Here is a 129,707-nt window from a genome sequence, read left to right as displayed (position 1 = left end):
CTAAGGTGCTAAGGTGCATGATTGGAGTAATGTGCAGAGCCACAGGAAGCTTTTCTGTCATCGATATAATTGAATATATAAAAGAGAAGCCGTCTTTATTAGGGCAGGCAGAAGCAAGAACATTATCTAATCTCCGGTACAACCAATGTTCATTTTTTTTCAATATGGAAAGGGGGGTCCCTAAGCTATACTAAAATTCTGAAAGCACCCCTCCTTGACATTTACTGATATTCCCCTAAAGCCCCTCTACCAACAACCCCGCATTACAACCGCGTCCCTGTGGAATAATATCCCTCCTTGTTCTCAATAAGACAGCTTTTCCTCCTTATTATTTTTTACAAGTATTTTTTATTTTTTATTTTTATATGTTCACACAATGAAAGGGGAGGAGGGATTCGAACTAGTAACCTTCGCTTAATTAGGCATGGTCCATAGCCGATTGAACTACCAATTGGGGACAATATTTTTAATTTTTTATTTCCTCTTCTTCTACAAACAAAATTAATGGTTAAGATTTATAGGAATATTAATTTTCATACTCATAATTTAATAAAATAGCTTGCTTCCTATTTTATTTTTACTTTTTTTAATAACTTGTGTAATGATAAGATATTAGGATCGTAACCCAATTGGCCCAACCCTGAAGGCTCGGGAGCCAAGCGGCCCAAGCCAAAAGCTCGAGAGAAGAAAGCCCAAAATCGGAGTTTAGGCCCACCAAAAGAATACCCATATTTTCCTTTGGCAGATCAAGCTTAACAGAAAAACTTGCTTATAGGAGTGTAAAAGTAAAATGGCTCACATAAGGCAAAAATTCCCTCCTTGTGGTGTCAAACTCGCCCGACTCATGAAAAGGGAAATAGAGATGAATCATTTAGGTAAAAAGGTGTAAAATTTGGAATAAAATTATCCTCAACTTTAAAAATTGGGACAATTTTGTCACATCGTTTAGCCTAATCGAGTCCTCTCCATTTCATTTATGTTTCCCATTAAAAGAGCAGAACTTTGAGCCAAGCAAATCGCTTAAGTAGGATCACCTTACTAAAGGCAAGGAATCATAGGTCCAAAAAGGGATGTGTACACGAAACGAAATTGGCCACCATGGTCGAGGGAGCCAATCCGCCAAGCAATCCCTCAACCAATGACACTTTACTTGCCTAAACACGCCTACCAAATCAGGACAAAAGCCGACAAAATGTGAGCGAGAAGGACAACACATGTATGCTAGCTCTAATAATCCTTTTTTACTACACAAGTTTCTTTTTACTTTTACAAACTTAAGCATATAAAATAGCGTCAACGCCACGAATGGTATGTCACCTTGGCCCTTAATTTTATTGCAGAATTCTTATGTCGAGGACTATGCATGTGTGGTCACTATATTAACAACATGAAATATCTTCATTTGTTATCCCCTCTTAATCACATAAAAGAAAAGAGTTTAGTGTTGTCAATAGGACTAGATCATGTGTTATTTTTACCTCAAACTCATTTCTAAGACTTATCCAAACGAGATTTTTTGCTACCCGAATTGGACATGGATTTGGCCCATTGGAGGTGGACGAGAAAGCTAGTGAATGGTGAGAGATCTTAGCCATCCATTTAATGGAATTGTGTGTTGAATTAATGGTTTACATTGTTGATTTGACGCCTAAGTGATGTATAAGTGATTTTATGATAAATACATGAGGAAAAAAAACAATAATCGAATGGTCAGGAAACTAAGACAATAACGCCAAATCAGACATGCTAGAAAACCAGTTGGTGGGATCTCAGATGTATTGTTTTAGACTAAAACTTGTAAATGTATAGTTTTACTTTCTTTTTCTTTTTTATTAAAAAAAAAAAAAAAAAAAAAAAAAAAAAAACAGAATTTAAGATGGTTGTGTGGCCACCCCTCCTTCAATTTAGGGTGACCACATGATCACTTTTATTCTTTTTTTTGGTTAAATACTTAATACTCAATGGAATTTGATAACTTTATTTTTTTCCTCTTAGGGTTTGGTTTTTATCACAGGAGGTCATTGTGGTTTTGATAAATGACCAAGTTAGTCCTCCGTCAGTTGACCTAACGGAATTCCACGTGGACCAATCATATATTGACACGTGGCACTTACTTAATTTTTTTAAGTATTTGAAAAAAAAAAAAAAAAAAAAAAAATTTGGGGGTGGCTCTTGGCCATTTGGGGGTGGCTGGCCATGGGGGTGACCTAGCCACCCCCATCTCGGCCACCCCCATGGAGCCTAGGGGGTGGTTTCGATTGGAGCCAAGCCACCCCCAAATGGGAGTAGGGCTGTTAAATGAGCGAAGCGTCTCGCGAGCCAACTCGGGCTCGGCTCGTGCTCGACTCGAATATTAAATTAAGCGCTTCATGAACACAAATCATAGCTCGAATATTAAACGAAGCAAGCTCGGCTCGACTCGGCTAAGCTTGTGAACAGCTCGTATAAGCTCGTGTGTATATATATATATATATATATATATATATATATATATATATATATATATATATATATATAAACTAACTAAGTAATACATAATTAATTACAAATCTCATAATTATTAAAACCTTAAAATTGCATTTATATTTAAGCGTTAGAGAATGAAAAATTCTAGACCCTTCGTGATCAAAGAGAGAGAGAGAGCAATCATTAAAAAGACCTCGATTCAATTAGATCTGACCCAAACGAAAGGAAGATAAACTATTGAGGTAGATTGCGAAAGACATAAACTATTGAAGAATCAAACAGACCCAAACACTATCACTACTTGTCTGGTGAGTGAGAGTGAGAGAGTGGAAAATGAGAGTTCAGGTGGAAGATCCGTTGTGACTAGTGAGGGGGATTGAGAGAGAGACGTTAAAAAAATATTTTTTTGTAGGGGCGTTGTCCCAATGCAGTCTGAATACAACCTGTAAACTTGTCCCACATTGTTAAGAAAACATCAATCTCCAAGTTTGCTTATCTATAAAAGGATGCATATCCTCTCTCTTTGAAACCACATGCCTTGTTGTATTGACTCAGGCTCCATACTCAACTAGCCAAGCTAAGCAAATACTCATATGCAAACTAAATTCTTAAGCCGTTTAAGAGTATTTAAAGTTAAAATTTTTTTAAAAAACAAAAACATTAAATATAAGAGCCAGCTCTGGCTCGGCTCGACTTATTATTAGCTCGAGCTCGATTTTTTTGGCTCGCCCTTAGGCTCGACTCGAGCTCAAGCTCAAGTAAAATTTAAACGAGCCAAGCCTGAACAAGGGAAACTCACTCAAGCTCGGCTCGTTTACACCCCTAAATGGGAGCCACCCCCAGTTTTTTTTTTGTTTCCTTTAAAAAAATAAAATAAATAAAAAAATAAAAAAATTAAGTAGGTGCCACGTATCAATATCTGATTGGTCCACGTGAAATTCCGTTAGGTCAACTAACGTTCAACTAACAGAGGGACTAACTTGATTATTTATCAAAATCACAGGGACCTCCTATGATAAAAACCAAACCCCATAGGAAAAAAATAAAGTTACCAAAGTATTAAGTATTTAACTTTTTTTTAAAAAAATTTAAAATAATAAGTTAACTCTTATTTATGTGAAAGTTAAATACCTGTTTTGCCAAAATATTCCAATAAAAAGAGAAGAATATGCATTTTACAAAAAGTGTTTTATGTTAAATAATAAAAACACGTTGATATTCGTACAAAAATTAATCACGGAACAAACAAAGTTCTCATTATGACAATTGACAAGCAAAGTAGTGGGTAAAGAAGTGAAAGGATAAGACTTTACAGTAGAATACAATATTGGGAGTCAATATACGTTTTAACCCTTCAAAAATTTGAGTGGATATCAATTTACCCTCTCAAATCAAGCTTTACAAATTAACGCCGCAAACTTTCAAATTATTATTATTATTATTATTATTTTCTTTCCCCAAGTTGCACTCAAATTTGATTTAGAAAGCCATTATTTGTACGGACCGACAAAGCTTATCATAAATTCAACACAAAATTAGTAGGTTAAAATTGTGGAGTCGAATTTATATAATTAAATAGGTCAGATTATGATTGATCTATATAATATTTATATTTATTTCTCGACACGACCGAATCTACCCACGACATTTAGGGTGCAGTTGGTATTGTTATTTTATAGACAAAAAATGTGATTTTAAATTAAATCGGAGAAAATAGGTTGTTTGAAATTGCGATTTGAAAATGCAAAAAATATGCGTTTTCAAATTGCAAGTAAGAATGTGTTTTTTTTTTTTTTTTTTTTTAAACACATAATTTTAAAATGCTAAACTGTGATTTTGCCAAACGTTTAACTGTGTTTTTAAAATTCACATTTTTAGATCGCACATTTTTAAATTACCATTTTTAAATTGCAAACTCAAACAGACTCTTCAATCTTAATGTTATCAATTTTTTACATAAATCACAAATTTGATACGAATCCAACATGAAGTTAATAGATTATAATTATTATTATTTTTTAGAAAGAAGTTAATAGATTATGATAGAATGATTTAACCCATTTAACTAAATATGTTAAATTAATATTAATATTAAATATGTTAGAAATACGAATTATGACTCCGAAATTATTTGGGACCAAACCCATTTGACCCGTTTCTCTGAATCCCCAAAAATCAAGAATCACAAACTCCCAGATCATTCAAAATTAGGATTTACCTCAATCCCTAGCCCTCTGGTTTCTGAATCAGATCAGAGGAACAAGAAACCAACCATTTGGAACCAAACCCATCTGGCCCACTTGGATTCGGACTCCGTAGCCGTTACGGAAGAGAGTGGGGGGGGGGGGGGGGGGGGGGGGGGCGAAATGGGCATGCATTTTACCGCGTTTGCGCGCGAAATTCTTCATTCCGATGACGAAAATAATAGCCCGGACGGCGTTGTCTCTTGCCGTGACGGTGACGGAAGATGATGGCCCGTTTCGGGTTGGCGGTCTACGGGTCTACAAGCTGACGCGTTTAGATTGAAGGACCATGTCGACACCAAATTAATAGATTATCGGAATCTTTGACGAATAAGGTTGGTTTGGGATTATGATTTTAATAAGTCCAATTTAAAAAATTTTATTTTTAAAAATCGCGTTTTTAAAAATTGTTACATTTTAAAATCGTAAAAGTTTTTGGTAAAACATGTTAAAAAATAGGGTAAAATCTATTTAACCCCTCAAATTACCACTTCAATGAAAATCTACTATCTACACTATCAATTGAGACAATTTACCACCAAACTACCAAAACAATGACAATGTACCCCCCAATGCTAGCAAAATGACAAAATTGCCCCTATAAATTTTTTATAAGACAAAAATACTCTTAGACATTTGAAAAAAAATTTAAATTTTAGTATTTTGTTTTTATTTTAGTAAGGGTAATTTTATCATTTTATTAAAATTGGATGTACATTGTCATTGTTTTGGTAGTTTGTAGGGTAAATTGTCGTAATTAATAGTTTGGTAGGTAGATTATTATTGGGTGATAGTTTGAGGGGGTTAAGTGGACTTTACCCGAAAAAATATTTTTTTATTAAATATTTGTTACGAGAAATCGCAATTTTGGTTTAAATTTGTGCATTTTCAAATAAACACCTCCTAACCTGATATAGAAATCGCAGATTTTTTTCCTGTATTTAAATTAAGTATTTTTTAAATCGCAATGCCAAATGCCTTACGTTTTCTGATATATTTTAAAAACGCATATTATTCTTGTGAAATCACAATTTCCAACGCACCCAAGTGCTATTTAGATCCGTTTTTGTTAGCATTTTTTAAATGTACTATTTTTTAAAAAATAGTAAATGTAAATGTGTGATTTAAAAATATAGTTGTATTTGATAAATTTTTTTCAAAAAAAAAAAATGTATTTGATAAAATTATAGTTTGACCTTGAAAATCACAATTTAGCCTTTGAAATCGTGTATTTTTAAATAATGCAGCTCATTGTCTGCAATTTCAAAAATGTTTAATTTTTTTTTTTTTTTAAAAAAAAATGCACTATCAAATTATACATTTTCTGTTATTTAGTTTAAATTGTATTTTCTTATAGTGTCAAAAAAAAAAAAAAAAAAAACACTATAATAGTAGACTGTTATACGTACAATTAAGATGACGTGACAATGAAAATCTGTTATCATAAAAAAAATCAACCAATGCTAGTCAACACTTCGATCAATAACTGTTTTTTACTATAATGTCATCTCAGTTGTATGACAATATTTGACCACTACACGATTGTTGTACAATTAAGACGACATGGTAGTAAAAATCAGTCTTTAAATCAATATTCGAAAAAAAAAAAAAAAAAAAAAAAAAAAAAGCCAATAATAATCAATACTTTAACCGAAGACTATTTTTACTGTCACTTTTTTTTTTTTTTTTTTCTTAAAAAATATGAAATTTTCATTGATGAAATTTCATAAGCATAAAACTCTTATAACATAAAGTATACAGCTCTGAAATATCATATTCAAAAGCTATGAAGGTTACAAAGTCATAAAAATGACTTCAAGCTTCCGCTAACCCATGTACAATTCATTTAAGGAACATATCTGCTTCATGCAGACTAGATCTGCTTCGTGTATATTAGATCTAGAACATGGGTAACCCAAATACAAAACAAAAATAAAAAAACAAACTAGAAACAAAAAATCCGGTAGTGAGAGTGTGAGAGTTAAGCTCCCACACCGATCTACTACATCCTGAACTCGAAGGCCAACACAACAAATCCATCATCAACCCAAAGGCCATGACAAACAAAATAAAAAAAATAAAAACTTCACAAGCAAGAGTAGAGGAGCACGACATTGTAGATATCCCTTTGGAATATACGCTTTTGCCGAAAAAATATCAGATTTAAGGTTGAAGAGACTAGATCTGGATTTAGATCTAGATCTACAAACTAGATCTAAAGCAACCCGCCAGAAATGAAGACTCAATGGAGCCTACAGAAAAAACACCGAACACTGCTACCATGAAAGAAGGGGAGAAAAGATCAAGATCTAGAACTTATTTTTTTTTTTTTTTACATTATGTCACATTTATATTATATGACAATGATATATCAATATAATAAATAGGATGACCTTGTTATGTTAACCATTTATCTCATTTTCCAAAAACGAATCAAATGTCAACCATGACTCTATAATGAGAGCAGGCCCTCCTGTAATCCACACCAAAAAAAAAAAAAAAGAAAAATCCTTAAAAATCCCAGATTAATAAACCAGGACTAATTATTTATAAATCAAATGTACGGTTTTTGAGATATTTCAAAAAAAAAAAAAGGTACTAAAGTAGCCCATCAAACTACCAAATTGATTTTACTTTAATATGACATGAAGCAATTTGTAATTTAGGCCAACTACAGTGACTAATTATTTATTTATTCCAATTTTTTTTTTTTGAATTTATTCGGCCATTGGTTTTTTTTTAAAAAAATTGTTTTTAATTTTAAAAAAAAAATTGATTTTTTTCAATTATTTTATTATTTTATTTGTTAAAATAATAGGGGTATTATAGGAATATACAAAATAAGTGGCATTTTTTTATACATTTTGGTAGTTTGAGGGGTTATTTTAGTACTTTTTAAACATTTGAGGGCTATATTGCAAACCGCTAGTAGTTTGGGGGGGGGGCTTATATATATGAGAAATGCTTGGCTTCATTAAAAAATTCATCTTTTGACCATTTTAATCCTAGGTGACATGGTTCATTTTAAAATTAATAGATTTTAAACAATAAATTAATAGATTTCTAAAAAATGGGCTATGCCACCTAAGATTAAAATGGCCAAAAGATGGACTTTTTAATGAAGCCAATCATTTCTCTCTCTCTCTCTCTCTCTCTCTATATATATATATATATATATATATTATGAATGACAAGTGTCGTCATATTATTAGCGCTAATGTGGCACACCAACGAAATTTATCAAGCATTTGACGGAATTTGATAGCAAAGAATAAATTGTTATTTATGTATATTCCAGGGAGCTTCAATTTATCTTAATACCATATAAAGCTTATTGCAAATCAAGTAAATATCTAGAGCTGCCACTCCATCAATCATAGTAAAAGGAAGACTTTCGAGGAAATTAAAGCTAGATTTCTCAATAGGGTCTCCAGCAGGAAGGCCAAAACCCTCTAACATGCTGCAAAGGACCACTTTAATTAAGTCACTAATTTCTACTCTCCCGATTTTCACTATGTCAACCTTTTTTTTTCTTTTTTTAACATAAATGTGTAAATTTTATTAATAAAAGATTAAGAACATAAAGCTCTTACAACATAAAGTATAAACTCTGAAAATCATAGTCAAATGCTATGAAATTACAAAGTCATAGATACAATCATAAAATTCTTACAATCAAAGTGCAAATCTATGACTTCAAGCTTCCGCTATCCCATGTACAATTATCGTTAAAGAACAGATCTACTCCGAGCAGACTAAATCTAGAATATGGGTAGTCCAAATACAAAAAACTAAAAAACTAAAAATCTGGATATGAGAAATAAACCCCCACACCAATCTACTCCTCCTTGGCCCAAAGGTCAGGAGACAATTCACATCCTTGACCCAAAGGCACAACAAAAAGATTCAAAAAATCAAAAGAAAAAACTCGAAAAACAAAAAATCTCCATGAGCAGCAGCGGAGAAGCACGACATCGTAGACATCCCTAGGAAGACACGCCTTGACTAATGAAGACGATCAGATCTAAGTTTGAAGAAAGTAGATCTAAATCTAGATTTGCAAACTAGATCTAAATCACACTCGCTAGAAATGGAGACCCCAAGAGACCATAGAGAAGACACCGCGCACTGCTATCAGGGAAGGGGAGGAGGGAAGAACAAATTTTGTCGTTCTTCCCTCCTTTGTGATTTCTTCTTCTTCTTTGTACTGTTTGGAGGGATTGAGAAGAATTCTAGAGAGAAGGCAGAGCCTCTCTCTCTAGAATTGTGTTATGTAGGATGTCACTAGTATTCAGCCTTCTTACTCTTGGGCTTCAAGGGGGACAAAAAAATTTAATTTAAATCCCTTAACTTGGAGCAAAATATGTACTCCTAAAAGTATGGGAGTTTTGAGTCTTGGATCCATGCTTGGACAAACCATACCCTCTTGGCAATACTGGACTGGAGAATTCTAAAGGAGGATGACACTTTGTGGATTCAAAGTTTCAAACAAAAATACCTTAAAAACATTCTAATCTACTCCAAGCTACTTCTTCCCCTTAATCTTCTTGGCTTTGGAAATGTATAACCAAGAACAATCAGTTGGTGAGTAGAGGAGCTTGTTATGCATATAGTAAGGGGGATAAAGTTGAAATTTGGCATGATCCATGGATTCCTACCCTACCTGGATTTAAACCATATACCAATCCCCGCACTGCATATTTACCTAATTTAAAGGTGGTTGATTTGGTCAACAAGTTGAGAGCTCTCACACTCTAGTTTTGTGAATTAGATTTTATGAGTTCTTAGCCTTCGCCTGACAATTTGGTCTAGACTACTTCTTCTTTGGGCCAATTTTTTGTTAAATCTGCAAATGAATTAGAATCTAATTCACAAAACTTGAGTCAAACAGAGCTCTCAACTTTTAAAAATCATGGATTAAAATGTGAAACCAAGTGTGATGTTGAAAAAATCAGTGAAAATATATGGTAACTAAAGGAAAATGATTAGGGTAATGATTGTGGAATCAATTATGGTGCAAATATTAAGTTATGGTTCCTAAAGGCCAGAAAAGCACACGAAACATTGTCTTAAAAGGGAAAACTTTATATTTTCGAATTCCAAGAGGATACTCAACAATCTTATAATGGTTATCTTAACATGCGTCTCGAAAAAAGCTTTTCAAAATGAGGTTTTACATGAAATTCTGAGACTCATAGCAAAAGTTATGCTTGTTTTATTAAACACTGTGTGATGCAGTCAATTGCTAAAAAAGTCCACTCCGAATGTTCAACAGGGAACATGGAATGTTCAATATCTGATTTTTGGGCTATTTAAAGGTCATTTTGGGGCTTTTTTTTTTTGGTAACAAACTGGCATTCATAAAATAAAAATGAGATTACAAAATAGACATGAAGCTAAAACAAGCTTAGACAAGAAGCTAAAAACAAGCTTAAACAAAATAACTCATTCCGGACAGACCACTAACACCTCAATGAAGGTGAAAGTGGAGGTCACCTGCGAATGCAACCGACGAAAGCCGCGATGCAATATGATGGGTACTACCATCAGAAGTACGAATATCCCTATCAAACTCTAAACAGGCTTCCTAAGAAGCAGTGGAGATTTAGATAAAAATGAACAATGGAAAAAAGGTTTCCTTCGTAGAGAGTGAGTCTAAAGCTCAACTGGTTATGAATAACAAAAACTCCTTCCAGACAGACCACTAGCACCTCAAAGAACTGGAAATAGACCAAAAATAAATAAATAAATCCACTTCACAGACAAAGAGTCTAAAGCCCAACTTGATCGGGTTAAACGCTAAGCAACAAACCAACAGAAAATTACAGAAAGTTACACAGAATAGCGGGAAAAACTCAAAAAAAGCGACTGCGAAGGAGGAAGGTGTCGGGGGAAAGCTGGAACGCCGGTGATGATGGAGGAGGGGCACATTTGATGGAGAGAAGGAGATCCGGCTTTTAAAAAGTCGATCTTCAAGACTACACAGATCCAGCCGGCAAAGCGTTGGAGGAGACGATCCATGACTGGGGTGAAGTGGGCAGAGAGAGATGGATATTGCGACTGCTGTTTCATAAGGGTCAGGGATAAATCATCATAGACGATGGATAGATCTAGAGAAGACTCTAGAGAAAAAGGAGTTCTCTAATGAAGAAAGAAACTCAAAAGGAAAGTGTGCAAAAAAAAAAAAAATGGAAAAGATGGGTGGGAGGAGGAGGGAAACCAGAAGGTTTGCCCTCCTCAAGCTTTCTCGTTTGGGCTAAATTCAGGAGAGAGGAGAGTTTTTTACGAAATTCTCAGCCACTCTTCAGTTGTTTATGCCCCAGTGTTGTTTTGGGGCTAGGGTTTCATTGCGTGCACCCGCAACTTTCATACACAACCCAATAGTCTCTATAGGGAGAAAGAGAGAAATTGAAAGAAATATGAGATATTTGAAGATGAGAAAAAGAGAAGGAAGTGTGTCTAGAGCAAAAAGGCTTAGAGAAAGCTTCAAGGGTAAGATCATAATACTCTTCTCTTTAAGTTTCTATTGATTATTGATACATAAATTTACTATTTTGAGAATTATGTGATTTGGGTATGTATTTGGTTAATGGATTTGTTATTTAAGGTTTCTGAGATAAATCTTAGAGGTTTGATGTTGATTATTGGGTGTGTAAGTTATAGTTTTCATTAAACATTTTATATCTCATTGTTTAATTATGGTTAATATACTGTTTAGAATGAGATTAATGTAGATGTACATGTCTTGATATTGTTTTGTGGTAAGATTAATAATGGGTTAGAGATTAGATGATGATGGATGAGAATGTATATGTATGTAGGGCTGGGCACGGGTCGGGTCGGGGCGGGTTTGGAGTTTTTTACCACCCGACCCGTGCCCATCGGGTTTGATAAACCCTTACCCGTTACCCGGGTTATATGCACTAAAACCGCCGGGTTTCGGGTAGAACGGGGCGGGTTGCTCGGGGCGGGTCGGGTATTTTTAATGGCTATCAATTTCAATTTAAGTCCTGGTTTTTTTGTAATTTTTTTTAAAAAAACTGGTTTTTTGTAATTTTTTTTTAAAAAACTGGTTTTTTGTAACTTTTTTAAAAACTACATTTGGACTAAAACCCATCAAGAATGGAGGATTAGAGGAAGTCTGGAAGGGGGAAGAGGAATAGAGGATATCATATTAGGAATTTAGGGTTTTAAACATATAGGGGCGGGTCGGGTCGGGTACCCGCCTCTTAAAAAATCCTATACCCGCGAGCCGACCCGACCCGCACGGGTCTGATGTTTCCCAACCCGTGTATGCCAAAAAAAAACTTAAATCCGGCGGGGCGGGGCGGATCGGGGCGGGGCGGGGCGGGGCGGGTTGGGCGGGTTTTTGCCCACCCCTATATGTATGAAAGTTATATTTGGGCATAGAACAATATTAAGAAGTGTAATCAAACCTTATATCTTGTTAGAATGCATAAAATTAGGACATTCTTAAAAATGGGGATTATACTAGACTAAGCGAACGTTCGATGAAAATATCAAACGATCGATGCCGATTGTTTGATACGTTTATTGAACATTTGATGATTGGACATAATTACCATTTTGCCCTCATAATAGGTTTAAGGGTATTTGAGCTTAGATTAAAACAAATGATAGACCGTTTCTCAAATTTCGAGGGTTAGGACACTCTGGAAGTTTATTTGGAGGAGCCTTACGACCTAGGTGAGTAAAACTCACAAATGCTTGTTATTTCAGTTCTTTCATGTTATGATTATTTTACGTAGAAAACGTGCATGCTTACAACTCATACGAAATACATTTTAGAATTATGTGAATTGTACTTTTGTGAAAATGATTGATGAATAATGAAACAATGAAATATATAAGTTTTGGAAATGCATGCATGTAAAACATAATGGATAATTGCATCATATATATAAATAGTACATCGTGTATGGGATAACAACCATGGGCTACTATTATACAGGTTAACCATATGGTTAAAAAGATTCACTTCTATGTTTGGCCTTGCATCCAATGATTTTATAGGTGACTAGCGCACAATGTATGTATGTAGATCACAACTACAACATCGTTAGTGTTGTATACAGTGACACCGATGCGTCAACATTGTACTACAGGTCATTCGGATCAACACAAACCTTGCCGAAAACGGGTTAATATCACAGATAGACTATATAAATGTTTAACATATAACATATTGCTTACTTAATATATCATCTACTATATCTATAATGCATTACTATGACATTTTTTTATTCAACGGATGATTTCATTTATATTATTGCTTGTGATTTATAAATTTTTGCTAAAAATTGAGTTCACTATATGATAACGTGTACACCATGTGTATTTTTACTCACTAAGTCGTGAATTTACGCTTATATTTTTTTCACCTTTAAATTAGGGGCGGAACTGTGTAACCCTTATCCCCCAAAATTTTAAAATTATCCTTAAAATTTAAAATTTTACTTCTAAAATTTATGGGTTTTTTTATGAAATTTCCCCCCAAAAACTACATTTTTACCCCTAAATTTTTATTTTTAAAATTTTGTCCCCCCACTCTTAATTGTCTAGTTCCGCCCCAACACCTGTAAAACATGTGTTATTTTATAGTTGGATTGGTTTTATACGTCGTATTCAAGTAGGACTTCGAGGCAGTTATGGCAGTTTTGTGTTATGATAGAGATCTGGTTTATGCTCGAGGACTCATTGTAAAATTTCGAAGGCCACTCATGGTATTAGCATTTTTGGGTGACATTGCAAACTTTTAGTTTTGAGACGTGTATGTATTAATGTAACAATCATAATCCTCTTTTATAGAGGTATTTGTGACAAAAATTTCCTCCAAACCGGTATAGAGAAAATATCCTCAAACCCATGTAAAATAATGCTAAGTGTCTATAAATATTTAAAAGGCACATTAAATCTAGTCTAAATTAGTAAAGTGCTATTAATGAGGTTAAGAAAAATAATGCCAAGTGTCTATAAATATTTAAAAGGCACATTAAATTTAGTCTAAATTAGTAAACTGCTATTAATGGGGTTAATAGTTTAATGTGACTTTTAAATGTTTATAGACACTTGTCACTATTTTACATGGGTTGGAGAATATTTCCTCCATACCAGTTTGGAGGAAATTTCTGAACTATTTCCTGAGCGGGCAAATGATTTATGCTCCAAGACAGGTTAATAGGGCTGCTCATGCATTAGCCCAACAGGCTCCGCATGGTTATATGGACAATGTTTGGGGGAGCATGCCTCATAAATTAATGCTAGGTGTGACAAAAAAAGTTGTAAGTTATATATATATGTTTAAAACAATAATTAAATTTTGTTAAATTATTTATTTATTTCATTGCTTATATTTTTAATTTTTAATTAGCTTTTGTTCAACTTCATTTTTTAATCTTGACCCCCTTATACCAAAATCTTTGCTCTGGCATTGTACCTAAGTGTTTTATGTAGTAACAAATTTTCCAAACACACAATATTCATGCTACCTCACATGTGTAACACCATTTCAATTGTTTTGATAAAAATTCCATGTTTAATGGATTCTACCAAAATCATAGCAAATTAACACTAGTGATTATTTTATGAAAAGGAGGGAAATCTTAGCCTTTAGATGAGCCACGTAAGCATGCAAAAAAAAAAAAAAAAAATCTTCAAGAATTCTCCAAACTACACGTCACTTTTGACATTTGTCGTTTCATTTCACCAAATGTTATCTCTCTTGATGGAAGGAAACAATTTTAAATAAATTGGATAAGGGTTTTGGCATATCAATCTATAAATAAGCTTGTGATATCCATCCGTCATAACTTTAACGTAAGAAATAGATAGGCCAAAAACTCTTATCTATCACTCTTGTGAGGGTTTTAAAATTACAAATTCAAAAGTGTTCAAATTTTATTTTTTCAATTCAAATACTTAAGCAACAATGGTCAGAAGTAAATATCTTTGAGATCTTCTTTTATGTTTCTTAATTACTTTTCTCCTATAATCTAACCACTTTCTCCTTTTCACCTTGAAAAAAAATAAAAAATGGCCTGCCCTCTCTCTACTCCACCACCATGTGCATGTAAGGGGAGTGTTTGAAATGTTTATCAACTCCCTATTGTTTTCATTCATACTCTCTTATTATATTCTAAAAGCATGTATTTTGGTCCAATGGTTTTTATAGTTTTTCAATGATGTTGTTTTGTTTTACTTGTTTTGTCTCTTTTGACAAAGGTGTCTTCCTGGTTGTAACTTGTACGTGTATATGCTAATTCAAAGAAACTCACCTCCACACCATGAACCACTATGAGGATGCATACATACCATAAAGTTTTATTTCTCAGTAATTAACAAGAGAGAGAGAGAGACGTTTTCTATCTCTTTCAAAAACTCCCTTTGTTGTTGTTCTTTTTTCTTCTAGACACCACCTGACCTTTTCCATGTTATTTGATCCACTGTTTTTAGCGACATATAGAAGAACATGGAAATTAGGGTTCAATCAATCGATTTGGGTTTGATCTCGCGTTTGTTTAAGTTTGGGTAAAATTTAGTTTGAGTAATTTTTTTTTTTAGTATTTTCTGTGTTTCATGTAGCATGGAAAACATAGGTAACACTTGTGATACACGACCACGTCATAAAATATGTTGAGCAGTCTTCCATATGTGGCAAAAGGGACACATGTCATGATTTTAAGTGGAGTGACGTGGATTTCCGTAAAAAAAGAAAAAAAATTAGACAGAACTTGGACGGAAGTACCAAGTGGGTATTTCGCCCTTGTAACACTTTTTGAAACCGAGACGACTACTTGATTTTAGCCCTAACGACAAGTATTAAAAATGTATTTAACCCTTATATTTAAATGAGTTTCAAATATTATAGCAGTGCTATTGTGATGCCCAAATGTAATTGGGTATTCAATAATAGCGTCATTGTAATGCTCAAATTGTCATTGCATTACAAATGAATAAGATGATTGTTTTATTGCTTTAGCTAATATAATTGTTATAAAAATCACATGTTAGGGACATTTTCTAAAAGAAGACTCGTTATAAAATGAGATCATGGATTCACTTATCCTAGTTATTATGGACGACAATGCAAGTTGTGAAAAGGAGAATCAAAATCCATATACATGTCCTAATTACTATGGAGTCTATCGTTTGCCTCATTTTTGTCATAAATTGCCTTGTTTAGTCTATACCGCATAGGGTTAAAAAGGCAGGCAGTTAATAACCGCTCACTAACCACTAACCGCTAACCGCCTTAAAAAGCGGTTAGTAAAAACCTCTAACCGCCTAGACGGTTATGGTTAGTGGTTAGTGAGTTTTAAAAAACGGCTAACTGCCTTATATATATATATATATATATATATATATGAGAATCAAAATCCATATACATGTCCTAGTTATTATGGACAAGCCATGTTTAGTCTATACGTTTGCCTAGGGCTAAAAAGGCAGGCGGTTAGTAACCACTAACTAACCGCCATAACCGCTAACCGCCTTAAAAAGTGATTAGTAGTTAGTGAGTTTTGAAAAATTGCTAACTGCCTTATATATATATATATATATATATATATATGAAACGACCTCGTTTTGGTGTTTTAATATATAAAAATGTATAAACTCTATAAACGACGTCATATGTAGTAGGGTATTGCCATAAAACAATGTCGTTTTGGTTTTGGTTTTTTTTTTTTTTTTTTTTTAATTTGTTTTTTTCATTAAAAAGCACTTAGCAGTTAGCGAAGGTGATTAATCGCTAACTGCCTAAGTAGTTACAGTTAGCAGTTTTAACTAATAATTACTAACCATAACCGCCTTTTCACCCGTACGTTTGCCATGTATATGTTTTTCTTTACTACGTATAAGCACTTAAGTTTATATTTGCTAATGCGCCGTCTGTGACACTTTTGTTAAAACAAAGTATTAGTGTGTATTTACCTAAAAGAGTACAATGCGAATATTTATCTAAGTTGATGTTTATCCAGAACCTCTGAAGTGTTATGTGAGGGTTATACTTGAAAGTATGAAGTGTTGAAAGCCCTTTGATCCTTACCAGCTTCAGGCCGTGAACATCATCCAAAGCCATCCACGTGGCTTCGGTCCGCAACTATGAAGCATGTCCACTAAGCACCCTAGAAGGCTAGAAGCACGCCACACCAAATCCCCTCTTTCCCACGCAAGCAACCAAGATGTGGTGATCAAATAAGGCTGAGTACACTCACATAAAATAAAATAATAATAATAATAAAATAAGGCTGAGTACACTTAGTTAACTTCTCGTATCTACATTTTGCCAATTTGATCTCTTATTCCCCTACTAACTTAAGCATCTTAGGTAGTTATGCCGCTACATCCGGTGAGCCAATCTGCCCTTTTTTTTATTCCTTGATGGTCTCCTCTAATAGATGTTGTGTGAGGTCACTATACATCATATTTAACCTTAAATTTCATATATTTATCATATAAAAAAATTTATATATAATAATAATAATAATACGATAAGGACATGACTTTTAAGATTAAATATAAAAAGAAATTAAAAAAAAAAATATGCAAAGAACAGAGCAACTAAATCCATAATGTATGAAAAAAAAAAAAAAAAAAAAAATCCATAATGTATGAGATGACTTTTACTGTTTCAATCAAGTGGACTTGTGACTCACAATCTCGATGGCTTTTTGGGTCCAAATGAAATAGGTTCATGCATGAGTGCTCGACCATAATCCTAATTTAGCCTCCAAAATGGCGACGCGTGTACTGCTGTAATTGGTGGAAGGTCAATTATTTGATAAATTATAGCCATTAGATGGCACCCACCTGAGCTGACTTAAAAGCCCAATGACAGCACTTGGTTGCATCATGGTTCATGCCAGGCCACACCTACCCATGAAGCAATTCACCATGAACAAGAAACAGCGGCGGAAAAAAGGACACCTCTTAAAATATTTAATTCATTAAAAACTAATTAATTTCGTTAATTACTTTCCAAGAGATCAATTAATTAATGAGAAAAAGAATACCCTTCATATAGCAAGGCTGTTATCCATATTGTAAAAAATGATTTTATTTTTTATTTTTTTTAACTCAATCGGAAATCTGTTGAATAGCTATATAATATAAAGTAGGATTAAATACATAATTGGTACTTGTGGTTTATCTCTTTTATAAAAAAGAAATAGACAAATGTTGAGAGTTCAAACTCTTAGGCATTTAATCATTAGGGTAGTCGTTGGGTGTCTGTTTTTTAATTAATTAGTACAATTTCGGGTGACTTCAATCGATCGAACTTGAATCCGATAAATCGAGATCTAATCTTGATGTAATCGGTCGTTTCAATCGAATCTCATCTACTCGCATGACAGGCGAGTTAGTCGTCCGACGGGTCTATCATTCTCACCTACTCAAAAAGCTTTTGAAACAACAAAATGAGAGCTTTTTGAAGTTGTAAATGATGTTTTAACATAGGTTTTGTTGGTGAAGTGTAGCGTGTTTCAACAGAGAAGAAAGAGTTAGGAAAAAATAGGTTTTTGATGTCATAGATGGTGACAATTGATTGGTTTTTACTTGTAAAATAGGTTTTTACTTGTGAGGAAGACAATTGATGGTGAGTTTGAGAGATTGAATGCAATAAAATGTCATAGATTGGTTTGATTGGTACTTTGATCACAAATCAGTTGATTGAACTTGCCACATAGAGGTTCGATTGAACATTCGATTGCAGTTCGATCAATCATACCTATCAAAAATAGATAAAAATTAGAAAAGAGAATGTATTGAGGTAATTTTACAAGAATTGTTGAGAAAGTTGTTGATGTTGATATGTATGCATGCTTAGACTTCTACCATTGAAGATAGTAAAATGCCTCTCTAGTTTTTGAAGATTGAGTTGAGTTAAGACTCTGTTTGATGTAGATAGATTTATATTTATATGCCGCTTGTGGCATGATATTGGTGATTATGTATAAACGCATTTTTAGTATTTTTTAGAGCAAAAAAGAAACCAACTTTTTACACACCAAAAACACCTTTTAAGTTATTTTGATGCAGACCCAAACAAACTCTAAGTCGGCTCACGGATGATTTGGCATAATCAGCTCGACTTGTAACTCCCTTTGTTGCAAAAATAAAAATAAAAATAATTATCTACACATTCCAAATTTTCTTTCAAAAAGTAATTTCTCAAATAATATAGCACCATCTCATAAGATTTATTATTTTGAAAAATATATCATCGACTCATGAGATAATGGGATAATGACACATCTTTTGAAAACTAAGATTTGAAAATATATATATATATATAACATTTCTCAAAACAAAAAACCAAGTAATACTAGGCTCCTTCGTGGTAGGTTTTTAAGAGCATAAAAAGGCACGTAAAATACAGCTGGTATGAAATTAGCCAAGGTCAGATTCGAATCCAACATTCACACTTAAAAAGAGTTGTAGGGTTATAAATATCATTTACCACCAATATACAAATGCCAAAATTCGAGCATTCATAAGAATCCCAAGCACGCACGCACGCACGCACCATAAGTGAAAATCCCAGTAACACCAACACAAGCAAGCCAGTAAGTACAAGCTCCCAAGTATTAACAGTTACTTAGTTCCATTAAGAAAACACCAGACTTTATGGACAACAGATTACATCTCTTGGCAAGCCACGGGCTTTAGCTTCAGTCCCTTCTTTTCTTCTTCTTGTCATTCTTCTCCATGGAATTCTTCAACTGCAAAATAAATGTGCTTGTTAGTTTGTTAACACCACACCACCAAGGGTATAGAATGGGATGGGGAGCTTTCTAGGGCATTTTAGCTAAACTCACCATGATAGTCAGAATGCGGACAAAGACAGCAATAAAATCAGTGAAAAGAAGCAGTGCATGTTTCACATAGTCCAAATCACCATGATATGCTTTCTCGATTATCTCCTGAGTGTCCACCACCGTGAAGCCGACAAACACCAGAAGCCCAAAATACAACTGCAAATGTGATCAAGAAAAAGAGTGTAAGAGAAACTGCTAGACCCCACCTATTTCAATGATCAAAACAAACAAAGCCTCCTCACCTCAAACTTGAAGATGGCTGCAGAACCCCCAAAGATTGCAGAAGCAAAGTGCAGCCACAAAAGAATGCTGAGTCCAGAAGAAAGCAAGCCACCAAGGTAGAGGTACTCTCTACGCTTTGCCAAAATGGCTGCAGCTGAGAAACAACCGAACGCCAGTGCAGTACCTCCAAAAGCACTAACCAAAATGCTGCAAGTAGAAAACGAAGATTTCATTTCATGCATCAGTATATGCTATCCCAACCTAGCAAATGTCACGAGGCAAATAAAACAAAATAATCCTATGCATATTAGGACACCATCAAGAGGCAAGCACAAGTATGACTGGTAAACATATTCTCTTACCAAGGCACATAAAAAACATTTGCACAATTTGAACTAAAAAATAGATGGGATGCCATCATATAGGTAAACAGAACAGGTTTTTTTTTTTTTTTTTTTTTTTTTTGGATAAATAATGTATATTCAAAAGCGGAGGGGTACAACCCATGTACACGAAACCCCTAATCCGAAGAGAAAGAAGTGCATAAATCTAGAAATTCAGAAAATGTAGAAATAGTTGGAATTGGCCAAGCCACTTTCCATGAAAAGTGGACAGTTAGCAAGGTCATAAGACTACAAGTGGGCAGACATAAACGGAAAGGACTTAAGTTATGAATTATACTGAAAATTCTCAGGAGCCAAACTTTGAAAAATGGGTGCATACCTTGGGTCAATCTCAATAGCTAAATCTATCATTGGACCAATTGAAGCCCCCTCAAAGAGAGCAGCCATCATCAATAGACCAACCCGTTTTTGCTGCTTACCAAGAATACGAAAAAAAATGTAAAAACCATAAACATGAGCTGATACATAATAATAATAATAATATTAATAATAATAATAATAAAAGCAGATAGTGAGAAAGATAAATCATAGACGGTACCTCTTGATGAGGAGGGGTGGAAAGTAGCCAAATCATGCTTCCCATGCATGCAAATGTAGTAAGGAGGCCACCAATGTTCCAGAGAAGATGCAGGTAAGCCCCGGCAGCAGAAGCAATCAAAGCGCAGCATAATGAAAGGTAGACCTGCAACGTTTAAGAAATTAGACAAATAATAAAATACTAGGCAAAAATTTACAAGATATTCTCTTTAAGCTTGAACTGTTTCTTCAATATGGTAACAGAATAACAAGAAATGGCAAAATCCTCAACAAGTATATCAGCCAGAAAGCAGAATTCACAGAAAACCATTGAACCAAAGACCAAGTCAACCAAAGTATAAAATTTCACCCGTGTCAACTAAACAAATAATGAAAAAGCAAGAGATTAACATAAATCAAGACTAATCAAGCCCTAAAAGCAGCTAAACTTAGAAATTCAACCAGACGAAAATAAGATTGAAAGCGTAGATAGCTATCAGCAGGCATCCAAATCATATTTCTCATTTCTTTTCCTTTTCCTCTGATTTCTTAAAACAAAATTTCAGAAAACCCTAGATACCACTTTTGCTAACGCAAATCGGTTTCAACCATAAACATAGAAAAAGAAAAAAAAAAAAAATCAATTTTCTTCTTCTATCTCTTTCATTTCTCCCATCAATTTTCACGGCAACCAAAAGAGAAAAAAAAAAAAATTCTCCGAGAAATCGTCATAAAAAGAATAGAATATAAGATCTGTGAAATCTACGGTCGGATGCATTCCAACTCTTGTATTTTCTCCATCGATTTTCACGGTAACCAAACAAACAAACAAACCCTAAACAGGCTAAATCTTTCGAGAAAATCAGTACCTGTTTGAGATGAGTCTGGACGGCCGGAGAGATCTGGCCGAGATTCTTGAGAGAATCGTAGCTCCAGCGATTTCGCGAAGACGATTGGGAACCGAAGAAAGATGAGAACGCGTCCATTGCTTTGGAGAAAACGCTCGATTAATTTGATTGTCAACGTCAATAAAGTATACCCAGTCCTGACGATTTGGGAAATTGGGGGTTTCTTCTATTTATAGGCGTCAGGCGGTTCGCTTCCAGGAAATTTCTGCAATTTTATTCCCACGCCAGCTGGCGTTTTACTATAATGCCCTTCTTTCTAGATAACTCTATTTATGATAAAAGTAATATTTACGGATAAAGTTAAAAAATAAAAATTAAAAAATTTATCAACACGGTTATATCAATTCAATAATGTAAGCGTGAGATATAAAGTGTAATGTATAACATTTCTTTTATGAGTTTATCAATGATTTTGGCCTCCCTTCCCCTCTTTTGAATTTTTTTATTATATTTTAAAAAAATTAGACATGAGCAAGAGCTTTGAAGAACAACTATGAAACGAGCATTTTTAGTAATGGATATTGTGAAAACAATGCTCTGCAACAAAATTGAAATTGAGTTTTTTTGACTAATTCTTTAATAATTTTGAGATTGAAAAAAACGTCGGGTTTTATTTTGATAAGCGTTTGAGTTGGAAATTAAATATATTAAGAATCAATTATTTTATTTTTTTCATTTTAATTTTTGTTAATGCTAAATTTATTATTAAAAAAAAAAGTTAATTTAATCTTTTGCCCCTTCTTCAGACCATTCTTAAAAAAAAAAAAAAAAAACTCTGCCCCTAGATTTGTTTTTAATTTTAATTTTTTATATAAGTGCCCCTAGATCTAGATAATAGGACTTTTGACCCGCTTTTTAGTCTTCTCTTGGAGCCTTGGAGGGGAGGGCGCAATTGAATAATGAAAATAGCATTAATCTGACCAAAAGGTCCTTCTGGAAAATTCGAGGCGGATCGCATTCAATATTCACGCGACTTGTAAGCTCCGGAGGATGAAAACATTGACAAGGGAAGAATACTGTCATGTCGCCTATCAAATAATGACACCTGGAATCAAATTTGTTTTTATTATATCACACAATTTTAAAATTACAAATATGTAATTAACGATCAGGAGACACACATTTAAAAAAGAGGATTATTGATGATGTTTATTTATTAGCGATTATTATTTTTTAGTTATTATATTACATAATACAATAATACAAAATTATTATGGCAGGTAACTTTACAATTTCAACAGATGACACAAAGTAGAAGTTTAAGTTTAATTTTAACTTTATAATCTCAGTTCATTCCTACGAGCTCAAGTTCACGTGTATATTATTCTTCTATGAAAAGTTATGGTCCTAATCAGTTTCAGATTTACAGCAAATTCCGACCAATCACATCTCTATCCACTACTAAGTTATTGATTCCCTGACTGCTACTAGTGTTTTATCAATCATAATCCCTTCGTTGCCTCTACTATAGTGACAATTCTTCTTTATGACTTATAATTCTTCAATCATTGGTCTGTGGTTTGCTCCCAGAATCATAAGAAAACAAAAGACTGACTGGAAACCAATTTTGTTATTCTTAAGGATTCGCGAAAACAAAACCTAAGAAAATGAATAAAACTTCACCCTATAGATCGCAACTAAAAACAGATTTAGAGAGAATATATTATTATTTAAAAACAACAAAATTACAATAACAAAAACCCAATACACCCTCATGCGTTCCACACGCCACCACCGGCTAGTCAGGCATGGCTAAAAAGCACCTCGAAAACCATTGATACACACATTCTGATCGATCTGCTATGCTGCTCTCCTTCTAGAGTTTGACAGCTATTCTTTGGCAAATTGCTTTCAAGTAATTTTAAGTAACCGTTTATTCAATTTTTTTGGTTTCTCGTATTTTGAAATGAATGGGCAAAGTTATAAAAGAGTGTGGTCGCTTCACCGTATGATTGTGGACTGTTTATATACACACTCACAACTGGATCACAAACGTGTTGGGCCAAAAAGCCCAACTAACCACATTTGTTACAATTTTGGTTACGTAAAAAAGGGTACATTGCAACTAAAAGCCCAGTCCAACGAGTTTGACAAATTCCCCAATTCTCTATATCAAACCCTAAAATCCCAGATTGCCTCCAAACCCTAAATTCTCCATCGCTAGAATCCCAGATCGCCTCTACACCTTCCAAGTTCCAACCAACCGCCCTTATAACAAATACTCGATGGCATTAGAGGGAGCCATGATCGTTCAATCAACTGATGTTTCATCTCGCATAGAAAAAAGAATGGCTAGGAAGGAAGTAGAATGCATCTTGGCATCCATTAATAAGAGAAGGTGGGTGATTTTGTAAATATAAAGTTAAGAAAAGGGTGAGTTTTGTTAGTTGATTAGAATTGGGCTAATTGAAATAAGCTTGGTTAACCCATTTGCTGTATAAAATCTACAGAAAACTCACCCACCAAAAATTTTCAACAATCAAAATCAACCACTCCACCTTCGATTGCCAAAAAAATCAAAACCCCAACACTGTTGATCAACTACACAGAACCACCTTGCTCCAAAAATCAAACTCATCCATTGAAATTTCTCCAATCCACTGAATGTTTAGTTTACGCTGTTAGGAAAAAATCAAATACAAAGTACATGGAATTTCAAAAAATAATAATAATAAAATTTAACCATATCTTATGCAATTATTTGACTAGTAACGGTAAAGTAAATGCCTATATGCAAAGCTAATTATTTTCATCTATACAAATATAATATTATTAATTATTACCTCCCTCAAAAAAAAAAAAAAAAAAAAAAAAAAAAACCTTAATAATTCCACCCCTACAGGCTACAAGAGTCTAATTATAACTCTGCTACTAATTATAACTAGATTAAGAGTTTGTTTGGAATTGTGTTTGAGAAATAGAGCTTTTAAGTCAAAAAGAGCTTTTGAGCAAAAACATTATTTTTAAGCTTTTGTCAAAAATGATTTTTTACTATTTTTAGACTTTTTTTACCCTTAAAAATACTTTTAACTTTTTTACCAAACGAGTACGTTTTTCTTCAAACGAGCTTTTTGAGTATTAAAAGCACTTTTAAGTCCCTCAAACGCAATCCTAAACATACCTTAAGCATGATAACTCATAAAAGAAAATAAAAAGGAATGTGCCACATGGCCCTATGTAAAATATGTTGTATAGGGTGCAATGACGGAACCAGAATTTTTTTTTTTTTTTTCTTCATTGTGTGGAATAATAAGTTACACAATTAAGCAAGCATCTTGAAACCTTGATTACATTTTTCTTTTTAAACATATTAGACTTTGGCCCGTAATGGACTCAACCAAAATGGGCATCCATTGTAGATCCATTAGATTGCCTAAAAAAAAAGAAGCTCTAGATATATTGATATTTGGGAAAGAGTAATGCTAATTACTAAATTGCAATACAATTGAAATGATTTAGTAGTAAAAATTAGCCTTTATTTTTTTTCTTTTTATAAATGTTGATTTAATGGCTAATTTTTACTACATCATCAAGTCGTGAAAAAAAGAATTCATTTGGCCATTTTCATTTTCATTTATATTCATAGGTACAAAAAGAATTCACATGAAAAAAAAAAAAAAAATCTGAAATTTTACACTATTACAACAGAAATTGCTATCATAAAAAGCTAAGAGCCAAGAGCTAATCAACATGTAGGCTTAAAAAAAAAAAAAGGGACCCACCGGTAAGTTGATCAACATTGGCCTCCAGAAATCTGCACAGGTTTGGCGCTGCATTGTCCATGTAAAGAATGGCTAGTTCCACATTTCAGCCTCTCCTTTCTCGGGCTTTCATGGCATGGAGCAAAGAATTCATGGTTAAGAGCTTCCTCTGCACTGATCCTCAATCTAGGGTTCACTGTTAAACACTTATCCACAAGATCAAAGAGTGATCTTGGGATTACCTCGAGAAATTCTGGTCTCTTTGTGTTTGTTTCACACCAATCTTGCAGCTTTATAGATGGAAAATATTGTGTATCATAGAGATCCTGTGACAAAAAATGATATTCCTCAATACAAGGGTATCTCTATAATTTATAAACAGATTGCAATTAATAATGATGACTACCAATGGGAATGAGGATTCACGGTTGTGTAGCTTGGCGACTTCCCATAAATCTTCACTGCCCCTCATCTTTGCTATGTCCTTTATGTTCCTGGTAATGACAGATTGTTGGCCAAATGGAGTATGAAGATGAAAAATTCAAGGGTGTACAAAAGGCATTTGTAAAAAGCAATGGCTTTGTTTGATAAAAATTTTTCCATCTCCTTTTGGTTTTTTCTTTACAAAAAATAAAATAAAATAAAATATAACAAACAACCAAAAATACAAAATGTTCGAAACTACTTTCACATTTACGTCACATCAGAATACTTTTTCAAACAAAAAACACTCTATAAAAATATAATAATCTTACTGTTCAGGATCACCCAAAAAAGATGTTCTTCCAATCATCAGGTATAGTAAGGTAACTCCAGCAGACCAGATATCAACCTTGGGGCCTTGATGTGGAGATCTGAACAAGACCTGCATTAATCACCCAAAACATCAGGTCCAGCTTTCCTATTTGAAACAAAAATCAAGCAAAACCAGTGAGTTTATAAATGAGCAACTAGGCACAATTCTAAAGGGAAATGGTGTACATACTACTAAGTGCTCACTTCCTGACATGATAATAAAAATCACTATTGGATATTACATCATATACGTACTTTAATTTATTATTTCATTCGATAGTAATTTTTACTGTTACGTCAGAGAGTGAACACTTAGAAATAGAATGATAAATGAACTTGCAGCTCTCTCTACTAGCATCTTAATGATAAGTCAAGGCAGTATGATGCTGCAGCAGTTCCAAGGGAGTGTCAGGACAGTGCTAATTTGAATATATATATAATCAGTCATTAAGGTTGATAATATTTTTTCACCTCAGGAGCACGGAATCCTTTGGTTCCAACACAAGGACCTTCTCTCTTTTGCTTTCCATCCCCTAACAACAAATGAAAAAGGATCAAATGAAGAATACAGTTTATTTCAGTCCAAAGTGTCCCAATTACTACACACCTTTTTTCTTTATTGAGCCAGCACCGGCAACATCAATAACAGTTGAATGCAGGGGCATAGGAGTAATATAGAAAAGGTTACTATCCACTTGTCTAGGAGAGGCAGCAACTCTTTTTCTCATAGGAGCTGGAACACTTGGTGCTTTGTAATTTGGACTCCTCATTGCTTCCTGCAACAGGCTGATGAGCTCCTTCCTGCCTTGCCGTGGAATAGGTTCCCTCCGTCTTTCTGTTGAAGGAGTCCTGGTGCTTGTCACATCCTTGGCTGAGGTTATGCCTGAGCCATCTGCACCTTGACTTTTGATTACATTCAAACTAACCAAGTCTTTACAAACCTTTGCTTGCCCCAAAGCCTTTCTCTTCAGGTTCTTAGGATCTAAATTTGACTTGGAACCTTTTGGTGTCTCACGGTAGACTGCGTGCGAAGTTTTAGTGGTTGAAGATATAGATTTTGAATTAGGAACCATAACATGACTCATTCTATCATACCCCATCCTTGACTTGCCTGTAAAAGTATAAAGATGAGAGTATCAGTTTTAATTCTTCAATAATGTGAAAGTACGACCAGAAAGTGTCAGGGAATAGCATTACTACAACTAGCAGATACATTTTTTTTTTGGGTACGAAGTCCTGCAATAAGAAGGGTTGGGAGAGGGAGGGAGAGTTTAGAAAGCAAGTGTCAACTTAATTTCTTCACTTTTATCTGTTTTATTAAATTTTACCAATTAATTAGAATTAGCACACACAAAATTGGAGGCGCACACAGTCCAGTGTTCATTACATTAAATCCATGCCAACAGTAGATTCAAATGTGAACAAGAGAGGAACCAAAGCTTACTAGTGTTTCCATACTTCTGATGCAAATCCTGACAAACAAATTAAAGAAACAAAATAGTGAGCAACAGATTAAAATCCATTTACAAATAATGGAAAATATCAGTGAAAACAAACTAGAGGAGAACACTAAAATAACAAGACAAGAGTAACTAACCATGGCAAGGTTAAAATCAATAAGATAACCTTTATTAGCCTTACGAGAGAAAAGGAAATTGCCAGGTTTAACATCTCTGTGAACTATTCCCTGCAAATTTCGAAACAAAAGAGCCCTTGATTGTAAAAAAAGTAAATGAATCCACATAAAACATACATGTAAACTATATTCACCTGCTTATGGAGACTCGCAAGCGCTCTAAACATGCAATAGCCATACCACTGAAGCTGAAACACATCTATTTCTTTTTTTAACACCTGAAAGTTAAGGCAAAGTCAATATCAAACACATAAACAAAAGAAAACATGGAAAGAAGAAATGAGAGCTATCCAGCTATTACCTCAGGCCTATCATGCTCAACATGCTCTAGAACAAAGCAATCAGAATTTCCGTTCTTGAAACAACCTTCATATTTTATAATGAAGTCTTTACCCCTGAATTAAAAGAATCCACGTGCATAGTAAATCACAACTTGTTGGGTTCAAAACCCAATGCATTTCATTTAAATGAACTTCCATGAAATCCTTACCCAAACCGCTCCAGCATCTTCAGTTCATTGATAACATGGTGCTTATGAGCATTAGCATGAGGGCCTGCAAAGCAATTGAAATACAATATGAGATCAAGGAATTGTCTCGTACTTCTAATAATTTTCGTTTTCTTTTCACAAGTGTCTTGTAAATTCTAGTACCCTACTAGTCCTCATGAAGACAAACATTGGTGGCATCTTTTTGATGCCATTGGCTACACTTCATAGACTTGGGCTTATGACTGTTAGCTGCAAGTACGTGTCTAGGCATTAGGATTGATGAAATTCTCAAATTCGCAATACTCTCTTTTGAGGAATTCAGACTTAGTCATAAACTCGAGTCAATGCATCAAATTCTCTCTCCAAATGTTTAGACACAGAAATATGGCTAAAGATTTAATAATCCATTTAAGTTCTATACTACGCCAAAATGAAGTACAAATGTAGCTGAGGATGTCCAGTATGGTACCTCACTTGTATAGATCTACTTTAAAAACAAAGTAAATTAAGAGCATACTTTCTTTTTCCATTTCTTGTTTTCAGGAAAATTTTGGCAATCAGATGGATCCTAATATCGTCTCTACATGGGAAGCTCATCTTTGATAAACAGCATAAAAAAGGCTTGATTTGCAATGTTACAGAATTGCAAATGGCCAATTTACAAGTTCCAGGCATACTTTTTATTGATAAGACGGTCTAAACCCTTTCCTTGTTTCTCTTGGAATGGCAATTTAAGCCCCAGTAGGCTACATTATTACTAATTAGTTTAAATTTAAGAAAGTAAAGTAAAAAGAAGTCGAATGAAAGTAGGAGACTATAGGCACATTGTTGTATTTATTTCCATTTAGGTGGACTAGCATAATCATTTTATTATTGGTTCCATAATGGGTTCCGCCATTTTGTAAACACTTGAGTAAGCATGTATTCTCACCCTAAATATAAATAGAGTTGATCGATTAGACTTCATTAGGTCATCAATGAAATTTGAGGGTTAAGGTATTAGTCTCCTCCACACACAGAACGGAGACACAGCAATCGGCGCAAAGATGAAAAGCTTATCTTCTAACAATAGAGGAACATTAGTCTCTTACACTTGATCTACACATGCTATGGAGAAATAGCAAATTTATTTCGTTTTATTCTAACACACATTAGTTACAATGTCTAACTAAACAGATTCAGAGTCGTATAATGTCATCTTACATTTAATTGCAACTGTAATTCCATCGCTTTTCCTCCGTGCCCTGTAAACAGTGCCATAACCACCTGCAAGTTTGGTTTAGACAAAAACAATCAAAAACCCACATAACAAAAAATCGGTCACAAAAGACGTGGTGGAGATACCAGGAGGTAGTCAAAGCTTTGATACCTGAACCTTCTTCTTCTTCTACATTATATAATTCGAAGTTTGGAAGTAATTTTGTCTCCTGTTGATCCTACAAAGTAACTATAGCTATTAAACAACTAACACTCATATTTTTCCCCAATAGGTCACAAAATTAACCATGAGTTAAGATCCACACAGTAGGACACAGATGTTGGTGCGACCAAGTACAATATAAGATACAGATATTCCAGATTGGAGCTTACCTTGGGAAAAACAGAAGTAGAGCTCCCCCTTTTTTCCTTAATGTGCCTGTTGTCATGGTTACGCTGCAATTTCTGCGCCATGCTGATTGATGTCTGATCCCTTCTACACGGCCGCTTCTCTTTGGGAGTACAAACAGTTTTCCTATATTTAGCATCTTCTAGGCAACATGTCGCATTGATATTCATTGTACTTCCAAATTCTCTCTCATTTATTTTAGCATCTTTGCTCACAACCAGATGATCCACAATGGTATTTGGAAGAGCCGGTCCTGAATCAGGCTCACATGCCATTATCCGCTTGTTCACCTTCCTTTGCAGAAATATGCTTGTTCTAATGTCGCCTTCTACCTGTTCGATGTTCTTCACTTTATAAGTTAATTTGACCAGCGATGGATTTGGCAAACATGGGGGGTGTGAGTGATACTTACCATTACGGACATGTCACTTGGCTGCATATTTATGCTCCTGCTTACATCGTCAGTCACATAAAACTGTACCTGCATAACTGACATGATTCAAAAGCTGTCTGGAAGAGAGATTTGCTAGGTTGAACTTGCACATGATTATATGGGAAAAAAAAATATGTTTCTGAAATAATATGAAGAAAAAAAAAACTTTGACAAAATGTTGTTTCACATCAAACATAAAATAATAAGGGAAAACAAAACAATTTCATGAAAACTCTGATAATGGGGCTTCATTTCATATAGTGTCCCCCATTAACAAAAATATTATTCGTCGACTTTAAACATTGACTTGGATTATGGATATTCAATTGACACCAAAACTATCCCCTTGAATTTCACATAATACACCAAATCAGTAACAGAAAAAAGATTTGAAAAGGCAAGCAACTTCAACTAGAATGCAATTGAAGTTATTCGACATAACAAAAAAATAAATTCAATTCAATTCAAGAGTACCTTTGGACAAACATTTTGAATCGGTTTCCGTAAACATAACCACGACTTTCTCTCTTCTTCTGCTGTAAACGATCACCAGAAATGCCAATCAAACAAATTGAGTCACCAATAGAAACCAGAAAAAGAATTTTAGAAAGAAAACAAAACGATGTCCTCGTTACCAGCTCCGGAATCGCAATTGGCTATCCTTTTGGGCACCGGCGCAAGCTCAGGAATCAAAGACGTACTCGGCTTGCGCTTCCTAGAGTAGACTTTCAGGAAATCGATATCATTCCATAGCCTATTCCCGATCTGCGGGGTGAAGGCGGATCTCAAATTCGAATTCGACACAAACTCCGCGAGAGCGGTTAGGGCCAGTGGAGAGAGAGTGACATGGAAATCGCCAGTCAAGAGGAGCAGCGAGCCAGGGACGGAGCAGAGAAACTCGATGAAGTCGGGGGAGACGCGGAAGAGGGCGCACCGGGAGGCGAGCTCGGCGGGGCGAGCGGTGCGGCCAAGCGAGAGGAGGAGGGCGAGAAGGTGCCACGCCTTTTCTGAATTGGCGGCGGCGGCGACAGCGGTGTTGGTGGTGGTGGTTAGGCTAAGGTCCGAGTCAGCGAGGCGAGTCTCCATGGAACTCCAGATATGAGATACTTGGGAGTGGATTTGGAGAGTGGTGGTAGGGAGACTTTGAGAGAGAGAAGCGGGAATGTGGCACGAGTAGGGTTTGAGAATTCGCATGTGCGAAGTTCCCGCCATTTCTTTCATTGAGAATTTGAGATTGGGAAAATGACGGGATTGTGTTTTCGTTGTTGGTGATATTACGGGAGAGCCCTTATGGACTTTCTTTCTTTTTTTTTTTTAATTGCATTGCTTCTAACTAATACATCATAATTAACGGGGTGAAAATCCGAATGCGATTATCACTTTTACGTATCCGCATCTATATCATTTAATTATTATTTATATTTACACAGTTATTATAGTTAGTTATTATGTGTTATCTGCATATGAGTTAATAAGGGTAAAAATGCAGTTTGTCTCTGCATTCTAATAATGCAATTATCACTTTTACCCTTTGGTATCCGCATCTATCAGATCACACATATTAATTATTTTGCTATAAATTACAAATGACAAACATTAAAATAAATCCAAAATTTAAAATATAGAAAACATAAATTAAGTCTAAATATAACACAATTCATAAGAAGATCTTGATGGCAACTGATCATTATTTGCTGTAGAGTTCATCTCTTTGTTCACCATGAATTCAAATCAACATCCCCACAAGGAAAAATCTTGAATCAATTAAATGCAGAATATTAATGGCAATTGTGTTGCAAGTAAAATATGACAAAATAATAACCTTTGCTACTAACAAATTTCTAAGCCCAAAAAAATAGAAGGTTCGATTAATGAATTTGAAGCTTATATGTATAAGGGGATGTAGATGTGCTTAATCCGCATATCATAAAATTGCTATTTGCATTTACATATGCAGATAGTGACTTTTACTAACTACATTCGTATAAGAAAATAGTGGAAAACAGATGTGGCTAGTTTTTATCCACTCACATTTACACATACATGCTATACATCTTTCTCCGGTCCTTTTCTTAGAATTAGGATTATCTCTATTTCAAATTAACTATATAATATCCAATTAGTTACAATGAATGGGTATTTTTGTCAACTCAAAAAGTGAAAAACAAAAATATCATTATACTGTAACTAATATTTGAAATTAAGAGGATCTTGTTCATTTTTCCTATTCTTCTAATTTTTAAAATTATCATTAAATTTATGGAGTCTATACGAGGGATTGAGATCCCCTATATTTTTTAAAAATTTTGAGATTTTTGAATTTATAAATCTTAGCCACTCATCTTATATAAGCATCTAAAATAAGCCATATTTTTGCCTTTTAAGGAAAAAATATGAGTAGGCTTGGGTATCGGTCAAAACAGTCCGATTTTGGCTCTTATCAGTTATTAACCGATATTTTTTCGGTTAAACAATTTATTAACTGATACCAAACTAATAAGAATTTTAACCGAAATTATTAGTTATAACTGTACACAATTAAACAGATCGGTTAAAACCGGTTTAGGTGGGCTTTATATTGATTTATTTTGTTGGGCAAAAAATGAGTTTTTTTGACTTTTGAGAGCCCAAATGCTTTTTGTTATGACCCAAATATTTGTTTTTTTGGGCTAAAAATTTAAGCTTTTTTATATTGATCAACCAAAACTTTTTTTTATATTATAAAATATATTTTTCCAAAGCAAATGGACGAATTAACATAATGAATGCTAATTAGACTAACAAAACTAGTTAATAAAAAATACTTTCACCAAAGGCAAAGAAATCTTATCTAATGCCATCCCTAAAAAAAAATCAAACCTATCTAAACCCAAATTAAGATAAGGTTACATAGGTATATATATAATCTCAAAATTACGTCGTTTTGGCATCCCTACTTAACGGTTTATATCGGTTAAACACTTAATCGATATGAAATTTATAACTGAACCGAACCGATAAACATACCGATATAAAAAATTTCACCGATAAGGATATCAGTATATCGGTTATGGTTAATATCAATTCGGTCAAAACTAATACACGGCCGATAATCGGTAACCGGTTAATTTTTGCCCACCCCTAAATATAAGTGATACATATGAGTTCGCATATTCAATAATAGAAGGAAAGCAATCATTTTCGAGCACGTGCCAAACACGTGAGGGATGGATAGAAGCAGATAAGGCGTTATTGTCCTCCTCTCTCCAGAGACCCAAACCCAAAGCGTGAGAACACAGTGACACCATAATCCCCATGACCTCAACCTGGTAATTCTCTCCCATTTTTTATCATTCCTTCAACTCATGGGCTCCAAAGTTCTTCCTCAGGTTCTCTCTCTCTCTGTCTCTGTCTCTGGGATTCTCAGTTTTTGTTTATTCGATAACGCTGTGAATGAAGTTTACGCTTTTGGATATGTAGGCTCTGATTATTACCCCAAGAAACCCTCGTCAATGTCCCCCCAAGAAGCTGGGGTGTTCGACCTGTATTTCTAGCCGTCCCTCCTTGTTCAGCTCCTCTAGGGTTTCATGGAGCTCAATTGGGTGGAATTTGAGTCCCGTTGTGTCGGCGCCAGCCAAACCAAGCTTTGTTGTGAGAGCAGAATCGAATCCGGAGGCTGGAGAAGAAGCGAGTGCGGAAGCAGAGGTGGCTGAGAATGTTGAGGAGGCGGAGGCTGAAGTTAAGTCTGAGGAAGCCAAATCGCCATGGAAGCCTCGGGTTAAGCTCGGAGATGTAATGGGGGTAATTCATTGAAAGCCTTCTCTCTCTTTCTCTCTCTCTCTCCAAATGCTGTTTCCATTTTCGTATCTTAACAGAAGGATTTGAACAAAAATGCTGTTTTGGTTTTTTCATGTTTGAAGAAGAGGAAACAGGAATTCCGAAAATGGATTGTTTTTAGAAAAAAGTAATTCTGAAACACTCTCCCAAACATGTCTTTTTGCAACTCTGCGAGTAGAAAACTATTTTCAGGAAACAGAACCAAAATGGGCCCCAAGATTTTGGACAAATTGATGTTCATGTGGGGATCCAGATGGACTTGTTACTGACATAAGGGAAAAGGTTCAACTCAAGTGAGATGTATATGTAATATAGACTACAGAATTCCTCCAATATTCCATTAATGGAGAAATCTCACCCAAGTGATTTCTAATTAGTGCATTGTGATCAACCTAAACAACGGGAGATGTCGCCATGTGACCATTATGATTAATGAACATCACTTGGATTTGGTTTATTTCTCGGTTTTTCTCACGTTATTTTTTTCATTAGATACCAAGTGTAAGTTATGAATGAGATATAGATGAAATGATAGAAATCATGCTGTCTTTTCTGAAGATATTGAATAAGAGGGCAGTTGAGGCGTCGGAGAAGGAGAGGCCAGTTCCAGATATTAGAACTGGAGATATTGTGGAAATTAAATTGGTAAGTGTATTTCTAATTATTTTGTTTTTATTTCTGTTTGACTGCTTATTAAATGAGTTTTTTCTGATTTTTCTTAATTTTATTCGCTTCCAGGAGGTTCCTGAAAATAGGCGTAGGTTGTCTGTCTACAAAGGTATTGTTATTTCAAGACAAAATGCTGGTATTCACACAACAATTCGAATTCGGAGAATTATCGCTGGTGTAGGTGTTGAGATTGTTTTCCCACTGTAAGTTCATCTATTTTGTCACTTCGTAAAGTTCAGAGTCTTTTTGCTTGATTTGGCAAGTGGATTAAACTCGTGGTATGCCTATGGTCTTATAACTTGGCCCAATTAACTAGCTGGTTTGTACATGATTTTATGTATTTGTTGTGACTGGAATCTGAACAGCTTAACATGGAGAAACCTGCTTATTGCAAAAAAGAAACACCCAATATTGAAAAATTCAATCTACAATAGTAATAGGCATGAGTGATTGTATTTTCTTGAAAAGAGGAGAAATAAGAATATGTGAATCACTAACAAAACATAGAATAAGACCTTAATGATAATGATGCATAGTCATTGAGTTCTAATATTAGGATGACTTTTAAATTTGTACATCCACCCAAAATGTTACAAGTTCTGGTAGGATTTGCAATACCTTATAAAATTTGAAATTTGAAACAATTATTTTCTATGTAGCATTTAAATACCCCCATTGGATGTATATATTGAAAATGAAGCCAAAAATGAAATCCTAAGATGCCCTTATCCCAAAGAAAAAAGGAAGTATAAAATAGGGTTAGGTGATAGGTAACCATGTAGGAAAGAAAATTATAGGCTCTCATTTTTTAGCCTATATCATGCTGGTATGGGTAAAATATCGGTTGCTGATAAATAAATATTTTTGTTTGCCCTTTAACTGTTGTATATTCCATAGATATGACTTATCAAACATAAAGAAAAAATATTCCACAGATATGTGGTTTATTAGTATAATGCTTCAATCGTTCTTGAATTATGGCCAAAAAATATCAGTCCCTTATTTTTTTCACCTGCTACTATATATATGCCTATTTTATACGTAAAATGGTCATATATAATTATAGATATGGTTATGAAGTATTGGGTTCTTGAAGGGAAGTATTTGAGAAGTATATATTGTGCTTCCTACAAGTATCCATGCTAATGTTCGGAAGCTTAGGATAGGTTTAAGATTTATGACATTCCCTACAAGTGGTTATCTTTTTGCATGATAAATTGTGATCAAAGCTTTTTTATTTTTTAAAGCTTTAATAGATTGTTATTTTGCTGCAAACTTCATATTTGCATGCCATAGTGCGAGCTCCTTAGGGAACAATGTGTAGCTTGGTTAAAGAAAATAATAATGCTATTTAGTTATACGACTGTTATATAACTTGATTATGTGGCAGTGAAAATTAGCCCTTAGATCAACACTTGTTAAAAAAAGGAAAAAAAACAAATGCCTGATTTTCAGTGTCATGTCATCTCAATTATATGACAGTCGTATAACAGTCTACTAAATATCATTGTCTCTAAAAAATATGCATTAATGGGGCATTTGGATGGGGGTAATCTTTTAGGATTCATAAGAATCTTAAAAGATTATCTTATTTGGTTGCACTTAAGTGAAGGAACCCAATCCCTTTTGCTTGGAATGTGGATTTCCTTCTAAAAAGATGACAATCCATACTACCTTGGCCTTGGGAATTTTACTTTCTTTAAATGATAAGAATGTTCACATCCCATGCATTTATTAATTAATAAGGCGTCTAACCTTTTTCGTGTGTGCTTTTACAAAAACTCTCCATCTTCCTTGAGCCGACGATTGTTAAATTAAAGTCTCATAAGGTGATTTTTAATTTAATTTTATTTTGTTAAATTTTTTTCACATTAGCAAGCAGCAAAGTAGGATTATTAATTTTGTTTTTAAATTGTTGACCCTTTTATCTCCCCCTCCATCTTTCAAGCAACCAACACTTATACACATAATTTGAAGCAAAAGTATTACTCTTTTTTTTTCTTTTTTTTTTTCAGTTATTCCATGAGAGAGTCATTCTATTTTCTAATAGTTAGATGTTAAACTTGAGATGATTATTTTGATCAAAGACTTCGATGTTTAGGTGGGTGGGTGAATTGATTTTCGATAGGATCTACCATGCGTAAGTACTTATTGTCCTTAGGTTCCATTTCAATCTCTATATTGCAAGTAATAAGACTAAATTCACTATCTAGACGAGTTCCTTTTTGTTTCTAGTAAAACATATAAATTGTATAGACAATATGGACAAAACAGGATATTTTGGAAAGAATAAATAATTCTTGTAGGATGCCTAGGACTAAACCAAGCATTGGAATCTCATATTTTCCGAAATTTATCAGATTCTAATCATTCCTAGACGTAGGAATAGTCATATTTATGAGAATGTGGATGCCGGGGGAATGTTAGATTCTGCAAACCAAACGCCACATTATATTCAAAACGGTTTCTTTTTTTTATTGGCTCAAACTTTAGTGAAGTGTTGCTTATCCACTCACTTATTCTCATGTGTGCTTAATTACTGTCATCTCTTTTCTTGGAAGTTTAGATTGATATTTAACTCATATTTTTTTTTCTTCAAAGAGAGAAATAAAATGCTGAAGTTCAATCTTTAGATTAAGGACATGATTGGTAATCTGATTTCTGCTTTATAAGCATTTTGGATTCATGATGATGATGCTGATGCTCCAATTCTCATCCTCATAAGAGCTATCTTATCATCATTCTCCTGGCTCTTAATTCATCATTACGTTTCTTGTTATAACATGATGCAGCCTGATTTGTGTGTTTAAACATTGTTATTTGCAGTTATTCACCGAATATCAAGGAGATCAAAGTACTAAAGCATAGGAAGGTGAGGAGGGCAAGGTTGTACTATCTTAGAGACAAGCTTCCCAGGCTCTCTACTTTTAAATGAAGTAACACCATTGCAGCTGCTGCTCTTTGTTTGTTTTGGCCTTCAGAGTAATTTCTTTAAGCTTTAGATGCTGTAACTTGTAGGAACTAAATGGCCATGAGTTTTTCTGTTGGCACATTATATCCATTCTTGTCGTCCTTTTTTATTTTCCTGATATAACGTTATTGCCATCTTTCTTTTGCTTTTTGGTTCTTCTTCAACTTTTCATCCTTTCTTTTTTTTGATTTTTTTTTTTGGTGCCCAAAAAAAAAAAAGCATGTAATTACTGTTTCAGGCTCTTTGAAGGTAGATATTTTTAGGGAAAAATACTGCAAGGATTCCTGAGGTTTATTTTTTTATTTTTTTTTTAAAAAATCATTTCAGAGTTTAAAATGACTAAATCACCCCCTAAGGTATATTTTGTTATCAAATTGCTCCCTTGTAATCGCTGTTCGGGGTTTTTGATGGAAACAACAGAAAACAACCTCCCACCCACCAACCCATGGAGGAGGGTAGCCATCGCTGCCTTCTCCTCCTCCCCTCTAACCAATAAAAGACCTCCCACCAACCAACCCATGGAGGAGGTATAGAAGGCGTGGATGGGTAGGTGGGGAGTGATCCACACGCATGCTTTCTACCCCATCTATACTTATTATAATGATTGATTAGTAAGATGAGATAGGAGAAATATGGTTAAAATATTGACACCAATTAATTTTCTATTAAAAATTAATAATTTAATTAGTGCAGAGAATTGTCTTGAGTGTACGAGGATCCTCTCCATTGTTCTATTGGCATGCGACCTCAAACATCTTGGTATAACATTCCTTACTACTTAAATCGGCACTCTTGAAAAGAGAATTTCACCAAACCGACCCAAAAAAAAAAGAAAAAAAAAAAGAAATGAAATAAATAAATGATAGATCAACAAGTGACACGGTATCAATGTAATTTGTTAGGTCCCAAACCGGTGAATTCCTATGAATGAACCTAGGTCCCAGCTAACAGCAAGTTTTTTTTTTTTTTTTTTTTTTTTTTTTAAAAAAAGAGAAATAGAGAGCGATTTCCCAAGGATAGTTTTGCCTATGTAAAATTTTAGGAAAAATTCTCATATCTTCCTCAAACTATAACTAATTAATAATGTCCTCCCTAAATCCGTCTCTGCTCACTTATACCAATTAGAGCATACTTACTCTAGATTAAAGGTTGGGAAATTAAAATTCCGAAGACCACATCTTCAAGCTACTTTCCTTGTGAGACAATTGCGATGAAGCCTACTTAAAACATACTTGAGATTATGTTTGAGAAATAGAGCTTTTAAATCAAAAAATATTTTTTGACAATTTTAAATGCGCTTTTAATTTTTTTTATTAAACATGTATTTTTTTTCTTCAAACAAACTTTTTAAATATTAAACGCACTTTTAAGCTTTTTAAGCCAATCAAACGTACACCAAAATATAACTCATCCCTCCATCATTTTCCCAACATGGGCTCAAATCCGAAATCCCCCACTCATGGTTGATCACTTTTTTTTTTCTTTTTTATGTAAATCATGGTTGAACACTTTAACTTTGACGTAAAAGAACTTTTCTAAAGATCTACTAATAAAATATCTTCATAGATAAAATATCTCTGTTATAAAACGAGATGGGGATAAGCTTATAGCTGGAAGCTAGAACTCATGATGTTCATTCAGTTTTCATACAAGATATAATAATAAGTTAACGTTACTTGTGTTTCAAAGTATTATTATTTTTTTTCTTACAAAAAAAAAGAAAGTATTATTTTTAAATATAAATAATAAAAATTGAGGGGTACGTGGACGCAACTGTCAAAGTGTGCCGTAAGTGGGTCCCGCATCCTGTCTGGTAGATCAAAACTCTCTCACTTTTGAACCGGACATAGTCATTGCCGCTATTTGACACGCGGCGTCTCCATCCTTCCCTCCCGCTGCTGTGTCTTACTGACCTCTCCTCTCTCCTCTCTTGGGGCTCTCGTTCGAACCAGCAGGTCCGATCTTGGCGGCTAAAAATCTCGGAAGCAGCGGGTCCAGTGTGGACCGAGCCATCCCTACCGCCCACCTATTCGTTCCACCACATGTCAGTCCCCGTTCAATTCCTCTCTCTCTCTCTCTAACCCAAACATATTCTGTGTGTGTGTGTCTGAAAGTCTGGGGATTGTGTGAATTATCTGGAATTAGGGGGTGGGTTTGGTTATTGGGTTGTTGAGAGTGGATATCGTTGATCTGGTGGGGCCATCATGAGTGACGGCGGCGGTGCCGGTGCCGGTAATCAGTTGATCTCAGTTCATCCCGACGAGCTCAAGTTCCAATGTATGTTATTCATCTCTCTCTCTCTCTCTCTCTCAATTGTTATGCTTACCCAAATTTGTTATTTTTTTTATTATTTTTTTTTAAAAAAAATTTCAAATGCTATTATGTCCTCGATTGGATTATTTTAATGGGTATATCTCCTCATGAGCCAAAATTCAATCAGAATTTGTTTATTTATTTGTTTTTTGGTAAACTACATGTATCCAATGATACCCATGGATAATGGGTCCTGATATTTTATCATACTGTTAAGAGGGTTGTTTTTAGCAGAATATGTCGCAAACTTGACCTGAAAAGCCTAACCCGACTTGTGTTGAGCCTAAAAACATGAAATTTGGACATGGTGGTGATAGTGCAACTGCATTACATTATGCAATTGTTCCTCAATAGTACTAGCGGAACGGATGAAGAAAAGATAAACTTCTGTTGGTTATGTTTTTGGATGATAATGATGATACCAACGAAGAAGTATGAAGTTGGTGTGTGTTAAATTTGGTGAAAGGAGTAGAGATATGGATAGAATGAGTGAAAGTATCTTCTTTTTTTTTTTTCCCTAAAATATTATGGTTTGGTTGTATGGCTACATGGATTTTGAAAGGAGAAGGGGAAAAGTGATGATCTCGAGTGAAAAACAGTGTTATTGCAGAAATGAAGATACTGGAATGTGAATGTGTGCCAGGACACTTTTTTTTGTATATCTTAAGGATCTGATGTATATGTTGATGGCATGGATATTGCTGATATGGGGATGCTGGAATTGTGGACCGGTGCCAAGATGTTAGAGGATACACTAAGACATGATTGCATATAAGTTAAATGCCAAAAGTAAACTGAAGGAGTTAGCTGATAAAAATAATGTTGTATATTGGACTCTAGAATAGATAGTGGGCCATCCCTTTATTTGTTGTCATCCGCTTCCCTTGTTTGAAACTCCATATATTCTTGATTCTGGAATATATCGACTTTCCTGCTTCTTTTTGGTGACTAACTTTTCAGTTGGTATGTCCGAGCTAGAGAAGATCAGGTAGGAATTTTCTGTCCCTGTGGATGCATCCGAAGTTATGGAGAAAATTATGTGTTTTTTGGTTCATTTGGTTTTCACTTCTCTTGCTTTAAGACTGCTTTTGAAGGTTTCTTTGTAGGATGATGGGGATTATGCAGTCAGTGTCTCAATTTGTATTACTTAGCAAAGGAGAAAAAGAAAAAGAAAAAAAAGAAGCTCCATATATAGCTAGTGGTAATGTAAATGCAGTTTATGAAAGACACCCTATAGAAGATCAAGGGATAGGGCAATCAGAATTTGTATCTTTTCATTGATATTTGAGTTTGTCTTTGAGTGAGATGTTTTTAAAATCTGAGTATCCAGATTCCTTGCTTTGTAGCAATACCTGGAAACTTGTCATAGGCAACCTGGGGTTGCAGAGGAAAAGAGAGGGGGGGAGGGGGGTGTTTAGAAGAAGTTTGGCATGAAGAGTTTTGCATTTTTAACTAGATGAACTAAAATAATGCTGGCCAAAAGTGTGAAGTTGAATTGGCATAATGAGAAAAAAAAGTGGTTTAAATATAGGCCTGCTTTCAGGCACCTATTGGTTTCTTTAATATCCTTATTAGTTTCATTTTTGGTTATGTGCTTTTTATGCTAGACATTTGTTTAAGAAAGTTCTTATGGACTTATGAATCATGGAATTCATGTAATCAGTTGAGCTGGAACAGCAAAGCTACGCAGATCTTAAAATTGTGAACAACACAGAACATCATGTTGCTTTTAAGGTACTATCTCTGTTACCATACAGTTGTAAACATTTTTATACATTAAGGGATATACATTTATCAAGTCATTCTGAATTTTAGATCAATTAGGTGTGATTTGAATGTTCCTTCTTCTTTTGTTGATAGGTTAAAACCACGTCCCCTAAAAAGTACTTTGTGCGGCCCAACACTGGTGTTATACATCCTTTGGACTCGTGTATCATAAGAGGTGCTTTTTGATACCTTGTAAAAACATTTTGATATGTTTGTTCCTCTTTTTTTTTCTTTTTTTTTTTTCCCTCTCTCTCTCTCTCTCTCTCTCTCAACTCATTACCTTTTGATAATAAATTGAATGTATCTTTAGCAGAAACTGCTTTAACATACAGGCATGAGCAAAGTAATGATTGGCCAATCAAATCAACATCTATTGCGTGATATCTTAAACATGGTTAGCTTTTGATCAAAGAAACTTATTAGCTGGCACTGAATAATCATATGCCACTTGATCATGCACTGGTGTACCAGTGTATTTTTTTTCTTTTCTTTTGCTGTGAAAATATTAAGTAACTGGGAACAGAAAAATAATAAGAGCCATCAAGTATCACAATCATACATACAGAGAGAGGAAAAGGCCTCTAAGCGAGGAGATTCAGGAAAAGAAGAACAAGTATTCCATCAGCTAAGCTCATCCGCCGCTTTGTTCCTTTATTGGCTATCAAAGAACACAAAATTTTCCTCCAGATGTTGTCATTCCTCATACTGAAGTGACAACCCTGATCCACCCAATAGGGAGATTTCACCGAGAACTTTCCTTTAATAGCCACCCAAGCAAGACAATTGGGCTTTTGGTTCAAAGTAATGGGGTTCTTTGAGCCTTGTTAAGAAACCTCTTATAGCTTTTGTTTATTCCATTGACCACCATTCTCCATCATCAAGTCAAGAACCATTAAAGGAATTGATGTGTCCACATTATCTATATCTCTTTCATTACCTACAAGAAAGCATGCACCTTTTTGAATGACCTTGTAGTTGTAGCTTTATTAGAATGCTTTTCCAAACCCATGAAGCATCGGCACAACCAGGTTGCATGCTTCTAAGAATTGGCACCCATGGTCTGCCCTGGTTTGACGCCATGGTCCAGCCCAACTGAGTGAGAAGGGCTTTATTGATGCCTGCAAATTGATGAAATCCCAAATCCCACACCTTTATGGTTGGCCCAGTCTTTAAGTGCAAGATAGTGGTTTTTTGATTCATTTATTCCCCACCACTGCAATATTTGTGCTTAAAGTATTCTCCTAGTCCCTGAAGATTTTCTTACTTTTAATGATGGTCCTAACTGGCTTCATGATGTGCAGTCACCCTCCAAGCCCAACGTGAATATCCTCCAGATATGCATTGCAAAGATAAATTTCTCTTGCAGAGTACGATAGTGCCTCCACATTCTGATGTTGATGAGCTTCCACAAGATACTGTAAGAGAGTTGATTTTTTTGAGTCATGTCTTTGTTTGACTAGGTTGATTAGATCCTGTTTGAAATGATATTGATGTTGGACAATTGACCTTACTCTCGAGTCCAGTTTATTAAGGACATTGGAAGGGCTGTAGAGGAATGCAAGCTTAGAGTTGTGTATACCTCTCCTGCCTCAGCTCATGCAACCTCGGAAGATCAAGCATTAAGGGGCTCAACACGGAGTCCTGATACCACTTCTGTAAGTTTTTTATTTTGGTTGAGGTTGCGCTGTTTTGTGGTTCATTTATTTTTGATTCTTTTGTTTGGCTTAGTGGGATATGTATGGGTAAAGTAGGCATGTTTGCAAATGCTTGTGTTTGTGCATGCATGTGATTTATTATTTTAGTATGAGTGCAGAGTTACCTGCACTAGACAATCTGACAAAACCAATAAATTAACATCATTGATGTTTCGTCATCCAAAAATAAAAGCTCTTTCATCGTAGTACTTAGAAGAACTATTATATCACCTAGACATCTAATCACAGAGAAGCCAGAGAATAGAATGACGGCTTTAAATGTGTATCATACTATTTTTATATCTTTCATTAGTTATGTGTTGAAGCAGCCTCATGATCAGCGCATGAAGTATTTGGGAACAACCATATGGAGGTTGAGGAAAGACAAGAAAGAAAAAAAGGTACTTGGAATGATATCAACATATGAAAGAAATAAAGATAACAAAGAAAAGAGTTATGTACTTCCAGTTGATACTTTTTTTTTTGTTAAAAAAAAAAAAAAACCCTTCCAGTTGACAGCACCTGTCAAATGCCAGTATCAAGTTGCACCAAAGTTGACCTACCATTATCACTATTCTTAGCAATTGGAAGTTCTGCCTCTGTGATTGCTGCTTATAGATCTTCCTTGTGAAATGAAGATGAATGCTTTGAATCCCTTTTTTCTCTTTTTATTGGTGATTACATGGTGTCAATTGTTAATTATATATGAATGGAGAGACATGAATGTTTCTTCGTGACTTCTTGTCAAAGTTCTCAGTTTTGATTGATAGAATGTTAAATGCATTATGCAATTTATCAATATATTGTGCTTGCAAGTGGGTCTTTTGTCCAATTATATTTACATTGAAACATATACTAAAGTAGCCACCCTAAAATCCAACTTCTTTACTGACTCATTAAGATGTTACACTGTACTGTATATTTTTTGAATTTACCTCTAATAGGTCCCCCCCCCTTTTTGTTTCTTTTCTTTTTCCTCCCAATTTTCATTTGTATGTAGAACGAGGCTTTGCAGCGTTTGAAGGATGAAAGAGATGCAGCTGTTCGGCAAACGCAGCAACTGCAACTTGAATTGGTATACATGCTCTATGTTTTTCCCCTTATCTATTTGTTTCCGGTTTGATTTAGCGGTTTGACGATGATGAGGATGTTAATCTCTCAGATTCTGTCAGAGAAGCTGGTATATAAATAAATGTACAGGAGTGGATCTATAAAGCCATACATACATATAGCTTTAACAAATGAAGAAATTATGGGAAGTTGGAAAAACTCTAAAAATTTTGCAATAGGTTGAAAACAACACATTCATTGGTATCATATCCAATCCCTGGATAAGTTTGCCTGTTTCACCTGTTGATGGGGAGCTTAGAATGTTATCATCTTCACTTTAATATGTAGGTGTGCTTTGGAAGATAATGTAGCAGCTAATTTATCTATTTTCTTCCCAACAGGAGTCGCTGAAAAGACGAAGAAATCGAAAAAGTGACCCTGCCTTCTCCTTCACCTTCGCAATCTTTGTGGCACTAATAGGCATTATGCTTGGCTTCCTCTTGAACCTTTCATTGTCCTCACCGTCCACAGAATGAATTGATGCTTTTCAGGACTTATAAGGAGATTATTTTTCTGTTTATTTCATTGTATAAATTAAACGCTGAGTTGGATGCATGGAAAGTCTGCCTATTTTCTTCTCTTGTCTTGTATAGTGATCAAGTAAATTTGTTGTGATCAGCTGCTTCATAGATATGTTTATAGAGAAAATATTTATCCGTTTAGCTATGCTCTGTTGGCCACTCTCAAAATTTTCTTTCCAATAAAACCCCAACTACTGTTTCTACCATTTCTCTCATTTTTCATGCTAATAAAAAATGTTAATTAAAAGAAATTCAAGCGACACCATGTTTGAATTTTTTTCCTTTGAGTGGGAGACATTTGTTAATTTTTTAGTGAAGAGTTTTTAAAACATGAGTTGGTTAATTTATTAATTCAATAGCATAAATAAGCTTGAGCCCAAGGCCTTGAGCTCAACCAACATCTAGAGACTTGCTCATAGAAAGCCTAAAAAGATAGGAGTCTCAAAACTCTCATGAACTTTTATCACATTTGCAATTATTTTCTCAAACTTAAAAAAATCTCAATTTAGTAACTTTTTTTTTCAATTTCACCATCCGTTAAGATTTTCCGTTAAATCGTAACGGAGGAGGGGGCCGGGTGTGAAAATTCCCAAAATACCTCTCAATTTTTTTTTGGGAAAACAATTGCAATGATTTAGGCGTTGGTTAGGATTTAACGAAATTTGCAAAATACTAGCACTTGAATCTTTGAATTTATTTTTAAAATACGGGTATTTTGGCAATTTTGATATGATTTAACGAAAATCTTAAGATGGGTGAAATTGAAAAAAATTGATAGATACTAAATTAAGAGTTTTAAAAGTTAGGGGATAATTATAAATGTATTGAAAGTTCAAAGCGTATTAATCCAGCTGGGGCTACAAAGGAATTTTTAAATTGACAACCACATGTGGAGTTATCCATAATTCTAAGCAAGACTCTTCAAGGTTGATGATGGGAAATGGACGGCCAATGATGAGTCTGAGCAAGTGTGTCCTTAGTGCTCTTTCATTTTTCTCTCAATGCATTCTTTCATACATTTTCTAAAGTCCCGCTTTGCACTGGCTTATCCACCCGACTTGCCGTACAAATTAAAATCTTTATTAACATATGCACACTCTTTCGTACATTCTCTTCTTGCATTTTCTAATTTTGAAGTATTAAATGAACCGTGATTTTCTTCTTCCTTGGGAGTATTAATTGAACCACGATTTCCTCCTTCCTTGGGAGTATCTTTTTTCTATGGACGCTTCCCTTTAGATCTAGAATCACTATATGGAGAGAGGGAGATAATTGGAGCGGAATGCAGAAAATGAGTGAGAGCGGGGGGATAATTGCGAGCGAGAGAGGAAAATGAAGGGTTGTGTGCATGCATCACAACTTCAACAGAGAAGGCCAACACCACCACTATCATCAACACAAGTCCTTTCATAACCTTTTTAGCCATAGCACCTGCATGTTTCTCCTTTGATTTCTTTTTGTATTAAACCACAATTTATAGCATATGAACAAAAATTTAAGAGGTCAAATAGAGAAACTTTTACATGTACTTTTTCTTATTTTTATTTTTTGTCTTTTGGTTTTGGTTAAAGTCATGCAATTTAATTTTCAACTAGTTGTTTAAGAGGCACCATTAATACAACCTACGAGTGAGAAAAGATAAGTTCTATTTTTTTTTTTTCTTTTTCTATTTAATTTTTCAGAAATGCATATAGGAAATGCAGGTGTTCTCTTCAATAATTATAATATAAAAAAACACATGGAGTTTTATGCGGAACAATGATTAATATTAGGATATATTAAAATATATGATATGGTAGGATACTTTATTGTGTTTATTTTTATATGGTATCGTCTTTATTTTATTTCATGTAAGATTCTCGATGGCTTAGCCCTAGTTTATATTCCAATAAGAGCTTATGACTAGGCCCTATAAAATATTGTAATAGTTTGCCAATTTAAAGGCCATTGTGTTACGAATAAAGGAAGCATAAAATTATTCCAAACCTTGTGTTTAAAAAGGTTTTAGGTTCATTTCAATGAATCTAAAGGATCTAGATTCCCTCAAAATCTAATAAATTATCCAGTTACGTGTATATGAAAGCATTCACGTAAAATCAATCCATATGGTTGCAACATATAGATGTTCTTGTCAAGTTGCCCATTTAAAAAGGCTATGTTGACGTCCATTTGACAAATCTCGTTATCGAGATTTTTTGAGTCATATCATTGTTTGACTAGGTTGATTTGATCCCTTCGAAATGATATTGATGTTGGGCAATTGAACTTAAATTCTTGAGTCTAGTCTAATTTGTTAACCCGCTACACACGTTGTTAATGACACGTTACTAACTGTTAGTGACGTGTCAAGCATGTTGACATGTCACTAACGGGCCGTTACCCGGGTGTGAAAATTTTCAAAATACTTTTTATTTTTTTAAGGAAAAAAAGAAAAAGAAAAAAATTGTAATGATTTCCGCGTTGATTAGGATTTAACGGAATTTGCAAAATACCAACACCTAAATCTTTGAATTATTATTATCATTATATATATATATATATATATGAGTAGTTTGGGTTAACAGAAAAATACTATCAAAGGGTTAAGATTGAAAAAAATTGTAAGATTGATACACTAAATTAAGAGTTTTTGAAGTTTAGATGAACAATTGGAAATGTAATACAGGTTCAAGTGAAGTTATCCAAAATTATATCCAAAAACAACAAAATATATGATTTAATATTTCAAAGGAATTTTTAAATTGACAACCACATGGGGAGTGTCTTTATACTTTCATACAATACTATATCTATCATTCTAAGCATTCCCAACCTTTTTTTTTTGTCATTTTTCCTACATTGAAGGATTTAAACTACTTTTTGCTTGCCTATGTTAAAATACACTCCAATAACTTTCCTTAATCATTCCCTATATCATTAAAATATTTATTTATTTTTATTATATATATATATATATATATATATATGAGAGGAGAGATGAGAGAGAATTGTGAGACATGAGAGGAGAGAAAAGAGAGAATCATTTTTTCTTTTTAATAATCCTAAGGATTGCAATAGTGGAACCCAAAGGATTGGGTTCTACTATAGCAATCCTAATATTTAGGGTTTATTTAGAGAGTTTGCTATGAAACATTTTTTTTTTCAATTTTTTGGACATATTCTCTAAACTTAGGAAACATTCCCCCTTATAAGGAGCCTACTGGGAATAATCTAAGCAAGAAACTTCAAGGGTTTGCGTCTACTTTAACGTTGATGATGCCCATCTCGAAATAACTCATCTTGTGATGGCTCTATAATTTTCAAAGAAAAATAAAATAAAGTTAAAAATTAAAATAAAAGTAAGAGATAAATATAAAAAAGTCCTCTCAACTAACTTCTCTTTTTAAAAAAGATACATAAAGTTTAAAGTGTGCTAAAGTCTATACATCAAACTACCAAAGTCTGCCAAGAAAGATATTGTTTTAATTATATTCTTATAATACTCTTATTCTCTTAAAAGCTAAAATAAAAAAACTAAACTAAACTATTTTTTAAACAAAAAAAAAACTCAAATTTTGTTAAAATATTTAACGAATTTTGTTAGATGTCACGTCAACGCTAATAAAATGGTGACATGTGTCACTCTTAAAAAAAAAACAATATAAATATATAAAACTAAAAAAAGACAAAAACAAATTAATTTTCTAAAAAATATATATACATCTTTCCCCTTTTTTAGGAAAAAAAAATTGATTTTTTAGTTTTTTATTTTATTAATGTTTTAATTCAGTTTTTACGATAATAAGAGTATTATAGAAATATAATAAAAAAAAATGACATTTTTAATACATTTTGATAATTTAATGTACCACTTAGTACACTTTAAACTTAATTGAGCTATTTAAAAAAGCCAAGGGAGTTTTTTATATTTTTCCCTACAGTAATAGAGTGGAAGAAAGAAAGAGAAGAGAGAGAAGAGCTGGGAATTCTTACGCATGCAATATCTTAAAACTAAACCCTCCGCCGGTGAACGGTTATGGACAGTCGGTTACTCAAACCGCCCTCCGCCGAGGGCAACTCCGTTGACAGAAAGTCACTGTTAGTAGGGCCGTTCTTTGCTGTTTCCCATGCGTGACTCATACTTTGGAACCCCACCTGAAATCGCGCCACGTGCCAAAACGCTGGAGATCTTCTATAGTGGGCCTAGTGGCAATTTCTAGTTTCAGGCTAGCGTGGCGCCTAATCAACTATACCAAAAAACGTTCAAATCTCCACGCTTCGCCACGTCGACTCCCCGCTCTGTCCATCTTCTCTGTCTCTCCTCCGTCTTGCTCGCTTTCCCTCTCATCCCTCTCTCAATTCGGTCACAGTTTCCTCACCAATCTGATCCATCAAACTGAGTAAGGTCACTTTCTTCAATTCAGTTTTCTGGGATGCTTTTTTTTATCCTATTGTTCTTGTAAGATTTGTCAGCGATTTCCCATATCAGTTTTTGGCAAATATTTACGGAATCAATCTCTTTCCTGTTATTTAATTTGATTTACTTGAATGGGCTATGTTGGTTTACGTTGATTATGAATGTTCTATGAGAGTTGTGGATGATTGATGAGGTATTTCAGTTTTTCTGGGCTGAATTTTGCTTGATAGTAAAGATGTCTCGGAATTCTGACACAACGAGGCGAATCCCACCTGGAATTTTGCTCATAAGAAGAATTAGAGGTAGGGATTGGAGCCTTGCTACCTATAGATATGTGGTTTTGTTTGTTACCTTCATTGCATATGCTTGTTATCATGCTTCTCGAAAACCCACTAGCATAGTTAAGAGTGTGTTGTGTCCTGACCCCAATAGGCCCTTGGGGCGGTACCCTTGGCCGATTGGCAATGTGTTCATGAAGGAGAACTTTATGGAAAATGACATAAACAAGGGTTGGCCTCCATTTAATGGACCGGATGGGACGTCAAAATTGGGGGAGATTGATGTTGCATTTCTAGCTTGTTACGCTTTGGGAATGTATGCTGCCGGGCATTTGGGCGATACTTTGGACCTCCGGCTGTTTTTAACGACTGGGATGATTGGGAGCGGAATTTTTATTGGGTTATTTGGTATGGGATATTTTTGGAATGTGCATGTCTTTTGGTATTTTCTTGTAATGCAAATGGTTGCCGGATTGTTTCAAGCAACAGGTTGGCCTTCGGTTGTTGCTGTTATTGGTGGTTGGTTTGGGAAGAGAAAGAGGGGTTTGATAATGGGTATTTGGAATGCCCATACTTCTGTTGGGAATATTAGTGGGTCTCTTCTTGCTGCTGCCGTCTTGGAATATGGGTGGGGCTGGTCTTTTATAGTTCCAGGTGCATTTATTGTAATGGGAGGTTTAATGGTATACTTGTTCTTAGCTGCTTACCCTGAGGATGTTGGATTTACCAGCTCACATGGTTCAGTTTCGAATGTAGAGGTAGTTCCTAATGACCAAGAAGCTCATATAAGAAAAGAAAATGTGGAGGCAGGGGAAATGAATGTTGTGTCTAAACATGGGTCAGTGAGTAGGAGAAGCATCGGGCTACTTCAAGCTTGTTTGATACCAGGAGTGATACCGTTTGCATTGTGCCTTTTCTTCGCAAAGCTGGTGGCCTACACGTTTCTCTACTGGTTACCATTTTATCTAAGTCAGACAGGTATATTCTGCGCTCCTAGTTTTAGCTTTTACATTGATTGCTATATAAGAGTCAAACTAATGTAACTCATAAGCTTGTAAGATTTTAGGTTGCTATTTGGTTTGTCAGATAGCTTCTGATTTTTGTTAATGGTATGTGTATGTTGTTTTGAACTTTGAGTAACAATATCAGAGGAGATTTCAAGTATTTGTGGATAGTTAGGAATAATGAAGTACTGTCGACACAAAGGAGGTTGAAAGTAAAGCAGGTTTTAATTGTTTGGGGACCAGCGTAATATTTTTTTATGCACTCCCAAATAAACTTCTCTATCAGAGTTGAATCCTTTAGTTTCATTTATGAAAGAAGGATAAACATATAACTGTTAATCAGTGGTTGTCAATTGATTAGATGAGTTATATTTTCCGTTAACACTAGTAACTAAGAGGAGTGGGCATAAGTTTTATATTATCAGAAAAAAATAAGAAAGAAAAGAAGTTGATATAGCTCCAGTATCTTGTCTCCATCCTTCTGCACCTCTATGGTTGCATTTATTTATAGCTAATCCCATATGTTTTTGATTCATGGCTGTTCTTTTCAACAAAAAATTCTAGAGTAAAGAGCTGTTTTACATTGATTCTTGTGTTGTGTTCTTCATCTAAGTATTAATTTAAATGTATTCCGAAGGGAAAGCTTTTACAACTACTTTTTTTATTAATTAATAAAATGTTTACACCTTCTTTTACTATTTGAGATATTTTTAATAGTTTGTTTCTGGATTTGTTTTATCCAATTAGATAGGTTGACTGATCAATGATGCAAACATGCTCATGATGTTCATTTGAATACCTGTCACCTAATGATTGAGGCTGCAGGGCACAAGTTGGTGTTTCAAGAACACTGTGTTGCCACATTGCTGAGTCTCTTCCTAACAAGATTACTGACAAAAAAATGGATTTATTCTGATCAGACAATGATTTACTGGCTATAAAATGTCATCTTTTTGGTGGTTTTATTGTCCCAAATTCATGGTAGCTCTCCAAGGAGTTCATTTTCTGATAAAGACCATTAGCATGAGGGCTATCAAGTAATTGTGCTAATTCCTTGTGCAGTGTGTCTGTTTGTGATGAACATCCATTAAAATTTATAAAATGGAATTTAAAATTGCTCACAATTTATTATATTCATTAAACTTATTGCTATCAGCAGTTGGATACTTATGTAGTCAATGTTGTTGAGTTTGCGAGGATGACTTCTCCTTTATAGACTCGTACCTGTTACTTGGTTACATTCTTTAATGATTTCATAAAGCCATATCCTGTTTCAGGTCTCTCTTTAATCACTTTGTGCATCTGCTAATGTTCCAATCTTCTTCTATTCTTTGATTTGGCAGAAATTGGTGGAGAGTATGTTTCTGTGAAATCTGCTGGAAATCTATCTACCTTCTTTGATGTAGGGGGCATTGTTGGTGGAATCCTTGCTGGTTATGTATCTGATAAACTTAATGCACGGGCTACTACAGCTGCCTGCTTCATGTATGCTGCAATTCCTTCAATGCTATTATATCGCACGTATGGATATATCTCACAGACTGTCAACATTGTACTTATGATGATTGCTGGCTTGTTTATAAATGGGCCCTATGCACTCATTACTACTGCAGTTTCTGCGGACCTAGGCACACACAGTTCTCTTAGAGGGGATTCTCGAGCACTGGCAACAGTGACTGCCATAATTGATGGTACTGGATCAGTCGGTGCGGCTCTTGGCCCTCTTATTACTGGTTTTATATCCACAAAGGGATGGGATGCAGTTTTTGTGATGCTGATGATTGGTGCTCTTGTTGCTGGGCTTCTTTTGTCACGTTTGATTGTAGCTGAAATTACTGAGAAAACTTGCAAACCAATGTCTCAATCCAGCAACCAGCAAAGTCTTGGAGGTATTATTCTTCTCTTCTTTCTTTTCCTTTCTTTTATCACTTTTTAGCTACCAACAGAACGTATAAATGTAGCATATCAGTTAATAGTAAGCAATTGAGGCCTGTGTTCCATCTTCATTCAGAAACTTTGGTTATTCAATGTAGCGATTTAGCTTTCTGTAAATAGATGGTTAGTGAATACTTATTTTCTGTACTAGCATGAGTATAATTACTTGATCGATTAATACATATACACTAGTAGTAAGAGTTCTTATTGAGCCTAAAATAAAAACTAAGAGATGCATTTATAAATTTTTGGCATTTTTTGAAGAATCAAAAGGGAACGTTCCAGGTAGAAAATTCATGATCATCACCTTTTGATGTATAGACTATATACTCAAGTCTTCTTGCATTGTTTATAGGTGTCCTTTAGCACGTGAATATTTGTTATTCTCTTTACTTTAAACACATTACTTCTTGTGAGTTTGTAAAAATGCCTTTTAACTTTCATGATTGTAATCAATAGATTCAGGTATTCTCTCTTAGTGGCTTGAAACTGGAAATTGAAATCAAGGCAATGTATGGTAATGGTTTCAAAGAGTATTTTAGGTGTAAGGACTGGCTTATTATTTATAAAGACTACAAAACAAAAAGAGAGAGGTGACTATACAGCCACCCCCCACGGAGGAGAGGGATGGCTACACGACCACTTTTTTTTTTTTAAAAAAAAACATTAAGTATGAAGTCAACTCCGCACATGTTTGTGTTTTCTCAAAATAAGCATGTTTAGTACTTTTTTCTTAAAACACAACATTTTCCAAAAAGCTTCACTAAACAATTTTCTTAAGTGGACCTCACATATGGACCCCACCAAAAACACTTCCAAACTCTATACTCATCAAAAACTTTCTCAAATTAAAACACAAAAAACACTTTTCAAAACCATTAACAAACATACCATTTCGTGTCAGTTGTGCATCCATGGGTGACTTTGATGGGAGTTTCGACTACTTATGGGAGTTGAATTGTTAGTAGCACAAGTATTGTACATGAAAATGATAATATTGCTTACAAGTTACAACTGAGCCACTCCCGAGAAATTTCTGACATTATGATTTTGGCTTGACAAGGATGTTGTATGGTTTCTGCTTCAGTCTATAGTAATGGTCGTTAAAACTCCATTCTTCTCCTTGTAACTGCCAAAGAAAGAGAAAAGCAAATTGTATTTTTGTAGTGTATTTTCAGAACTATTTTAATGGTAGAAAAGGTTATTCTTTTGATGTCTGTTGTTTATCTCCTTCTGAAATGAGTAAAACCTATATAATAATTAACAGACATATTGCTTCTTCCAATTATAGAGGGGCAAACATTACGTTTTGCTTCTGACTTTTATTTCAAAATCACCAATTAAGAGGACAAGTGCTTTTTTTGCATTCACTGGATTTTGGTTTTCTCATTTCACTCATGTGGGCAGCATGATCTTTATTTCCCTTCCAGAGGTTATTTCTAATCTTCTCTGCAGCAATATCTATCCTCCCTGAAATCTGGAATTTTGAACCTTTTTTTCTACCATTAAAATAGTTTTGGACTTACATGTGATCTCTTCTTTTGCAGCTCATGTGACCCAACCTCTTCTCAGTGATAGAAGGTGATAGTGAGGTATGATTTCAAGAAGCTTCATGTTGAAAAAATTAAAGAAAAAGGCTCAACATGCAATTGATATTGTGTGTTCTTTGATTTCAAGAAGCATTTGTATTTCTGAAAATAATGGCTTTGTTTGTTACTTGTAGCACTTGTTCATTGTCTTAATATACCAAGCAATACTTATGTGCGTAGCATCTTGTCAAGCTCTATTCAGCACAACTGTTGGGAAAAAAGAAAAAAAAGAAAAAATAGAGAGGAATTAAAAGATCTTTAAAAACGAAATGAAGCATGGGAATAATCTTTATGATTGAGAGCAGAAGCAGGAAATATGAAGTGTCATATATATATATATATATACACACACACACACACACACACATATAAGACTGTCTACATAGCTACTCAAGGGAGGTCATCGCCATCCTAGTCCTCGGCCTTCACTATACAGGACTACCAAAAGTGAGTCTTCAGCCCTGCTACTTTAGTGGAGGATATGGCAAGTCCAAGCATCAATGTCATATGGCCAGATCATCGGATCATGGGAAGTAGTATTTACAAACATAATTTATAGGTGAAAAGATGAGTTTCACAACTTAGTAAGCAAACACAAAGATATCAAAGAAAGAGAATACCTTAAGTTAGGATGGGGTGTAAAATTCTTGTTTTACAGCATCCAATAGAAACATCATTTAAAAGGCCAAAATACAATGAGCATGAAAACGGCAGATCTTATGAGCAAAAGAAAACTTGAAACTTGGGCAACTAAAGAGACTTTTTCCTTTCAAGATCTAGGAACACCGCCTCCTCCGCTAGAATCCCAATGCTACCGGATCTTATGGTTTTGTGTTTTTCGTTTTTCTGATTTTTAGTAGAGCAACCACACCACGAGTAGCCAAGGCCAAGAACTAAAGATGTGGTATGGATGGGTCTTCAGTGACACAGGAGGTCCATCAGAGATTTGAGAGGAGGCTTTTGACGGCGAAACTTTATAGCTAGCGGTGCTTCCCAGTGAAGTAGCCAGATTTTGTGTCAATTTGGCCAAAAATGGTGGCGTTCTGAGACCGGGCTAGTGATGGTTCACGACTCTGGGTGGCAACTCCATACCTAGCTATGCTTCTAGGTGGAGCGGCCAGATCTATGCTGGTTTGGCCAAGAATGATGGCGTTCTAGGCTTGGGCGGTGCAGTGGTTCTGTTCGTGGGTGGCATTTGTACTCGGCAGTGTCTTTCGGCGAAATTTGGCGGCAAGTGGAGCTGAGACGGTGGTGGCTTTTTTTAGGGCCGGTGGGGCTTTTTTTTTTTTTTTTTAAGAAAAAAAAATTGTTATTGCATTTAATATTTCTAAATGATGTATCAACCTTTCACCGGATGCTGTAAAATCTTACTTTTACGGTTCATCCCGATAGTAAGAGCTAAGAAATAAGTGAAAATAATTAAATGGAAGGGAAAGAATATGTGTCATGATCATGTTTAATAATATCCAAGTATAATCATAGAAAAATTAGCAAGATAATACTTACATGCATACGATCGATCAAACAATAGAGTAAGTGCATGCAAATAATTAAAGCATTTTAATTTAAACCATCTAAAAAAAAAAAAAAAACTTAAAACCTCTTTCCATTTTTAAAAAAATTATTTTCCATATTAATGCCTTTGAGCATTTTCGCATTTCTTGAATTTAGAGCAGCGCAAATTGACTTGTCTCGAAGCACCGTCTTGAGCTCAATCTTGTGACCGCAAGAGCGGTCTACCAGAAATTCATGAAAGAAAGTACCTTGATGCTTCTCTAAATCATATATAAAAATTAAAAATAAGAAGAAAAAAAATTAAAAAAATGGTGGGACAATAAGCTTGTACGACAGGACATCATACTATCTTATCCCAGGACCTTGACTTTAAGAGAGATGGAGGTGAATGAGTATGTTGGAAATGGCCAATAAGAAACTTGGAAAAATGAGCACCACAAAACTTTTCTAGCTAGGCCTCCCCAGTCCCCTGTCTGTCTCTGTCTTTATTCTTTGGACATAAATTATTTGTCCACTACTGGAGGCATAGGAGTCTCGTGCCTCTAAAATTGGAATTATGTGTTCATCTATCATTGACAAATCAATAATTTAGGTAGATGACAAAAATTACTATATCTTTTAGAGTATTCATTAATTAACTCAATCAATGTGGCACCTAATCTCTGTATCCAATCAACATGTGGGGTGAAATTTCCCCCACCCTTTTTATTCTGAATTTCTTCTTATTCTATGTAATGGAAACTCTCATGATTTCTAACCTTTTTAAAGTCATAGTCTCTTAAAGCCATTTAATTATAATGGGTCAACAAATTATTGGTTAATTATATGAGGGATGAGGGAAGTGGGGAGATGGGATTATTTTTAGAAAGAAAAATATAAAATTAATTAATGTGGTTTTATCCATTTGTAATTAACTCTCTTGGGAGTATAAAAAAGGGTTGGATTTAAAAAAAAAAAAAAAAGTGTGGAATTTTTTTTAAAAAAAAAACAAAAAAGACTAAAGAAAAAACCCAAAATGTGATTTCTAGCATTAATCTTTTTCGATTAACTTAACTAACAATATGCCCTTTCTACGTGTCAACCACTGTGTTGATTGCATGAAATCTCCTTGCACTCAGCTGTAAACATAGGCAGATATATTCTCCAAACCCTCCTTTCATTTCCTCTATATATGAACCTCACACCACTCTGCCCTATTCCTCGTGAATCTCTCTCTCTCTCTCTCTAGCTCATTCCAACCGTATTTTCTTCGGTTCAGTCTAGCACCTCATTCGCACGTGCTAGCTAGAGCCATGGCTCTCCCACGTGCCATGCTCATCATCATGCTAACCATGTCACTCACCTTCATAACATCCTCCATTGCTCAAGCTCCATCGTCGGCACCCACCACTTCCACTGCTACTCCACCGACCACCACCGCTACTCCGCCAACCACCACCGCTACTCCGCCAACAAGCACTGCAACTCCTCCAACCACCACCGCTACTCCACCGACAAGCAGTGTAACTCCTCCAACCAGCTCTGCTACCCCACCAACTGTTTCCACACCTCCCCCGGCTTCCACTCCGGTTTCATCACCCCCACCGATGACGGCCAGCCCTCCGGCGTTGAGCCCAGAAAGCCCAAGCCCATCTACTACAAGCCCACCATCTTCAATCCCTGCGCCAGAAGAGTCACCGATGTCATCGCCTCCGGCTCCTTCAGGCCCAACAACGTCCCCATCACCATCAGGAGGAACGCCACCGCCACCGGCAAAGTCTCCGGCCCCCTCAACAGCAGATAACAGTACTGCTTTTGCTCATGGAAGCAGCATGGCCTTGCTAGCATTGTTCGGAGGGATTGTACTCCTTGCTTAGATTCATGTAGATTATGATACTAATTATCTGTGTATTCCTTTTTTTTTTTTTTCTCATTTTTTTTCTGCTTTCTTTTTCTTTCTCGTGGATTATTCTTGGGGAGCTGATCTATTTGTGATTTTAGGAAGGGATCTAGGAGATTACAGCTCTTTTGTAGCATTTTGAGTTAGCTGAATAAGAGGGACTTTGTCACTCCCGTCTGTTTTTCAAGGGTTAGATATTTCATGGTATTTTTCAACAAACAGAGACCCACATTGTCAGCTTCGTTTAATGTTATTCTTTTCTTTCTTTTTTTAATGATATATATGGGGCTTCGACCTGACCAGATCTCGAACACAGTCAGGGACGGAGCCAGGAAATTTTATGAAAGAGGGTCAGCCAAATTTTTTTTTTTGGTTCTTTAGAATTTTTTTATTAAAAAAAATTATTTTTGTTGTTTTTTATAAACTAAAGACTACTGTAAAGGCAAAAAAAAAAATAAACATTTAAAAGTAAGGGCCAAAAATAAAAAAACTTAGTGAGTATAGGCCAACAAAATTAAAAATAGGGCCAAAAAATTTTATTGGCTATGGCTAAAAAATTTAAAAATAGGGCCAATTTTTTGTTTTGGAAGGGGCCAAATGACTAAAATTAAAACTTTAATTTTACTTTTTTTTTTATTATTTTTTTAACTTATAATTTTTTTTTCCTTATTTTGGGGTTTTTATTATTTTTTTTACTTATAATTTTTTTTTTCCTTATTTTGGGGGGGACCATGGCCCACCCCGGTCCCCCCCTCCCTCCGTCTCTGAACACAGTGTAAAACGCAGTAAAGTTTAAGCTTTTGTCCGCAGGTGTGACATCAAAGAATTGTTTACGAGTCACACTTTATATCTAATGCTTTTTTTGAGAGTGAGTTTTGATTATTTTGAGTAAAAAATTCAAATAAGTGTTTTTAAAATTTTTTATCAAACATGTCAACTTTTGTTTAGCATAATTTTTTAAATACTAAAAATACTTTTTAAGTTCTCTTATCAATTTCAAACCCGCTCTAAGATAAAGCAAATTACAACAGGAGCCAATAACCCATTGGTATAACTAATTCAAATATGCTTTTTGTTAAAAAAAAAAAAAAAAAAAAAAACTTAACTCCAAAATGGCACTACAATTTTCTTAATTTCCACGTTTTCAACACCTTTTATATATACATACATAGGGAAAAGTAATGATAAAGGTCTCTATTAATGCATTTAATTTTTTCCCCTCAATAGAAAGGTAGTTGGCCGGCTGCTTCAAGGGGTAGATGGGCGGCTGATGAATGGGTGTAAATGGTGGTGGGGAAAGAATGGGGGAGGAAAAGGTTAGGTGAGATAGCTGTTAAGACAGCAAATTATATATGTGGAAGAGAAAGGGGAGGGTGATATGTGGAAGAGAAAGGGGAGGGTGAAGTGAAATGCTTTAATTTGGAGATGGGAAGCGTCTTTTGGCCTTTTTTGAGCGCGGGGAAAAAATGAAGGAGAAAGGGGCATTTTCTGTGGTGGCATGGAGCATATATATATAATTAAGGAGCTCTGTGGGGCTCGTGACAAATCAACACGAGTGTAGGAAAGTGATGTGCACATGGTTTCTTAGGCCCACGAAGATGAGTAGAGAGAGAGAGAGAATTTTGTGTGTAAGAAATATTCTCATGCCAATAAATTAGGATAAAATTTGCTCAAACTAATCTATTAAGTGACAAGTGTGATCTCACATTCACTTTATATTTGAAGGATATTTTTGTCTTTTTACTTTTTATGAGACAAAAATACCCCCAAAAATATAACTAATTCTATATTATTCAGTTCAAATGAACTGGAAAAGATCCTAATTCTTAATTTAGGAATTCAAATATTAATTTTTTAAAATCCTAAAAATATTGAATGGCACTTGTCCATATTAGAATAGGATGAAAGAAATTTTCTCCAAACTCATTTGGAGAAAATTTGTGTCCAATAAATTGTGAGAGATAGAGTGATCAACATCACTCAATTCCCAGAAATTTATAGCTGGCAATGCATTAATTAAACCTCCATGACATTGGTGAGACACATCATGATCAAGATATACATGTATCATCAACCACCATGTTATTATGTCCCAAAGTTTGGCAACCATGCATTCTCTCTTATAATTTACTTTCTAAGATCCGAATAATAAAACAAAATGCTCTCATAATGAGTAATGTTATTTATTAAACTGTTATACGATTGTTATACAATTTGAGTAATGTGGCAATAAAAAAATTAATGATATATATATATATATATATATATATATATATATATATTTATAAGTGTTGATCCAAAAGTTGATTTTTACTAGTATGTCATCAAATTGTATAACAGTTGTATAAGAGTGGGTTGTATAATAGTTGTATAAGAGTTTACTAATAGCATTACCCTTTTGTAATGAGTAATGTTATTTAGTAGACTGCTATATTACCGTCATATAATTGGGCTGACGTGATAGTAAAAATTAACTCTTATTTATTTTTATTTTTTAGCAAGTATTAATTCAAATATTGATTTTCACTACCATATCATTAGTACTCTCGTATGAAGGTATATGTACTAAATAGCCAACTTTCTTATTAATGACTATAGATACAATGTTTAATAATAATAATCCATATTAGTTCAACTAAGATGACATATCTAATCGTTACATCCCTATCTTTTTAAAAAAATTAAAAATTAAAAATTAAAAATTAACGAAGGAAAATAGACATGATATTACAAGAATGTGCAAATAGCTTTTCCAATAACCAAAGGGTCTTTAAAAAAAAAAAAACAAAACAAAAAATCAATGAGTATAAAATGTAAAGAAAAGACTTTTCCTTTTTTTTTTTTTTTTTTTTTTTTTTTTTGGCCTAGGTCATATTCTATCCTGGGATTGGCTGTTGCGCCGAATTAATTGTGTAAAAAGACAGATTCTCATATAATTCTATCTTGAGATTGGCTGTTGCGATGCATTAATTGTGTAAAAAGACAGATTCTCATATAATTTCCAAGGTGTCGTTTCAACAAAGTGTCACACAGAAGAAGCATTGGATTCCTTTGAAAGAGGTGGACAAGTAAGATCAATAATTATTATCTTCCACTTTCAACCAACCTTTATCTAGAAGAGATTGTAAAACCTCTATAAATATTACGGCCTACTCTTCTTAAACTGTACCTGATTTGCAATCCCAATTGTCCACTTGCTGATAATCTCTCCCTCTTCCTAATTTAGGACACTTAATTTACAACAAATTGTACTATTTTTGGTGATTAATTTCAATTACTTGTCACTCCATGGGTCCTAACCTAGCTAGCGCCAAAACCCACATGTTGTAGTGACCATGGTCTTGGTGGAATAGGCAACACTTTTGCTGGCATTGGGACTTTGCAGGGGACTTCATTTTTCCTGGCCAGTTCAAGCTTGGGTTGTCCTTTGGAATTGGTTTGGTGGGGTGGTGGGGTGGAGGATCTACCGCATTCATGAACTATTTTTCTTTGTCTATAAATTCTTGAAGGGAAGACAAAGTTTTTGAAGTGAGTTCCGCCATATAAATGAGCTTTGAGGTTTCTATGTGTTGGGAGAGCTGCAGGATGTGAGCTTCAAAGGCAATGAGACGCTGCTCGTGAGAGGTACCCGTGTCGGGTGGGTTGGAGGTACTGCCAACGTTGTTGCGAAGACTTTTGGATCGAGTGTACGGCATTTGGTCTTTTGTCAAGGAACTATATATTGTCGTTTCCACAAACACCGCTAAATTGTTAAAATAGTTTCATAGGATGAAGTAACGGTTCGAGGTATCTGTAAAGAGGAGAGAAGATAAGATAAGAGTTTGTCGGAACAAGCCGGTGAGAGATAGCTCTGATGCTTAAGTGAGTATAACTGTAGAGAATGGCATTGGTAGAGAGTAAGAGAGGGAGAGAGAGAGAATCCGAGAGGAGACGAAAAGTCTCATTTTTACCTACTTTCCATTGCCTTTTATAGTTAGTTTGTCGTAACCACCAGCATGTGGCACAATCTGATTGGAGGCTTTCCTATTTTGTTGTTCCCTAGCCCTAGGCCCTATGACCCCTGCAAACCACCATTTCTTATTGGCAACGTGGGGACTGAAGCTGACGTCCTCAGAGCATTCACAATGAACTCTTCAAATAAAAGTTAAATTTGAGAAGAAAAAAAAAATCACTTTATTAAATTTGAAGAGTTATTTTTAAAAGGAACCAAACATCAAATTCTTTATTCATGTCTCTACTTCAATTAAATAATAATTTAAACCAGTATATAATAAGCTTAAATGGACAGCTGAGGGGGAGGGGTTTCTCCCCCTCCCCCCCTCCTCTCTTTCCCCTTCTCTCTCCTTGATCTGTTCCCCCCTCCCTTCCCCATTTTCCTTCCCCCCCTCTCTTTCCCGATCTGTGTTTTTTTTTTTTTTTTTGTGTTTGTTTTTGGATTTCGTTTTCTTTTCCCTGTTGTTGTTCTTGGTTTGCTTGTTTATTTTTTCTTACTAGGTGTTTGTTTGGGCACACTTTGTGGGTGCCGCTCATGGGGGATTGACTCAAACTTCCCCCCAATTTCTTTGAGTGCGCCGCCAATCTCCTCCGCACTAGCTTTGCCGTTTATTGTCTTCTGCTGGGTCTTTTCACGCGTCCCCACCGCGATGTGCTTCCAACGCCATCTACGCATCGGTTTCCGGCAAGCACGCGATCGGTTTTTCTTCCGGCTGCTATCATTCGCCTAGTGTGCTCATTTTTTTTAAATTTTTAGTTGTATTGCTTTGATTTTTCGTGTATTTTTCTTTTTTTTCTTACTGCTTGTAATAAGGCCATGTCCTTTTTCTTGATCTCCTCGCTTGTTATTTTGGTCCAGACCCCTGGGGTTGTGGATGTAAACAATATCCTGGCTTTCGGGTTCAGGAGGATGTGTGTCGGCATGGGGTCCTTTTGATCCCAGGGTCGAGGAATAAGAGCTACCTATGCATTAGTTTGTGTCTGCTTAGCGCAGATCTGTTTTTCCAACTAAAGATTAGTTATAGGTTAGCGGATGTTTGGTGTCTTTGATATGTAATCTTTTAGTTACGACTTTGATCTTTTAGCTTTGGTTAAGATCTTTCAGAACGTTATGTTCTGTGATTATAAGAGTTTTAATGCTCTTGATTCTTCTATTAATGAGATAAGAATGATTTTCCTTTTTTAAAAAAAGAAAGGCTTAAATGGGTCTTTCACTTTTTGGGAAAGTAAGACTCTTTTTAGGTGATGGGAAAGTAAAAAATAATCTTAAAAGCATTATAACTTTCACTTTTTTGACTCTTGGTACGTAGGAGTGTGTTTGACAATAATTAAAATTAAAGTAAACAGAGCTTGTTAAATAGGTCCTTTTATGAATTTTATTGATTTTTTTAAGAAAAACTAAATATAAAGAGTTCATTGTAAATGTTGTAATGAGATTTTGTGTCCAGCCTTGTGGCTTTAAAAAAAAAAAAATGGCATATAATCTCATTCCAATGCATTAAAAATCATATAGACACATTCACAAGGGTAAAACAAACACACAAGGGATCTGTTACATGTTCAGTGCACAATCACTCAAACAAACAGTTATTCTCTGTCACTTGGGAGGCTACTTCACACTTCAAATTTGAAGTGCCAATTATGGTTACCCTAGAGATGATGAATGTAGGGAGAGCAGTTTACTCTTAAAAACAAACATAGAATCTCTCTATTGGGTCAATTTAATTTCCAACAAATAGCAACATAAATATATTGATCTGCAGGGGATACATGCATCAAGAAAAACAGAAGTTGCACTCAATCAACAAAGAAAATACACTGCTTTCCAGTCTTCAAAGAAGTATCAACAAATAACAAAACCGAAACTCAAAACAAGAGCTCTAATTACCTCATGATCTGAGCAGAAAAGGAGTAGGAAAAAAAAAAAGAAGCCTCTGTGATCAGTAGTTCTTCAACTGTTCTGTATATAATGCTTAAATCTGTCAAATACATTTGTTCGTAAAGTAATCTAGATTTCTACTTTTGTGTTTCCCCGAGAATGATTCTGCACAGTTGGGCAGCCAGGCTAAATCAAAGTCTACACTACACCCCCAGGCAAAAGAGTGTCAAGTTGAACTCTATGTGGTAAAAGCACTTACATGGTGTCTATGCTAATTATCATGTTAAAAACGGGTAGCAGCTCAGGGAGCTTAAGTATATTTTCCCCTTTCATTTACTTTTCCTTTGTTTTCTTCGGCACTCGAAACAATCAGTACACAGAGACTTGTTTCTACTTGAATAAGTTGCTTGAAGCTTGCTGGGTGGTATTTTCAAAGCTTCCACTAGTACTTGGCGAACCTTTTCATTTTCCTCCATAAGCTCCTCAATGACTTGCTGGTGTTTCAGTACCTGAATGCATGGAAAATCTACTTAATTGAACCATTTAAATAAATTCTTCAAGCTACATGGATGATAAACTTAGAAACTTTCAGGAGAAAAAAAAAAGAGTGCAAATTTTCTGGTGATGACTAAACCCATTACCATTTAATTTCTCTCCAGGGCTGAGACAAGTCATATCAAATTAAGTAATAGAATTTTTAAATTGGTTTGTTCAATTTTGTTTCAAGTGCTTCAGGTCAACACCAAATTAGATTACATGTTCAAACTTGATTCATTTATTTTTCCATACAATCTCCAACTTATTTACAGGCTGCTTCATTCACTTATTATTTCCTCACATAAAGCAAATACCATCATTGAAATTTTATTATTCTTGTAGATTCAACCTAATTACTAGTTAATTAAGTCAAGATTATATCCTTCGAGATAATTAGATAAACTAACTCTTATTTATGAAGTTGAAAAAATCAAATTCATCAATCTTATATTGGTATCAAATTATATATAATCTTCTTTTATCATCAAATGAACTATTTATATTATATCTTATTACCTTACTTACAAATTTAGACAATACAATCTCTAATATATAAGACTATATTTTATGGTACATATGTAATATAATACATACATATTATATGCATATATGTATGGATGTAATTATACATGAATATAAATTTAGGCATTATCTATATTACTATCAAAACTCAAGTCCACAAGAGTTGGAAATTATCTATTGCATTAGAGAGGTGAGAATCTATGAAAGATTGCGGCGAGATTTCAAATAGATTTTCCTTGAAATCATGATGATCCTTTTTCGTGAAATAATTCTGAATGTATGGGCAAAGGATAAAGATTTTTTTTTCTTTCATAAACATAGTGTCTGAAATCAATGTCACATAATGATGCTCAAGCAAGGTGAAAGATTAATGTTCTTGTAAATTAAAGCAGTAAATCAACTCCAAGTTTTGGTGGGGAAAAAAATCCGTTCATGTTTCTTTCCATTTTCGGCCACAGAATTTTTTCTTACAAGTAATAATATCATTAAAAGCATAAAGCACAATTCAAATATTTAGGAAGTATACAAGAAAATCACCTAGCTAGAAGGAGGAAAATATATATATATATATATATATATATATATATATATATATATGAAAACTAAGCACCAAAATACAATCGTGACTATCCAAAGAAAATAGCATTAAAGAAAAAAGACTTAAGATCCAACAATGTCCTCTCGCGGTTCTCAAAACTTTTATTATTTGTTTTCCCTCAAATACACTACAAAAGGCAAGAAGGCACCATCTTCTACACAGAAGCACTCTAAGTCCTACCAACAGTCTCCCTCCAACAAGTAAACAAGTCAACTACTCATCTAGGCATAATCTAAGACAACCCAAAACGATTGAAAATAACATTTCATAAGACACAAGCAACCTCACAATGAATAAGAAGATGGTCGAAGGACTCCTCATTCTTCTTGCACATATAACACCTATTGACCACAATGACATATCGTTTCCTAAGGTTGTCCATGGTAAGGATCTTCCCTAAGGCCACCGACCAAGCCAAAAAAGCCGCACTCAAAGGAACCTTAGTCGGCCATATACTCTTCCAAGGGAAAGAAATGCTATCATTACTGTTAGAAGAGTTAGGGTTTGAGTCATTAGGGTTTTAGGGGTAGTTTCCCTAATCCTATATAATTGGATGCTTGTATTAAGTTGAATAATATAATAGCCTCCACCTTTTATGTTTATACCGTTCATACAAACTTTAACATGGTATCAGAGCTTGTTTCGATTTTGGGCTAGTTTTTGTTTTTCTCTTGTTGGTGGCAGCACTTGCTCGTAAGCCCACACGAGCAGTGCCTTTGTAGAGCTGTTTTGTTTTGTTTTATGGTGACGGGAACACCTCCGGTGAAAAAAAAAAAACCAGCAGTGTTGTTGCTGCTGGGATGCGAGTTCTTGTTGCTGGGTGTGATTGTTGGTGTTGTCTGTGGTGGCTGGCGAAGTTGCTGCGGCCATTGGGAAAATAAAAAAAATTCCGGCCGTTTGATCTTTTTGTTGTTGAAACATTGATCTGTGGTAATCGTTTGATGCTGTAGTTGCTGTTTTTGAAGTGGCCGTAATGTTTTGTATTCTCCGACAAGTTCCGATGAGCTCCGACGCTACTCCGGCGAGCCTACAGTTACTGTTTCCCTTATGTTTTTCACTGTTTTAGGTACTGCCGGCATGTTCTGTCTATCTCCAGCGAGTTTCAGCATTTTCCGCCGATGCTCCGACCAAACTTGTTGGTTAATCATGTGTTTGTTGTTGGTTGTTGGTGATCTATGTATCCAACCGGCCTTGGATTCTCTAGCAAGAACCGATCCAATGTTGTGATCGATGTATCCGATTGGCCATGGAGTTTTACGGCGAGAACCGATCCCAAAGATCGTTGTATCCGACCGGCCTTGGATTCTCCGGCGAGAACCGATCCAATGTTGTTAGTGATCGATGTATCCAACCGGCCTTGGTGTTTTGCGGTGAGATCCGATCAAATCTTGGTTGTTCAAGTTTCCCACGAGTTTTTGACCGGTGTTGAAGTTTTATTTAATTATGTTGTTTGAATTGTGTACTCCAAGTTGTTCCAGCTTGAGGAGGAGTGTTAGAGTACCTTTTTCTAGTTGTTTTTCGTTTGTGTGTATCTTCCAAGCAGGATTCATATGATGTATATGCTCCAGCTTGAGGGGGAGTGTTAGGAGAGTTAGGGTTTGAGTCATTAGGGTTTTAGGGGTAGTTTAGTCTTTATGGTATTTCCAAATCCTATATAATAGGACGTTTGTATTAAGTTAAATAATATAATAGCGTCCACCTTTTGTGTCTAAACCGTTCATACAAACTATAAGAATTATGAACAAGGACACTGTAGAAGGATCTAACATCGAACAACCCTCATTTGAAAGAGGCCCACTAACGCTTTGTCTTCACCTCCTCGTTTCACTCTAAATGAGTACAACATGTTGATGAATGAAGCAAAGGCATCCACCTCACAATCATGAGCCAATCTAGCAAAGCTTACTTCCACTTATTGGAGCCACAGAAAGCTCCAAGTGAACCGCTAAGGAAGCATCTTTTGTGCAAGCAATACTGTATAAATCTGGTAAGACTTCTTTAAGGGCCTTATCCCCACACCACATATCATGCTAGAATCTAATCTTACAGTAATCTCTCACCTCAAATTCAATATGACTAGAAAACATCCACCAACCCCTCATGGTATTCTTCCTTAACCCCACCCCACCCCATACGACCTAAGAGGATCATTAGAACATCACCCACCCCACAAATTGCCAAATTTAGAATCCACCACAACTCTCCACCAAGCCTCTCTCATGCACATAGCATCATAGCCATTTGCCAAAGAGAGAACAACTGAACATCACCAAGTTTCGAATTCCCAGTCTTCCCTGAGAAATCAAATAACACACCTCTATTAGCTTACTAGGTGAAATTTTAACTCTTCGCCTAGCCCACCCCATAAGAAATCTCGATGAAGCTTTTCTATGCAGTTTGCAACACCAGTGAGGAGAAGGAAGAGGAACATGAAATATGTAGGCAAATTAGAAAGGGTGCTCTTTATTAGGGCAACTCTACCACCCTTAAACAAGTACAACCTTCTGCAACTAACCAACTAATGCTTTATCTTTTCAATAACATCGTCCCAAATAGACTTGGTCTTATAAGATGCCCCCAACGAAAGACCGAGATACTTCAAAGGCAAGAAGAAACCCCGCAGCCCATAATGCTAGCCAACCCAACCACATTATCAGCATCACCCTTAGTAACCAATTCTAACTTAGCCATACTAATCTTCAAAGCATAAAAAACCAAATAATAGACATCTTCAAAGCATAAAAAAACATAAAAATAAAGCACGCAGATAATGAAGGTGGTCAAGATTGGCCCCATAAAAAACCAAAGTATCATCCACAAACAATAGGTGTGAAATGTTAACCCACTAGAGTGCCTAAACCCCACAAAAAAAACATGAGAGAAAACCCTCATTAACGATTGGAGAAAACATTCTACTTAAGGCCTCCATAACAACAACAAACATAAAAGGTGACAAAGAATCTCCTTGTCTCAAACCGCAGGAGTTACTAAAGAAACCAAATGGATTGTCATTCACCAAAACAGAAGAACACACTAAAAATATAATTGTGCTATCCAAGAATCTCATTTCTCCCCGAAACTACACCTCCTCAACAAGTAAGAAATCCCAATTAACATGGTCATAGGTCTTCTCAATATCTAGTTTGCAAAGCACCCCTAGCTCACCAGATCAGATCCTACTATCCATACATTCATTTGCTGTGAGAACAGAATCAAGGATTTTTCTACCCTTAACAAAAGCAGTTGGGGCTTCGAAATAATCTTCTCCACAATCCTTCTCAACCTATTGGCAAGGACTTCGGCAATAATCTTATAAACTCCACTCACAAGACAACTAGGCCAAAAGTCCTTATGACCAATAGCCCCGGAGCCCCAAAATAATCTTATCCACAACCCTTCTCAACCTATTGGCAAGGAATTTGGCAATAATCATATAAACTCCACTCACAAGACAACTAGGCCGAAAGTCCTTAAGACCAATAGTCTGGATTTCTTCAAAATGAAAGCAATAAAGGTGGCATTAAGGCTTTTTTCAAACTTACTACTAGCATGAAAATCATCAGCCTTGATCACATCCCAGAAAGCTTGGAAAAAAGCCATAGAAAAAACCATGAGGCCCGTGCCTTATCACAGTTCATACTTGTCACCACCTCAAGTACCTCACTATCCTTAAACGAACTATCTAACCCAGAACCTTCCTCCGCATCTATGAAGTCAAAAGCAAGGTCATCCAGCTTAAGCCGCCAGATGAACGTTTCTAAAAACAAATTATCATAGAATTGCACAATGTATTCCTTGATAGCAAATTGATTAGAAGAAACTGAGCCATTTACTGACATCGATTCAATGAGTTGTTTCTTCTAGTTGAGTTGGCCACCCAATGGAAAAACTTTGTGCATTTATCACCCTCTTTTAGCCAAAGAGCCTTTGGCTTTTGCCTCCAACTAATCTCCTCCAACAAGATAACTTTTTCCAATTCACTAATAGCCATGGTTTTCCTCAACTTCTCTTTAGCAACTAAAGCTCTCTCTTCCTCCAACCCATCAAGAACACACAACTCCTCCAAAAGAGCTTTTTTATGGGACTTCATGTTGCCAAACACCTGCTCATTCTAGATTTTTAAATCAGCTTTCAAAGCCTTAGGTTTATGAGCCAAAATGAAACTAGGAGTCTTGAAAGTAATAAGAAGACCCCCACTGTGATACCCTCTCTACAAAGCCTTCAGCCTTTAAACACATATTCTCAAACTTAAAGGATTTTTTGCCTTCCTAAATACCACCACAATCAAAGAGAATGGAGATCTGAGCTCAATCCTCTCACATTCCAAGATAACAACTTGGGCTTCATAAAAAACACTAAAAGCCCTCCACTTGACTCTACAGGAGCTAGTGTTACCAATGTTCACGACATAATTTATGGAACAAAATAACCTTCTTAATTCTCTATTACCTTTTTTTTCACACCTAGAGCAAGAGGCTGACACCTGCTCAAAGTGGCTCACTTCAATGGCCGAAGACAAGGCAAGCAACTCCTCTTCAAAACCCTGGCACGGAAGCCCCAAAAATGACAGATTTCCTTCACTGTCTGCAAAACCCAGGCTTAAGGCAAAGTCCCTGCTTTTTTTCTTATTAGAAACTGTTGAACATAATATCAACCCACATCCAAACAAGTGCATCGCTCCTACCCACAACCCTCACAACACCCCAACCAAATCAGCAAACTCAAAACCTCACCCTTCTCTACACTCGCATTGCCCCCTTGCAACACCTCTTTGGAAGGAGAAGAGGAGATAAAAGACTCTAGCAATGCGACCTGCTTACCCCCATTTTAGAAACAAAAACCCACTCTGGGTTTGATGGCAAAGAGCTCAGCTTAGAGGGAAGAACCTCCTCAGAAGGACTAGCCCTCAAATCCACTTTATTCAAGCAAACATAATTGGTCACACAGCCTTCGAGGACGTCTACTTGCCTAACCAGACGAGGCATACCTCCAAGCCTACAATCAATGCCTCTAGACTTCACAACGAAGAGCCCAGGAAGAAGGGAAACCAGCTCAGCCACATCACCAGTGAAATCTGAAAGGGGAGGAGGACAATGTTTTTCAACCGGAGCACCCAAGGTTCCACCGTGGCTGGAAGGATACCGGCTGGCATAGACACATTGACTTTAGCCCCCCGAAGGATTATGCACAACACACTCAACATCCATCTTGGAAACAATGACCGTCAACGAGTCCACCAGAGGGCCACAAGGTTGGGCGAATCACCAACCTATCACCAAGTTCTCAAAACCCGTTACTCCCAGGTCTTTACGCAAACTAGAGGCCTCCCTAGCCCTTTTGTTTAGAGCCCACCTAAAATTGGGCATGAGATGGACTGCACACTTCATAGGTTGGTCTTTATACTTTTTAACCACAACTTTCTCCTTTGAAACTGGTCTATGTCGAAGTTATTTAAACACAAAATGGTCCTCAAGACCCTCCAGCCCAACAGAATTAAGCCCCTCAACAACAATCGGTAAAGCCTAGTCCACTGCCCCTTTCCATCGGCAAAAAGAAGCAAGAAATTGAAATGGAAATAGTAGACTAGCCCATAGCCAAAGTTCAAGCAACAGAAAACAAGACAATGAACATGATGTTGAGCTTTTGCAACCAGGGGAGACAAATGCAGCCAACCGATCAAACTTCCCTAGAAAAATAAGTCCATGAAATGTGTAGTAGGGTTTTTATGTTTGGTTGAGTAATCAGTCCTTGATTTCCATGTTTTAGGAACCTAAAACATAGTTGGTGTGGTCAACAAGTCTTAGTAGACTCTTATTTGCATATCTATAAACTTACGGAAGTAGTTAATGCCTGTCTAGAATGTCAATGAGCATTATATTTAAGTTAGGCTTGTATCACCGATAATGAAAATTTGAGAAGGCAGATTACTTTGACAATTTCCTTTTCAGGAGTCTTCCCCTCTTTTTGTCTCGTTAGATTTTATTTGATGTTCCACAGCAACATCTATTGTTGCAGTGTTATCTAACAGCATTGTAATGTCTTGTAAACAGCTACCATGGAGTTTTCTCATTGGGTGGTGTAAGCATTTTCCTATGTAATAATAACATGACTTGTAATGAGCTGAAAATCACCAGTCATTTTAAAATTACCATTTGAAGCATGTTGTTTTCTGACCGCAAACGTCCAGCCTACAAAGGTAAAATCCACAAATTAGAATTTCATACTAGATAACACCTAATGGACTTGGCGTAACTCTTTGTAAGATCACACCATTCAAGAACTTTTATTTGGATTAATGTTTTACCAAGTCCACCATTGAATTAAATGTTTCCACACATCAATCAAATATAACTTGATATCCAATCTAAAAACTCATAGTTTCAATAGGTTTTCAAAATATTTTAAAAAATATACTTTTGAACTTTTTGTAGATCAGATGGTTTTTAATCTCTGATCATCTAGGCAGGCATAATGAACATGTGGATATCAAGTAATCCAACGGTAGGTGTGGCAACATATTGATCCAACATCTGATTATTGTGTGGTGTAACATTGTCATAGAGTTGCACCAGGTGGAACTCTTCTTTTTTTATAAGTAAACTCTCTCTCTCTCTCTCTCTCTCTCTCTCTCACACACACACACACACACACACATATATATATATATAGAGAGAGAGTGAGAGAGAGAACTTGAATTAAATTATATTGTATTGATGACATTGTTACATAATTTTACATGGTACTGATACTTTTAAGGAGTAACCAAAGCAAGAAATTGCAGAAGGATCTTATGGATGGTAATCTTCTTCCGAATAGTCCATGAAATGCACGTATGCAGTTAACAACTCTTAGAACTCTTAAAGCAATTTTTAATGTATTGGTCATTAGGTGGATTCCAGGAACTAATATCATACTAGTTAGAGATATATTTCAAATCCAATAAAACAAAACTCAAAACAGGTTCTTCACTAGTTCATCAAAATTCAAAACAGTAACAAGCAGATCATCAGTTACTTACCAAGTCATTCTCGGTGTCCTCGCCTTTCAAAACTGGATTCTGCAGAAAACTGTTAAGAACCTTTTCTGTTCGACTGCCAAAAGGTGAGTCAATTGCAGTACCTTTTGATGCAAAATTCTCATAAGTTGAACCTGAACCAATATTTCCATATCCGGGTAGGCCTTGAGATGTGTCTTCAGACAATTTGGTTCCCAACTGTATGATACTTCCCATTGGGTTTTGGTTTAAGGATTGATTCAGCATGCTCATACCACTTTGCAAAGACGTTTGATTCATCATGCTCATACCACTTTGCGAAGATGCTGGAAGGGCACCTTGTCCAATGGGTAAAGTGGGAGCAATTCCAAACTTCAACATCATCTTTGTCATTGCTTGCTAGCAAATTAAGAATTTAAATTTCAGACACATGAACAGCAAATGATGACAGGTGATACATCCATGGTAACTAGGGAGAGAGAAAAATACATACTACAAGACAAGATTGAATTTGATGCAACACCCCAGGTTTTACAGCAAGTCCTGCCATGTAAAATCAATGTCTCAGATATCATACACAATTGATAGTTACAATGTACAAATAAGGCAGCATATATGTATAAAATTCTCTTATTGTATGCGGGTGAACAGGCATTAATGTCAAATGAAACATTTTTTTTTTTTATAAATAATGTATATTCAAGCAACGCGCAGAAGGGCACAACCCATGTACACAGGGAGTATACAAGAGACCTCTATTCCGTAGAGAAAGAAGAGCATAAATCTAGAAATTCAGAAAAAGTAGAAGTAGTCAAATGAAGCATTAAATAGGCTTAGCTATGTCAAGAGGGCACCCTTTTATCGTCAACACCTTACAAATTGGAAACACCTGAAATACATCTTGTATTGACTAGTCTAGGGAATGACTTGCATGTGTTGACAGCGTCAAAGGCACAATGTTTCAAACGGACTTGGCCCATCTTCAAAGTGCCCTTTCTCTTTCATTTTTTTCATTTTTGATGAGTTGAACCCTTTGAAAGTGTCCAGGGCATAGGACAGAAAGAGTATTGGGCTATGATACCAAAGATGATGCAGGATCTTAAAAATTTAACAGTAGTTCAGGTTTCTCCATAAGCTTGTGAAGGTTTCTTGGATTTTATGTGATTCTTTAAGGACTTCGAGATGGCTAGGTTATAAAGAATATTGAATCGTGAAGGAATATTATGGATGTTTGGTATGAAAACAGTTAATTGAAGGAGAAAAGGAAAAGATAAAGCCTATATATACAATCACACCTAGGTTTCCTAAGTAATCACACAAAGGAAGAAGAAGGCAATCACACCCTTAAAGCTTTAGTGCTGAATTTTTACTGTTCTTACTCTAAATCTTAAACTGTATGGATGCCTTTAATTTATATAGGCTACTTACAATGTCTCTTTAGAAAAAAATAATTTTGATAAGTAATTGAAATATCATTAAAAGCGCAAAGCAGAGCACAGATACACAGGAAATATATAAGAGAAACACTTATCTAGAAGAAGAAAAAGAGCAAAAAAATCATTAAAACTAAACACCAAAGGAGCTAAAAACGCAATTGTCAAAGTACAAAGAGAATAAAAAAAGGACTTGAGCTACTCTAACGTCCTCTCTCGGTCCTCAAAATTTTGATTATTTCTTTCCCTCCAAAGGCACCACTTTTTAAAATAATTTCATCTTTGATCTTGTTTTCTGAAAGCGTATTACTGGCTGCATCAGTCCATGCCATTCAAAATCTATACAACCATTTGCAATAGAAGTATTGATATAGCAATCAACTCCATGCTTAAAACGACTAACAAGTAATGATAGGCTCATTAAGAAAAGGAACAAATAACTAAATTGGTAATAATACCAAGGGCAGCTCTATTTCAGCACTTTTAGACCGGACCTACCGCTCTCACATGATGGGTCCCACATGAATTCTACCATGTAAGAGCACTTACAATGGCTTAGCCATTTCTTACTTTTATCTAAAATAGATAAGCAAAACATTAAAAAACCCTCTACATTGGATTATGTATCTCAAATGCAAAATAAATTTTTTTTGCATTTGTGAACAGGCACCGCTACATGTAGTGGCCACTATTCACACACCCATCTCATTAATATACTATTTCTCTCTCCACATCTCTCTTTTCCCAAAATTTTCTCCTACTATTTCTCTTCCACATCTCTCATTTCCCAAAATTTTCTCCTACTATTTCTCTCTCCACATCTCTTTTTTCCAAAAACTTGAAAAATAGGATCTTTAGGAAAAATACAATCCTTATAAAAAATAAAAAAATAAAATATAAATAGAAAAATAGATAATTGGATGTATAGTGTCTTTTAAAACTCATTAGCTAAACTAGATACAGTGGGTTTTGATTAGCCATTTTGCATAAAAATATACATAAACCAATGTGAATGCTCTAAGAGGAGCAGATACAAAAATATCAAAAAATTATTCTGAAATTTCATTTCATCAATACTAGATAACAATAACTTCATGACATATGTTTAGCATTTCATATTTATTCTATCAATACTCCTATTTGATATGGCACAAGGTTAGTCATATTTAGTAATATAGATATGTACATTAAATTTGATTAAGAATTCATATTCGAAAGAAGTGTTGATTCTTGAACTAGTTTTACTACTATAGAATGCCATAATTTGTATAAACTGCTATAAAGCCATATTTTCACCTAGTATCATTTCCCTTCCCTTAAAGAAAAGAGTTTGACCAATGAATGATTGCTCAATGCAAACATCCTGGACTATGGCCCTTAAGCTTTACAATTTTAGTGATACTCATATATAAATCAGAATAATAATAGCACTGATTTCTTTCCTTGAGAGTATAGTGTGACATACCAACTCCGAAACCATGGCCGAAGCCAACACCACATCCTACGCCTGCTTCAATACTCTTAGCTCCCAACTTCCTCAACTAAAGAAGGATAGATGACAGGAAAATTTTTTAATTAAGAGTGTGAGTTGCTAAATAAACACATTAAGAAATTAGTAGAAAACAAATAAAAAACAACATTTGACTTACAGAGTCATTCACATGCCTGCTAACACCAGAAAAAGCATCAGTTGCTCCTCTGGTGGCACTTGTGACTTGATTTAGCATTGGTACTGCACCTGGTAAATAGTTCGAAACAAAATTTTGCTGGTAAAATAACATTCGCTGATAACATAAACAAAGAACCAAGCCCCTACTCAATAGTATCACTTATCATTAGGACACGACAACAAATGTCCCATTAATCTCATCTGATCAAATCAAGAAATTCATCAACCAAACAATCTTACTTTCATCCTTGCTTTACTTGTAACTATAGAAAGGATGAATTCAGTATTTGATGGAAATCTAAAACAATGATATCTAAAGGCACTCCTCTGATAGGCAATCATCACAAAATATACAAACAGAACTTTGCATAGAATAGAAAGTTTAAAAGCCAAGCTATAGCATTTTGTGGGATAATAAAATAGAAAGATTAATGAGCAAACAAATATGGTTTTAAATCATTGAAAGAACTGTAACTTTTATATTTGTGTGTTTTGAGTCCGGGGAAAGTTTTTTTTTTTTTTTTTCTTCTTCTCTTTTGGGGAGGTGGTGGGGCAGAGTAGCATCCACGGGATGTTTCTACTAAGCATTCATTCACTAATCAAACTCTTTTATATCCATTGTGGTTATCAGCAATATTAGAACCTAATCTTGCGTGACTACACCAAAGTTAGCTGCAAGGAAAACTTAAGTTGCATCCATGATTTGCATTATGTTTCAGGCTTGAGGAAAATATAACTTTGGGGACAATTTTGTGCAGCCCCATTGAGTTAGATTGGGATTTGTGAAGTTGTAAGTACTTTCAAAGGAGAAAGATGACTAGCAACACATTTTCTAGTTCGTTTTATGCTTTTGCTTTTAATGAGTAATGAATGGTTTGAAAAAATAAAATAAGACTCAAATGCATTATCAAGAGTGAAAGAAATGTCCCATAGAGGGCATGGTGAAGGAAAGTCAAGTATAGTTGGTCTGGTCATGCACACAAAACATTCACGAATGAACAAACAAAGAGAAGAGGTTTAATTCAAGTAAGAGTACCATAAGAAGTCAAAACAAGAAAAGGGTTGTAAAGAAATGGGTGCTTTGCCATTCAAACTCCATAATCTAATGATTTACATGAAAATTGGGTCTACATGATGATCACAATTTTGTTTACTTATTTTTTTAGGTAATAAGCACTTTTATTAACCAATCAAAAGGAAGCACTTACAAATTATAGCAAACCTTGGGAAAAACTAAATTGCCCAAGACAGAGCCTAAAAATACTCAAATACAAGCCAAAACTTTGAAAGAACTTAACAACTACAGCTAAAAAAAATCTGGGGCCAAGTCCTATCTCAACGCCATGAGCTCTATTACAATTATTGTCTGTTACCCTGTTAAAGGAGGCAGTCACTCAAATTGCCACATGAAATTCCAAGAGTTTCTAGTAAGGCCGTCCTTAGAAGTTATACCACTTCATTAGGGATAACCTGAATCAATGGTCAATTGCCACCTTGACATTGAATACCAAACCACGGAGAGAATTCCCTAGGAGAACTAGAATAGGATTAGGGCGGTACTCAGGGGCTGCACACTCTGGGCTCCTTCCTTGAAAGCCCCTTAAATGGAATGCCCTAGCATTATATGCTCATATTTGGTCCTAAGTACTGCTCAGATAGCTCTATATAACCTTGTTGCTTATGGTTAGCTAATCTTGGCTACTTCATGACCAACTAATTCAGTGAATAAGGGTCTTGTTCACAAGCTGGATATCAAGCTAGTTGAGTGGGTAATCAAACCAAAAAAGGATGGCAATGCCACAATAATCACTTAGTAAGCTCATGAAGGGGGGGTACATTACTGTCCTGGGGATCAAAAACTGGCATGGCAATTTTGCACCAAGTCGCAGGGTCAGTGGTAGCATGCACTCATTTTTCATAAGTGATCAGCACAGGAGTTGCCACCCAGCTGGCTCAGAGCAAACATGATTTGGGAGCTATCTTTCAAAAATTACATGATATGACACAATTATGATGAATTAATTCTAGTGATTGAACCTACGTATTTGGCATTAATTGAAACAATAAATTGTTAAAAAAATTATAAAAATAATAATAAAAACTTTACCAGATGATAGAAGGCAATAGACTTTTGAATGCGGACATATGAATGGGGACATACAAACATGCCTCCGTAGAAACAAATTTTACACAACATTAACCACGACAATGCATTCACTTGTATGATGATGGGCAATGTTGAAGAGTCTTAATCTATTATTTTGAGTAGCTCCAAGTAAACCACCCAAAAAACATGCACAGCATTAGCAAAACACCAAGTTCAGATTAAATTAATAGGTTTCAACAAACAAAAACCATATCAACTTATTTTTCAAAAGGTCTCCATAAAATTTTAAGCAAATATTCACATTCCTACAAAACCCAAATGGCAAAAAAATAAAACAAATAATCCGTTGCCATTTCCTACACTTTCCCACCAACCAAACAGAGGCAAAACCCAAAACAGAAACAATAAAAAAAAAAAAAAAAAAAAAAAAAAAAAAAAAAGAAAACAAAACAATATGGATTCTTAATCACTAATTCTAAATGGGTTTCACCATCTTTGGGTTTGAAGAGCTTTCTCAAGTCCATCGTCCCAAAAATTCAGGCTTTCAGAGACAAACTGTCACAGAGAAAGTATGAGGGGGAGGAGGGTGTTACCTAGATTTATTGGGCGGCCAACGCCGATGCCAATACCACAGCCGATACCAAAGCCAGTGAATACTTGACCCACTTTCAAAGCAAACGGATTCTCAATTCGGATTCCCTGAAGCAGATTTCCCTTTCTCTGTTCCGTCACAATGCTAATGTTACTACTAGTAATACTATTGCCGGTACTACTGGTAGTCTCCATTCTTTAACAAGCTTCTTCTCTCTTTCTCACTTTTTACTTGTTAAAAGCTAAAAGAGCCACCCTCTATCCTTTCCTACAACTTTTGGTCTCCCAAATCTCCCTCGTTCTTGCTCTGAAACGGTGTGTACAAAACTTTCAAAGCAAATTCATACTGAACCATCACATAGACACACAGAGGAGACAGCATGGTACATATAGGTTGACAGTTGGGGGCATTCAAATTTACCGTCTCTAAAGCACCAGAAAACTACATTTTTATTATGGGTAATCCAATTTATTAAACTGTTATATATTTTGATAACAGCATTTAAAAAATAATAATTAATATCTAATTTTAGCTCACACATCATCCTAATTATATGACCGTCATATAGTGGTTTACTAAATAATATTAATTTTTTATTTTACAGAGGTTAACGTGACAATCTCAACCGATCTTTGTTTTTTTTTTAACCGATTCAAAAGTTAATTAAAACTGTCACGTTAACATTATTATGAAATAAAAATGTAATTTTTAATGTTAATCAGCAATCCAATCCCATTAAATAGAGACATTAGAGTAAAAATTAGTCATCATTATTATTATTTTTTTACTATAACATAATCTCAATTGAATGACAATTATATGATAATTTACCAAATGACAGTTATGTCCCTGCTACCTTATGGTCGTTGTTGGGTTTTTCCAGGCTGAGGAGAAGTTATACCTAAGAAGTAAGCTCCTACCAAAATGTCAAATTTGGGACAGACCATGGAACTATCGTTATGAATAGCTTTTGGGCTGGGTTTGTCAGGATTTAGGGCCTAGGGCCCAGGCCCATGAAAATTTCTGCTACATCTTCATTGAATAGCATTAGGACCACGAAATGGAATTGCTTGACTTGACCCGAAGATCCGGCCCATCCTAAACGAGGCCTGGTTAACGAACATCCTGCCAAGGGCCCAACAGGCTTTTGAAGACTTTCCCGGTAAAAAATCTGGTAAAAAATAACAACTCAACTGTCGTACAACTTCAGTTCCACCACTAGTTTTCTTCCTTTGCCGATAATTGATAAACCTCTCATCATTCTCTCTTGTCATCCCTGAACATCAATGGCTGCGATCTCTTCCAATCTTCTGTACCTGAACACTCATCGGTCACCGCCTTTCTCACAGAACCAATCTTGGTTTCAATCTTCAACCCGAATTAAACCCATCACTGTAGCAAACATCAAAGCTCAGGCTTCTTCACGAAAGGAGGATATTGTCATCGTCGGCGCGGGGATAGCCGGCCTTTCAACTGCACTCGCCCTTCACCGGTTGGAATTTATTGAATCTCAATTCTAGTATATATATATATATATATATATATATATATATATATATATATTGTTTTTTGTTTGTCCCATATGTTTTTTTCGGTGTTTTTTTTAATTTTTCTCTGCTTCACCAACTGCGCTAAATTTAGAGTAATTTTAAAACTCATTTGTGTGTTACTTTAAGAATAAGGTAACTTTTAAAATTATCATTTAATCAAAATTAAATAACAATCGATTATAATTCTACTAGTAATTTTAAAAGTCATATAATTCTTGGTGTGACACAATATAGACATAAAGAGTGACTTGTAGCATTATTCATAAATTTACTAATTGATGTGGCACTATTCTTTCAAAATTAATTGGACAAAATGAAAACACCAAATATTTATCTTTATCTTTTGATTTGTTCTTTGAATTTTGTAGATATAGGATGGATTTAGTTTAGTGTTTCCACAACACTCACTTTTGTTGTTCTACGCTGATATGCCATCCTCCTAATGAAAGGCACAAAAGACTGATTTGTGCCAAATCCCTATAAAAATTATTCTATTTTGTGAAAGGTTTTAGTAAATAGAGATGAAATTGTTGGCCATTTCGAGGAGCCGTGACGTCCTAAATTTCGTACAAAATGAAATAAGTTGAAGAAATTAATGTAAGCATGCTCTTATTTAATAACTCTGGGGTTTGCTCTAGAGATAATTAAGGAAAAAATATAACAATTTAGCTGGATGATATATAACAAAAAGTGATTGTTTTATTTTGGAACAAAGTGACATGCTTTTTCTATAGTTTCGGTACATTTTTGGTTCATCTCCATACATTTTTTCTTTTCTTCAAATCAATCATTGAATTTGTATGAGTTAAATGAGATCCAATTGTTGATTTGAAAACAGATGTACGACGTCTCTTAGAAATGATAGCCAGGAAATAAACTTTCTTTTTTCTTTTGGACTCCGTTTACTTCGGCGTAAAATGGTTTCCTTTGTAAAATATTTTCAAGAAAGTTATTTTCCCTGAAAATATTTTCTGTAGAAAACATTTTACGGTGTTTACCTTGCACACGAAAAATAATTTTTTTTTAATATCTTTTTTTATATATTTTTTTTCCAATAAGGTCCCCACCGGGACCTGCACGGGACTTGTTCGAGACCCTGCAGGGACTTGCCCGGGACCCCGCCAGAACTTAACCGGAACTTGTATGGGACCTCGCCGGGACCTACCCGGGACTTGACCGGGACCTGACCGGGACTTTCTTAGGACTTGCCGGGACTTGACCGGGACCCCGCTGGGACTTGATTGGGAGCCCGATGGGACTTGACCGAAACCCGCCCAGGACTTGACCAAGACCCGCCCAGGACTTGCTCGGGACCTCGCCGGGACCTACCGGAGACTTAACGGGACCCAATCGAGCAAGTCCCGGGCGGGTCTCGAACAAGTCCAAGGCAGGTCCCAGGGGAGTCCCAGGCAAGTCCCGTGCGGGTCCTGTAGAGGTCTCAGGCAAGTCCAGGGCGGGTCCCATCGAGGTCTCAGGCAAGTCCAAGGCGGGTCTCAGTCAGGTCCCGGTCAAGTCTCGGGCAGGTCCCGGGTGGGTCCCTGTCAAGTCCTGGGAAGGTCCCGGGCAAGTCCTGGTTAGGTCCCGGTCAAGTCCCGAGCAAGTCCCGCCGGGGTCCCAGGCAAGTCCCGATCAGGTCTTGGGCGGGTCTCGGTCAGGTCCCGGTCAAGTCTCGAGCAGGTCTCGGGCGGGTCCCGGTCAAGTCCCGAGCGGGTCTCGGTCAAGTCTCGGGTGGGTCCTGGGCAGGTCCCGGGTGGGTCCAGGAGGGTCCCGGTCAGGTCCCAGGCGGGTCCCGGGCAAGTCCCGGTTAGGTCCCAAGCGGGTCCCAGGCAAGTTCCGGGCAGGTCTTAAGTGGGTCCCGGGCAAGTCCCAGCGAGTCTTGGCCAGGTCTTGGTTAGGTCCTGGGTGGGTCCCGAGCGGGTTCCGGGCGAGTCCCAGTCAAGTTCTAGCGAGGTTCTGGGCGGGTCTTGGCAAGGTCCATCGATTTAAGAACGAGATGCTCATAGTCGAAAAATGGTTTACGGTTTTCAAAACCGCAAACTATTTTTCGAAAATTAAAGCAGAATTTTCGGTCAAAAGAAAAATATTTTCCGTTGATCACTATTTTACATCGAAATAAAGACCGTAAAATACGGAAATCATTTTCTAGAAATCATTTTACGTCGAAGTAAACGGAGCCTTAATTTTTTTTATTTTTTTTATTTTTTTTTCTAGGCATGCTTAACTTTCTTACGTACTTTGAATATTGAGATAATGTTAAGGCAATCTTTTTTCTTTTTTTTTTTATCATAAATTTTTCTGCTCTTTACTTTTGAAATAATCTACTGCATGCTTTATAATTCCCATCCTTGTGTAAAACCAGGCTCGGAATTGGATCAAAGGTGCTTGAGCAAGCAGTCTCCCTTCGGACTGGTGGAACTTCACTCACCCTTTTCAAGAATGGGTGGCGGGTGTTGGATACAATAGGAGTAGGAAACGATCTCAGAAGACAGTTTCTTGAAATCCAAGGGTATATATATATGTTCATTTTCCTCTTCAATTCACTCATGATCAATGGATCAATGACTAAAATGGTTTTAAACGTTAAATTATTTGATGAGAAATGCTACACGAATTCCTTCATTTACACTCTCAAGTGCTTACTCTTTGGTGTTTCTGGCAATTGTAGAAACAGAGTAAGCAGATGGGATTAAAAAACGTTATAGTAAAAAGCTAAAAGTGACAACTGTCACATTATGGAATAATCTCTTGAGAGCATAAAAGAGGGAGTTCATGTAGCATTTAATTCCACGCAAGAGATTATTAAACTTGAATAAAAGTTATATGTGGATCGCCATAGAACTATAGCTATTTTTCTGAAAAGAAAGTTATGGGATGCACTTTAAAATGTGATGAAAGAGTAAAAAGAAATAGAATTCATGACATTTTTCTCACCTTGTTCATGGTATCAGCTGTGCAGGATGGTTATAAAGTCAGAAGATGGGAGGGAGCTGCGCTCGTTCAGATTCAAAGATGAAGATGAAAGGTACGAATTTTTCATGTTTTAGGCTGCATTTTCTTTCTTCTTGTTAAAGTAATGATTAAGTTATTAAATTTATTTTTTTAGATCACTACTTTTTCTAAAAGCTTAAGCTAATAGGAGTAGATAAATTTAACTCTCTCTCACATATAGACTCAAACTCCCTTCTAATAGGTGAAGCCTAACACGTGAAATATTTAATTTAAATGGGATTGATTTGATAGAGTCAAGGTTCGATCCAGGACCTTTAGCTCTGATACTATTTTAAATTACCAGTTATTTCAAACGCTTAGAGCATATTTGAGATTGCGTTTGAGAAATAGAACTTTTAAGTCCAAAAGAACTTTTGAGCAAAAGCTTAAAAATGAAGCTTTTGCCAAAAGTGTTTTTTGGTCATTTTTAAGTTTTTTGGACTCTTAAAAGCGCTTTTAATTTTTTTACCAAACGAGTATTTTTTTCTTCAAACAGGCTTTTTGAGTGTTAAAAACACTTTTAGGCTCCTCAAATGCAATTCCAAACAAACCCTTAGTCTTGTAGGAAATTTTCTTTATTCTTTCGAGTGGTAATAGTAATTAATTATATAATTATGGCACAGCCAAGAGGTCCGTGCTGTGGAAAGGAGGATACTTTTGGAGACTCTTGCGAATCAACTGCCGCTAGATACAGTTCATTTTTCTTCGAAGCTGGCCAACATTGAGCGTAGTGAAAATGATGAATTTTTGTTGGAACTTGCAGACGGGGCTCGATTATATGCAAAGGTTAATTAAATATAATCTCAGTTTTACACTTCATAATTTCACACCATATCAATTACTCAGTATATCCACTAAAAATTAATAAATAAAGAAGGGGTGGCAACAGAGAAATCCCCTCCGCGGAGGGTGGTGGGATTCTCTGACGATCCACCCCCCCTCCCCCAACCAAAAATACCTACAATTGTAAATGAACCGAACTGTTTATAAAGAGCTCAATTTCGGCTCATGTAAATTGCACTCTAGTTCAATTCCTTAATCAAGTGAACCGAGCTTGAACACAAATTTATGCTCATTTATTAAATAGGTAGAACTCGTATAAATTCAGCTAAACTCGTACAACATCATTTATAATCTAAGCGCTCTTTGTAAAAAGGAACCCGCTTCTTAATATTTCTAATTATAATGCATAATTACTCAAATGTGTGTCATCTAAGTCTTTTCAACAGATCGTAATTGGTTGTGACGGGATCCGCTCTCCGATAGCAAAGTGGATGGGGTTCTCTGAACCGAGGTACTCTGGTCATTGTGCTTTCCGTGGGCTTGCAAGTTATCCTGAAGGGCAGTCGTTTGAACCAAAAGTGAATTACATATATGGTAGAGGCTTGCGTGCTGGATATGTTCCTGTTTCTCCAACAAAAGTATACTGGTTCATCTGCTTCAACCGCTCATCCCCAGGTCTATTTTCTATTCCTTCTGCATTAGCCTGTTCTACAGACACTTCTTCATTGTCAAGATTGAGGTTTTAATCAAAAGCATACTTTGATTTGAAAAGAAAGATTATGTTATCGTGCAATAGGGTTGTTGAGCAGCTCATGTAGAGAGTATGTTTGGACTCCATTGCTCGAACAGGTAGAGATGCACAAGCGGTTACGATTAGCAGTTATTGGCTAAAACCGCAACCGTCTAAGGAGTTATTGAATTTTAATAACCACTCCGCTTAGGCGGTTAACCGTTATTCAAATCAATAACCGGCGGTTTTATAACCGCTTTTTTTATATAGATTTTTGGGCTTTTTAAGGTGTTTTGAGCCTTCATTGTGCCTATTTTTTGGGCTTATTGTAAATAGTTTTGGGTCAAATTATTCCCAAAAAAAAGGAATATGATGAAACTCTGTCCTTAACTCGTATTTAAAACGACACCGTTTTGGTGAACACCAAAACGGCGTCGTTTTAATGTTATATTTTTAATATATAATACATATTTATATTATTATATATAAGGGTAGGCGGTTAGCAATTATTAACCGGTTTTTTTTACTCCTAAAACCGCTAAACGCCCCACCCTAAGTGGTTTGCAGTTTTTTATAACAGCCTACCAAAGCGGTTATGCAGTTAGCGGTTATAAGCCGTTAGAGGTTGCAGGGTGGTTATAACCGTCCAGTTTGTACACCCCTACGAACAGGTATGTCGTAAGACAAACTTATTGTATGGAATAACTCTTTGTTCTAATGATTGGGGTGGGGCATATTGTATTACAGGTCCAAAAATTACCGACGCAGTTGTGTTGAAGAAGCAAGCTAAGGAGCTAGTCAGTAACTGGCCTTCAGACTTGTTGAACATCATAGATCGTACCCCTGATGAAACAATCAGTAGAACACCGCTTGTCGACCGTTGGTTGTGGCCGGCCGTCACCCCTGCGGCTTCGAATGGCAGAGTTGTTGTAGTCGGAGACGCATGGCACCCAATGACTCCCAATCTTGGGCAGGGTGCTTGCTGTGCATTAGAGGATGCAGTAGTTCTGGCAAGAAAGCTTGCCAATGCAATCAATTCTGAGCCGGCCTCTATAGAAACTGCTCTTAGTTCGTATGAAGCCGAAAGATGGCCCCGTGTGTTTCCACTAACCATACGAGCAAATGTTGTGGGATCGGCTCTGCAGTGGGAAAACCAGCTTGTGTGTTCTGTTAGGAACAATATTGTCATCCCTAAGCTGGTTAGGCTTGGACCCTTGTTGGAGCATACTAATTTTGAATGTGAGCCCCTATAGAAGCCAGAATGCTTCAAATTACATACCTTCTTTTCATTTAAACCCTGAAAACTATTGCTGCAATGTAATCTTTGTAAGGAGGCTTTTTGCTGTTGGAAGGTTATGTTGTATATTGCACCATATGTACCTTGTCCCACATTGGTTATTGGTACGTACATCGTTAGACTGACTATATACATAGGGCCCTCTTGTATAGTATTATGCATGATTTACTATGCAATCATATTCTCAACATTTAATCAAAGCACAAGTTATAAATCACCTTTCCTACCTTTTTTTTTTTTTTTTTTGTTCTCCCTTTTCAGCATCCTCTCCGGTACCTTATAGACATATCATATATGGTAAATGTGTGATTCAATATATAATCTTAGGGATAAATATAAAAAAGCCACTTGAAATAACAGTTGTTTTACAAGTGTGTTAAAGTGATACATCAAACTACCAAGGTCTACTAAAAAGATCATTTTCTAACTAAACTAAACTATTTAAAAACAAAAACCCAAAGGTGGCCAATCCACCACATGGGGGTGGATTCAACCACCCCCCGAGAGCCACCCCACCAACCCCTCAATCTTCATTTGGGTGGCCAATCCACCCCATTGGGATGGTTTGGCTACCCTTTGGGTATTTTTATTTTTTTTAACGTTAAAATTTTTAATTAATTTTAATTTTTGTTTTTAAGAAAATAGATTTAATCATTCTCTCTTAGTCTCTTTAAACGGTAAAAAAATAAAATAAAAAATTTAAATTTAAATTTTTTTTTTAAAAAAAAATCCTATAACACGTGTTGTAATTTTTTTTACCAAATCCTTGGTTCCTAGGTGAAAGACCTTGCGTGAACCAGTTGGGGGACCAAAATAATGGATAAACGCCTCTCTCATCAAAGGCGATCTGCATGGCCTACCATATGTATGGAATCAACCACCATATCTTTCGTCAATCGTCAAGCAACCGTTTAGTCAATAAAGAAAATTCCATGGAAAAAGATGCAGCATCATACGGGAAAAAGGCTTGTGTTTCAATGGCAATCAACCTTTTACTTGTGTCTTTCATCTTTCTATGGGCTCATCATCACAGACCCACTGGAATTATTCAACAAGCAAGGTAAGCCAGAATAAACAATGGAACATACATACTAAAAGGTGATTAGGTGACTTTCATCTTTATAAATCATAATATGCACATTGAAGTTTGCATAAACCGCACAAAAATTAAAGGAACTTTATTGAAAATCATGCTCTCTGCTTTCATAATAACATAATTCGACATTTATTGTCTTTTTGTTCATATAAAATGCCAAACATAACTCACTTACAATATGAATGACCTCGCTCAGTACGCTTCTCAAATAGTGTTGTTGGCTGGTGTTGTAAAACTTGTTTGGTTGAATCAAAGTCCGTCAGCTCCAAGTATATGAGCAAAACCACAACATAGCTGTCAAACTTCAAGCCCTCAATTCTGCCAACAATAAAATCAATTTTAATTAGTATATTTGATGATGCAGTAAATCGCACATCTAACTTTAGGTCTAGAAGGCCTACAAAAGGAAACAAAAATTAGCATGGAGACTTGTTGGGTATACTGGTAGAGGATGCCTCCGATGATTAAGTCTACGAAGGGCATTGAGGAAAAGATTGGATACTCCAATAGCAAGTGTATTGAGAGATGGATGATTTATGCCTGAAATGGCCGTCTCTTTCTTACATACGAGGAGGAATTCTCCCCTTGCATTACCTAGGCCCCGTGTCACTCAGTCATTGGTCAAGACACTGTTATAGTGTGGTGTTCGGTTAGTGTCCTTTAATGGGGGTACGTCCTTGGCAGGATAGTGGCACTGCATTCCTGCTTCCTATGCTCGTTATTCGGTGTCAGGCAGTGCCACATACCTTTTGGTTCATCATGGGTGTTACCTGATTTCTTGTAGGGAATATAGGGTCAGTACACCCAGGTGGCAAAAGGGGTGATCCTCTACTACGCGCCCTTCCTCGCTTCTTGGTCCAGGAGTAGGCCAAGCTATTGGCCCCAAATAGTTGGCGTTTTCGAGGGCCTACATATTTGGCTTCAATGAGCCTCTTCAACCAAAGCCCAATCAAGTGGATATTGGTACATCAACAATCCCAATTCCCATGTTGGACAAGGTTTATCAGTTGGATGATGAGAATCCATGTTGGGTATCTAAGCTCCTAGAGTTTCAGCAACCTTCGCCTGCAGGGTCGCATTCAATGCAATGGATGTCTATCAGCCTTAGTTGGGACCGTCATACCTCGGTCACTTCCTCTACAAGTCCATGTGGAAGTATTTGAGCCATTGTTGATTCAAATTTCAAAACTAAATTTCGGAGCAGTTTAAGAGAGTAATACTCTCTGTCTGTTCGCTCTCCTCCCTCTGGCGACTGGTTTTTGCTCTACCTTCCTCTGTTGTGCTTCAGATCTTCCCTACTTTTCTTTGCTCTAAAGTAGCTTGCTTTCTATGTTTTCTCTTTCTTTATTGAGATGGCTCGCAACAACAACCAAGCTGCGTCAAAGTCATTTGGGCCTGATGGGTCAAATGCCAATCCTGTTCAACTAGACGCATTCGAAGGGAGCAATTGGCATCAGAATTAATGGACAATGATATGGGCTGCCTTGGCTCGAAGTATGATATTACATACTCAATGTTGTTGTGGGCTCCTCGACGCAACAAGGGGTTGCTCTTTCCGGTTAGGATGGACGAGGAATGCCTCTACAAGGAGATTTTGAGGGAAGACTAAGGCACCATTTGGCAAACAGTTTTCTTCTCCCACAATCCTTATTTTCACTTCTCCCCCAAAAAAGTAAATCTTTTCAAAACTACTTTTTTTTTTCATTTTTCTCATAAAAATTATATCACATCATTCACTTTTTATTACTATTCAGATAAAAAACTTACTACAAAACTATTTGCCAAACAAAGCCTATGGTTCCTAATCCCAAGCTAGATCTGAGTGGTGTTGGCCCGTCTGAACTTGGCTCTGGCTCAGCTAATGCAGAACAACTAGCAAATTTTACTGGCTTACTCCATTCTCTAGCCCATGGTTGGAGAGTTCCTATACTGTTATCGCTTGAGTCGCAAGGTGACGAGGTTTGGAGCTTTCAATCCTAGAAGTCCGACCGGAGTCTTGTTGACTAAGTACTTCAGCAACAAGAGGTGGTCCGAAGTTCTTTTTCATATCTGGAGAGGAATGGGAATTCGAGCAAATGCTCCTCTTGCCTCCTACACTTGTTATTGGGTGTCAGGTAGCGCCACGTACCTTTTGGCTGAGCGACACATAGTCTAGGTCATACAAGGGGAGAAGTCATCTGCATATGTAAGGAAGAGATGGCCATTTCAGGTATAAATCATCCATCTCTCAATACATTTGCTATTCCAAAATCCAATCTTTTCCTTAAGCCCTTCACTGACTTAAGCATCGGAGGTATCCACCAGCACACCCAACAAATCTACGTGTTAATTTTTGTTTTCTTTTGTAAACCCTCTTGACGTGAAGTTGGGTCTGCAATTTACTGCATCACCAATATCAACTAAAAGTATAAAAACAAAAATAAGAAAAAATAGCAACAAACTTCGAATGCTTTCCCTAGAGATGTAATATTCCATAAGTTCAAGCCTTTTAAGCTTCCATTACCATATGCAACTCACAGCCAAGGATAGGGATAACTTAATCTAAAACACGGTTCTGTAAATAACAACTTTTACTTTTCTAATTGGTACGCAATACACATACCAGTAGATCTTGAACAAATTATCACACCCTCCATCCATCAAGAAGGTGCGATTTGAGTCAGAGCTCATTGGCAACCACAACAATAACAACCGCACCAACGAATTACCAAAATTTGATAGGCTAAAACTGAGTAATGGATGCCCTAAGACAATTTTTCCCAAAAATGAAAGTATAGACTTTTAAGTTTCCTGGAGGTGGCCGTCTTTGCTGAGGGAGGTCGTAAAGGGATCATTTGGCTACCTGCGGGCCGTGGAGGGAGGGGATGGCGTCGGTTTGCAAATGAATTGCGGAGGTTGTTGGGTCCAACAGACTCTACGCATCATGTTCCGGGGACGCAGCTCAAGCTTGATTTGGGAGAATCCTTCTCTGGATGTCACCCTGGGCGCTCCTTTGCGGAGGTTCTTCGACTGGCGGCTGGTTCTGAGGAGCCTTTCGTTGGGAGGAGGGTTAGATCTTCGCAACACATTGATCTCTTCCCGATGAAGGACTCTTTCGAGACCGGGTACGGTGAGTATGAGTCGCGGGTGATGGTGGACTGGGTGGAGTTGGAGTCGCCGGATCATGCTAATCTGGCTACAGGTTTCATCCCGACGGCGGATCATAGGAAGAAGAAGAATAAGACGTTGCTAGGTTTTTTGCGTTCTGTTTTGGGCCGGGTCCTAGCTGGGTTAGTTAAAGAACTTTCAGTTGGGCTGGGTGTTCGCGAGTTTGGGTCTCTCCTTAAGCCCAAACACGCTGGGTATTTCAAGACAGTTGGGCGCAGGGGCTTGAAGCGTAGGGTTAAGTTTTTGCCCAAATCGCAACAGGGTGGTTCTGTCTCGCCGGGAGAGACTGATGTTCCGGACGATCGTAGGGAGGCGTGCGTATCTGAGGTTTTTGCGCCGGTCGCCGGTGGTCTCGCCGGGGTTTCTAGCGATGATTCCGAGCTTGCGTTGGTGGGGCTGTCGTTGGCGGAGGTGCTTCCGGAGTCGAACCAACTGGTTAGTGCGGCGGGGTCTGTGTCTCGTGGGACGGCGATGGTCCCTGTTTTTCCGGCGAAGGAGGCTCTGTTGCCGGAGGATACCCAGAACTGGTTTGTGACTCCGGTGAGTACCCATGTCTCTCCTCTGTCTCCGGTGGTGGTCTCTGCTCCTCCGGTGGGAGCTGGTTCTGTTCCGGCGAAGGAGTTTGAACCCGTTAAGACTGCTCCGGCGAAAGGGTTGCTACGTAGGGGGTTTTTAGGGTCTAGAAATGTTTCCTCTTCCTCTCTGCCTGGGATGAAGGAGGCTTCATCGTCGGTAAAGGGCTCTAAGGTTGTAGTCGAAGATTCACTGACCTGTTCTATTTCGGGAAAGCATGCGGCTGAGCTGGGTTTGAGATTAAGCGAACCTTTTCCTCGAATGTCGGAGAGCGGTGCTCCGATTTATTCCTCTGTTTCCAAATCTCAAATAGGGTATGCCCGGAGGGTGAAGGAGAAGCTTGCCAAGCAGTTGCAGAAAAACAAGGAGCTGTTTGCCGATGTTGTAGTGGAACCCGCCGAGAAGGGGGCGGGGAACTATTCGGAGGTGGTTATAGATGCGGTGAATTTCGCCTCCAGTGTGGGACTGTCAAATGGTGAAGGAGGTGATGAGAAGAGTCTTTTGAATCTCTTTTCGAATATTGAAGAAGAGCGGGAGCCCTCTACCTCTAAGGCAAAAGGGAAGCGGGAAATCAAGAATTTAGAATGCTCCATCAACTATGAGGTTAGAGAGAGACTTTCTCCGAAGCGGTACTATCGACGTCGGGGTTGTGTTGGAACCAAAAATGCATTCTCCTTTCCTCCAGAGGTGCATTAGGGTTCTGGTTTTTTTAGGGCTGGTGGTGGGTTTTGTGGGCTTCAGTGTTTGGGTTTTTTGGGTTCTTACTTTGGTCTTTTTCGCTTGGTGGTGATTATAGTTGGGTTGGGTTTTTTTGGGGTCCGTTTTTCGGGTTTTTTTTTTTTGGGCTACCTTTGTATACTCTTCTGTGTACTTAGAGGCGCTTTGCGCTTTTTTTTTGATATATACAATTTACTTATCAAAAAAAAAGTTTCTAGTAAAAGCCGGTGATTATAGGAGCTTAAAGCCACATTTTTTTCACAAACTGTTGATTGCCCATTTTCAATTGAAATCGAAAAGGACCAACAGACAAGAACAAAAACGTTATCAAGATAATTCATCAAACATGGTAAAATACCCAGAAAATAATTGAAAAACTGAGCAAATGGGCCAGCAAGGAATTGCAAATTTATTCTTTTTATTTTTATTTTTATTTTTATTTTTTTTAATTTTTTTATCATTATCACTTACCAGGGGTGGAGAAGAACCAGAGGATGATGGCGCAGAGCAGGAGAACGAGAGGGATGGCGTGGACGGCGGACTCGGCGGATCTGAGACGGGACCGTTCTTTCTTGGCGACGTGGGAGAGGGGATCGCATGTGGGAAGTAGTTGGTCAGCGTCTGAGGAAGACTGCGATGAAGGTAGCGAGAAGAACTCCTCGGGGACTCTGGGAGCGCTTGACGACCTGTGCATCTTCTATTCTTCTTGCGATTAACACAGATAGGCACAGAGACGGAGAGAGAGGGTCGCTTCGAAAGTGCTTTGCTTGCTTTGTTGCTTGCGTTCAACTTCAAGACTCAAGTAGTAGTCTAACAAGGCAACTCCCACGCGGCCACGCCGGTTGCAGAGAAATTTCCTACAAATTAATATGTTTAATATCCCTGAAACGGATCCCGTCCATTTTTAGTGCGTATTGTCCATTTCTCTTTTTTGTCCATTTCTTTTTTGGGCCAAGTTTTTTTTTTTGGCCAAATTTGTCCTCTAAATGCACTAAATGTATCAATTCATTTCATTTTTTACTAAATGCGCTAAATGGGTCATCTCCATTTCATTTGAAATGGAAATGATCCTTTTCCTAATATCCCATACTTTTTATTTGGGTTTTTAATAATATTAATAATAAATTTCTACAATAAATTTTTACATTTTCGGGTTGGTATGCGAAGAGAGGTCTCCCTTGTAACTGGAGTGAATAATGACTTGACCCAACGACAAGAAGACATACAGAGTGGCGGGGCAATGGTACCGGACATTAAGGAGAGAGAAGTGAGTTGGTCTTGATAAAAGCCTAGGCAAGTCTCATGTGTGATTGTCTGACCCAAGCTAAGGATATAGTTCCCTTCTTGGTCTGGGTTAGGGTTCCAAACCTAGGGTTTTTAGTAAATTTCGACATTCTTTTTTCATACGGGAAAAGTAATATTATTTAGTAGACCATTATACAATTCTCATACAATTTGATAACGTAAACCTTAAATTGAAGAATAGTTGTCAAAGCTGATTTTAGTATCATATCATCCCACTTGTATGACCATCTATAACAATCTATTAAGAAAAATGATAAAAATCATTCTCCATCACATTTTTCATCCATCTCCTTATAACGGATGGATGAATCTACTATTAAATTTGTAGGATCCACATATGGGTCCATAAATTCAATGATGAATTTGTAAAAAAGATGGTCAAGAGAATAATGTGTAATATATCTAATCTACTAAATAACATTACTCTTAAGTAAGTAATTCATTTTAATGTCTATGATTATTTCCTCCCTCTTTGGTCATCATCTTGAATTTTAAATTCTTTGTAGCACAAGTGTGGGTGGCGGTGGTTAGGGTTTTCGTTCAAAATTTCTTGAAAATTAGGCAAAGTTGTGGCTATTCGAACATGTGACAATTATTGATGTACTAATCATTCCATTAAACTATGTCATTTGGTGTCATATGCAATGATCCATTCTCTATCACATAATCATACTAAACAAAGCATGCACTTATGACTTCCCTTAAACTATTTCTATAAGATATACTTACATTTTACCCTAATAGAGGATCAAAGTTGTTACTCTCTCTCTCTCTGTGTGCATGGGGCAGAGCTTGGTGGTGAGCATGGGACGAATAGTAACGAGCACAACGACAAAGCAAGTAAAAGACAAGTGGTGAGCTTGGTTATTGTGAGAGTCGCTATGAGACCCACAAACACTAGTGGTCGAGAGTAAGGATGTACAAGCAATTACAGTTAACAATTATTATTTATAACCTTAATTGTCTTAGTTAGTTATTAAATTTTAGTAATCACATAGTGGTTTTAAAATAACTGATGATTAGTGGTTATTGAAACCTAAAACTACACCGCATTAACAACTTTTTAGATGTGAGCCTTTTGGGCGAATTTTAATGTTTTGGACCTATTTTGAGCATCATTTTATGGCCTATTTTTAAATGGTTTTTAGACTATTTAGAGCCTATTTTAAATGGTATCAAACACCAAAATGATGTCATTTTAGTATCAATATCGTCACATGAATCATAAAATGCATGAATGTGATGGTACCAAAAAATTTGCAATGCCTATTGGAATAAGTAACAAAGCAATTTTTCCACCCACCGACACTAAATCAGCCACCCCCCCCAAAAGTCAAACTGGTGCTTGCTGTTGCACCGAGTGCTAAAAAATAAGTGTTTTATGTCTATTGAGCAAAGACGGTTTGTAATTGTATATATTTTGGGGATGGCGCCCTAAAGCGTTCATGGTATCATTATGGATATACAAACTAAAATTGTGAAAGCCTAAAAATATACATACGCAATTGAGGTGTGATATGATTGCATCATGATATCATGCCTAAGTACACTATCTAAGAGGTCACTGTATCGAGTAGTTGGATCATAGTCTCTTACAACAAAAATCGTTGCATGCGCAACAACACCAACTATGAGAAATCCACCAATATCTATTAAATATATTTTACATTAGAGTAGGCGGTTTGTGGTTATTAACCATTTATGTCTATCCCTAAAACCGCTAATCGAACCATTCGTTTTCTTAATGTACTATTATGTGTGTATATATATATATATATAGGAAGAAGTCGAACATCAGGGTTAGAGTGGTGAAATCGAGGGTAAAAAGATAGACATTCATTCAGTAAGTTTCGAACACAGTTGATTGTTTGAACCCTATATACCAAATGACAGCAATGCACATGTTACAGAAAGAATCAGAAATCCTAAATAGCGTATAAAAGGAAAACAAACGAGTGATGATTAAAGTTATAGTTTTAAGTATTACATTTCCAGAGCCGTATGTGGTTAGCGATTTTATCCAACTACGTACAAAAGTAGTTATGCAGGTTAATAATCAATCGTTTGTACACCCTTAGTAGAGAGTAGCCGCAAAAGTTTGACGGTGTGTATAAGCATGCGACCAAACTGAGGTTAGTTGTGTGAACAGGTGGGTGTGCATGGCGGTGGACATGCTAGTGGCATGCGGTGAGGATTCTCAAAGTGAATAAACTTTTTAATTATTTTAATTGGGTAATTTAATCGGCTGAAAATCACGCATTATGATATGTCCGTATAAAAGGAATGAAGCATAAATTACTAATTTAAATTCTTCTCCCTCATTTTCTTTATCTTGTGCGAACATTTAAAAAATAAAAATCTTAATTATTATTATTATTTTTTTTAAAAAAACTTAGCAATGTGAGGTAAGAAAAGAATGTCCGCTTTCGTAAATTGAGTCAGGCTGTGGAACACGTGGCAAGATGCTGTTCCTGTTGCTACGTCACCCACACTCATCCCCCCCCAAAGCCAAAACTCATGGAGCTCCGCCTTTCCGGGTCCTTTTAAAACACGCACCCCGACCCCTCGATTCCCATTTCCTCGATTTCTCCTTTCCATTGTAGATCTCTCTCTCTCTCTCTCTCTCTCTCTCTCCAGCGACTCTTATTGGTGACGGTCAAATTATCCACAGGATACAGCATTTCGACTCCGTCTCCTCCAGGTTCTCGTGATTCAATCGATCCCTTACCCAAACCAGCCATGAATCCCGAATAGTAAGCTTAATCATCGTCAATTTTTTTTTTCCCAATTTAATTTCTGTTTCCAAGGCGTTTAAATTATATTCCTTTAATTGTGCTGCTTAAATTATCTGATTTTTTGTCGAATTCGTTTAGATCTGTGATGTTTTATTGTTCAAGGGCTTCAAAAATTCGTTCTTTCATTTTTTTTGTTTTAAATTCGCGCTGCTATGTTTCGATTAATAATTTTGATTTGATGATTTGTGCGTTTGAAATTGGAAAACAAATATTTAGATCTAGAGGTTTCGGTGCCAGATCCGTTGACCCGTTTCGGTCAATTCTGTTTGTGGTAGTCAGAAACTGCTTTGTAATGACGTGATGGTGTATGAGCTATAAGATCTCTTCGCATAATGTCCTATTTCTTTTATTATCATACCGAATTGGTTGCAAATAGGAATGGAAAGTTTGGTGTAAGATTGGAAATTCAGCTAATTTGGTTGTTATACGAGGTTTGGTTGATTGCTTGAAAGTGTGGGAAATCCTGTTTGCTGCGTGAAGGTTAACGTATAATTGGCTGTACGAGCAAAATGTTTCAAGAAAAATTAAGGAAAAATAGTGTTGTTGCTCTTCATGATCGTAAGAGTTGTGTGATATCTTATTTGAATTATGAATTTGTGTAAAATGTGATTGTGGAAATTTTATTTACTTTGGCATGGATTTTGATCAGTAACCGTGGGCAGAAATCTTGGGTGATGAGTTTGGTTGAGCTTGTTGGGTTTTATGAATTTCTGTGAATATTTGACTGTAGTTGTATATATTTAAAGCCTGCACTATTGCATTTGAAATTTCATTTTATTTTGAAGACAGTCTGTGTATGTGCTGTGGTGCAATTCATTTGCTAGTGTGTATGTATTTGTAGCTTATGTTTCTATTATTAACATAGAGGTGACGTGCAATTTTTTTTGTCTTTTTTCTTCTCTTATTTGCAGCGACTATTTGTTTAAGCTTTTGCTTATTGGAGATTCTGGTGTTGGCAAATCTTGTCTGCTTCTGAGGTTTGCTGTAAGTTCTTAGTGCCTTTCTGTTCTTATCTTCTATTAGCCCAATCTAGGTTTTATTGTTTAAAAAAGAAAAAAGAAAATGTCCATGCTTTCTGCTCTGGTATATTTGTGAGAAGGAATCAAGAATTAGATAGTTTGTAATTGTGATCTGGTCCATTTGAAACTGAATTTAAGTGTTGGGCGTTAACCTTGAATGCAGCATAGCCAAATGAAAACATACTTGTGTTTATATGGTTTGTCATGCAAATTGATAGGATACATCTTGCACTAATGTGGTCAGAAAATATACTTATGTGATTGCTTAGCTGATCAAAGATTTCTAGGCCAAATGATGATAATTTGTTTTAAAGAGACAATTTTTATATGCTTTATAATTATATTTTATTCTTTGCAAACCAGGATGATTCATATCTGGATAGCTACATAAGCACTATTGGAGTTGACTTTGTAAGTCTTTGTTTTCCAAACTGTTGGCTTGAACCATTGATATTTACAACATAAATATTCAGCAATAAATTTTGTATAATCTTTGATGTGTAGAAAATTCGCACCGTGGAACAGGATGGGAAGACCATTAAACTCCAAATTGTAAGTTAATGGATTGCTATGCTATCGCTTCTTTTATTATGGACAATTTTAGTCTCATGAATAGTGTTGGTGATGATTTCAATTGAATTGAAGTTCCAATGTCATATAGATTACTCATCCTGTTCTGGAAACATGCTTTTATATTGTTTTTTTTTTTTTTTTTTTTTCCCTAATATTTTGAAATGTCTGAACTTAAAATTAGTTCCAAATGTTCATATTTGTCAAGAAATTAATCTTTTTATCACATGATATTATTCTATATTGGTGATATTATAGTATTGTATTGCTGGTTTTGTGAAGAAGAATAAAGTTTGTACAACATGGTTGTCAAAGTGCGTTGTCTTGTTGGTTGATAATAAGATGAATTTCAATGAATTGGAGTTAAATTGTAAGTAGGACATATGCATTAAAAGATAAAAGGAAAGCATTTTCCCACTTGAGGAATCTCCTTTGTGATATTGTGAATTGCCCGATTCATTTCTGTTGTTCTCTTAATATTCAGTGGGACACTGCTGGGCAAGAACGTTTTAGGACAATCACTAGCAGCTACTACCGTGGGGCTCATGGGATTATTGTAAGTCTGAATTTTCTATTTTATTTGCTTGCTTCTGTCCTTTCTCAGATGGCTCCTATTGTAAGAAATCTGTCTCATGCTGGGGGCTATCTGGACAGGTTGTTTATGATGTCACAGATCAAGAGAGCTTTAACAATGTTAAGCAATGGTTGAACGAAATTGACCGCTATGCAAGTGAAAATGTGAACAAGCTTCTAGTTGGCAACAAGAGTGACCTCACGGCAAATAAAGTTGTGTCCTATGAGACAGCCAAGGTAATACTAAATAGGCTGGTTTCCATTGTATCTGTTGAAAAGGCTATATTACTCGAAAAGTCTCTCAAGTGTAATATTTGAACATGCTGTTTCCCTTGTTAGGCATTTGCGGATGAAATTGGTATCCCTTTTATGGAAACAAGTGCGAAAAGTTCGACTAATGTGGAACAGGCTTTCATGGCCATGGCTGCCGAAATCAAGAACAGGTACCGTGTTTGTATGTATGACTTTCATGCTGTCATATAGATGGAAAAGAAGACTGAATAGTTTTGGTGGTTTTGCAATGTTTATTCACAAGTTTCTCGACTGTTGCTTGGTTTTGTTGTGTTTTTTTCACTGTACGATACGTATTTTGATTTTTGATTAGCTTTAGCTTATGGATTCTTTTTTATATCATTTTTCTCTCCTCTCTTGGTGATTTAAGAATTTTTTTTTTTTTGTTTTTGTTTTTTAAAAGATAATAGAGTAAAACATCTTGTAATAGCTAAAATGCATAATATTGCTAGAGATGCTCGTAATTATTTACATACCTTCCTAAATAATTGAGCTTTTTATAATTTATGTTGGTTCCTTGTTGCAGGATGGCAAGCCAACCCATGAGCAATGCTAGGCCTCCGACAGTGCAGATTAGGGGACAGCCTGTGAACCAGAAGTCTGGCTGCTGCTCTTCTTAAAGGGGAAGAAGTATTAGTGGGTTCGTGATGTTTGTCTGTGTTTTTCGGGCATGTAAAACTAGTCCTCTTCCTAATACACTTGATATTGTTATTTTACTTGCCAGTTGTTCTTCAGCACTTTTCTTGAAATTTCATTCTTTTGAATGTATTTGATTTTAAAAATATTTGTACAAATTAGGAATATTGGTGAACATCTTGTACGCCCTTTTTTTTTTTTTGCTGAGCCCGTGTCGGAAACCACAGTCACGTTCTGAATGTGATGGAAAATATATTTTATTCTAAAAAGCTTCCAATAAAAAATATTTTTAGGTAAAAATAATTTGTTTTCCATTATTGAAATCTTGAGAATAAAAAAATTATGTTGTTTGACTGTTGAAATATTTGATTGACTAGGGCAGAATATTTGATAAGTTTTTTAACCATATGAAAACACAATGTGATTTTGATATTTCCCCTATATTTTATACTATTTGGATTTGGTTTAGGTGCTGTAGAAAAACAACAGGATAATTCTTGTAGTTTTGTAATGGTTTAGATTTAATTCCACCATCTTACTCTTTCTCATGGAAAATTTTGAAATTAAATTTTGACCGTTTGAAAAAATTCGGAAATCTCTTGTAGAGAAAACTAGGAAAATTTGGAATTAAAATGTCATTAAGCTCTTGGGAAAAAAACAACAGTTTTGACAAAGAGTAAAGCATATGCGTATATGCACATGAGATTTTTCACTTTAGAGTTTGTATAGACTTTGATTCGAATACAAAATGATTTCATAGAGGGGTAACATGTAATAAATAAGTACGTTATAAAGATTAATTCATTAAATAAAAAATACATATTAGAGTGTAGTTACATTTGTTTAGTGGAATCAAATGTTATTAATAGTGTTGTGTGACAAGTCATGGATGACAAGTGTCACATGCCTATTAGAGCTAATTATATTTATTTTCATTTAGATCCCTCTTTGAACTAATGTAAATTGACTATTTGTTTTGAGTCTCAGCTATGTATTTATTTATTTGAGTTATTTTATTTTATAAAACATGGGGCAAGGAATTAATTTCTGCGTGACTTATTATTTGGGATTGATTGAGTTTTAGGAATTAAAAGAGGATTGGGCTCATGCATTTAATTCATATGGGCTGAAAGTCATTAGGCTCAAGGATTTAATCCCACTAACTTAAGCAGAGTTAAAAAAGCATTAGAGCAATAATATAAAACCCAAGCCTAGAGCCTTGGGCTTCTAGGAGTGCCTAGCTCTAATTAGCACATGGGGGAATTAATCCCCCCATGGCCGGCTGTTCCCCTCGTGACCATGACATGACTCCTATTTTACTAGGAGTTACATCCTAGTTCTAGTGGATTATAGAATGCTCTTTTCCCACATTTCTAAGCAAATCTGAATATAGAGGATCCATAGAAGCAAAAACATAATTCAGAGTGTTGTAAGAAATATACAAGAGATAAAATTTATTCTCTCAAGCTTTTGCTTTTTGCTACTCTTTAGATTTGAGAATAGCTTGTGAGATCACATTCAGTCATCAAAGAGAAAATTTAATAGAGGAATCAATTCCACAAGAACAAGAAAGAACATTTTCATCCATGTTCAACATGCAAAAAGATTTTCAAGCATAATTATATACTCATACATGCCTAGGAGAAGTTGAATTCGATTGTAAGTATCATGAACTTATATATTTAATTATAAATCTAGCCTTATTTATCTTGAAGCAAAAGTTCTAAGGGATGTTAAATTTGCTGTGCTATTTTATGTGCAAAATCCCAACAAATAAATGACAACAAAACACTTGCAATACAGGCATAACTCTTTTACGAAATAACATTTTGACTTTGCAAGTGATAATCAAAATCATTTAAGTATAGAAATAAGAGTATATTATATCATAAATCAAATGCATTCTTAAAACATAGTTTTATAAGGTGTAAGAGCATTTCCAGCAGCTTCCTCGTCATTTTCCCTACATTTAAAGATCTAAACTACTTTTTGTTTCCCTATGTCAAAATACATCCCAATAGCTTCCTTTAACCATTTCCTATATCATTAAAATATTTGTTTTTTTTTTTTTAATTATATTATATATATAAGGGAAGAGATGAGAGAGAATTGTGAGACATGAGTGGAGAGGAGAGATGAGAGAAGAGAGAGAATCATTTTTTTATATTTTATTTTAATAATCATAAGGATTGCAATAGTAGAACTGCAATAGTAGAACCCAAAACATTGGGCTCCACTGTAGCAATCCTAATGTTTAAGAATCATTTAGAGAGTCTGCTATGAGATTTTTTTACGATTTTTTTGACATATTCTCTAAACTTAGGAAGCAAACTCTGACATATTCCCTAAACTTAGAGAACAGACTCTCTTATGGGGAGTCTATTGGGAATGCTCTCCTATTATCTAAACAAAGGCTAGCCCGCAACTTAAGCCTCGTTCACAAGACCTAACTAATGTTCCATTTGTTTTAACGTAAAATGTTTAATGTTGGAAAATACTTTTTAGCTGAAAACATTTTTCATTGTTTAGCTGGTACATAAAATAAGCAAATATTGTTGCATAACTAAACTTATTAGATTCTTCTCATACAAAATTTTGGTACAACGGCTGTACAAATTTTGAAGGGAGGAGGTTCATTGTGAACTTCAAAAGGAATTACTATTATGTTATTTGGGCATTCGTTTGCCCTTATTTTAGTTTTGGTTGAAATTCTTGTCTTTCATGTAGACCTCATAAAGATTCCTCTTACAATTACACGTGGTGAAACATTGGTTATGCAAATAAAATGCACAACCCATTTTACACATTGTCATGGTTATTTTTCCTGATCAACTAGGTTGACCAACATTTTCCACCTCACCGATCACTCGCAAATAGGAAAAACAATTTTTAAAAAATAATTTACGCCAAAACAAACAAGGCCTAAGCCAAATTTAAATCGCAACTCCATTCCCAACACACGAACCCTACTTTGGCAGCTTGTTTTAGCAATGTTAAATTGAGAAAGAAAAATGCAGCATCTAGCGCCAATAAGAGGATCTCCCGATAAGAGAACCTTTTCGACTAAGAAGCTATCCAACACTAAAAGCTCCTCCATTCCTAAAAGCTATAAGTAAACAGATACAAGAATCAAGATGCCCAAAAATAACTGTGTTCTCCACCTACTCAAATCAAAACTGATGCACGAATTCTCAGGTCCAAGACATAATATCTAAAATATGCACTCTTAAAACATAATATTAAAGATGGTTTAAAGTACGCCTGTGGATAACCTGCCACTCAAACTCCTGAAATGATAAGACACCAAAATAAGTGGTGAAATCTCATTTGCCACCCAAGGAGGGGAACTGGCGCTGATCTTCAATCGCAGGGGCTCCGGCTCCAACATTGCTCCTGCTACTTCCACCAAATCCACCTCTTGAACCACTGCCACGGCCACGGCCTCGACCCCGACCACCAGGACTATAGTACCTCTCCCCTTCAGCAGGCTTTAGAAACTCATTTATGCTCACAGACTACAACCATTAATCAATCAATTAATTAAAAGACTAACAAGTATTCATGAGATCGTGGCATAATAGAGATTTAATAATCAAATTTTATTATGATAATAAGAAGCATGTACCAGTAATCTTGATAAAAGTAAAACAAAGAGATCATTTTCATCAAGACATAGTAAAAGATATCCTCCATTCGTTTTCACACCACAGCATGACAATTTATGTCCAAATCAGTGAAACAGGCAAATGTTCACCCAACATTCTAAGAACTTGTAGGATGTATTCTTTGACCAAAAAACTGATCACAAATTCGTTTCAGTTAAATAATATCGCAGTCAGTGAACATTTGAAACAGCAGATCATCGGATTTAAGTGCATGTCTAACCAATGGAATGCAAATACAAAAGTCTACAACGAGGACAAGAGTGACAGCCAATACCAATGATGCTTACAAGTTCAGCTCTGCTGATGAGCCTATTCTGCTGGCCCACCACAATATCAACATTTACCGCCATTCACAAACTTAAGGCATGCATTCCATATTACAAGTTCATTTGTAAAATCAACAGGAACAAGTAGCATGCAAGTAGACTTTTTTCTTGTTGATGGACAAAAGATACGCTGCATAAATAGTATGTGCTATACGGGCCACTAAAAAACAGCAGTCACACCATGTCTGATTACCGTTTAAAATAAAAACATCAAATTTAAGTTCATGCATAATAAAGACAGGCAAACCTTCTTTGCTTTCTCTTCTTTGTCAGCATCTTTACGTTTGTCCTTCTCAGAACCCTGGAAACCAAATACTAACAAGTCAACATACAAGTATCAGGCATATCAAATTAAATAGGTTTAAGGGTCTCACCAGTTTGATAAAGATGTCATCATTTCCCTTCTTACTTGAAAGCTGCTGCATGGACGCTAAGTCTTTGTCCAAATCAACCTTCCTTTCCTCAGCCTTCAATGCAAGCAAAGCCTTTCTCTTCTCTTCACGTACCTTCTCATACTCTTCTAAAGTCATCTCCTATTATGTGTATCAACAAGAATATCAGGCAATTTTTGGATTATATGGAAAACAGTAACCTATTAGATGAAAATTGCACATTTATTCTGAATCTCATCATGATTATTCAGACAATGCATAAACCTTTAAAGTGGATTGGAAGAGTTACTCAAAACCTATAACAAGTAAACCCTCACACAACCAGTAACCATCTCTGATAAAACACAAAATATAATAGGAATGGACTTCAATATCGCATGTATGGATATGGAAATATTTGGTACATGAATCGATGATCTGATAAATTATATATATAACCCTATGTCATTACATTCCATTTAGGATTAGGGAATAAAGCGTAAGCGTAATCAGACTTGCTTTTTACATCTCTCTCGTTATTTGGGATCTTATTCATCTCGGACCACACTCCTATGATCTTATCTGAGATATTGTCTCATGACAACCATACCAAAAATCTTGCCTCGTAATTGAAATTCATTAAAGCGTATAACTATAACCCAAGAACCAGAACTAAGAGATAAAGTATAAAGCTTAAGTAGAGTTGATAAGGGTTATCCTAATGAAGTCATCAAGTTAGTTGTTAGTATTTGAATTCGAATAAGCCACTTGAGTGGCATTGTTGTTATCTTGCATTTAGTCCTATGAGTATTGAAGTTGGGAGAGGGATAGTTCACTGAATCGTTTGATCAAACAGTTATGTGGTTTTTGTCTCCCTCACCCTAAGTGGAGCAAATTTGCTGTCAAATAACACTTTTATCGTGGTGGGTTCCCATCATAATATATTTTAAAGCGTGATAACAGTATAATCTTAGGGAACAAGTATTTTTTTAGTCTAGTCTCCAGGTATAAAAGTAATTGATTATGCTGGTCAAACCTCCAGCGCTTAACAGGGTAAGCAAATTCAAGCAAATCCCAGACCAGGAAGAATATTTTTTTTCTTTCTAGAAAAGGCCATCCAAAATGCAAAAATCCATTTTGGACAAAAGCAGAAAGTGTACGGATTAATGGAGTTGGAAAGCTATCTGTCACATGATTGTTTTTAAATAGGACTAGACATGTTTATCATAGGGCTTTACTAGGAAACTCTACCATCGTATTGTCCAATTAGAGAAGTGCACACATCAACATTTGGAGCTTAGATTCATCCCTATTATTCTTACTAGTCCTCAACATAACAAGTCTTTGGGTTTTATTTTTCTTTTATTTTTTTTAAGCAAGCAAGTCACACTGTCTCACATTATTGCCAGAAAATTTGATGAATTAGAACCACCACTGTTGTGGATCTTAGTCGTTTTTTTTGCTGGCAGCCAATGTAAATGCTGGAGAACATGTAAATCCGGATATCAGATATCCTGAACAACAAGAAGATTTACCTTATCCTCGGGCTCCTTCTCTTCAGACTCATTAACAGGATTCTCTTTGTTATCATGACCAGCATTTTCCTCTCCCAATTGTTTCTCAGCAACAACATTCTTATCATTTTCAGTTACAGGCTCCTCAGTGTCCCTTAATTTGGAGGAGAAAAAAGAGCAGATATAGATATAAATAGACATCACAACACATTGTAGCATAATGAGTATATTATCAGTCGAGTTTTGATAAGACTGCCTAAAGTGGCAACAAAGATACTTACGGAGCAACTTCATCATCTGGAGTTCCCCAGTTACCACGACCAGATCCTTCACGTTTAATCTCATTACTGTATATAAAAGATAGAATTTTAATCACTCAAATGATGAACAGTAGAAATGCAAGCACAAATAATATTTTCTATTGTATTATTGAAAACAATCTCAATTAAAAAAACTAACCCACGTCCAGTCCCACTGCGGCGCTCATATATCCTTCGTGGACGTTCTCCTTCAGCATCCTCTCCATTGCTAAAACCGCCACGAGGACCACCACGGAAGGCACTGCGTGGCCCACCTGAGCCACGCCTCTCAAAGGTCTTCCCCGCATCTCCCTCTTCAGTTGGTCTGTACCCTCCAGAGAATCCATTGTTGTTGCCAAAGTTATTCTCCTTGTTAACTGAATCCCGAGAAAATCCACCACCTTGTCCACGTGCATACCCACGTCCACCACCACGGCCCCCTCCACGCCCCACTTCACTCTTTGTCTCCCTCACTACTCAAAAACAAAAAAATATATGTTAACATAATAGAGACATGCATATAATTACACCCAAATTCTGAGACAACATAGAGATTGCTGCTAATACCAGGACCCCCAATAAATCAGATTTTTTGAGCGAATAAACCTTCAATAAAGCATGCATAGAAAAAACATTAGATCAGACAATAGTGTTCTGGATGGATATCTAACATACCTGTTTCAGTTTCCACTCTTTTTGGAAATAAAAAAAATGAATGAGACACGGAAAATCGGATTAAAGCATAGCTAATAAACAAAAATCTATAAATAAAACCAGTACAAAGGAGGGAAGAATTAATTACATTATAAACAAAGAATAGAAAAGTTTCAACTAAGAAATGGTTAGTACCCATGGGACTTGAACAAATGACCTCACCTACTAACCCCTCTTTATCTTGAGATGTAACTGAGCCAAAAGGCCATTTACAAAGTTAAAAAAGATATCACGATATAAAGGAATCAAATGTCCTTTACACTTGCAATAAGTAAATCAATATATAAAAAAGCGCAAAGAGACACAACCCAAACACAGACATATATGAGAAAACCTCCTCAACCACCGCCATTGTACTCTGCAAGGGCCATGAAGCAGCCGTGCTTATTGGAACAATGTTGAGCAATGAACACTTTGTTCTCGACCCTAGAGGATCTCACAAAATCCTTTAGACCCTCCACGAAAGACAGCCTCCATTGGGGCCAATAACCACGACACAGTGACTTTCCCCGAGACCACTGCTCAAAGAACACCCCTACTCCTTTAAAAATTTCTTACAACTTATATCCCCCACTACCAAAAACTTTAAAGGAATTTGCTTCCACGAAAAACACATGATTCACAAAGAAATAGTGAACATAGACATGCCAACGAAGCCAGGAGAGCTTAACATTAGAAGAAAAACAAACGGACAGGCCACCACTTACAGATAGGACGGCGAGAGAAAGTATACTATTATCACTTTGCTTACAAAATTAAAATTAAAAAGTCGTATGTTAAGCAACCTCAATAGAGTATAAAATGGGAGGGAGATAAGAGGTATAGAAAATTCATGATTTTGCACCATATGTTAGCATAAGATCTTGTCAACATCTGGAACAAAATACAGATCCATGCAGTAACTGTATACAAATTACGGAATTAGAAACACACATTGAACTAAAACTATTAAGCAGACAAAACAAAAAACAAAATAAAAAGAAACGAACAAGTTTATATTTTCCCTAAATTTATCAGCAAGCGAACAAAGAATAATAGATTTTTTGAAAGCTCCGGTGAATCACATAAAAAGAAATACAAAAAGAGAACATATTTGACAAATATTTCATAAATTGGGAACCCTCCAATCAGAGTGAAAACAAAGCCATTTGGCCCCAGTGGAGTGAGCACTCAGTTTGGTAACACATTCTACTGAAAACTTCATTTTCCTTTCTTCCAAAAATTTAAGAAGTGGACATTGCAGGGTAGGACAAAATATCATACAAACTAAGCTCATAAAGCATAATAGTGAAGCAATTTCTTAAAATTGAGATATAGAACTAACCAATCCTTAACTTGAAATTTTTGAAAATGCAAAGTTAAACAGTTCAAATGCCAGCCTTCAAAAAATTCACGCAGGCCTGTGCACATGCGCAAAAAAACAACAAAAGGACAACAAATGAACTCAAAACCAGAATAGAAGGCTTCATACAGCTGAGCCTTTTCCCCGTTTTTGCTAATATGGGTTTCATTGTGTTCGAATACATTATTAAGCATATCTACAAAGTGAACCTTTGAAGATCTGCTTGTTTGCTTATTAAAATCTCAAATATTGGGTGCGATTGTGCTCTCAGCTTGCTTTACACGCATCATATAGTATAATCCTCTCTTGGGTTTCTTCGAAAATCAAGTTTTGAATTCAGTTAAAAAGTGCAGGCAAGAAGATCCCAGGTTAGACATTCATTACATAAACACAAACTATACTCAGGTACCAATTTCAACAACGCCGCAGAGTCATAAAATACCCCAATTGTAAATATTGCATACAACTGCACGTAAAATGTCATGTTTCCAAACCTTAACAAAAATGCATAACAACAAAAACCCACTTCAGGTAGCAAGATATACATCACACAAAATATATATAAACATACACAAATAAAACCACACGTATGCACACAATTAAATGACTTAAGTATCGAGGACAAAAATCTAAAACCACTGAATACATTACAATAACAAATGGAAATCGAATATGAATCGTTCAAAACCAAAAACCAAAAACAAAAAATAAACAATAAACAATAACAATGGAAATCGAAGCTCACCAGCTTGAGCCGGAGGAAGAGGCTTGGAGGGAAGCTTCGCTGGCTTAGCCGGCTGAGCAGCGGGTTGAACCGGAGCTTGGGATTTCTTCGGCGACGCCAGCTTCTGCTGCTGAGCGGCAATGAGCAGACTCGGGTCTTCGTTGTCGTCGTCACCCAAGAGATCGAAAGGGTTCATGGTTGCCATTCCTTTGTGCTCCGAATCGAAAGAACCCTAGCTTTACGAACCGTAAACAGCAACCACGAAACCTAGTGCTTATTCAGCTCCATGAAACTGATATTCGGCACAAATGATATGTTTGGGACGAGAGAAAAAGTAAATAAAATGGTGGGAAAGTGGGAGAGAAATATGGTGGGAGCTCTGGAAAACCCTAAGCCAATGCGGCAGAGAAATAAGAGTGCGGCTGTACCTAATCTTAAAACCCTAGTCGCATATAATTTCCTACGGGCGAGTTCATTTTAAGATGTGCGCACTGAAACGACAACGGTTTGCCAACAGTGTTAACTTATTATTTTAATTCTAAAAGCTATCTATCGGCCTTCAACAGTGTTTTCTTTCGGGTTTTTCTCTTTTGTCTGATGTAATAACCGTTATACCCTTTTTAGTTGTAAAGGAATGAAGAATTGTTTAGGTGCTTTTTTGTATTTTCATCTAAAACTGCACAATTTCAATAGATTTATGCACAACTCTCGATTTTGCCCTTGATATTTACATTTTTTTTTTTAAAAAAAAACACATAATCCTCAAACTATTTCACTGTCGATGTCTTCTAAACTACCAATTATATCAATATTCTCCTTAAACTACAAACAAAAATAGAATTATATATATTTCTTAGTGCTTTCTAATTCACAAGAATAGAAACCTTTCTCTTGTTGAGTTGCATAAGTATGCAACAGGCTAAAAGAAACCGATTGAGAAACTTGCATGATGCACATTATAGCGGCGAGAAGCCAATTGGTTGTTGGACTGACCTATGGTGTGTTCCAACGAAGCGCCGAGTTGTTGGTAAGGAGCGTGAGCCAGCGGGGGCTCACACAAGTAAGTGAAGGACCCCGGTAGGGCCTTTCTGAAGTGTGGCTCACACACATGGCTGCTGGAAATAAAGGGAGGTATAATGGGAGCCTTAGCCCTTAGTACCGTTGTTAGCACATCTATGTCAATCATACTTCTATAAGATTACAAATTATGGCATGGACCAATGCATACATTAGTTTTGCATATAGTTACAAATATATCACTTTGCCATTGAAAACACTTACATGAAGAATTCAATCACGATTCAAAGCCGCTAAAAAAATTATCAAACAGAAAATCCTTCTCCCAGCGAAAAGAGAAAACAAAAACAGGGCAAAATCGAAAAATAAAACTCGAGATAAATGAAATACCTTGCAATCAAAAGCATTCTTACGCCACAACAAAGCTCCAACACATGATTTCCAATCACCAAAACATGCCCCTACACACTAATCAACTCCCATCTAGAATTTTCTCGCATTTTCTAGGTTTTTCCAAACTCACGCCTTTAGGTGGCATCCTGGGGAACGATGACATGACAATATAATGTTGAACACACATTTTAAAAAAAAAAAACAATAAAGCAAATTCATTAAAAAGCAACCTGAACACACGTATAAATACCACCATCATCGTCTATCTCATTTCACCCTATCTCATTTTCACAACCACCGCTAACCGTCGCCTGTCTCATTGCCCTCACCTTCACATTCCCTGCCTCAACCTTACCATTTTACTACCATCCACCCTTGGCCCTCACCTTCACATCCTTTGCCTTAGCCTCACTACTTCACCACTGCCATTGTTCCATTGTTGTTCTAGTATTTTCATGATGAAATGATATTCATTTCTACAAAACATGATGTATGAAGATGAAAAACCGAAATGTGTTGTGGAAGAAATTTCTGGAATTGCCTCCGCTGTTAACCGAAATCCTTGGGCGACCGAACTAAGGAGGCGACGACGACTGCAATGTGTGGTGGAAAAAGTTTCTGCAATTGCCTCCGCTGTCGAGTGAAATCCTTTGGCGACCGGACTGAGGAGGCAATGTCGTACGCCGATAGCTTTATGCAAACACTAGATTGTGGTGCCCAGATTGAGCGGACACGAACCAAAACTTGTGCAAGAACATGTTTCTGAAGAAGTTGCCACCGAGGTTGAGTGTGCAACCAGACTAATCGAGATGCAACTTACTCCAGCTAGTATTTCAATAGCGAATGGCGGAGACCGTATCGCGGCACCTGAAACGAAGGTGAAACTCGACTAAGTCGTTTTACCTTCTTTACTTTGCATTTTGTATGCACTATTCTAAATAAATGCCTGGTCAAAGCTGACATAAGTTTGACATCTGGTTGTCAGAAATTTGACTATGGGAACCGGTTCTTCCAAAGGATTTTAGCCGGTTCCTAGGTTTCGTTTATGGTTTACCGGTCTATTGTAAATAGATTGGCCCAAGCTGGTTTAGGAAGAATTTTATCATGTTCCTCTGGTTTACATCTTATGTTTTGTTTACTAGTCTCTTGTAAATAAATTGGTTAAAAAGGTTTCTTGCGTTTTCTTCCTGTATTGCATCCGGTCAGAATTTGTAAAGATACCAAATTAGCATATAATAAATAAGGGTTAAATACATTTTTGTTCCATGGTTTAACTATTTTATTTTAGTTCACCTCGATTTTGTTTTTACGTTTTATATCGTAAATAGTACCTAAAAAATGGTTAAAGCAGATAAAAAAAAATTAACTCGAGGTCTTGAGATATTGAGGTCGAACTGAGATATTGAGATATTACGTTTTATATTTTGGATAGTAAATAAAGGAATTTTTGCTTGTATTGCAGTTGACTATTGTAGACTTGTAGTCAAAGTCTGAAGTCTAAGAACCAACCTAGTTTAGGAAGGTTAATTTCCAACCAGTTTAGTTAGGCCTGAATTTACACAAATGCGTATATTCTAAATAAAGAGCCCTATTTTCAATCGGTTTACTTGGCAAATGAATAGCATTCAAATAATTAAAAATAAAACATACAATTATATCATAAAACATTTGTAATAATAACTAATTTGAAATAAAGCATTTTTATTTGGAAATAGCAGGGTATATTACTTACCTCAATTTCTGAGCTAAGTGAAGCTAACCGATTGCTAAAAATACTTAAATCAATGAAGTTCAGTTGTTTACCAATTTGATGCCTGACTAAGACTACCTTAATTGGGAGTTTGCCCCAACTTAAGTCAAAATAAACTGACTATTTCTCATTTTTCTATGCCTCTCAAATTTATTCATTGAGCCTATGATTTGACCCTAGGGCGCCTATAACTTTATCCAACTTCGTAAGGACTGACTTGGGCCCTCTTATGAGCCAAGTCTGTCTCATTCAAATTGTACTAAAGCAATTAGGTTGGGTCGTTTGTTTTCATTTGTAATTTATTTATTTATTTTCAACAAGAGTTCATCAAGAATGACCCTTGTGTAATGGAGAAAAACACCCCCTTGTGTAATAGAGAAAAACATACCAAATGAGAATGATTTCACAATTGTATATAAAATCTTAGCCTTGAATGAAGCCAATTTTTACCAAATACGCTAAAAAAAAAAAATTAAAATAAAATTGAGTAGGTTCATCCTAATGGCAACAAATTATCCAAAAGAGGACTTTTATGACCAAATAACTTAATGAGAGCAAGTACAATATAATAGTAACACCTAATCAAGCCTCATTTTTTCCTCATTATTTTTTCTTGCTCTAACATTATAAACTATAGTTCATATAACTTATTCTCCTTCTTCTTCAAATAAAACGTGGCTATTTTATCTAAATACAAATCTCCAAGCTTATTTGTTTCTTACGGTTGACGATCATAGAAAAGCAACTCTCCCATTCTTGTCGACACCAGCAACTGACCGCCATTACTCAAGCTCACCGGCCCCATATCATCGAATTCGTATCATAAATAACAACATGTTTTATCCAAAGACTCAGTGGCACCATATCTTTTCATCACCCAAACACCGTAACGGTCATCCTTATAATCACAAGCCAAAAGCGTGCCCTTAGAAGATGCAATGGCTTGCACTTAGAATCTCAGCCCATTAGGTAATTTCATCTGGCGAAACATCTCGTCACTCACATCAAACAAAAGCAACCCTTCAATGCATATCCAATGGATAACCCCGTTGACATAAGCTGGAAACAATGTTTCAACGTGGTAATGAAGATATCGCTAAATAAGGAACAAAACTTTTTGGAGACGCATCTAAAACAAAAGATGGATTTCAAACCCATAATCATTTAATCCAAATCAGTTTAGCATTTCTCTCAAGACTTGAATTTCAACGCATAATTACCTTCAACATAATGGGAAGTTAACACATTGAAGAATAATTTTTTTTTTAAAAAAAAGTTAACACGCTGAAGACATGAAAGGATTTTTTTCCTTATCATATTTCTAACGACGTTGCAAGAAAAGTAAGAAAAACACTACGGTTTTATTTGTTTTGATGTAAAATATTTCTCTTTTTTTTTGGAGCTTCTTCGTTTCGTGGTCAAGATGATAAAAAGATGTTATTATGTTAAAATTATAATGATTTAATTTATCTCTCTTTCTAGAGAGAAGTTTTGAAACCTAATGCTTCATTCTGGTTTCCTTTGTGGGACTTCTCCACCTCCCGGTGAGGTCAACTGGGGGAGGTTTTCCTCCTCCACTCTCTTCCTTTGTGGTATTTTTTTCTCATGGTTTTTCCCTTCTTTTTTTCTTTTTCTGCCAAAGATCCTCCTCCCTGGAATGCTTCTTGGTGTTCCTCCTTGCTTTTCGCCATAGATCAGCCATGCTCAGCCTTTGCTCTAACATCCGACCAGCCTTTTGCCACTTTCCGTCCACAGTCATCGTCGGATCTGCCTTGGTTCATAGATGAGTTTTTTTTTTTCTTCAAAAACCCATTCTACTTTCCTCAAGTCGACCTAGATCTTCACACGCAAGTCTACCATCACCGCCGCCCTCCCAGCTCCTTAACGCCTCCTCATTCTTCGCCATCAACCTCTCATGTGTCGAAGTGTGAGATCCACGCACTCGAGCATGGATCTCACGCACTAGCGCGTGTGCACCACGCCCCGATCCGTCCGCGCCTCCACTGCTTCCACCGCTTACCTTCGTTGCCCTCCTTGCTCCGGTGTCCCTATAGTTTGGTTTTTCTGTAGTTTTTTTTTTTGTCATTCTTTATTTTCTTGCTATTATGTGCAAGTAGTCTCCTTGATTTTGTGATATATTATCTTTGGGTAGAGACTCGGTTTTTGGCTCTATTTCAATACTATTTGATATGCTTGGTCAGTCAACTGATATATCCATGTTTTTAAGAAAAATATTTGTAAGTATTTACTTACCTTGTTCGCTCGCTCGAGTCTTCTAACATCACAAAACCTTGCTATAACAAATTACGAAACATCGTCACACGCAACACTAGAGGACTTCTACGAGTATAATACTAAGTCCTATCTAAAAGGGGTTGCTGGACCCTAAGTTTGCATAAGTGGAACTAAGGGTGGGTGCCCTACTCTCTAGTCGTACGTATGGCCTCGAGAGCGTACATTCGGCCAGTGAGTTAGGTATTCCGGCCAACAGCTCCAAACCGTGTTTTGAGACTTCTATTCAATCTAAGGGCTTATACATCTTATCCTAGGCTATCAAGTAAACACATGCATTGTAAGAAAACTCAATATCATGCAACACAAAGAATCAAAGAGGTGCTTTAAACTCTTTTGAAAATGTTTCTTTGGTTTTGTAAGAAAAAAGAATACAAAAGCTTAACATATTGTCTTTAAAACGCATAACATTAGGAAAGTAGTAAGAACAACATGAAAGCTATGGAAATGGACAAGGGGTTACCTTGGATGATAGCCAACTCCTCTAAGCTCTTCCTCCTTTTACAAAAATCACTCCTCACACTATATTAGGGTTTTCTGGGGGTGAGAGAGGTTGAGGTGACGAAGAGGGGGTGGGAGGCGTGACATTGTCGGGAAAAGTGGATAATGGGTTAAAACTGTTTTTTACGGTGTCAGCGTACATACGGGTACTATCACACATTGGGTAAAAGGGTTCAGGCGTACATTATGGGGTATTGCCCACTAGGTCAAAGACTGGTCAACGTACGTACAGGTGGTCCCCTAGCGTGCGTCCTCATTGAAGACAGGTGCGTACCTACGGGTGGTCCCCTAGCGTACGTATAATTAGGAAGGGTGAAAATTTAGGCTTTGCCTCAAGGCTTTTTAGTTAGGACAAAGTTTTCCTCCAAACTGGGTTGGAGGAATTTCCTCCAACCTACTCTATAAAAGTGACATGTATCTCTTTTTTTAATAACAAGTGAGATGCACATGAGTTTTTTATAAAATTTATTCCAACTTTGTCCCTTCTATTAAAAAAACATGTGCATCTCACATGTTCATGGGACACGTGTTAGTTTTATAGATTAGATTGAAGAAAATTCCTCCAACCCAGTTTGGAGGAAAACTTTGTCCACCATTGGGGGTAAATTTTGCAATTCTAAATAGTTGGGGCTTTAAAATAGAAAGAGAATCTTATCTCATGACACATATCAAGCTATCATTGGCCATTGGAGATACCTTATCTCCTTAGTTTAAAAAAAAAAAAAAAAAAAAAAAGGCTAGCCTTTTGGTGGTCCCATGTGTAGCCCCCCCCCCCCCCCCCCCCCCTCCCTTCTCTCTTTCTTTTCTCATTTCTTTCTTTCCTCCCTCACCCCATCTCACGCACAACCCCCTTTCCCACATTCTTTCTTTCCTTTCTTTCTTTCTCCCTCCCCTCATCTTATGCAGCCCCTTTTGCTCTCCCCTTTGTCTCACTCTTTCTTCTTCCACACAAACATACATACAACCTAGAGAGAGAGAGAGAGAGAGAGAGAGAGAGAAAGAGCTGCAGATAAAGAGAGAGAGAGGTGCTACTGGCTGTGAGAAAGAAATAAGAAGGAGAAGAAAAAAAAAAAAGTGATGAAATCATAATGATTTAGGAGATTTTTAATTAGGTCCGAAAATTGGGGAATTTTAATAAGAAACCTAATTCCTAAAATTAATGTGGGGCTTTTATGTATAGTGGATTGCTATGCATTATTCAAGTTTTGGGTTATTTAATTAATGAGTTGAAACTCTAATTTTACCTATATGGTAAAGTATGAACATAAACCCTAATTTTATATGGTTTGAATTAATTTTGGGCTTTTGGTATGTGAACACTAAGAATGTTGTTTGAATGGATTAATTACATTTAAAGTGTTAATTAATCCTAGGTTTTCATGGGATTCCATGGAAATTGATACCTATGGGATTTAGGTTCTAATACGACATTGTAATTGTTTATGAGTATTATAAATTAGGGTAAACGACAATGGGAATGGATATATAAATGTTACGTAGATAAGGTAGTAAATAAGTATTTAATGGGATAAGTAGTAAATAGATAAGTAGATGGGTATAATGAGTTTTAATAGTAAACATGTGGATAAACATAAAGTTTGATAGGGTCGTAGAATAATAATTATTGGGTTACCTAATGGAGCGTGATACTTGTAGTGCTCAAGTATCTTTATAGAGTATGAGTTGTTAAGCTAAGAATAGAGCTTAATTATGTGTTTATGTTGTGAGTGCTTAGGTGTATCGCGGTTGAGTCAAGAGTTCACTGGAGGGTACTCAACTGAACAAGGTAAGTATTTTACTTACTGGGCGAAGGATACTATGTTTTAAGGTTTAAAATATGTTTTATGGTTCTTTATCAATTTAATGATATTTCATGAAATATTTGATGAAAGGTTTCTATGAGCTTTTATGAGTTTACGAGATAAAATGATGTTTATGTCATGAGTATGATTCTATGAAATGATTTATAAAATAGCATATGAGCATTTATGGCATGAGTGTGAGCATGGATGATATATTATGTATATATGCATGGTGGATGATATGAAGGAGATGATATTATATATATATATATAGTGGATGTTATGAGAAGATGATGTTATATATGTATATGCATTGTGGATGTTATGATGAGATGATGTTATATTATGTATATACGTATGACGGATGATATGAAGGAGATGATATTATATATATATATGAGGTGATGATGTTGCATGAGCATACATAGCATATGATTTTATGATAATGATGATTGGTTTTATATGAGCTTTTACCAGGTGTATCAGTATGCTTATGTGTAGGAGATGTAACTGCGCATAACGTATATTGATATGAATGGTTGCATATGATGATTTTTATACTAGGCGTATCCGTATGCCTATGCGCAGGAGATACAACTGCGCATAATGTATATTGATATGAATAGTTGCATAAGATGATATATGATGACTTTGAATATGTTTTATTGATTAGCCAAGCTTATGGATTTGTGTTCACCCAAAATAGTGAATGCACGTCTATAGGTGTAACTAAGCTATTAATTTATAAGCATGTATAAAGTTAGATGGGTTAGTATGCGCATGTCCGAGAGCTGAAGATTGGGCTTACGTATACTCTCACAGCTAATTTAGTATGTTTTCAAATGATAGTTATTTTGGAAAGCCTAGTAAGTTTTATACTACTGAACGTCTCTATTTCATGGAGACAGCGGGCTCATAAATTCGCCTGAATCATGGGTGGTGGTGATTCCCGTGGTGCAGACGATGTTGTTAATGTTGATGCAGGTGCGGAGACTCTTGAGGATGACCCAGTAGCTATGTATCTGGGTTACTACAACGTTTGAAGTAGAAATGCATCAGATGTTATTTTGTTGGACTAGATAATAGTCCTATTTTTGTAGAACATTCATGTATATGCTTAGACTTTGTTATTTTGTATATGGCTCGTGTCGCATGTGACACTTTTGTATAGCCATTCTTTTGTATGTAAGCTTTAAATCACCTAGATGTATTAATCAGTTCTGATATGTTATGTTATGTGTTATGTTATTTATATTCTGCTGCAAAGATATGAACTCTGATGAATCATTGATGATGCATGTAGCTCTGTATGGCATATGATATTGTCAATCAGGTTAATGCATGGGTTCATGGCATACTGCGGTATCGTCATGCCACTGTGACAATCCGCTTTGTTGTGGGTAATGTTTTTTTTTAAAAAAAAAAAAAAAAATTTAGTCACACTTTAATCAAGCGGGTCGTCACACCAAGCTCAAGCCCTTTTGTTGTTATTGCGTGAGAGGTAACTTTTTTTTCTTTTTCTAGCTATGAAAGAGGTAACTACAAGCATTGTTTGAAGATTGAGTCACCACTCAATAAAGAATAAGGAGTCAAAGGTTGATAGTGTGATTTGCTCAAATTTTGTTGGGTTTTAATTGAAGCCCATACTAAGTGCATGTTTGGGTGTGCGGTAGACACCCCTAAAAGTCCGTTTGTTTCCTCAAAAGCCCGTTTTAAGAAAAATTAGGTTGTTTGGTAAAATTTTGCCAAAGCGCTTCTGAATTTGTAAACACTCAATACCACGTTTTGCCAAAAGCTTGAAAATGAGGCTTTTGGCAAAACGCACTGGAAGAAGAATAGGTGCGCCGCAGATTTCATTAAATAAATTTATTAACATACCAAAATATCCATACCAATTTCATGTAATTACAACCAAGTCCCTTTATAAACGTCTCTTCCCAACCCTTCGACTTCTCCTTCTTGTTGCCACTGTTGGAATTGCTTCAGAGAGAGGGAGATCCAAGTTGAGGTTCTCGTTTCTGTTGGTATGTAAGAACTCGTTCTCTCTTGACTTTGTTTCTTTCTTCTTCTTTCTTTCCAGTACTTACACAAACCTATAACAGAAAATAAATAAATAAATAAATACACGAAAAAATAAGAAAAGAAAAAAGATCTCTCTTGACTTTGTTTCTCTCTTCTTCTTTCTTTCCAATGCCTACACAAACCTATAACAGAAATAAATAAATAAATACACGAAAAAATAAGAAAAGAAAAAAGATAAAATATGGGTTTGAGGGCCTTACTTTCACATAGATATCTGGAGTTAAATCTGGGTTTGAGGGTCTTTCTTTTTTGTTAGCTCACTGTGTACGTATGGGGTTGATGGTGAAGAGGAGAGAGTGAGAGAGAGAGAGGGGTACTGAAGTGTGAAGTGAGAGACAAAGAAGCTTCTGAATTTGTGTAGTGTGCAGTCAAAAAAAAAAAAAAAAAAAGAAGAAAGATGGCAGCCTTGGCAGTAGCCCACGTGATGTAGCTGGGACACACTACTCTATTGACCATTTGGTCACTCACACAAAAAGAGAGTCTACAAAAATATCAGACAATGTTTGCGGTGGAGAGAGAGTGAAGCGTGATGGGAGAGAGAGGGAGGGAAAGTTGGAAAACACACTACTCTATTGACCATTTGGTCACTCACACAAAAAGAGGGTCTACAAAAATATCATACAATGTTTGTGGTGGAGAGAGAGTGTAGCGTGATGGGAGAGAGAGGGAGGGAGAGTTGGAAAGAGGAATTAAATTTATAAAATTTAGCTTTAAGGCTACCAAATGCAGTTTGGATCTCTAATCATCACAGCAGGCCTCAAACATGTTTGTTTGACTGGGTCTTTGATGTTTTTTCTTTCTATGATGTTTAGTTAATTACCATACCTTTGTCTTTATTTTTATTTTATTTTTTGGCATATATATGTTTTTTGTCATTGAGTTTATTTGTCAGTTTCATTAGTAAATAAATAAAATATAGATTTCGGTGTTTTTTTCTTTCTTCTCTCTATGAACCCTATTGTGTGATTATGTGTTGGTGTTTTGTCTTTTTGCTTCTAACATGCAAAAGACACGTAGCAATTATATATATATATATATATAACAGGTGAACAAATCATCGATACGCCATCAACGAGTATTATATGGTTGCTGTCTCTTTTATTAAATTTATTACTTTTCTATTATTATTGTTGACACTTTTGATCTATATTTTTTTACTTGAGTTCTCCAAAAAGTAACATTAGCTAATAATACTAGTTAATTGTTTTGAGATAATATTATTTATTGTTGCCATTTTGTTTGTGGACATGCATGTTTTTCATGTCAATGTGATTTTTTGCATTTTATCAAAGTCAGCATTTTAAATAAATTATAAATTTTTAATAGTGTTTAACATACTTTTTTATTGTGTGACAAACATGAGTAAAAAAAGTCAAAGCAACATTGCTACTACTACTGCAAATACTCAGATAAAGAAAGTAGTTTGGACTGAAAAAATGTTAGAAGATTATCTTGACATATGTATTACTGAGATTCATGCTGGTAACAACCCAGGAACACATTTCAATAAGACAGGATGGAAAAATGTGATAGATAAATTTAATGAAAAAACTGGAAAACAATATTGCTATAAACAATTAAAGAACAAGTGAGATAGTTTGAAAAAAAGAGTGGAACATTTGGAAGAGATTGATAGGCAAGGAAACTGGCCTTGGATGAGATCCGGTGAAAAAACAATTGATGCGCCCGATGATTGGTGGGAAAAAAAATTGCAGGTTCTCTATTTGTACTTATTTGTTTTTGTTTAAATGATTTAAAAATTGTTTTATTATTGATTTTTACATATACTTAAATATAGGAAGTTTCAGAAGCAACCAAGTTTCCCATGACAGGTTTGGCTTCTACTATGAAAGTGAAAATATTGTTTAGAGATATAACTGCCACCGGGGAGGAATCTTGGGCACCATCCATAGGATTGGTTTCTAATGATATTGGTGCCATAGATGCTGCAGATGTAATGCTTGATGAACATGACACTACTGTAGAAGGTTTAAATGTTTTGGATGATGAACCAAATCTCAATACACATGGCATTGATGATATTCCTATTGATTTAGATACGCGGGATAAAAGAAATAACAAGTTTGGTCTTGCGGTTCAATGTAAAAAAAGAAAGAAAGGAGTTCAAATCGTTAGTCAACATTTGAGTCGGATTTGTGATGTAATAGAAAGTAAGAATACAGTGACATCTAAGAGTTACGATAAACCTGGATGTAATATTAAAGAGGTTATGGATGTTGTTCAGGGGATTGTTGAAAGAGAAAATGACATTGACATCCTTAAGTTTGCAACAGAGGTATTTCTTAAGAGATCACATAGAGACATGTTTGTGACTATTAAAGAGCCATGATTGCAGATTGACTTTATCAAGCAAATGGGAAATAGAGAAAGTAACCGTCGTAGCATGGAATAATGTTGTTATTTTTTAATGTTGTTTTGTTATGAACTATTTGAAAAGCTCTAAGGATTTATTTGAATGTTATTTTTTTTATGTGTTGATTTGTGTGCTAAGGTGAATATATTATAATATTTCATAACTACGTAGATATCTCTTTTTCTTAATTTTATGGGTGCTTACATATTTATTTTGTGTTTATTTATTTATTTTATTTTTTTCCTTACAGACATGGACAATAGTGATTATAGCACTCAAGATGATACAAGTGAGAGTGATTATGGTGAAGAGGAAAATGAAAATGAAAATGATGTTTTTATTCTAGCAGCTGCAGCAGTAGAATTTGTTGAGAACTATTATATGCCATATATTGCAAAGGAACCTTGTAGGACCTCTTCTCAAACAGTTTATAAGTGGGTTATGGAGATTCTACAAGGTAATCCTGATAGGTGCAAACAAAATTTTAGAATGGAAATACACGTATTCATTTACTTGTGTAAAGAGTTGAAAGAAAGATATCATTTAAGAGGTACTAGGAAATTAACTGTTGAAGAGTTGGTGGCTATGTTTTTGAATACTTTAGGCCATGGGTTTGGGAATAGAATAGTGCAAGAAAGGTTTCAATATTCAGGAGAAACAATTAGTAGACATTTTACTAGTGTTTTAATGGCTGTTTCGAGAATGGTGATTGACATTATTAATCCTATTGATAGGGAGTTTAGGGATGTTCCAAGCAAAATTCGTGATGATGAGCGTTATTGGCCATACTTCAAAAATTGTATTGGAGCCATTGATGGAACCCATGTGCCAGTTAAAATTTCTCCATCAAAACAAATACCATATATTGGTTGAAAAGGGACTCCTACTCAGAATGTTATGGTTGTTTGTGATTTTCGTATGTGTTTCACTTTTGTTTGGGCTGGATGGGAAGGTATTGCACATGATACACGTATTTTTTTGGAAGCTATTCGAAATGAAGAATTACGATTTCCACACCCACCTAGAGGTTTGTATTTAATTAAAATAACAATTATGAATTACACATGAAAAAAAATATACTTTTCAATATTTTTTATAATCGTTATTCGTATATTGTTTGTAGGAAAATATTACTTGGTGGACGCATGATATCCTCACATGAAGGGATACATGGGCCCATACAAAGGGGAGCGGTATCATCCTCGTGGCGGAAGCCAACCGAGGGGTATGCATGAAATTTTTAATCATGCACATTCATCACTTAGATGCACTATTGAAAGAAAATTTGGAGTTTGGAAAAATAAGTGGAAGTTATTGCATTGTATGTCGAATTTTCCTTATGATAAACAAGTGAAAATCGTGGTAGCGTCTATGGCTCTTCATAACTTCATTAGGAAGCATGCAATAAAGGATGCTGAGTTCCAACCATATGATGATGATGAAGATTTACTACCTACTGACATTATAGGCGATGACGAAGCACAAGATGAGTCAAGCATACAATAATCACAGACGTTCAATGAAAATTCTATGAACATTGAGCGTGATCATATTGCTAATCTACTTATGACCCGTTAATTATTATTATTTTTTTAATGTTCTTTTGTTATAAACTATTTAAAATGTTGCAAGGATCTTCTTGAATGTTGTTCTTTTTTATGTGTTAAATACTTTAAATAATTTAAAAAAAGAAAGAAAGAAAATGATTGACATGACTTTTTATTACATATAAGTACAAAAAAAAGAAAATGTTGACGTTTTGTTATATAAACCATTACAAAATAATTTTTAATTGTGAAAGCTAACATTAAACATTTTTATATAAAAAGGTTATAAAATGGAAAAAAAAAAAAATCATTAACAACCTTAGGCCTTTATTGAAAAACATGTAATGATTTCACGTAAAATGACATATTTGGTGGGACTGATAATGATTTTTTTAGCCTATACTAAAAAAAATCATTACATGTCCTTTATTGTCATTTTTGCAACTAAAAGTACTTTTTTAGTTTTGTTACCAAGCATCAGTAATATCAGAAAAACACTTAAGACATGCAGTTACCAAACATGTAAACAACTTTTCAGTAATAGCACTTTTGCCAAAAGCTCACAGGCCAAAGCTCTATATCCAAAAGCTGTATTGTCCACCGCAATCCCAAACAGGTTCTAAGAGCATGTTTGGGACTGGGATTTAGAGCACCAAAAGGGCTTTTAGATTCCAAAAAGCACTTTCAAGGAAAAAATAGGTCGTTTGGTTTTTTTTAAAATAAAGAGCTTTTCGTCCTCCCAAATGTTGAACATAGCGTTTAGCCACAAGCTCCAATTTGGGGCTTTTGACCAAACGCACTTCAAATGGAAAAGGCATGCCGCAGTTTTTGTTTAATGAAAATAACACAATGCCAAAAATATCCAAAATATTTCACATATTTACAACATTACCAATATATATACAAATTTTTTTCATGCCTTGCGCCTCCTTTGGGAATTTGAGAGCTGCAAACCCTTATCTGAATTTAAGAGCTGGTGAGTCCCGTCACCTGTCTTTGAGAGCTACATATTGTGGTGTGTCTGATTTTTCTTTTGATTTCTATATACTCTTGTTCTTTCGACGGTCAAAGAGAGAAAGAGAGACGAAAGTTTGACGTTCTTGGCTACAAAAAACATAACCAAGAGAAGGTGTTTATATAGAAAGAGAAAAATCATGGTGAGTAGTATGGTTTTTTGAGCAAAGTGACAGAGAGACGAGATTTATGTATTTTGGCTTGTTTTTTGAGTGTTTGGTTTACTGAGCGAGAGATGGAAGAAAATATTGAGGGAGAGAGATATACTTTGAGGACTAGCAAAGTGAGAGATATACGTGAGAGACACGATGGCTTTTTTACTTTGCTTTTTTTCTGGAATTTTTTTTTTTTTTTTTCTTTCTAAGCACTTTTTTTTGCATTGTTTATGATGCGGCCCCTTTTTCCACTTGCTTTTTTTGCATCTTCACGTGGTGGAGCACGTCGTCCCGTTTGAATTACAGATCTCACTATTTCTTTCTCTCTCACACGTCACACTCTCAAGTCACATAGCCTTGCCCTTCTGTCAACAGAAAGGACAAGAACGTGTGCGACCCACAGAGATTTGGTAGAGATATTTTGTAATCTCTTTCTCTCTCTCTCACACCACCGAGTCATGCCTTCTTCTTTGCAATTAATTTTTTTTTTCCTAAGCAAAAACGCTCCTACAAAACTTGATTCCAGCAACTTCATTTTATATATATAATCTCTCTCTCTCTCACCACTAACTCATGTTTTTGTCCTTTGCAACACTTGATTCTAAAACATGCTCGATCAATATATATATATATTTTGTAATCTCTTTCTCTCTCTCACACACACCACCGAGTCATGCCTTCATCTTTGCGATTAAATTTTTTTTTTCTAAGCAAAAACACTCATGCAAAACTTGATTTCAGCAACTTCATTATATATATATATAATCTCTCTCTCTCTCACCACCAACTCATGTTTTTGTCCTTTGCAACACTTGATTCTGAAACATGCTCAATATATATATATATATATATATATATATATATATATGAAATTTATGAAAGGGGAAAGTGATAATGGCATAAAAAAATAATTAATTCACGTGAATTATTTAATGTTTTTTTTTGTTGTTGCAAAAACTTGATTCCATTATTTTTTGATATTGCCCTTTTGTGTGATGGACATGTATATTATTTATGTAAATATGATTTTTTTTTTCATTCTATCAATTGATCAATTTAAACAAATTTTTAATTGTTAATAGTGTTTAACACACTTTTTATTTATAATTTTATCAGATTATTTATTGTGTGACAAAATGAGTAAAAAAGGTCAAAGCAACGTTGCTGTTACGGCAAATACTCAGAGAAAGAAAGTAGTTTGGACTGAAAAAATGCTAGAAGATTATCTTGACATATGTGTTACTGAGATTCATGTTGCTAACCGCCCAGGAACACATTTCAATAGGACAGGATGGAAATATGTGATAGATAAATTTAATGAAAAAACTGAAAAATAATATTGCTATAAATAACTAAAGAACAAGTGGGATAGTTTGAAAAAAGAGTGGAACATTTGGAAGAGATTGATAGGGAAGGAAACTGGCCTTGGATGGGATCCGGTGAAAAAGACAATTGATGCACCCGATGATTGGTGGGAAAAAAAAATTGCAGGTATTATATTTGTATTTGTTTGTTTTTATTTAAATGATTTGCACAAATGTTTATTATTGATTTTTACATATACCTAAATACAAGAAGTTCCAGAAGCAACCAAGTTTCGCACGACAGGTTTAAAATGAAGGTGAAAATATTGTTTAGAGATATAACTGCCACTGAGGAGGGATCTTGGGCACCATCTATAGGGTTGGTTCCTAATGATATTAGTTTCATAGATAATGCAGAAGTAATGCTTAATGTAGATGACAATGTTGTAGAAGGTTTAGATGTTTTGGATGATGAACCAAATCTCAATACACATGGTATTTATGATATTCCTACTGATTTAGATACGCGGGATAAAGGAAGTAAGAAGTTTGGTCTTGTGGTTCAATGTAAGAAAAGAAAGAAATGAGTTCAAATTGTTAGTCAACATTTGAGTCGTATTTGTGATGTAATAGAAAGTAAGAATACAGTGACATCTAAGAGCTATGATAAGCCTGGATGTAATATTGAAGAGGTCATGAATGTTGTTCGGGGGATTGCTGAAAGAGAAAATGACATTGATATCCTTAAGTTTGCAACAGAGGTATTTCTTAAGAGATCACATAGAGGGATGTTTGTGACTATTAAAGAGCCATGGTTGCAGATTGACTTTATCAAGCAAATGAGAAATAGAGAAATTAACCGTCGTAGCATGGATTAATGTTGTTATTTTTTAATGTTGTTTTGTTATGAACTATTTGAGAACCTGTAAGGATTTATTTGAATGTTATTTTTTTATTTTTTTATGTGTTGATTTGTGTACTAAGGTAAGTATATTATAATATTTCATAACTATGTTTGGATGATGTTTTTCTTATTTTTATGGGTGCTTATATATTTATTTTGTGTTTATTTCTTTATTTGTTTTCCTTACAGACATGGACAATAATGATTATAGCACTCAAAATGATACAAGTGATAGTGATTATGGTGAAGAGGAAAATGAAAATGAAAATGAAAATGATGTTTTTATTTTAGTAGCTGTAGCAGTAGAATTTGTTGAGAACTATTATATGCCATATATTGCAAAGGAACCTTGTAGGACCTATTCTCAAACAGGTTATAAGTGGGTTATGGAGATTGTACAAGGTAATCCTGATAGGTGCAAACAAAATTTCAGAATGGAAATACACGTATTCCTTTACTTGTGTAAAGAGTTGAAGGAAAAATATCATTTAAGAGGTACTAGGAAATTAACTGTTGAAGAGTTGGTAGCTATGTTTTTTATTACTTTAGGCTATGGGCTTGGGAATAGGATAGTGCAAGAAAGGTTTCAACATTCAGGAGAAACAGTTAGTAGACATTTTACTCATGTTTTAATGGTTGTTTCAAGAATGGCGGTTGACATTATTAATCCTATTGATAAGGAGTTTAGGGATGTTCCAAGAAAAATTCGTGATGATGAGCGGTATTGGCCATACTTCAAAGATTGTACTGGAGCCATTGATGCAACCCATGTGCCAGTTAAAATTTCTCCATCAAACCAAATACCATATATTGGTCGAAATTTCTCCATCAAGCCAAATAGCATATATTGGTCGAAAATGGACTCATACTCAGAATGTTATGGCTGTTTGTGATTTTCGTATGTGTTTCACCTTTGTTTGGGTTAGATGGGAAGGTACTGCACATGATACACGCATTTTTTTGGAAGCTATTCGAAAGGAAGAATTGCGATTTCCACACCCACCTAGAGTCCTAGAGGTTTGTATTTAATAAAAATAACAATTATGAATTATACATGAAGAAAAAAAAAATTATAACTGTTATTCTTATATTTTTTGTAGGAAAGTATTACTTGGTAGATGCAGAATATCTTCATATGAAGAGATACATGGGGCTATACAAAGGAGAGCGGTATTATCTACTAGACTTTCGTCGCGGAAGCCAACCGAGGGGTATGCATGAAATTTTTAATCATGCACATTCATCACTTAGATGCACTATTGAAAGAACATTTGGAGTTTGGAAAAATAAGTGGAAGTTATTGCATTGCATGCTGAGTTTTCCTTATGATAAACAAGTGAAAATCGTGGTGGCGTCTATGGTTCTTCATAACTTCATTAGGAAGCATGCAATAAAGGATGCTGAGTTCCAACCATATGATGATAATGAGGATTTACTACCTAATGACAGTATAGGCGATGACGAAACACAAGATGAGTCAAGCATACAACAATCAGAGAGATCATATGAAAATTCTATGAACATTGAGCATGATCATCTTGCTAATCTACTTATGACCCGTTAATGTTTTTTTTTTAAAAAAAAATTTTAATTTTTTTTTTATAAACTACTTAAAATGTTGTAAGGATTTCCTTGAATGTTGTTCTTTTTTATGTGTTAAATAGTTTTAAGTGTTGTGGTGTTAAAAAGTGTGTTAAATAATTTGAAGTGTTAAATAATTTAAATAATTTTTTTTTTTTTTAAAAGAAAGAATATGTTGACGTTTTGTTACATAAACCATTACAAAATAATTTTTACTTGTGAAAGCTAACATTAATCATTTTTATATAAAAAGGTTGGTATAAAATGAAAAAAAAAAAAAATCATTACCAACCTTAGGCCTTTATTGAAAAACATGTAATGATTTTACGTAAAATGACATATATTTGGTGTCACATAATGATTTTTGTTTCGGCCTATATTAAAAAAAAAAAAAAAAATCATTACATGTCCTTTATTGTCATTTTTTCAACTAAAAGCACTTTTTTTGTTCTGTTACCAAACATCAGTAACATCAAAAAAGCACTTAAGACATGCGGTTACCAAGCATGTAAACAACTTTTCAGTAATAGCACTTTTGACAAAAGCTCACAGGCAAAAACTCTACATTCAAAAGCTTTATTTTTCACCGCAATTCCAAATAGGCTCTAAATAGAGTCCAAAGAAGATAAAAGACAAATTGTGAGAAAAAAAAAGAGTAGAAAAAGTAGAAGTAGTCCAAGTGGACCACATCGTGCGTGCCAATCGCAAGTAAGGTTTGGTGCGCCGACATAATGAATAACCACCCAAGTGGGCTTATTCCTTTTGGTTTGAGGCCCAAGTTGGCCCCTTTTGAAGTTTAGCATGTAGTCGGCCCCTTTGGATTTTGGCTTGTTGTCGGCCCTTTTTATGTTTAAATATATATAAAATTGTATAAAAATCTAGAGACGACGTATGTATTGAGGTTAACAAGTTTCTAAGTCTTTTTGTCATCCTCTTTCATTTGACAAGGTCATTGCATTTCCGTATGCGAGTCTTACAGGACCACTAGGTTGAAACTCATCGATGACAGATAAGACAAGGCAGAGGCTATTCCATGTTCATATCTTTTATAAGATCTACTCCTCAAAAAGGTCAGGCAAGAGCATGGTCTTATGGCATGGATTGCTTACCAAAATTATCGATTTTCTGCATATCATGAACTCTTCAATTGTTTTTTTATTTGTTATATTTATCGCCAACAAATACTCCTAGCTAGACAATATAAGTCTTGGATTATGCAAATTCGGAGAAGGTATTTGAAAAGTGGGCAAATTTTGACGCAAGTTGCATACTTGAAAATGATAGTCTTTCATAATTCAGAAAAGGCCTCACATTCACACTTGAATTGCAAGAAGTATTACCAAATAAACTCACCTAGCTTTTTTTCTTTTTAATTTTTAAAAATGTATTATCGTATTACCATAAAAACAACTTCGTTTTGTTTTGTTTAAAAAAAAAATTTGACTTTTATTTTTATTTTTATTTTATTAAAAGTTTTTCTTTCAAAAAGTGGTTAGCATTTATTATGGTTATTAACCGCTAACCGCGCTGCCTAGGCAGTTACTGTTACGGTTAACAATTAATGGGAAAATATGGCATAAACCGTTAGGAAATTTGACATTCAATAATTTAGAAAATAACCCTACTGCTAATCAATAAGAGTAATGTTATAAGTTTTCCTAGAGTCCCCTTACAATCATCCCAAATGTGATATGGCTTATAAAATCACCAATAGATCAAAAGTCAATAAATCACATTTTAAATTCAACGGTAATTTTAAAAGCCATATCACATTTGGAATGACTCTAGGAGGAAAAAAAAAAAAAAAAAAAAAAAAGTAAAAAGTAAAAAGATAAAAGCATCATATTAGAAAAATATTATCAGTGTGAGTATACAATTGGATCCGAACTAATTAACTTAATTTTTTGAATATATATATATATAAAGCACCCAAAAAAATAAGAGAAATGCTAAGGGTACTAACTTTTTTACTAACATATGGATACTAACATGATATGGACCTCAAAAAAATAAAAAATGATATGGAGCTTATTCATTGAAGCTGATCAAAACAATTAATAAAGAAAAATGCTACGAATACCAATGAATAAGCTCCACATTATGTTAGTACCCATATATTAGTAAAAAAGTTAGTATCCCAAATATTTCTCAAAAAATAAATAAATAATTCTTTCTTCAACCCCAACCCATATCAATGTCCAAATATGAATTTCTGATTCTATTAAATACGAACAGTTTAAAACACTTTAATTAAAGCAATTGTAAAAACTATTTACAAAGAAAAAAAGAAACTGAAATCAGAGAAAAAAGAAAGAGAAAGAAACATAACGCACATAGTAATTAATTGTAAAGATGGCTTAGCCAAATAACAATTCAATCTAATACTCAAACTTTGTTGAATAACTGGTGTATATTTCAAACTCTTTGTATTGTTAATTATAAATAGACATCAAGTCCCCTGCAGATTATAAGGAGGAAACATAAATTTATCATAGTTTTCAACGTTAATACTGTCTCTCATCGTCAAAAGTTGGTTGAAAATCAGAACGCAAAATAGATTGGTACTTGAGTTTGAATTGGAATCCATGGAGTTTGAGGACGAAGAAGATGAAGAACCGTACTTGAGAGAAGTAGCTAGAATGATGTTTTGATGCTTCTTAAACGTAAAGAACTAGAGACAACTAATTTGATGATGCCTATGAAAATACATGTTTTCGAGTAATGCTACAAGTCCCTCTTGTGTCTCTCTAAGAATGATGTGGCTCTTAAAATCATCATTGGACTTGTGATTGATCATTATTGGATTTTGATCAAATTGTAATTTTAAGAGACATATCATTTTTATAGGAACATAATTAAGATGGACTTTTAGAATTAATATTTTCGTTTTCAGTTATAAAAAACATGTCTTTTGATTGGCAAAAGTACTATTTCACTTCACGGGCCTTCTGATTTTAAACGCACAATCTAATTTAAAATAGACACTTGGCAACATTTTAAATTGCCACTTATCCCAATTTTATGCTCTCCTCTTACTGATTCCTCTTTAATATAAACCCTTTTTTGTTTTGTTTTTAGGTCCCGAGCTAGGTGGATGTTAGGAGTTCATCCGAATGAGATGTTTATATTTAAATATGTGCCAGGTGCAGAGGAAAGATTTCTAGAACATTATGTTACTGATTTCTTCAGAAGTTTGATTGTATGTTTATGCATCAATGAACTTTTTAATTATGGCTAAAATTTATCATGCATTTACGTGTTTCTATTTAGTTTGCTCAGGATTACTATATATATATCTTTGCGTCCTTGAGAGACTAAGTTGGCAAACCTAACCCTTGTGGGCCTTAACACTTTTTATTTAAATGTTAGTTTTTTAAAAGACTTTGGTTCTCAAGTGCTATATTACCATCCTATTCCTTATACCTTTATTTACTAAAATAATAAATCACATAAAATGGTGTGGGATGGTGACTCATATATCACTTGAAAATCAAATTTTTGATAAAAAATTTAACAACCCTATCATTTCTCATATGTTTTTAGTGCATTGCTTTGTGATCGATTTTGCATTAAGTGACCACCCTTTGATACTCTGCGTATATCATGTGTGTTTTCTATATATATATATATATAGAGAGAGAGAGAGAGGAAAGTTTGACAGCCATCTATCCAAATCAAATGCGTTATTCAAGAAGGCTAAGAAGAACCACCTTCCCACTCCCTTACTTTCTTTATAGCAGTGAATGACAACTTAAGAGTGAAGCTTGAAGCGCCCATGGTTGATATTTGATAATCAACATATATATATATATACACACTACGCCGCACAACGGGAGCATTTTCACATAAGTGTGATATTCTCCCAACACAAAATACAAACCGTCAAAGTATGATATGATTTAAATCTGGTAGCTAGCTAGTTAGT

General features: G+C 35.6%; 12 protein-coding genes and 2 pseudogenes across 14 annotated transcripts; 10 read left to right on the top strand and 4 right to left on the bottom strand.

The window, feature by feature from the left end:
* Positions 1–19,134: 19,134 nt before the first annotated feature.
* Positions 19,135–21,776, bottom strand: LOC132174719 (Bax inhibitor-1 family protein). Its single transcript, XM_059586367.2, has 6 exons — positions 21,561–21,776; positions 20,714–20,857; positions 20,495–20,586; positions 19,792–19,978; positions 19,550–19,705; positions 19,135–19,453 (listed from the first exon to the last, which is right to left on the bottom strand). Exons 1-6 carry the CDS (start codon positions 21,675–21,677, stop codon positions 19,403–19,405), a joined length of 747 nt encoding a protein of 248 aa, XP_059442350.2. The 5' UTR covers positions 21,678–21,776; the 3' UTR covers positions 19,135–19,402.
* Positions 21,777–25,172: 3,396 nt separating this feature from the next.
* On the bottom strand, positions 25,173–31,392 carry LOC132175423 (Protein kinase superfamily protein). Of its 3 annotated transcripts, none has more exons than XM_059587372.2 (16): positions 30,896–31,392; positions 30,735–30,793; positions 30,240–30,308; positions 29,812–30,159; positions 29,591–29,657; positions 29,425–29,487; positions 28,222–28,285; positions 28,033–28,126; positions 27,866–27,949; positions 27,693–27,782; positions 27,540–27,567; positions 26,703–27,206; positions 26,567–26,628; positions 26,056–26,165; positions 25,707–25,794; positions 25,173–25,626 (listed from the first exon to the last, which is right to left on the bottom strand). In XM_059587372.2, exons 1-16 carry the CDS (start codon positions 31,344–31,346, stop codon positions 25,333–25,335), a joined length of 2,475 nt encoding a protein of 824 aa, XP_059443355.2. In that variant the 5' UTR covers positions 31,347–31,392; the 3' UTR covers positions 25,173–25,332. The 3 variants fall into 3 exon arrangements, with proteins under 3 accessions (XP_059443355.2, XP_059443354.2, XP_059443356.2); XM_059587371.2 differs by having other exon boundaries at positions 25,174–25,626; positions 30,735–30,796; XM_059587373.2 differs by lacking the exons at positions 25,173–25,626; positions 25,707–25,794 and having other exon boundaries at positions 26,122–26,201; positions 30,735–30,796.
* A 2,103-nt stretch (positions 31,393–33,495) lies between these two features.
* On the top strand, positions 33,496–37,860 carry LOC132176330 (Ribosomal protein L19 family protein). Its single transcript, XM_059588506.2, has 5 exons — positions 33,496–33,628; positions 33,720–34,040; positions 34,635–34,721; positions 34,815–34,948; positions 37,572–37,860. Exons 1-5 carry the CDS (start codon positions 33,605–33,607, stop codon positions 37,678–37,680), a joined length of 675 nt encoding a protein of 224 aa, XP_059444489.1. The 5' UTR covers positions 33,496–33,604; the 3' UTR covers positions 37,681–37,860.
* A 1,682-nt stretch (positions 37,861–39,542) lies between these two features.
* On the top strand, positions 39,543–45,262 carry LOC132176521 (Plant VAMP (vesicle-associated membrane protein) family protein). The gene is made up of 7 exons (XM_059588752.2): positions 39,543–39,993; positions 41,693–41,763; positions 41,890–41,971; positions 43,098–43,213; positions 43,320–43,451; positions 44,491–44,565; positions 44,942–45,262. The coding sequence occupies exons 1-7, from the start codon at positions 39,921–39,923 to the stop codon at positions 45,074–45,076; spliced, it is 684 nt and encodes a 227-aa protein (XP_059444735.1). The 5' UTR covers positions 39,543–39,920; the 3' UTR covers positions 45,077–45,262.
* Positions 45,263–49,342: 4,080 nt separating this feature from the next.
* G3PP4 (Major facilitator superfamily protein) lies at positions 49,343–54,502 on the top strand. Its single transcript, XM_059586464.2, has 3 exons — positions 49,343–50,773; positions 52,143–52,688; positions 54,282–54,502. Exons 1-3 carry the CDS (start codon positions 49,699–49,701, stop codon positions 54,317–54,319), a joined length of 1,659 nt encoding a protein of 552 aa, XP_059442447.2. The 5' UTR covers positions 49,343–49,698; the 3' UTR covers positions 54,320–54,502.
* A 2,513-nt stretch (positions 54,503–57,015) lies between these two features.
* Positions 57,016–57,904, top strand: LOC148587050 (arabinogalactan-protein family). Its single transcript, XM_088514942.1, has one exon. It carries the CDS (start codon positions 57,131–57,133, stop codon positions 57,692–57,694), a length of 564 nt encoding a protein of 187 aa, XP_088371068.1. The 5' UTR covers positions 57,016–57,130; the 3' UTR covers positions 57,695–57,904.
* A 5,577-nt stretch (positions 57,905–63,481) lies between these two features.
* On the bottom strand, positions 63,482–78,427 carry LOC132175024 (dynamin). The gene is made up of 7 exons (XM_059586822.2): positions 78,043–78,427; positions 75,323–75,411; positions 75,139–75,214; positions 72,734–72,783; positions 72,265–72,639; positions 71,396–71,434; positions 63,482–64,098 (listed from the first exon to the last, which is right to left on the bottom strand). Exons 1-7 carry the CDS (start codon positions 78,233–78,235, stop codon positions 63,919–63,921), a joined length of 1,002 nt encoding a protein of 333 aa, XP_059442805.2. The 5' UTR covers positions 78,236–78,427; the 3' UTR covers positions 63,482–63,918.
* Positions 78,428–79,268: 841 nt separating this feature from the next.
* On the top strand, positions 79,269–85,517 carry CTF2A (FAD/NAD(P)-binding oxidoreductase family protein). Its single transcript, XM_059586823.2, has 6 exons — positions 79,269–79,533; positions 81,951–82,097; positions 82,548–82,613; positions 83,203–83,365; positions 83,809–84,037; positions 84,840–85,517. Exons 1-6 carry the CDS (start codon positions 79,328–79,330, stop codon positions 85,343–85,345), a joined length of 1,317 nt encoding a protein of 438 aa, XP_059442806.2. The 5' UTR covers positions 79,269–79,327; the 3' UTR covers positions 85,346–85,517.
* Positions 85,518–94,766: 9,249 nt separating this feature from the next.
* RAB1C (RAB GTPase homolog 1C) lies at positions 94,767–98,288 on the top strand. The gene is made up of 8 exons (XM_059586825.2): positions 94,767–94,980; positions 95,934–96,006; positions 96,405–96,452; positions 96,546–96,593; positions 97,096–97,167; positions 97,266–97,421; positions 97,524–97,627; positions 98,002–98,288. Exons 1-8 carry the CDS (start codon positions 94,967–94,969, stop codon positions 98,093–98,095), a joined length of 609 nt encoding a protein of 202 aa, XP_059442808.1. The 5' UTR covers positions 94,767–94,966; the 3' UTR covers positions 98,096–98,288.
* Positions 98,289–101,246: 2,958 nt separating this feature from the next.
* On the bottom strand, positions 101,247–107,490 carry LOC132174840 (Hyaluronan / mRNA binding family). Its single transcript, XM_059586536.2, has 7 exons — positions 107,088–107,490; positions 104,447–104,759; positions 104,269–104,334; positions 104,009–104,141; positions 102,477–102,635; positions 102,350–102,403; positions 101,247–101,626 (listed from the first exon to the last, which is right to left on the bottom strand). The coding sequence occupies exons 1-7, from the start codon at positions 107,269–107,271 to the stop codon at positions 101,435–101,437; spliced, it is 1,101 nt and encodes a 366-aa protein (XP_059442519.1). The 5' UTR covers positions 107,272–107,490; the 3' UTR covers positions 101,247–101,434.
* A 10,771-nt stretch (positions 107,491–118,261) lies between these two features.
* On the top strand, positions 118,262–119,253 carry LOC148587049 (uncharacterized). The gene is made up of 2 exons (XM_088514466.1): positions 118,262–118,429; positions 118,702–119,253. The coding sequence occupies exons 1-2, from the start codon at positions 118,262–118,264 to the stop codon at positions 119,251–119,253; spliced, it is 720 nt and encodes a 239-aa protein (XP_088370592.1).
* Positions 119,254–119,529: 276 nt separating this feature from the next.
* LOC148587048 (uncharacterized) lies at positions 119,530–120,855 on the top strand (annotated as a pseudogene).
* Positions 120,856–123,129: 2,274 nt separating this feature from the next.
* Positions 123,130–124,175, top strand: LOC148587047 (L10-interacting MYB domain-containing protein-like; annotated as a pseudogene).
* A 217-nt stretch (positions 124,176–124,392) lies between these two features.
* On the top strand, positions 124,393–125,765 carry LOC148587046 (uncharacterized). The gene is made up of 3 exons (XM_088514170.1): positions 124,393–125,005; positions 125,043–125,208; positions 125,300–125,765. The coding sequence occupies exons 1-3, from the start codon at positions 124,393–124,395 to the stop codon at positions 125,763–125,765; spliced, it is 1,245 nt and encodes a 414-aa protein (XP_088370296.1).
* Positions 125,766–129,707: the final 3,942 nt, after the last annotated feature.

This window comes from Corylus avellana, chromosome 3, assembly GCF_965113065.1.
Source record: "Corylus avellana chromosome 3, dhCorAvel1.hap1.2, whole genome shotgun sequence".
In the NCBI taxonomy this organism is placed as follows: Eukaryota; Viridiplantae; Streptophyta; class Magnoliopsida; order Fagales; family Betulaceae; genus Corylus; species Corylus avellana.
This window is presented reverse-complemented; position numbering and strand designations above follow the sequence as displayed.

Coding starts and splice junctions, on each gene's coding strand:
- CTF2A (XM_059586823.2), top strand. CDS start 79,328: ATGGCTGCGATCTCTTCCAATCTTCTGTACCTGAACACTCATCGGTCA. Junction 79,534..81,950: donor ACTGCACTCGCCCTTCACCG/GTTGGAATTTAT, acceptor GTGTAAAACCAG/GCTCGGAATTGGATCAAAGG. Junction 83,366..83,808: donor GGGCTCGATTATATGCAAAG/GTTAATTAAATA, acceptor TCTTTTCAACAG/ATCGTAATTGGTTGTGACGG.
- RAB1C (XM_059586825.2), top strand. Junction 96,453..96,545: donor GCACTATTGGAGTTGACTTT/GTAAGTCTTTGT, acceptor TTTGATGTGTAG/AAAATTCGCACCGTGGAACA. Junction 97,168..97,265: donor GTGGGGCTCATGGGATTATT/GTAAGTCTGAAT, acceptor CTATCTGGACAG/GTTGTTTATGATGTCACAGA.
- LOC132174719 (XM_059586367.2), bottom strand. CDS start 21,677: ATGGACGCGTTCTCATCTTTCTTCGGTTCCCAATCGTCTTCGCGAAAT. Junction 19,979..20,494: donor GCTATTGAGATTGACCCAAG/GTATGCACCCAT, acceptor TTCTACTTGCAG/CATTTTGGTTAGTGCTTTTG. Junction 19,706..19,791: donor CAGCCATCTTCAAGTTTGAG/GTGAGGAGGCTT, acceptor TCACATTTGCAG/TTGTATTTTGGGCTTCTGGT.
- LOC132174840 (XM_059586536.2), bottom strand. CDS start 107,271: ATGGCAACCATGAACCCTTTCGATCTCTTGGGTGACGACGACAACGAA. Junction 104,760..107,087: donor TCTTCCTCCGGCTCAAGCTG/GTGAGCTTCGAT, acceptor GTTTTTGAGTAG/TGAGGGAGACAAAGAGTGAA. Junction 101,627..102,349: donor AAGAAGAGAAAGCAAAGAAG/GTTTGCCTGTCT, acceptor TAATGGTTGTAG/TCTGTGAGCATAAATGAGTT.
- LOC148587049 (XM_088514466.1), top strand. CDS start 118,262: ATGAGTAAAAAAAGTCAAAGCAACATTGCTACTACTACTGCAAATACT. Junction 118,430..118,701: donor ATAAGACAGGATGGAAAAAT/GTGATAGATAAA, acceptor ACTTAAATATAG/GAAGTTTCAGAAGCAACCAA.
- LOC132176521 (XM_059588752.2), top strand. CDS start 39,921: ATGAGTGACGGCGGCGGTGCCGGTGCCGGTAATCAGTTGATCTCAGTT. Junction 43,452..44,490: donor GGAGTCCTGATACCACTTCT/GTAAGTTTTTTA, acceptor ATTTGTATGTAG/AACGAGGCTTTGCAGCGTTT. Junction 44,566..44,941: donor AGCAACTGCAACTTGAATTG/GTATACATGCTC, acceptor TCTTCCCAACAG/GAGTCGCTGAAAAGACGAAG.
- LOC132175423 (XM_059587371.2), bottom strand. CDS start 31,346: ATGGAGACTCGCCTCGCTGACTCGGACCTTAGCCTAACCACCACCACC. Junction 30,309..30,734: donor TTCAAAATGTTTGTCCAAAG/GTACTCTTGAAT, acceptor TCAGTTATGCAG/GTACAGTTTTATGTGACTGA. Junction 27,207..27,539: donor TCAGAAGTATGGAAACACTA/GTAAGCTTTGGT, acceptor ATACTTTTACAG/GCAAGTCAAGGATGGGGTAT.
- LOC132176330 (XM_059588506.2), top strand. CDS start 33,605: ATGGGCTCCAAAGTTCTTCCTCAG. Junction 34,041..34,634: donor AGCTCGGAGATGTAATGGGG/GTAATTCATTGA, acceptor TCTTTTCTGAAG/ATATTGAATAAGAGGGCAGT. Junction 34,949..37,571: donor GTTGAGATTGTTTTCCCACT/GTAAGTTCATCT, acceptor TGTTATTTGCAG/TTATTCACCGAATATCAAGG.
- LOC148587050 (XM_088514942.1), top strand. CDS start 57,131: ATGGCTCTCCCACGTGCCATGCTCATCATCATGCTAACCATGTCACTC.
- LOC132175024 (XM_059586822.2), bottom strand. CDS start 78,235: ATGGAGACTACCAGTAGTACCGGCAATAGTATTACTAGTAGTAACATT. Junction 75,412..78,042: donor TGGCCGCCCAATAAATCTAG/GTAACACCCTCC, acceptor ACTATTTACCAG/GTGCAGTACCAATGCTAAAT. Junction 75,215..75,322: donor GCAGGCATGTGAATGACTCT/GTAAGTCAAATG, acceptor ATCCTTCTTTAG/TTGAGGAAGTTGGGAGCTAA.
- G3PP4 (XM_059586464.2), top strand. CDS start 49,699: ATGATTGATGAGGTATTTCAGTTTTTCTGGGCTGAATTTTGCTTGATA. Junction 50,774..52,142: donor ATTTTATCTAAGTCAGACAG/GTATATTCTGCG, acceptor TTGATTTGGCAG/AAATTGGTGGAGAGTATGTT. Junction 52,689..54,281: donor CAACCAGCAAAGTCTTGGAG/GTATTATTCTTC, acceptor CTTCTTTTGCAG/CTCATGTGACCCAACCTCTT.
- LOC148587046 (XM_088514170.1), top strand. CDS start 124,393: ATGGACAATAATGATTATAGCACTCAAAATGATACAAGTGATAGTGAT. Junction 125,006..125,042: donor TTCTCCATCAAACCAAATAC/CATATATTGGTC, acceptor CAAGCCAAATAG/CATATATTGGTCGAAAATGG. Junction 125,209..125,299: donor CGATTTCCACACCCACCTAG/AGTCCTAGAGGT, acceptor TATATTTTTTGT/AGGAAAGTATTACTTGGTAG.